This window comes from Oryza glaberrima, chromosome 8 (assembly GCF_000147395.1).
Source record: "Oryza glaberrima chromosome 8, OglaRS2, whole genome shotgun sequence".
In the NCBI taxonomy this organism is placed as follows: Eukaryota; Viridiplantae; Streptophyta; class Magnoliopsida; order Poales; family Poaceae; genus Oryza; species Oryza glaberrima.
The window spans coordinates 23,540,107-23,676,312 of NC_068333.1; the positions used below are offsets into that span (position 1 = coordinate 23,540,107).

At 41.9% G+C, this 136,206-nt stretch overlaps 19 protein-coding genes and 1 long non-coding RNA gene across 26 annotated transcripts in view; 13 read left to right on the plus strand and 7 right to left on the minus strand.

Moving 5' to 3' along the window:
• Nucleotides 1–255: 255 nt before the first annotated feature.
• LOC127781970 (squamosa promoter-binding-like protein 16) lies at nt 256–5,977 on the plus strand. The gene is made up of 3 exons (XM_052309043.1): nt 256–1,256; nt 4,173–4,303; nt 4,746–5,977. Exons 1-3 carry the CDS (start codon nt 757–759, stop codon nt 5,480–5,482), a joined length of 1,368 nt encoding a protein of 455 aa, XP_052165003.1. The 5' UTR covers nt 256–756; the 3' UTR covers nt 5,483–5,977.
• A 1,483-nt stretch (nt 5,978–7,460) lies between these two features.
• LOC127781971 (MADS-box transcription factor 7) lies at nt 7,461–11,807 on the plus strand. Its single transcript, XM_052309044.1, has 8 exons — nt 7,461–7,725; nt 8,648–8,726; nt 8,951–9,021; nt 10,217–10,316; nt 10,690–10,731; nt 10,823–10,864; nt 11,149–11,306; nt 11,504–11,807. Exons 1-8 carry the CDS (start codon nt 7,541–7,543, stop codon nt 11,574–11,576), a joined length of 750 nt encoding a protein of 249 aa, XP_052165004.1. The 5' UTR covers nt 7,461–7,540; the 3' UTR covers nt 11,577–11,807.
• Nucleotides 11,808–18,539: 6,732 nt separating this feature from the next.
• LOC127781349 (MADS-box transcription factor 51-like) lies at nt 18,540–29,132 on the plus strand. Of its 2 annotated transcripts, none has more exons than XM_052308294.1 (6): nt 18,540–19,109; nt 20,057–20,153; nt 27,506–27,564; nt 27,637–27,751; nt 27,919–27,963; nt 28,251–29,132. In XM_052308294.1, the coding sequence occupies exons 1-6, from the start codon at nt 18,901–18,903 to the stop codon at nt 28,302–28,304; spliced, it is 579 nt and encodes a 192-aa protein (XP_052164254.1). In that variant the 5' UTR covers nt 18,540–18,900; the 3' UTR covers nt 28,305–29,132. The 2 variants fall into 2 exon arrangements, with proteins under 2 accessions (XP_052164254.1, XP_052164255.1); XM_052308295.1 differs by having other exon boundaries at nt 18,545–19,109; nt 27,664–27,751; nt 28,251–29,117.
• A 1,844-nt stretch (nt 29,133–30,976) lies between these two features.
• LOC127781348 (glutamate-1-semialdehyde 2,1-aminomutase, chloroplastic) lies at nt 30,977–33,644 on the minus strand. The gene is made up of 3 exons (XM_052308293.1): nt 33,385–33,644; nt 32,388–32,561; nt 30,977–32,262 (listed from the first exon to the last, which is right to left on the minus strand). Exons 1-3 carry the CDS (start codon nt 33,577–33,579, stop codon nt 31,195–31,197), a joined length of 1,437 nt encoding a protein of 478 aa, XP_052164253.1. The 5' UTR covers nt 33,580–33,644; the 3' UTR covers nt 30,977–31,194.
• Nucleotides 33,645–34,804: 1,160 nt separating this feature from the next.
• Nucleotides 34,805–36,890, minus strand: LOC127781350 (nuclear transport factor 2). Its single transcript, XM_052308296.1, has 2 exons — nt 36,504–36,890; nt 34,805–35,106 (listed from the first exon to the last, which is right to left on the minus strand). Exons 1-2 carry the CDS (start codon nt 36,798–36,800, stop codon nt 35,035–35,037), a joined length of 369 nt encoding a protein of 122 aa, XP_052164256.1. The 5' UTR covers nt 36,801–36,890; the 3' UTR covers nt 34,805–35,034.
• A 347-nt stretch (nt 36,891–37,237) lies between these two features.
• Nucleotides 37,238–42,460, plus strand: LOC127781799 (protein NUCLEAR FUSION DEFECTIVE 4). Its single transcript, XM_052308846.1, has 3 exons — nt 37,238–37,806; nt 39,884–40,821; nt 41,560–42,460. The coding sequence occupies exons 1-3, from the start codon at nt 37,471–37,473 to the stop codon at nt 42,071–42,073; spliced, it is 1,788 nt and encodes a 595-aa protein (XP_052164806.1). The 5' UTR covers nt 37,238–37,470; the 3' UTR covers nt 42,074–42,460.
• A 168-nt stretch (nt 42,461–42,628) lies between these two features.
• LOC127781800 (plant-specific TFIIB-related protein PTF2) lies at nt 42,629–49,116 on the plus strand. 2 transcript variants are annotated; one of them, XM_052308848.1, is made up of 7 exons: nt 42,629–44,636; nt 44,997–45,122; nt 45,690–45,810; nt 45,898–46,057; nt 48,299–48,457; nt 48,549–48,756; nt 48,980–49,116. In XM_052308848.1, exon 1 carries the CDS (start codon nt 42,903–42,905, stop codon nt 44,622–44,624), a length of 1,722 nt encoding a protein of 573 aa, XP_052164808.1. In that variant the 5' UTR covers nt 42,629–42,902; the 3' UTR covers nt 44,625–44,636; nt 44,997–45,122; nt 45,690–45,810; nt 45,898–46,057; nt 48,299–48,457; nt 48,549–48,756; nt 48,980–49,116. The 2 variants fall into 2 exon arrangements, with proteins under 2 accessions (XP_052164808.1, XP_052164807.1); XM_052308847.1 differs by having other exon boundaries at nt 44,997–45,810.
• Nucleotides 46,677–49,254, minus strand: LOC127781801 (peroxidase 55-like). The gene is made up of 3 exons (XM_052308849.1): nt 49,003–49,254; nt 47,551–47,742; nt 46,677–47,334 (listed from the first exon to the last, which is right to left on the minus strand). Exons 1-3 carry the CDS (start codon nt 49,252–49,254, stop codon nt 46,759–46,761), a joined length of 1,020 nt encoding a protein of 339 aa, XP_052164809.1. The 3' UTR covers nt 46,677–46,758.
• A 4,422-nt stretch (nt 49,255–53,676) lies between these two features.
• LOC127781195 (non-specific lipid transfer protein GPI-anchored 1) lies at nt 53,677–56,601 on the minus strand. Of its 2 annotated transcripts, none has more exons than XM_052308116.1 (3): nt 56,099–56,601; nt 54,785–54,844; nt 53,677–54,153 (listed from the first exon to the last, which is right to left on the minus strand). In XM_052308116.1, exons 1-3 carry the CDS (start codon nt 56,439–56,441, stop codon nt 54,020–54,022), a joined length of 537 nt encoding a protein of 178 aa, XP_052164076.1. In that variant the 5' UTR covers nt 56,442–56,601; the 3' UTR covers nt 53,677–54,019. The 2 variants fall into 2 exon arrangements, with proteins under 2 accessions (XP_052164076.1, XP_052164074.1); XM_052308114.1 differs by having other exon boundaries at nt 53,677–54,156; nt 56,099–56,598.
• Nucleotides 56,602–58,501: 1,900 nt separating this feature from the next.
• On the minus strand, nt 58,502–61,673 carry LOC127781140 (transmembrane emp24 domain-containing protein p24beta2-like). Its single transcript, XM_052308051.1, has 5 exons — nt 61,557–61,673; nt 60,851–61,104; nt 59,898–60,084; nt 59,707–59,814; nt 58,502–58,797 (listed from the first exon to the last, which is right to left on the minus strand). The coding sequence occupies exons 2-5, from the start codon at nt 61,058–61,060 to the stop codon at nt 58,664–58,666; spliced, it is 639 nt and encodes a 212-aa protein (XP_052164011.1). The 5' UTR covers nt 61,061–61,104; nt 61,557–61,673; the 3' UTR covers nt 58,502–58,663.
• A 9,874-nt stretch (nt 61,674–71,547) lies between these two features.
• Nucleotides 71,548–74,477, plus strand: LOC127782555 (ACT domain-containing protein ACR6-like). The gene is made up of 7 exons (XM_052309815.1): nt 71,548–71,958; nt 72,081–72,126; nt 72,240–72,354; nt 72,512–72,579; nt 72,658–73,302; nt 73,678–73,782; nt 73,861–74,477. The coding sequence occupies exons 1-7, from the start codon at nt 71,882–71,884 to the stop codon at nt 74,221–74,223; spliced, it is 1,419 nt and encodes a 472-aa protein (XP_052165775.1). The 5' UTR covers nt 71,548–71,881; the 3' UTR covers nt 74,224–74,477.
• A 20,637-nt stretch (nt 74,478–95,114) lies between these two features.
• On the plus strand, nt 95,115–99,203 carry LOC127781103 (ACT domain-containing protein ACR6-like). Of its 2 annotated transcripts, XM_052308009.1 has the most exons (7): nt 95,115–95,574; nt 96,882–96,927; nt 97,063–97,177; nt 97,576–97,643; nt 97,745–98,380; nt 98,467–98,571; nt 98,655–99,203. In XM_052308009.1, exons 1-7 carry the CDS (start codon nt 95,492–95,494, stop codon nt 99,015–99,017), a joined length of 1,416 nt encoding a protein of 471 aa, XP_052163969.1. In that variant the 5' UTR covers nt 95,115–95,491; the 3' UTR covers nt 99,018–99,203. The 2 variants fall into 2 exon arrangements, with proteins under 2 accessions (XP_052163969.1, XP_052163970.1); XM_052308010.1 differs by lacking the exon at nt 96,882–96,927 and having other exon boundaries at nt 95,471–95,574.
• A 1,225-nt stretch (nt 99,204–100,428) lies between these two features.
• Nucleotides 100,429–103,235, plus strand: LOC127781786 (uncharacterized). The gene is made up of 8 exons (XM_052308829.1): nt 100,429–100,576; nt 100,867–100,975; nt 101,249–101,316; nt 101,943–102,015; nt 102,243–102,352; nt 102,435–102,539; nt 102,759–102,858; nt 102,933–103,235. Exons 2-8 carry the CDS (start codon nt 100,892–100,894, stop codon nt 103,107–103,109), a joined length of 717 nt encoding a protein of 238 aa, XP_052164789.1. The 5' UTR covers nt 100,429–100,576; nt 100,867–100,891; the 3' UTR covers nt 103,110–103,235.
• A 3,177-nt stretch (nt 103,236–106,412) lies between these two features.
• On the plus strand, nt 106,413–110,069 carry LOC127781785 (uncharacterized). The gene is made up of 6 exons (XM_052308828.1): nt 106,413–106,626; nt 107,670–107,929; nt 108,027–108,133; nt 108,456–108,588; nt 108,697–108,891; nt 109,442–110,069. Exons 2-6 carry the CDS (start codon nt 107,678–107,680, stop codon nt 109,787–109,789), a joined length of 1,035 nt encoding a protein of 344 aa, XP_052164788.1. The 5' UTR covers nt 106,413–106,626; nt 107,670–107,677; the 3' UTR covers nt 109,790–110,069.
• A 108-nt stretch (nt 110,070–110,177) lies between these two features.
• On the minus strand, nt 110,178–111,090 carry LOC127781788 (protein SMALL AUXIN UP-REGULATED RNA 12-like). Its single transcript, XM_052308831.1, has one exon. The coding sequence runs from the start codon at nt 110,911–110,913 to the stop codon at nt 110,494–110,496; it is 420 nt and encodes a 139-aa protein (XP_052164791.1). The 5' UTR covers nt 110,914–111,090; the 3' UTR covers nt 110,178–110,493.
• Nucleotides 111,091–112,763: 1,673 nt separating this feature from the next.
• LOC127781787 (uncharacterized) lies at nt 112,764–115,907 on the plus strand. Its single transcript, XM_052308830.1, has 8 exons — nt 112,764–113,020; nt 113,304–113,405; nt 113,686–113,753; nt 114,651–114,723; nt 114,941–115,050; nt 115,128–115,232; nt 115,355–115,454; nt 115,527–115,907. The coding sequence occupies exons 2-8, from the start codon at nt 113,322–113,324 to the stop codon at nt 115,701–115,703; spliced, it is 717 nt and encodes a 238-aa protein (XP_052164790.1). The 5' UTR covers nt 112,764–113,020; nt 113,304–113,321; the 3' UTR covers nt 115,704–115,907.
• A 659-nt stretch (nt 115,908–116,566) lies between these two features.
• On the plus strand, nt 116,567–118,591 carry LOC127781790 (uncharacterized). Its single transcript, XM_052308832.1, has 4 exons — nt 116,567–116,784; nt 117,826–117,898; nt 118,021–118,076; nt 118,168–118,591. The coding sequence occupies exons 1-4, from the start codon at nt 116,735–116,737 to the stop codon at nt 118,292–118,294; spliced, it is 306 nt and encodes a 101-aa protein (XP_052164792.1). The 5' UTR covers nt 116,567–116,734; the 3' UTR covers nt 118,295–118,591.
• A 1,345-nt stretch (nt 118,592–119,936) lies between these two features.
• On the plus strand, nt 119,937–122,319 carry LOC127781614 (uncharacterized). Of its 2 annotated transcripts, none has more exons than XR_008019034.1 (5): nt 119,937–120,270; nt 120,386–120,469; nt 120,867–120,952; nt 121,436–121,503; nt 121,857–122,319. It is a non-coding gene; the product is annotated as an uncharacterized LOC127781614 (long non-coding RNA). The 2 variants fall into 2 exon arrangements; XR_008019033.1 differs by having other exon boundaries at nt 121,872–122,318.
• An 8,294-nt stretch (nt 122,320–130,613) lies between these two features.
• On the plus strand, nt 130,614–135,237 carry LOC127782269 (uncharacterized). 2 transcript variants are annotated; one of them, XM_052309398.1, is made up of 6 exons: nt 130,614–130,887; nt 132,537–132,865; nt 133,138–133,225; nt 133,320–133,561; nt 133,639–134,029; nt 134,699–135,237. In XM_052309398.1, the coding sequence occupies exons 2-6, from the start codon at nt 132,587–132,589 to the stop codon at nt 134,713–134,715; spliced, it is 1,017 nt and encodes a 338-aa protein (XP_052165358.1). In that variant the 5' UTR covers nt 130,614–130,887; nt 132,537–132,586; the 3' UTR covers nt 134,716–135,237. The 2 variants fall into 2 exon arrangements, with proteins under 2 accessions (XP_052165358.1, XP_052165359.1); XM_052309399.1 differs by having other exon boundaries at nt 132,540–132,865.
• Nucleotides 135,238–135,996: 759 nt separating this feature from the next.
• LOC127782270 (uncharacterized) overlaps nt 135,997–136,206 on the minus strand; it is a 2,094-nt gene continuing 1,884 nt past the window's right edge. Inside the window, exon 3 of the mRNA XM_052309400.1 lies at nt 135,997–136,206. This exon is cut by the window's right edge and continues 345 nt beyond it. Coding sequence (XP_052165360.1) covers nt 136,157–136,206 — 50 coding nt within the window. The 3' untranslated portion in view covers nt 135,997–136,156.

The following is a 136,206-nucleotide window of genomic DNA, read 5'->3' on the forward strand; positions in this document are numbered from 1 at the left end:
GCAGAAACCCAGCAAATAATAGCACTGCACAGTACATGAATACTACATGTACACAGTTACACACTACTCCCCTACACCATCCTTCACTACAGCCCCCAGTTGTTTCTTGCAAGTACTGAGTAACTGACTACCCCCAGTTCCAGCCCTCTTGGGCCTTGGTATTGTTGCTCCAAGATCTTTGCCACTACTCCTACTTTCCTTATTCCACTAGAAATCATATATACCTTTCTCACTCTATATAATCCCCCTCTCCTTAGAGTCTAATTATATAGATAGACAGATCTCTATCAACTCTGAAACTAACCTCTAAGGTAATCTCGGAATCTTCAACTCTCCTAAACAGAATAGTTAAAGACTCTTGCGAGAATCTTCTAATAAAGTCTAAGTAGCTACAGAATCCAGAAACAAACCAGTAGTAACTTACCAACCAGATACGTACATAACATGCTGCTCCTCAGAACCTAAAGCCTTTTTTTTTTTTCAAAGGGGGGTCTAATAATGATGTGATTACGTCGCATCTAACTTGTGATGGCAATTAGTAAGCAGTAGAGGGAGAGGGGGAGAGATGTGTTTGTCCTACTAATAATGCGAGTGGTGATCTGATCTCTGCTTGCAAAAGAGACAGCCACGGAATCGAGAGTGAGGAGGCCAGCCAAGAAAAGCGACACCAGTGTGTGCGTGCGTCAACACACAGCTCAAGCTTACGCGGGAGCTAAGCTGAGCTGAGCTGAGCTACAGCGAGCGGCGGCGGCGGCCATGGAGTGGGATCTCAAGATGCCGCCGGCGGTGAGCTGGGAGCTAGCCGACGAGCTGGAGAACAGCGGCGGCGGGGGTGTACCGGCGGCGGTATCGTCGTCATCGGCTGCGGTTGGTGGCGGCGTCAATGCGGGGGGTGGTGGCAGGCAGGAGTGCTCGGTCGACCTCAAGCTCGGCGGGTTGGGGGAGTTCGGCGGCGGCGGCGCGCAGCCGCGGGTCGCCGTGGCGGGCGAGCCGGCCAAGGGGAAGGGGCCAGCGGCCGCCGCCACGGGAGCAGCAGCAGCAGCGTCGTCGGCGCCGGCGAAGCGGCCGCGCGGTGCGGCGGCGGCGGCGGCGGCGGGGCAGCAGCAGTGCCCGTCGTGCGCGGTGGACGGGTGCAAGGAGGACCTGAGCAAGTGCCGCGACTACCATCGCCGGCACAAGGTGTGCGAGGCCCACTCCAAGACCCCCCTCGTCGTCGTCTCCGGCCGCGAGATGCGCTTCTGCCAGCAGTGCAGCAGGTAACCCCCCCCCCCCCCCCCCCCCCCCTCCCAACCATTGTCTCCTTCCTTCCCGCCAAATTCACTGCAAAACAAAAAAAAATCGTAGCCCAAAACACCCCAAGACGTCATGGCAATTCGCATCAAGAACTGCATATATCAATTTCTCCACTTCTTTTCAGCGTCACTGTCTCTGATCATTCTCTTTGCTGAACAAAAGAAAAAGAAGATAAGCAAGAGTTTTTCTCTTTTTTTTGCTCCTTTTTTTTTTTTTTGGCTTTGCACAATCTCTTCTTGCTTCCAGTTGCAACTGACCATTGTGCAGTACATGCATCTGCATCTACTGATTCTAATTTCTACGCTACTTCGGATCAAAATTAATTCAGTACTGCAAAGCACAATTTCATTGATCCATTTCATCCAGCCTCGGACTTTGTTCATCATCATCTATCTGTCTCTTACTTCCTTTCCATTGGGAGCATACTATCCGGCTGTCTCGTTTCAGGGACGCACAGCTTTGCCTTTAATGGCATGCCTTTTCAGCCTTCCCTCATGCTATCCTTTAGCTCGGCAACTCGTATTACCCCAAATTATTGCCTCTTTGCTCGCCTTTAGATTTATTACTATCATCTTTTCTTTTCTTTTTTATATCTCTTCTTCACCAGTAGCTGCACTGTTTTTGCACTGCTCAAGAGCAAAGCAGCTGCTGTAGTTGTTCAGTGTTTGTTGCTTACTGAGAAAAAAAAGTGATAGAGACAGAAAAAAAAGTGAGGGAGAGAAAAAAAAAAAACAGAACTGACGCCTGAATCTCATCAGCCAGAGATCACATTAGGCAATTTACCACCAGACTGTTATGATATTATTTTCAGTGTCCTCCTGTCTGAATATGACCGTCTGCTTCCTCTAACAAGAACAATAAATCAGCACCTAGTTCAGTACTAACTAATTTTCTCATGAATAAATAAATAAATATAGTCACTGTAATTAGTGACACTACTAGCACGGTAGCACCTGGTTTAGTGGTTAACAATACTTGGTTCTTGCACTTCTCCCTGTCGATGTTTTTTCGCGTGGGGGCTAGCTATCGATTGATTGATTCCTCAACTATGGCATCGAAACTGGAAGAACATATGCATACTGGGACACACACCCTGCTTGCTTTCTGAATTTCTGATTTCTCCTCAAGGCAGCTGGCCTACCACATATATCTGACTGAGCTGTGCTGCTTCTTGCCATGAGAGCTAAGCTACCTTAGCTTAGCTACTACTACCACTTACTACGCCGTCTGTTTTGGAAGGGAAAGGCAGATGTGGATGCCCAAACCTAGAAAGATGGTTGTACCACTGAAAGAGAGAGTTTGTGGATGTGATCTGCACTAAAGCACCCCTGTACAGGGAAAGGACCATGTAGCCCTACTACAAGTTCACCATTTACACCTCTGTTCCTAAGGTTGGGCCACACATATATGAAGCTTTTAATGTCTCGGTTTGTTGGAAAGGGTTTTGCATTGCCATTACAAGCCAGCACAGTGGATACAGATAGCCAGGGTGCTCTCTATTGGAGAAGAAAAAAAATGGAGCCCTGAACACCCTGATTGGATCTCACTATTGCATGAAAGAATGATGAGATTTCTTGTCTTATAATTTTTAAAGATTTTTTTTCTAAAGTCAGTCTTAGTTACATTCATTTGTTATATTCCAGTTTCAGACTTATTGGCACTAGGTTCTGTGAGATCTTTTTTTTTTTTTTTACATCGTTTGAGTATCATAGGGTGATTCAGTACCACCTTGGCCCCTGTTTTTATCAGAGCTCTAAACTTCTAACACCACTTCTAACTTTTGAGCTAGTCTTCTAACCTTGCTGTTTTCTGAACAAAGATGTATACTCAAGATTGGTCATAGATGGAGATATTCTGTGAACAGAACTAACATAATAGCACCAAATTAGTCAGACATACTCTTTACAAAATTACTTTGGAGTTTGTTGTCCACTCCTTGAACTAGTACAATATTGTCCTACTGAATGCCTTCCTGCCTTTCAACTTGAAAGTTCCCTATTTTATCTGTTAGTTCTTTTATAAAATGTAACTGCACATTGTCAGAAGGATTTGCATCTTATTTCACTTTGCGCCAGTTTTAAGTAATACATGGTATATTGGCATAAGACCAGACTCTACCATTTTTTATCTTGCAGAGACATAGCAAACAACTAAGTACTTTTTATTGTGGTGTGCTCCTTTACACAGTAGCACAACTTGTAGGATGCTTATGTGATTGTCTCATCAATTATTCTCTTTATCTTTAAAAAGAGAATGATACAAAAAATCTCTTTATCTGAGAATACACATTACCCAGTGGGGACAGTCTTTCAATGATTTGATTACTTCGTCAGTGTTTGCAAACTGGGAAGATCATTATGCTGCTGCATGCAGACTTTATAAATTAAGTGATCTTCAGAGTCAGAACAAGATGTTAGCTTTCTATACCTATGGATCCACATCCACTGTATTGTGGTCCATGTACAAGTGGGGTTAAAATATTTTTCTGCCGTTGACAGAACTTCAGTTCAATAAATTTATCTAAGATGAAGTATCCAAGCACGGAAAGAGCTAATTAACTGATGAAATTCCTGTGGTCCCTTGTGTTGGTATATGAGTATTCTAAGAGAGAATATGGAGACAGTATATTAAATTATTCTGAGAATACTTATCCTGACGTTTCTTTAGTGAGAACTGTGGTGCATCCTTACAAAACTTCAGATCATGTTTCAGGAGTATTTTATCATGTAAGAATTTTAAAAAGACGTACATCCTAGGTACAGTCATTTCTTAAGGTTTCATGGTACTGAATGATTAAATTACTTCTTCTGGATTGGGTTTCAAGCATCATTTGGCTAATTTCAATGCAATTAAATGATCATAGGCTTTTCTTTCTTCAGGTTTCACTTGCTTCAGGAGTTTGATGAGGCCAAGCGCAGCTGTAGAAAGCGACTAGATGGGCACAACCGTCGCCGCAGGAAGCCACAGCCAGATCCCATGAACTCTGCAAGTTATCTTGCAAGCCAACAAGGTATTTTCTTGTTTATTATTACCACTCTATGATATCGCAGTTCATATAAGATTAACTGGGATATAGTCATTCAGACTTCCTAACTATTGTTAGACTAGGAAAAAAAACTATGAAACATGCTAATAGCATAGATAAGTCATGGTAAAAAAAAAGTAAAAGAAAATGAAACTGTGGTTAAAAAAAACGCAAATATTAGGGAATGACCTAATATCAAATAAATAGAAGGAGTGAGGCTTCGAACCCAGGTCGTCTAGCCCATCACCTTTTGAAGCTAGCCAGAAAACCCCTAGGCGTTTCTCAGAACTGTGGTTCAGCTATGACTCTGTTCTTTCAATCCTGACATCTTGTAACATGTAATGCATTCTAGTATACATCTAATGCATTGAACCATATCTTATGTACTAATTTGTGCTGATATATCAAACATCGCATCAAAATTCAGGGGCAAGATTCTCACCGTTCGCGACGCCGAGACCGGAGCCAAGCTGGACAGGGATGATCAAAACCGAGGATAGCCCATACTACACGCACCACCAAATCCCTCTTGGCATCAGCAGCAGGCAGCAGCATTTCGTTGGCTCCACCTCTGACGGCGGCCGCCGCTTCCCTTTCCTCCAGGAAGGCGAGATCAGCTTCGGCACCGGCGCCAGCGCCGGCGGCGTGCCAATGGATCAGGCAGCAGCTGCTGCTGCTGCTTCAGTGTGCCAGCCACTTCTGAAGACGGTAGCTCCTCCTCCTCCTCCTCATGGCGGCGGCGGCAAGATGTTCTCCGATGGTGGGTTGACACAAGTGCTCGACTCCGATTGTGCTCTCTCTCTTCTGTCAGCTCCGGCGAACTCCACGGCCATCGACGTCGGCGGTGGCCGGGTGGTCGTCCAGCCGACCGAGCACATCCCCATGGCGCAGCCTCTCATCTCTGGCCTTCAGTTCGGCGGCGGCGGCGGCGGCAGCTCAGCCTGGTTCGCGGCGCGGCCGCATCATCAGGCGGCCACCGGCGCCGCCGCCACCGCCGTCGTCGTCTCGACGGCCGGTTTCTCCTGCCCGGTGGTGGAGAGCGAGCAGCTGAACACAGTCCTGAGCTCCAATGACAATGAGATGAACTACAATGGGATGTTTCACGTCGGCGGCGAAGGCTCATCTGATGGCACGTCGTCGTCTCTGCCGTTCTCATGGCAGTAGTTTTTTCAGTAACTGTATGTTGCTGCCTTAGTTTCAGTAGAGTTGGTTCTTCATTTCTTTTCAGTGATCAAATTATTGTTTCTGTTCTTTTCTGCCATGGTAAGTTCCTTTTTTTTTTCTTCTTCTTCTTGCCTTCATTTGAGTTAATTACAGCATTGATTTGTGTGAACAAAATTCATCATAAATCAGTTCCTCGCGAGATCATTGGTCTCAACATGATGGTGCCAAGTGAGAACTGCAGTATTGTGCAGTTTTCAGTTTTGACTCTAAGTTGTATAAACTTGCAGTTGGAGTATTATGCTCTAGTATTAATCTACTATCAGACAAGATAAGATCACGGATTAATTCACCCCTGACCTGATCCATCTTGTGCACACGTCGGCCAGCAGCGGAATTGAGCTTCTGGATCAGATCTTAGGCATCGTTTGGAACAGAGAAGTTTCAAAGATTTATAAAGAATTTGAATTAAATTCAGTATAGAATGCATGATTGTGAAAAGTACAATAATATGAAAAATAAAGGATTGAGATATCATGATTTAATAATTTATTGAATACTCCATGTAACAAACCCATAGTAATTGTCCAAAGTAGATGTTGGGATAGAAGGAAAAATACAGAAAACTTATGATTGTACGGTGATTTGATGGAGAGAAAAGGGAGAGAGAAAGAGACAACTTGTAGTGCAACTCTAAAAGGAATTTGAATGAATATAGTTAGAACTTTTGTGGTAGAAATTTCTTCTAAAAATGTGGAGCAACTTTTTCCTATCCTACAAAATTCCTTCAAATCAGTCCTACATAACCTTTCCAAAATTTCACAAGAAATGAAATAAGCATACCATTCCATCTTGTGCACACGTCCCCCAGTAGCGAAATTGAGTTTCTAGGTCAGATCTTGAGCCTCGCTGGAACGGAGAAATTTTAAAGATTTATAAAGGATTTAAATTAAATCTAGCATAGAACGTATGAATATTAAAAGAAATATAGAAATAGGGAAAACATAGGATTGTGATACCATGATTTAATAATTTATTGAGTCCATGAAACAAACCCATGGTAATTGCCCAAAATAGATGTTTGGATAGCTTAGAAAAAAAAATACAGAAAATTAAGATTTTACGGTGATTAGTTGGAGAGAGAAGGGAGAGACATAAGTTGCATCGCAATTCTCAAACGAAGTCGAAAAATATGAGGTTAGATTTTATTCTAGAATTCCTCTAAAATACGGACGACGAAATTACTTTGAATCAATCCAACAAATCTACATAGGAATTACTCTTTCGGACTCAAACTCCTCTATTTTTTCCCACTTAAAAATCCTTCGCCCTAATTAAAGTTCACCCGTTACAAATGGAGAGCGATCGAACTCTCAACTAGCCTAATTCAAGAGGTGATGAAGAAAAATGGCAGAGAAAAAGAAGAAGAAGAAGAAGAAGCCGCAATCACTCCCTAGTCCTTACAAGGTTCTGCCGCCGTGGTGAGGCCAATGGCACATACTTTCAGGCTTCAGCCCACCAAATGGAGACGCCATACGGCCTATGCTGTTCCAGGCCCAAATTACACCGGCTAAACCCCATACGGCCCATACATATACCATTCCTGGCCCAAAACCGGTGGGTTCCCGAGTAGGGAATCGGACACGGCCCGACTCAAACACACGCACTCTCCAAGTCTCGAGCTCCACGACGACGACGACGACGATGACGATGGCGCACAGGGCAGGGGCAGGCAGGTCACATGTGGTGGTGAATGGTGATGGCCATCCATCCATCCACCAATGAAAAGGCGAGTCGTGGTAAAGAAGACGGATGGACGGATGGATGGGCATGGGCGGCGAGCGATGGACGCGACGCGACCCATCCTGGTTTCCCGAAACGCGCTACGCTGCCGAGCATCTAGGGTTTCCCACCCGGTACGACCTTGCCGAAAATGGCACCCACTCACCATCTCCATCCTTTTAATCCCCTTCCTCCACCTCGCTTGCTTTCTTGCAGTGGTGGTGGTGGTGGTGGTGAGATCTAGCTTGGTTGGTTGGTTGCAGCTGGAGATCGATCGGGATGGGGAGGGGTCGGGTGGAGCTGAAGAGGATCGAGAACAAGATCAACCGGCAGGTGACGTTCGCCAAGCGCAGGAATGGCCTGCTCAAGAAGGCGTACGAGCTCTCCGTCCTCTGCGACGCCGAGGTCGCCCTCATCATCTTCTCCAACCGCGGCAAGCTCTACGAGTTCTGCAGCACCCAGAGGTTCATTTCATTTCCTAGCTACTCTAATCCATCCATCAAACCCACATCACATCACACTTCAATTTCGCAAGCTTAATTAGCCACCCTTTCGATTGGATCTGTCCTGTCCAGATCTGTTCATGCATCATCAAAAGCTAGCTGCATCGGCCTTTTGCCCGGAATTCCAGCTGCATGCTATGCCGGCTTGATTTCTGCATACGATCTTTTGACAAGAAACGAGCTGTGGCGTGTTCAACCGCACGCTACCTAGCTAGCTAGATTGCTCTTGCTACCGTGGGTTTTCACGCCGGGATAGATCTGGGCAATATCCTGGGTTTAGGGTTTTGCTTCCTGGTCCGTGTGGTAGATCGGTGCACATCTTTAGTTTGCCAGTTGGTTTCCTTCTCCGATCTGTCCGTCTTACGTGCGATTTCTTCATGTGTGGTCTCGGAACTCGCAAAGGAACTGAAAAGTTTGCTTATTTACGACCTTTTCTTCTGGATCTGCAAGGTTCTTTGTTTCCCTTAGCTAAATCCTTAAAAGAAGTAGTCCAATATATACTTCCATGCATAATATTGCAAAATAAATGATGGTTTGTTGATAACCAAAGTAAAGAGACATAAAAACTAACTAGAGACTTTTTTTTTAAAAAAAAAAAGAAGAATCTTGTCTACTGTGTTATATAGCAGTAGTATATATACAGAGATCAACGGCTTCAGTCTACTAATCAAACAATATAATCTCATAGGGGGGCTTGCAAGAACCATATGTTCCATTTCTGAATGTATTTTAAGCTAGAATGCATGACAACGAAAAAAGGGCATTGTGGTAGTAAATGTGCCATGCCCCTATTGTAGATCTTAATCATCGTTAATCTCTCCTTCTTGTGATCCCATGCATGCACTAATTTTAATTAATTCCTCTTGTCTTTTGAACTTTGTAGCATGACTAAAACGCTTGAGAAGTATCAGAAATGCAGTTACGCAGGACCCGAAACAGCTGTCCAAAATAGAGAAAGTGAGGTATTTATTAATTGTGTTCATTAATTACACCCATTATTATGCAGCAAACTAATTTTGGTTTGACCACATAAGTGTTTTCTCACATGTAACATTACTTTTCTACTACCATAATAGCATGTGCATATGAAGGAGATGGTTTGCAATTGCAATATGTTATATACATATGTCCTACACATGCATTTTCAAAACATCGAATTAATGGTCAACTATTTTGTTTCTTTCAGCAATTGAAAGCTAGCCGCAATGAATACCTCAAACTGAAGGCAAGGGTTGAAAATTTACAACGGACTCAAAGGCATGTTATGATGCATTTTCACTGATAAGCTTCTCTCTTGATGATGCTTTTAGGTTTGCATTTAGACGATTTTATGCAAGAGCGGTTTTGTACCACAAAAATATGATTTTCGATGTCATAGCGCTGCAAGAATGATGTGAATAAACTCATAGTATTTCTTTTTATAGTGCTGTCGTTATAAACAAAAAAAATATCATGTTAACAGTAATTAAATGTTGATTCCAGCTAATTGCTTGGATGTTATCAGCCTAGAGAACCTTAGGTGGGCATCTTAATTTTAAGGTATAGTAGCACAACTACTAGCTATTATAGGCGGGCTATCAATAGGTGGAATAATAAAAACAAAGCACAAACAGTGTACCATATACTCCCTCCGTCTCATAAAAAACCAACCTAGTACTGGATGTGACATATCCTAATACTACAAATCTAAACATAGGCTGTGTTTAGTTCGGTCCAAAGTTTGGAATTTGGTTAAAATTAGAGAAGATGTGACTGAAAAGTTGTGTGTGTATGAAAGGTTTGATGTGATGGAAAGTTGGAAGTTTGGAAAAAAAACTTTGGAACTAAACACACCAATACCTTTGTTCAGATTCATTATATTAGAATGTGTCACATCTGATCCTAGATTCGTTTTTTTGGGACGGAGGGAGAAAGTCACAAGCTCATAGAATAAATCAATCATACAAATCAATCATACAACTAGTATAAAGCATCTCAAATCTATTTTGTTTTATCAAAATCTAGTTGAGGACACACATATATACAATCCAGGTTCTTATAGCATTCTCACCATTAATTAATTAACCAATAGATCAAGAAATCAACTGTACTACTCAAAATTAGACAGGCAGCTGTCGACCAGCTGATAAGATCTATATATAACATGATGTATATACATGTCATTGGTAAAAAAAAATCACATACATGCATGTCATAGTAGTACTACTCGCAGGTCGTAGTTCTAACATGCAACTGCGTAATGAAGAAGTACATAGTATTGAGTATTAGCTTAGCTGTTACACATGTAATAATACATCATTTTGAAACACACGCTGTAAGTTAAATTTTATTTGGAAACATTAGTAGTTAATTAACTTCATTTTTGTACTTCAATATAGTAATTGAAAGTGGAAGTCTAATTTTCATATGTACATAACTAATATCTTCTACCCCTATGTGTGGACTATGACAGGAATTTGCTGGGTGAAGATCTTGATTCATTAGGCATAAAAGAGCTCGAGAGCCTAGAGAAGCAGCTTGATTCATCCCTGAAGCACGTCAGAACTACAAGGGTAATGATTGTTTTTGGGTGCTTAGATCACAAACAAGTACCATGCATGCATGCATGTACTCCCTCTGTGGAAAAAAAAATTCCAATCCTATGACAGTGTGTACACGTGTATCTAAGTTTCTAGCTAGAATTGTGTTTTGTATTAGACGAAGGGTGTAGGTGTGTAGCACTAGTTTTTGAAGTAACACAAAGGAGTACATACACACCATATATGTTGCATGCAGATGCAATTGACTTAAATGCAGCCCTATTGTTGATCGTGTGGATAGCTACCTCACGCAATTATTAATTTCCTGCGTAAAATTTATAGGAACCCATGCATGAAAGATCTGAATTGTAAATCTTACTTCTCAATGCTTTTAATCCTCTTGTAGACAAAACATCTGGTTGACCAACTGACGGAGCTTCAGAGAAAGGTATATTTTTAAGAATTATCAATACAAAGTGTTGATCACATTTTTCTTCCTTAGCAGTAGTAGATATTGACCCTGTTTACTTAATTTACAGGAACAAATGGTTTCTGAAGCAAATAGATGCCTTAGGAGAAAAGTAAGTTATACAACTCTTCCATCTTTCTCCTTAGGAGAAAAGCAAGTTATACAACTCTTCCATCTAAAGAAAGGTTTATTCAACTAATCATTCATGACCAAGAATCTTAAGATAAACCTCAACTGAACTATGGTGTGTTTCCTATATATATGAATTATGGAGTATATAGTCCATGATCAATATAATGCAGATATCATGGAATGGAAGCCCTGATTAATGTAGTGAAAGGGATATTGAAAATAACTGCAATGTGATATCATTTAAATTGTTTTGAAAAACTGTAGCTGGAGGAAAGCAACCATGTTCGCGGGCAGCAAGTGTGGGAGCAGGGCTGCAACTTAATTGGCTATGAACGTCAGCCTGAAGTGCAGCAGCCTCTTCACGGCGGCAATGGGTTCTTCCATCCACTTGATGCTGCTGGTGAACCCACCCTTCAGATTGGGTATGCTCATATGATCTCTTCCTATATATACTTGGAACCAATTGCCGGTCTATATATATAATCTGATCCAGGACAATATAGCTAGCTAGGCTAGTTTTTGTATATGCACACTTAATATTGTATAGATCTTTAAATAATGGCTATATTTTTTGCTTATATATGCCTCTGAAAGTCTGAATGTGATACCTGTTTTGCAGGTACCCTGCAGAGCATCATGAGGCGATGAACAGTGCGTGCATGAACACCTACATGCCCCCATGGCTACCATGATGATGACGGGGACAATGAATTACGAAATAACAAGGATATGTGGCATATATGTGGTGCCGCATACATGCATGTATCATGGCTAGCTACTTAATTGGAGTGATGGATTTGAACTAGTTTCGTATGTAGCCTGTTTGTGTGTAACTTGTGTGAGATACTACCTTAAAAACTATCGGTGTCTGTTGAACATATTCTGCGATCAACTTTAAGCGTATTATTATCATTTTCATTCCATTCTGTTTAGTTCACTTGTACTTGCTAAATGCCTTAACTTTGCTACAGATAAAAAAAATATTACTAACTTGATAAACACAAATATATTTTTCTGGAATATGCTACATTTTTTATAGGGAATATTCACCTTATTTGATTTTATACATGGATATACTTTACATTTATTTTTTAATATTAAAAAAATTAAGGGATATTTTGTAAAAATTTTAACGGGGTAGATGGCATGACAGATTCACTGTCGCATCCTTCCAGCCTAGCTATGTTTTTCTTGTTTCGTATTAAAGTTTTTTTAAAAAATTTCTATCGCATCATTACCATCCTTCCAGCGTACTCCCTCCATCGCATAAAAAACCAATCTAGTACCGGATGACACATCTTGATCCTATTAATCTGGACATACATATGTATATATTCATAGTACTAAAATATGTCACATATGGTTTTAGATTCGTTTTTTATAGGATGGAGGAAGTAGCTATGTTTTTCACGTTTCGTATTAAGTTTTTTTTTAAAAAAATCTTGAGAGTATCTGAGATGCTATCACATAGTAGAAGTAGAGTACTAGTAGAAACAGTACTGCATCTGCTGAAATAAATAGGGAAAAGGACACAACCAAGAGTGCGCAGCCCATGACCAGTTCCGGCCCGTGGAATCCATGTATCCATGCGAATTGGGCCGTAGCTGTGCGTGGGGCGGCCCATGAATAAACTTGTGGATAAATGTAGGCCATAGTTATCGTCGTTTTCTCCATGGCCTTGCATCAAAAGACAAAAAAACATCATGAGTAGGTGAAACAAATAACTCCCTGTTTAATTTAGCTTAGGATTACTATAATCTAAATTATTAAGAGTATGCCAAAACAAACTAATACTCCATTCGTCCTATAATATAAGGGATTTTGGGTGGATGCAATACATCCTAATACAACAAATTTGAACAGATAGACCATCTATCCAGATTCATTGTTGTGTCACATCCACTCAAAAACCCTTATATTATGGGATGTAGGGAATAAAGATAGAGCCTTTTTAATCCCGGTTGGAACTAAAGATAGAGCAAGGCTAGATACCAGTTGCTCCTTTATTCTTTTCTTTTCTTCATTGTTTTTAATATATTGATTTCACTCTATCCCCGTCACCAAAATCCCAAATCAATTATCACCTCCAAATCCTCAAATCGATCATCTCAAATACATCGCAACTTCTACAAAATTCATCACATATTCACATCACACATAAATCAAATACATCTCAGATCCGGATCACAAATTCTCAAAAAAAAAAAAAAAGAAAAAAAACAAAACAACACAAATCCCTCGCCTCGCCGGCCGCCCAGCCGCCAGCCGCCCGGCCGGCGCCGCCGCGAGGCCGCCCGGCTACATCAGCTGAAGTAGAAAATAATACGGGGGCCCATGGAATCCATGTATGCTCGTTGCAAATTGGGCTTTGGATATGCGTGGGCCGGCCCGTCGTGCTCCAAGACGGGATCACTTCCACTTCCGGCGCCGTGAACGGCATATATGATGGGACTACCAAAATGAACATTTTGAAATTTTAATAGTTATAATAATATTATAGCGTTTTATATGTAAATGTATTGTTGTCAAAAGATATTACCAATGTTTGGTAATAACAAATAAATTCATCAATTTTATCAAATAATGGTATTACTTAATATACCAGTAATATGAACTGGCCCTATTATCCCTTGTTCAATTTCTCTCCAATTGTATCAGTATCTCGATATTCTTATTTTGTCTATCTTTTCCTCTCTCTAGATTAAAGATATGTTCGTGCGTATCGCTGACAGTGGGTCTTGTTAGCACACTCAAACTTCAAAAAGCGTGGAAGCATACAAAACGCATGCATTATTCTACCGTAGAGTACTTGTTTCACGTCTAAAAATAAGTGTTATCCAAAATATATATTTAAGTTAACTCTGTTTATTAACATGCTTGATTTATTCTATAATTGTATTGATAATCTATTATAATATTTTCTTCATCCTAAAGAGTTGGACGTATTACTTTTGTTACAAAGACTAAGAAATTAACTCATGTTGCATGTAAAAAAAATTAAAAAGTATATACAAACACCCAACGATGAGAAATATGATTTTTGTGTTCCGATCAAACATTTATTTTTTTAAGTCTTACAAACATGAAGACTAGAAATATAATTAACTTATTTAAAAGAAAAGTAAAATATAGAAAAGGGACAAGGTGAAAAAACTCATGAGGAGGTATAGTAAAAGGAAAAAGTATGAATCCCCCCACCCGAACTATCACGGTCAACCGAATTATCCCCCAAACTAAAAAACCAGACATTTCACACCCTAAACTTATAAAACCGAACAAATTACTCCCTGCTCCAAACCAGAACGGTTTCGATCCTACGTGTCGTACATGTGGCGTTAACGTGGAAATCCAATAAAAAATAAATAAAAAATATCGTGGCCCCGCATGTCAAACAGGGTAAACTAAAATCTCTCCTCTTTCTTCTCACTGGCGCGCGGCGAGATTGGGGAGGACGCGACGCGACGGGGCCATACTCCTCCGCCGCATGGTGGAGCCAGAGGGGTAGAGCCGCCGGCGAGGGCGACGGGAAGGTGAGGGGATTGGAATAGAGGCGACAGTGACAGAGCGGTGAAGCGGAGGCGGCGAAGGAGCAACCGGGTGGGGCGACGACAGTCGACGGGGATGATAGGGATGGGCAGCGAACTCGTCGCTATAGCCCGTCGCTTCCAATGCCCTCCTCGGTGCCACCCGCCAAGTCCTCCCCGCCTGAGCTAAGAAGGAAAGAGAGAGACAGAGAGAAAGAGGGAGGCTATGGATCCCCTTTGACTCCTCGTCGGAACGGAGAAGAGGGCTATCTCACCATCGTCTCCTGGGAAGGGAGCACCAGCTGCGCCGTGGCCACCACCTGGAAGGACAACCTCGATGACGCCCGCTGCCCCACCTGAGCAGAGGGCTCGTCGCCATAGAAGTGGAGCTCGAGAGGGCAGCAGACTCATCGTCGTAGCCCGCTGCCTTCAACGCCCTCCACAGCGCCGCCCGCCGCGCCCTCCCCGCATTCCGCTCCTGCCCCCATGCACCGACCGCCTGTCCGCCACCTACCGCCCGTCGTCGCGCACCGCCCTGTCCCAGCGCCCCCGCACACTGCCCGTCCGCACCGACCATCTGCCAGCCTCGTCCACTGCCATGCGTCGATCTCCCCTTCCACCACCATCTCCATCACCATGCCGTTGCCCCGTCGTGCCCGCCGGCGCTCGCCCCAGCCGCTCGCGACCTAGCCGCGGCCGTGGCCGCTGCCGTCGCTCGCGCCGCCGCCCACCTCTTGCCCTTGCACTACCCGTGAGAGAGAGAGGGAGGGGGAAGGAGAGGTATGACAGGTGGGTCTCATATTTTTTTTAGAAAGAAAATACTGACTGGATTACCACGCATACGCTACGTAGGATAGGATTGGGTCGTGGGGGGTAATTCGTCCGGTATTGAAAGTTTAGGGTAAATGATGTCTGGTTTTCGGGTTCAGGGGTAACTCGGTCGACCGCGATAGTTTAGGGAGGTAATTCGTACTTTTTTTTTTTTCCATAGTAGAACCAAGTACGTTGTGTACTTTTTTTTTTTTTGAGAACACGTTGTGTACTGAATGCGAGTCGCTAGTCCAAAGCTTTATCCAACCGAGCAGTAGTAGAGTCTACTAGAGTTAAGTGCTGACTGATGAGGACCAGCAAAAACACCATGGCACCCTGAGTAGGAGTACTACGGTGTACTACCAGCTTAAAACCACGATGCAACAACGTACCCTGTTCTCTCTCTGCTTTGAATCCAGACCAGGACCGTGCCTGTGTGAGCCTGTCCGACTCAACCAATCGTGTGGCCTTACGTGCATGGTGCAGCTGCAGGACTTATCGTTTTATTATTTATTTTTTTCTAACAGCACCAGCAAAAAGGCGCGCATGCAGTAATTAATTAATTAACTAACTCATCCCATGTAAAAACCGTTTTAATTATTTGGGCAAGTTCCGATCTCCTATCTTTCGTTTTCGACGTGCATATTTTACAAACTATTAAACAATATACTTTTAAAAAGCTTGTACTAAAAAATTGCTTTTTTAGCTTTACGTAATTAATAATGCACTATCTAAAAGAAAGTGAAATAGACTGAAATAAAAGAAAGTGAAATAGACTGGAATGATCTGAAGAAATAAACCAGGGAGTTGAAGCGGGATTTAGAACACTCTGTAACTTCACTCCAAACTTTCTCGTAAAGGTAGATTGAGGAGTTGGAACCCTACGCTAAAGATAGTTTTTGGTGATAGTTTTCTAGTTGTAGATTTAAAAAATATTTACCGAGTTAGAAAAATGTCCACGTCTCACCGTGTGTTTTCAATGATTATACACGTATTTAGAGACATCCACGTCCGTGTTTTCAGTGATTATACCTGTATTAATTTAGAGGCATCCACGTCTGTATGGTCCGTCCTTTAATTTTAGTGACCATAATTGTGGAAGTAATTATTACTCAAACAAATTTTGAGGAGCGTTTCTTTGTAACTCGAGACACCACGTTCAGTACACACAGACGATGTACAGCCGCCATGCTTCGCTACCAAAAAAGAAAAAGAATATCTCAAAAGAATAAAAATAGTGTTATTTCCGAAATGATAAAAATGAGTTGGACGAGTTCATCGTTACGCTTATATTTACAGTTATCCGCGTACCGCTTAATGGCTTATTAACGAACGAAAAATAAAGGGACTATCTATATTCATTCATGTCGCCATATTTTTTATTAAAAAAATAATTACTATGTATGTTGTAAGTACCTAAATTACATGTGTAATTTGAGTACAGTATATTTACAATGTACTAAGTCACTAAAATTACATTATGTTACATTACATAATGTAATTTTAGTGTATTTACAATGTAAATAGAGATATCATTATGAATTCAATGGGAACTAATGTATAAATCACAGCAAGCAGCAAAGGTGCACGCGTGCAAGCATAAGTACTACAAACTAGTGCATGCACGCATGATGGCAAAACGGTCTTCGACAAATCTAAAAGGAAATCTGAGGGCTAAAAAACTGACCGTAATTAGAGAAAATTTATGGCGACATAATTATAGCACATCCGAAAATAAATTATCGATAAAATTTTTATATACATGTCTTTTGGTTTAATTTTTTTAAAAAAACTATGATAAAAAAACTATAAAACGATTTTGCTATTTTACGGCGATAGATTTTTTTATTTTATCTTTCAGTTTGTCGTCCATAATATCATGCATCAAGATTCATGTTTTTTTTAACCCAACTTAAAATTATACTCCCGTCGTCTAAGAAAACCAATTTAGTATTGGATGGGGTACTTCATAGTACAACGAATTTAAACAGGAGTTTGTCCAGTTTCGTTATCGCAGAAAATACCTCATCCAATAATAGGTTAATTTTTTTTTGACAGAAGGAGTACTCAGTTACAAAGCACTCATATACTCGTTTACATAGCACTTACATTTAATTAGATAACACTTATATACTCAATCATAGTGCATTAACATTAGATTTTTTTTACAACTGTTTTTAGATTTATGACTTTTGATATGCTTTTTATTTTTATTTAAAATGGGGTGTATCAATTGATTGAAAATTATTTAAAAGATCAATAGATAGTCCCATTTTAAAATTCAAATTTTGATTTGTGAGAAAAAAAACAACTTCTTCCGTCCCGCAAAGAAGCAACTCCTATTAATAGCAAAATTAAAGGAAGGTATAAAAGATCATAATACATCTTATTAGTAGCAAATTAGTATTAGTGGGTAACAGAATAAAGTTTTTTGGGGTTAAGGGTAGGAGTTATTTTATTTTGGGACAATGTTTCAATGTAGATGATTTATTTTAGGGCCTTTTTAGCTAGCAAACGAAAATTTTTGGCGTGTCACATCGCATACACGGACACACATTTGAAGTATTAAATATAGACTAATAAAAAATAATTACAGAATCTGTCATAAAACCGCAAGATGAATTTATTAAGCCTAATAAATTCATCATTAGCAAATGTTTACTGTAGCACTACATTATCAAATCATGGAGCAATTAGGCTCAAAAGATTCGTCTCACAAATTAATCGCAATCTGTGCAATTGGTTATTTTTTAGCCTATATTTAATATTGTACAGGTGATCAAACGTTTGATTTAATAGGGTGTAAAATTTTGAGGTGAGATCTAACTAGGCCTAAGAGCAGGTACAATAGCAAGCTATAAGTCAGCTATAAATATTTTAAGGAGATAAAATAGGAGAGAGAAGAGCAGCGGGTTACAGATTTATAGCCAGCTGTAGCATTGACTCCAAGACGTGATATGTGTATGACAGGTGGACCAGGTATTAATAGTGTAATATATAACTATTGTATGAATTAACTATTAAGTTGATTATATGTGATTTGAACCTAGTAGTTGGTTATAAACAAGCCCTTGAGCGAAGATATGGGGGCGGGAACCGTGGCTCCGACAGGCGACAGCCACGATGCCATAATTCCATCTGAAACAGTACTAGTACTCCCAGTAGCAGTAAAACCGGGGCACACGTCAGCGGCCTACTAGACACTTCCTCCCTTCTCATCCAATCCCTTCCACGACACGTGGTCTCAAATCTCTCGCCGAAAATAAAAAAAACACCAAAATTTAAGCTCTTTACTCCATGTCCAATCCGAGTGCTCCTAGTGGATACTGAATAGTGACGAGACGAGTCGTCGTCCTCGCTCGCCGGCCACACTTCCCCCTCCTGTCCCCACTCCACTCCACGGCCGTGCAGCTGCACAGCAGCAGCAGCAGCAGCTCGCACGGCGAGGAGATGGAGAGATGGAGATGGTGCCCCTTCTTCTCCTCCCCTCCACAACTTTCCTTTTCTTTGAGAATGGATTCCCTCACCACCACATTATTATTTTAGCTAGTAGTACAGTACTAGCTCTTCTTCTTGTTGTTCTTGTTCTTTCTTCTTCCCCTTTTTAAATCCATTCACCACCACAAACTAGCTTAGCTTAGCTTAGCTAGGGTTCGTGGTCGATCGGTGGAGGAGTTGGGGAATGGAGGGAGGAGGGAGGAGGAGGAAGAGGGGGAAGGTGGAGCTGCGGCGGATAGAGGACCGGACGAGCCGGCAGGTGCGATTCTCGAAGCGGCGGAGCGGGCTGTTCAAGAAGGCGTACGAGCTGTCCGTGCTCTGCGACGCCCAGGTCGCCCTCCTCGTCTTCTCCCCCGCCGGCCGCCTCTACGAGTTCGCCTCTTCCACCTCCAGGTAGTACATGTACTCCACTCCACTGCGCTCCTACAGTTCAATTCCATTTGTATTTTTTCTCTATCTCCTCAAATCTGTATATATCCAGGTACATAGTACAATGTTTCTCGCGGATTCTAGAGCTGAGTTTGCTGTGCATCACTCTGAGCTCTAGCTGGCTATAATAATAATAATAATAATAACTCTCGTTATTAATTTTCTGGTGGCCTGATGTTAATTAATTAGTACTACACATATGTTGCGTACGTATGGATTTGATTTGGAACTAGCTGTAATAGATCGCTGTGCAGTGTTCCTGTACTTCTGCTGCTCAGCTTAATTTATAGAAGTAGCTTGCTTTCTTCGTGTGCTAAGACTGAATGCTGAGACTACTAATTTTATGTCACATTTCTTCACCATTAGTTTGGGGATTTATCAGAGAAATACCTGCAAGTGTTCTCTCATAACTCCTAGCTTAGCTAGTTCTTCAGCTTCATTCATAGAGATGATTGCTCAGGTTAATTGCAACTGCGCTAGCTGTGATAATCTACCAATATGGTACATGCATATACATATGTTTTTTCGCCCTATAGTTTACTTATGGGTTCAGTGTGCCAATTTCGTTGGTTTTAGTTTAATTGTATGCATAAAATATACCCATACATTTTAATCTGCAAAATAAGGCCTTCTTAATCTACCTCTTGTTTTTACCCATGTACCCAAAAATAGCGTCACATATATGTAGCCTTTTTGGTACTGAGCATCCAAAAATTTATTTGGTTAGTATAGGCTAACTAATTGATGTCTCGGGAGAAACAAAACCTTTTGATTGCTGCATTGAAAAATAACATTTTTTTAAAATATATTTACAATGCAGTAACCAAGAACCTTTTTTTTTTTCATTTGTATGCCTGTACAAGTTACTGCTTTTGAGTTTAATTTACTGATTTCGAATTTTCTTCATGCAGCATTGATACAATTTTTGGTCGGTATTGGGACCTTCTGGACACAACAATTGATCTCAATATTGAAGCAAGGGAATCTCGGGTTGATTGCAATATACAGGTCTACCTGATAAGTATTTTAGTAATATAGCAGTTCTTTAACTTATGATCATGATAATAACTAAGCCTAACATTCAAGTTCACAGCTCTAGAATCATGTTTCCCTTTTTGCCAATTGCGCCAACTGAACATCGATGGTGTATTATCCATTAAAGTCTTAAAACTAAGGAGTAAAATATGAAAGTTTTCCCACAAACCTATGGTCATGATAATAATTAAATCTGCTACTTAAGTCCATGGCTCTAGAATCTTTGTTCCTTGTGCTAACTGAGAATCAATGGTATCATCCAATTAGCCTATTGGACTCCCTTGTCGCTCGCTGGAGTGACACAGGAGGCGAAACACCAAATCTCTAGCCTTAGCCACACACCTACTACTCGCCTTGGTGTTGGCCGTACTAGCAGTGACACCTGCCCATCTCTTCACCTTTCTCCTATAATTCCCCTCCTCTCCCTCTTTTTTTTCCCTTCCCACCTTTCTTTTTCTAGGTCTGGATATGGAGACAAATCGTCCACGGAGGGCTAGCTCCTTTGTTGGTTGGAGATGCAACCCCTCCATTTAGGGGTGTTGGTGTGGCTCCTCGCCTAGCCCTTTGTATTTATGACGACACTCCACCTAGGATCAAGGTGGCAAAAGGTGCATGGGCTAACCGATGGCCAGAGCGATGACACATGTGGAAGCTATCTGATAAAATATTCACTACATGCAAGGGCAAGTGGCAGGAGGCGGCACCCCACATGGATGTTGGCCAGCTTGCTCTGTGTGGAGGACTGGCTATATGAGGCTTTAACGTGTGTGGAGGCGTTGCCTGCAACCGACGTATGCGCTAAGCGTTGTAACTGCTGGATTTGAGGTGTCTGTGCTTGGATCTAGACGCGTAGTGGCAAACGGTGGTGGCAGGGCTTCTTCTTTGCCTCCACTAGACAACGTCAGTGAGTGAAGATGCACTAAGGTCTAGGAACTGCTAGATCTGGATCTCAAATGTATCTAGCTGGTGGCATGGAAGGTGGCATGATGGACGTCAATGATGGGTTGCAAGAGTTTGGGCTGCATCTCATGATTGCCTTAGTGTGGTATTTTATGCGACAAGGCTCGTTAGGCAACAAAGGATCAATCTCTGGCACGACGATCATCAAAGTTTCTAAGTAAACAAGTGGTGTACCGGATCGTTACTAGATAAGAAAGTACTCCCTCCCTTTCTTATCATAAGACGATTGGACTTTTTGGTAAGTCAAACTAAACTTCTTAAAGTTTGACCAAGTTTATAGAAAAAGATAGCAACATTTCCAACACAGAATAAACATACTATCAATATATATTCAATGTTATATTTAGTGAAACTAATTTGGTGTTGTAAATGTCGCTTCATTTTTATATAAACTATGTCAAACTTAAAAAAAATTGACTTAGAAAAAAATCAAAGCATCTTATAATACGAAACAAAGGGAGTAACAAGCTTGAAGCAACATGGAAGAAGAATTGAAGCTTAGTCTTCCAGTCTTTCCTTTTGTATTTTGGTGTTTCTCGGTCATAAAACTTGGATCTAAGTATTCATGTTCGTAATATTTGGTTGTGTATATCCACATGTAGATGTAGAGGCCGGATTTATATCCATTATCTAAAAAAACATCCAATTGTTAAAATCTCAAAAGCATAGACGGAGTAAAATATGAAAGTTTTCCTGAATGTCTTTTTTTTCGCATTAAACACCACATATAAGCATGTGTTATTTACCAGGATAAGACTTTATGTTGTAGCGGTCAATTATAAGGTCAAGTTAGGCATTTACTAGAGGCATTTGCACAAAAGTGACATTACAATCTCATTTTGAATGCATGAATTTTACATAATTTTCATAGTAATTAGTTTTAGTTCCCTCGAAAAATCTTTAAATTTCTTATATTCCATAGGAAGCTCAACTGCTTAAAAGGCTAATTAATGCATAAAAGAGCACACACGAAGTTACATACCACACATGTGGAATTTAATAAGTTAGGTGATCCTCCCTCATCATAAAATATTTCATGGTAATGTTATATACTGAAGACATTTTTCATATGCATACTCAAGTTAGATCAAACAACAACACAATGGAGGTTAAGGGTCTAACTTATACTACATGCTATGTACATGTACATGTGGTTTGGTTCTCCCAATGTTTTCCACAACACCCAAGTAAATATACTTGCAAAATTACACAACAAAGCCTCACCGAAGTAATTAATAATTACTAGGTGTTTCTATATCTCCACCATCCCCACTCGACACCTCAAATATCCAAATATCCTTCATCCACTAAGTGAACACCTCAAATATCTTGACTCTGACACATGCCATGCATGCCAATAACTAGTTTTTTTAGGTTTCATGGATGATGCATATGCACACACACACCACCTACAAGAGTGTGCCTCCGCACCACAAACTCATCAAGCAGAGGCTAGGGGTAATTCCATGAACCCTAGAAAATAGTTGGATCATGAGCTACTCCACAATCTAACAAGCTTATGATCAGAATAGACGAACCATGACTCAAAACACAATAGCGATGAAGAAATAACCCACAATAGAGAAATATATAGAGAACCCGACCACAAATTCCCTTAATGTCACTTTTGTGCAAAAATTATCACATAACCCTCTCATTTCAGACCCTTGGACTCTTGACTTATAGAAGAATCTAATGCTAAAGGATTATGAGCCTCTGATCGTTTGAACAAACACCTCTTGTATGGCCTCACTCCTTGAGCATTTATACCCCCTTGCTAGTATTAACCCAAAAAAGAGTAGGAATAGTAATAGGTTCTAAGAATATAGTTAGGAATCCTTTTAGTTTTTTCCCTAGTGCTAATGGTATAACAATCAGAATCTTATTTGTTGAAGTCATCTTTCTCCAAATTAGCAACACCTTTTTTCTTCCACCTAGAAAGTACCCCAACCATGTCTCACGCACATCATCACGATGAGCATGTTAAAGTCTTGTTTTGGTTTCATAGGTTCTCCACCTAAGAGTTTTTAGGAAGTTTGTTAACCATAGATCCTTACATAGGTTCACACCACCTTCTAGCGCCACTAGGTTGCGAGTGCCTCATGCATGCTTGTCCCATATCTTCCTCATCCAATTGTTGATAGTTTTGCCTCTGTCTCTACTAGAATTCAAGCTAGATCAAGCTGAATTCACAGAGGAATTATGAAGACCACGACATGGAAAATTAATTATATCTATTAATTAGGCATGATTTAGTAGGGTTCCTTTTATCTTTAGGAAACATGTGTCATATCTTTAAGAAACCTGTGTCGTGTCCGATCAGGACTTGTATCAACCCGAAGGTATAAATATTTATACCTGAGGCCTTTGTAAACTATCTCCACATATCAATACAATTACTATTGACGCATCGCCACCTTTTATTTCAGTGAGTTCTTAGTTTCGAGTTGGGCTGCATCAGTTTTGATTTCTGGCGAGGAAGTATGTTTTGTCAACTTCGCTTGTATCGGCATAGCTAGAACTTTCTTGGTTAAGTCCGATATTCTATTCAAGTTGACACAAGCGTTTCCTATCTGATATATTGATTCTATCTTTAGTTGCATCACCGTTTAGAGTCGTATCAGCTGCGTTCGTTTCTCCAACAAAAGTGGATGGAATTTTAGATACTCGTGGCACGTTTTCAAGCTGCTAAACAATGCGTTTCGTGCGAAAACTTTCTATATGAAAGTTGCTCTAAAATATCAGATTAATCCATTTTCAAGTTTGTAATAATTAAAACTAAATAAATCACACATTATTACCACCTCGTTTTGCATGAAACACTTAATCTCTATCTTCATCTTCATCTGTAGGAGATTCAAACACCAGCACATTGTTGTTTTAGATAGATCGATGTATCTATCACGTTTGTGTATATCTATTGGCTAAATAGGTTTTTCTTATTATCTTCAATCCTATATTGTGTCGGTTAGGTCCGATCTATTAGATTGTCGCTAATAAGTTTTATTCTACTAAGCCAATAGGTTTTCATGCAACGTTTCATCGGAGTCTAGCCAATGAGTTATCTTGTTACTTTTTTAAGTGTTGTATCGGCTCATATTGAAACTCGTATATTTACTAGCTAAATCTTCCTTTATCAACTTCAATCTCATATTGTCTTGGTTCGGTCCGATCTATCAAGATTGTCTTTGATAAACAATGGTTTATTAATGAATTACGCATAGTTTAGTTCTAGCCGATGACAGCAAAAATCTCATTGTTTATCTTATCATTTGAATCTACATCGAACCCATAGCCGATTGATCGAAACCTATCGATATCGGTTGGCCTCGCTACACTACATTGACCTATTGGCAGTATCAAACTAACTAGCACGCCTAGAACTTGATTAATCGAACCTGCATTGGAGCTAAGCAGATCTCCCATGCCTTCGTGCAATGTTATTAAGGGCTTAAGGCGGTATGGTGAGGTATGGAGACCCGCCACCGTCTTACAGCTATAGCGTTAAGCCGTATGGCGTGGCAACGCCATACACTCTTCCTATTTTTGCAAATTAAGAAAGCCAGGAAGGGGATTGTGCAAAGGAGTGTAGATAAGGGAGGAAATCAGAGCACTGCAAAGAAGCAGAGCAGGAAAGAGACAAAGTAGCGGATAAGGAGAAGAAAGGTGAGAGAGCAGCACAGTGCAGAGGGTGAAAAGGAGCACAGATGAAGTCAGAGAGAGAGAGAGAGCATAGATGAAGTAAGGGGAAAAGGGATGGAGCATACCTTGAGATGGAGAGGCGCCGTGATGAGTAGATGGTGTTGTGGTGGAGCCGGCGATGACGAGGGTTGCGCACGAGATGGTCATAGAGGCAATGCCTCGATCTTTGGATTTGGGTTGGCGATGCCGCCCCTAGGGTTTCCCGGGGCACCCTCTCTCCCTTTTCCCTCTATTTCTCTTCCACTATTAGGGCCTCACGGGTTGTTTTTCGCACCCAGCCTAGACTTGTGCCCAGTGTGCCTAGGATTTGCTAGCTTGCCTAAAACTTCTCGCGCTCTTCCCTATAGTGTGCGCCTCATGCGACTCCGACGCCTCACGCCACAATCGCGATGCCATAGCGATACCCTAGCCCTAAGGCAGACGCCATAGACTCGAGGCTGTGGCAGCAAGACGCCTTGGAGGTCGCCGAACACCATGACGCCTTCGCGATGCCATGGCGACGCTATATCGACGCCTCAATAACCATGCCTTCGTGTATCGCAACAAATTTCATGTCAACATATATATGTCTACTCACCCTTTGCAAGTAACTCGCGCAACTTCGCTCTAGCAATGATACCTTATAGCCTAAGAGCCAAAGTGGTCGTGTATGTACTAAATTCTTTGTGTTAATCGTGGGATATACTCCCTAAACCTTGTTGGTGTGACATGTACTCTGACAAACATCTCCAATGTAATTGTTACTACTTCAATGATTGCAGTCCTTGTAATCCGTGAAACCCTTCATTGAACTTCTATATTATGAAACATGTGGAAGAAACAACCATAATTCAAGTCCATTAATGACAAGTACATTATTCGAATCATTTTCCACCATTATTTCGTATAGACCCCTCATTTGCTTCAAACATGGACAATCTTTTATCACATGGCATTCCCTATCACATAGCTAACATGTTTGTTTGTCATTGCTTTTGCCATTCATAATTATTCCTTTGATTCTTGCTTTTGCTTGCCACACCTACAATAACGAATGCTTAATCATCCTAGGATAAACATTTTGATGGCATCTTCAAGGATTCAACTTCCAATAGATATGCGATTGCCTCATCGAAAACAATGGTCCTCATCAAACTTAATAGGTGTCCCACCAATGAGAATATTTGTCCACCTATTGCTTACATGATGATGGTAGAGATGAATCCAATGTGATCTATCTTGTTCTAATTTGCTCATCCACACTAATCCTCTCCTAGGCCCTTCTTACTTTTACTCATTTGAGTAAATTTAAGAAAACTACATATACTTTGACCAAACTATCTAAAACTACATATATAAGAATGTATATCACAAAATTATAGATTTAGCGCCAAAGTTTTCACGAAACTATAGATTTAAGGCATTGTATCATAAAACTACAGATTTTACATCAATTTTATCATGAAACTACAGCTTTTATAATTTTAAATAGATGATAGTGCTATGGATCTAAACTCTAAAATATGTAGTTATTCGATAACTTCATCACTAGGTCTGTAGTTTTGTGAAATTTACTTGGTTGGGCTTTGCTTGTATGACCTTCCACCGTGGGTATTTATACCCCCCCCCCCTTTATTACTCCTAACCCCAAGCATATTGTGAGGAGGATTGCGTAGAGAATAGGATGGCGACAACCTACTGACCAGCCCATATAGCAGTTAGCTTGATGTCACCAAGGCACTCAAATGAAGGCATCAGACTTGACTTTGCTAAGACAAACAAATGCTGGCACCACACCTTGCTCGACATTGCCAAGCCACACTTAATGCATTGTCGTGGGGCGTTCTCTTTTGTATGTGGACTTTATGATGCCATTCAGGATGGTGGTTGTGTGAGGTTTGGAGAATGGCTGTGGCATGCCACCCCTGGGGGAGGTGCTTTGTGGAGATCAGGTGGTACCAACTCGAAGGTGGCTTGGCTATGACATGCGGGCTGGTCAAGTGTAAGGCTTTTAGGAACCATGGGATCGATTTGCTTAGGCATTTAGTTGACCTCAGTGGAAATGTGCTTCATGTTAACAAACACGCTAAAAAAACAAAATAGAGAAATATTTGGATGATATGAGAGTGAACTTGTTGATTTGTTTGGCTTTATAAAACTTAAAATATGATCTTTTGATGCTATATATAGTTTTCGCTAGATTCTGAATTAGTTAGGAATCCTTTATTCCTTAAATATGTGACCTTTCGGTCAAAAACCATTTTTGCATAGGTTCTAATAAACTAGAAGAAATCCTTTTGCTTTCCTTATTTTCCTCATCTTACTAGGATGAGAGTCACTCCAATATTACAACATCCACCACCACATTAAAAGTGCTTCCCCAATAGGTAGATTTTATGTGCTTCTTTTTTTTCCCTACTGTACGTACACTCAATCCGTTCACATATTCAAGGCATATTATGTTGAAAACAATTGTATGCTGTCAGTTTGTGTTCTAGATGATTGTTTTCGACATTCCAATTTTTCAGGACTAAATATGTTTTATTAATTATAATTGGAACCACAAAATATTATATATGCATTTATATATGTAGCTGAATTTTGTCAGTACTTGCACTTTATGAGATAATATAAGCATATGCACCTTCTTTTGCTTGATCGTCCTTTCTTCTTTAATTTGACAGCTTCGTCAGAAAGAGCATTCAGATGACCCGGTGCCTAAGATAAACCACATTACTCAATGGTAACGAAAATATAGCTGATGAGCAAGTGAGGGAATCATTTGTTTTCATCGAGTATGACATATTTTATGCAGTTGTCTGATTGTCCAAGTTATTATCAGTGTGTTGGAATCAAATGTCAACGAGCTGAACATCGCTGAGCTAAGAGGTTTGGAGGAAGCGATGACTAATGCTTTGACAGTTGTTAAGGTCATACATTATCCACTTTATTGGTCTTCATCACATCAATTCTAGCATGTAGAATGTGCCTGCTTTAATTTCGTTGCAACTGTTATTTTAAAGATATTTCATTGCAACTGTTAAACGTAATACAGCCCACAAGTTTGAGAGAATCTTAATGTTTGTGTTTCATGCAGAACAAACTGATGATGAAGGTGGCTAGTGTGCTCCCCCAAAGCGAGGTCAGTTAACAGAAATTAGCTAAACTCAACTGAATTTTGAATTCTGCAATCATATGCATATGCCGTTGTGTATTGACAGTTCAAACAATTGATCGAACTTTACCCTCAAGCTAGATGGTCAAGCTAGCATGAGAAAGTACTCAGAAATAAAATAATTTCATGAGCAAGTACTCAGGGAAAAAAAGGATAATTCCATGAGCAAAGTTCCCGAAAAGACTAGCTGACCAGTAATGGTGTTTAATTAAACTGGCTATTTCCTTATGCTGTTTTTCTGCTCTTGCCAACAGAAGAAGAGGAAGAGTTGCTCGATTTCAGAGCCAAGATCAGGAGTGAGCTCTTAATTTACACTGGAGAAGGAGCTGCATTAAATTTGCAGCCCCAAACCTGCAAATGTTCGATAGATGATCATAGGTTTGATTTGTTGTTGTTCACACATTCATACATATAACTGTCAAGTTTGATCGGTTAACTGTTTGTCCCACAAACGCACGTTATCCAAATCCTGACAAAGCAAGACACAGGTGCAATGTGCGTACCTGCGAAATTGTAGCCAAAGCATGATAATGTATATGTACCAGCCATTTCAACAACAGAAGTTGCTTGGAAAACATTGGAGGGAATTCCTCCTGATTCTTGTCGATCGGAGATGAAAAAACAGATGTAAGATTCATGTGATGTTCCTGCATTTTAAAAGAAACCCTTTGCCTGGTTCCTGCTGGCTGCTGCTGCAGAGGGTCGGCCTCAAGCAACCCTGTCAAAGTTCAGTTTAACCTTCTGTTGGAGATGATGAACAGTCGAACACCAATACTGAACCAGCTGTAAACAAGAAAAGCACATTGTATTTCCTGGAAAGAAAAAACAAGAAGAACGGAACTTACCGGCTGCCGGCGGATTTTCGCCGGCGAGGAGCAATCAGCAGCGATGCGCGAGAGCGACGACCATGCATGGAGGATTGGCGGTGGGCTCCTGGAGGTCAGATGGACCAGCTGGTGGGCCGGGCCCCATCTGCGGGTGTTCTGCCCAGGCCCAATCAGAATAAGTTATATTTGGTATTTTGGTTCATGGATGAAATATCAGACTCGATGTCAAATTAAGAGATTTTAAGTGAACTTTATTCCGACCCAATTATATTTTTAGACGAAAGGGTCAGATGGACCAATTATATTTCTTTCAGTGGGTGTGTTTAGTTCACCTAAAAATTAAAAGTTTGATTGAAATTGGAACGATGTAACAGAAAAGTTGAAAGTTTGTGTGTAAGAAAGTTTTCATGTGATGAAAAAGTTAGAAGTTTAAAGAAAAAGTTAGGAACTAAACCAGGCCAGAGTATCAAACTTGACAAGGCTGCTTGAGGCAAAGCATGGTGACGGGCTAAGGAAAAAGTGATACTTTGACTCCCTCAACTGACCACCGAATCTAAATCGTATCTTTCAACCGCAATACCAGAAATCTTGACCCATGAACTTGCCAAACCAGTGCAATTTGACTCTCTTGGTGTTTTTGGAGTGTGGTTTCGCTGACGTGGCGCATATGTGACAGTGTTGAAATGTTCTTGGTCCTACGTGGCATTGACGTGGCGCTTACGTGGAATTAAAATAAAAATATATATGCGGGGCCCATTTGTCATTCACACAAAAAAAAAATTATGGGACCCACTGACATGTGGGTCCCACATGTCATCCTCTCGTATCCCTTCTTCCTCCTCCCATCTCCTCCGTCCTTGGCCATCTCCTCCTCTACCAACTCCGGCGAGGGTTCACGGCGAGTCGAAACGGCAGCGGCAGTAGCTTCAGGCATCGGTGCGCAGCGGCAAGACGAAACAGCACAAGCCGCCTCCTCTTCCTCGTCCTCGTCCTTTTATGGGAAGGAGAGGTCTCCTCCTCTCGTCAGTCGAGGCGTCGTCGAGAGAGACGAGAGACGAGGCAGCGAAGGAGGTGGCGGTGATGGAGGAAGAGCTGCAGGGGTGGGAGACGCCGAGGAGGGAGGAGTGCCGCATCCCGGTCATGCCGCAATGCCCGGCGCCGCCGAGGAAGAGGCCGGTGGTGCTGCCGGAGCTGGGGAAGGAGCGGCGGGAGCCGCCCAAGGGCAGGTACTTCCAGCCGCCGGACCTCGAGTTGTTGTTCGTGCTCGTGCCGCCGCGGAGGCAGGCGTCCAGCTGCGTGTAGAGCTCCTGCCCAGCCTCCATGCAGCAGCACGCCACTGACGTGGATTTCCTGATCAATCCAGAGCTCGGGACGCCGCTCCGTCCGTCGCCGATCCGGACGCCGCTCCCCACGCACGAAGAGAAAGAGGGAGAGATAGAGAAGGGAGGAGATGGCAGAAGGAAGAAGGGATAAGAGAGGACCCACATGTCAGTGGGTCCCATAATTTTTTTTTGAATGACAAATGGTCCCCGCATATATTTTTTTATTTTAATTCCACATAAGCGCCACGTCAATGCCACGTGGGATAAAGACCAGGTTAACACTGCCGCGTGTGCACCACGTCAGCGAAACCACCCTTCAAAACCACCAAGGGAGTCAAATTGCACCGGTTTTGTAAGTTCAGGGGCAAAGATTTCTGGAATTACGGTTGAGGGATACGATTTAGATTCGTTGGTCAGTTGAGGGAGTCAAAGTGATCTTATTCCATGGGCTGACGGCGGATGCAGCTTCGACTCCTGCCGCGTCGCCGACTGCCTGCTACAGCAGCATTTATCAAACATAGGTGGTTAGTGGTTGAGATAGATTAAGATAAAGATGGAGTCAGGTACATAGAACGAAAAAGTTATTAACGCATGATATATTGAGTTGTAGTTATCATAAATTTAAAAAATAGATTTATTTATACTTTATAAAGCTACTTCTATATAAAAAGTTCTTTTTTTTTTGCAAAAACACATTATCTAGCCGTTTAAAAAATATGATAACAGAAACCGAGGTAAAATATGCATCTTAATTAGAAAAGAACGAGGTACATGGTGATAAAGACGAACATGACCAGAGAAATTTTGAGTATGGTTGAATGGCACAATATTTGGGAACTGTCAGTTGAATTCATCGAGATATCAAAAAAAACTTTATTGGCACTGCAAAAACACCATGGATGCTACTAACTCACAATGATATGGGGGCTAGAGGAAATGTACTGCTGCTGCACAATACAGATTTTGAGTGATGTAGAACTAACAGTGTACAACACAAATGAAAAATAGCAAGTGATTCACAAGCCGTAGCTAAGCTCAACTGTCGAAGACTATATCTGGCGAAGAACTTTCGCAGCTGCCTCCACGGTTTTTTCGATGTCCTGGGAGGTGTGTGCCAAGCTGGTGAAACCTGCCTCAAACTGGGATGGAGCTAGGTACACACCTTCTTCAAGCATGCCCCGGTAGAACCTCCCAAACTTGGCGGTGTCACTCTTCTTCGCGTCACCAAAGTTGTGAACTGGGCCAGCGGTGAAGAAGAACCCGAACATCCCCCTGATGTGTCCTCCACACATCTCATGTCCAGTTTTCGCACCCGCGTCCAATACCCCGCGAACAAGATCACCAGTGATCTTGTCCAAGTAATCGTAGGTTCCAGGCTCCATCAGACGCTTGAGTGTGTGGATTCCAGCAGTCATAGCTAGAGGGTTTCCACTGAGGGTTCCTGCCTGGTACATTGGCCCTGCTGGAGCAACCATCTCCATGATGTCCTTACGTCCACCATAAGCGCCAACTGGAAGACCACCACCGATGATTTTCCCCAATGTTGACACATCAGGGGTGATCCCGAAGTATTCTTGAGCCCCACCATAAGCTAAACGGAAACCCGTCATCACTTCATCAAAGACCAAAAGTGCACCGTCTTGTTTCGTCAAGTCACGGAGAGCATTCAGAAAACCGGGTTGTGGAGGAATGAAGCCAGCATTGCCAACAACGGGCTCAAGGAAGACAGCAGCAATCTGCCCTTTGTTCTCCTCAAACAGTTTTTTCACTGCCTCGACATCATTGTATGGTGCCGTTAGAGTCTCAGATGTGGCTCCCTTGGGGACTCCAGGGGAGTCTGGGAGGCCAAGGGTGGCAACACCACTGCCAGCTTTAACAAGGAAGGAATCTGCATGGCCATGGTAACAACCTTCAAACTTGAGAATCTTCTCTCTCCCAGTGAATGCACGCACAAGGCGGAGCGCTCCCATGCAGGCTTCTGTCCCTGAATTGACAAAACGGACCATTTCGATACTTGGTACAGCAGAGATGACCATCTCAGCCAACACATTCTCCAACACACATGGAGCGCCAAAGCTAGTTCCTTTCTTTAGAGTTTCAATCAATGCTGCATTCACCTGAATAAAACAACAAGATTTTAGTACCATGGTTTGGATTCAGGTAATACAAAAAGGTTTAGATTGAAACTCCAGTCTCGTAAATTTTATGAAGTATACAGAAGGGAAAAGGAACAAGGCTGTACCGTATCATCTGCATGACCGATGATCGCAGGACCCCAGGAACCAACATAATCGATATATTCATTTCCATCCACATCCCACATACGAGAACCCTTCACAGAATCAAACACAATGGGCTGCCCACCAACTGATTTGAAGGCACGAACTGGTGAATTAACACCCCCAGGCATCAACTCCTGTAATGCAGCGAAACATCCATCAGTACAAATATCCAACTCTGACTAAGACATCAAACATAAAAGGAATTCAAATTGTTGAATAAGGGATATAGGCTGCACCAGCATGGATGTTAATATCAGTCGGAATGCATTCTAACAAGGATATAAACCGATTTTAGTCTACACAGTAAAAAGTGGAAACCATGGCCTTTTCCTTTTTTTTAAACATGAATCTAAGGGGATGGTTAAGTGCATAATAAGCCTGGAAATTTATATACAGGAATTTTACATTATTCAGTTCTATTAATTATGGCAATTGTGCCTTCGATAACCAATACACCCATCAAGATCATGATCCAAATTGGGATGGTAAAATCATCATAGATTCATAGATGTACTCTCTAGGGACCATGTACTTTGAAACTAGTTTTTGTTTGCTTGAATATTACCTAAATGATTGATGCAGTGTCTAGCTGTCTATGATATATGTCCATCTTAATCTAACAACCTGGACTACGAACACAGTTGACCTTGCCAAAAGCTCACATTGTCCAACTCTCACAGCCCATGGTTCCCATCCAAAACATAACTGAAATTCCACCCGACTATACCCCACATATCGCATCGCTGGCATGAACGAAGAAACACCGCCATCAATTGCCCACCAATTTCAACCCAAGAACAGGTCCCATCAATGGAGCGCAAACGAGCGTCATCTCACAATTCGCAGTCACAGAAATGCCGCAAGTAATGGAGTAATCCCCCCCCCCCCCCCCTTGAACGACGCGCGAGGAGACGCATCTCCACGCAACAAGGAGAGGAAAGAGAGGAGGCGGGTCACCTTGGCGGCGTTGAAGATCTCCTCGGACTTCTCCACCGTGTACGCCTTCTCCCCCTTCTCGACGGAGATGGCCGCCCGCACGACGGACCGTGGGGCGCGCGCGCGCGAGGAAGAGGGCCTCGGGGCCACCGTCCGGGCCGAGATCCCGGACGCCACGGCGGCGGCGGCGGCGGAGGCGGCTGCTGCTCCGGCCATGCTTTCCTCCCTTTCCGGGTTCCTTCTTCCCTCTCGAGGGGTGGGTGCGTGGAGAAGATGAGGGAGGGGATAAGAAAATTCAGGGGGGTTTGGTGCGATTGGGTCTTAAAGGTGCCGCATGGGCCCACCGGTCAGATCGTTTTTTTAGTGAGAAAAAGAAGAGGCTACGATTGGTACTCAGCCGTACGATCTCCATCGAACGGTTGTTGTGAGCTCACGGGAGTTCGGGGAATTCATCGCCGAACCCCCTCGTAGCGTGGGTTTTACGGCTATGGTTGGTTGTCATCCGTACGATCCATATCGAACGGTTCATGGGTGTTGGGAGAATTCGTCATTGACCCCGTGTAGGTCGTGGACTATGGTTTGTTTTCATCCGTACGATCTCTATCGGACGGTTCATGTGAGCTCGAGGGGTTTCGGAGAATTCATCACCAACCCACCCCTGTAGCATGGGCCGAGAGGTCGGTTGGTCCATATGGTGGGTTTTATGTTGCTTGTTGTTTCAAATGTGCTGGGCTTCAAGTCCGTGTGCTGTACTGTACAAAGGCTGTGGATTGTGGTTGTGGAAGGTAAAACGCTCGTGTTGGAAGTAATAGACTGGAAAATGTTCCTTATATAAACCACTAAATGAAACGTGGCATTACCGGTCGTCTTTGGGTGGATTCTAGAACACGCTGCTTTGATCTGCTGCGACGAGTTAACGACGCATTAACACTCGTTAATCTCAGCCCTTTACTACGATGATGACATTGTGTTGGGTCTGGGCTATTGTTGATTGTGAGAACACATGGAGAAGAGAGATTTAAGAGGGATTTTTATGTACAACAGACTTGTCAAATAGTAAAAAAAAACTCGACAGAAGATTGCCGTTTGAATGAAACCTTAAACATGCGAAACAGTCGGCCACGGCGCTGCAGTGTTCCCTTACAATTGGAACTAAACTTCCGTGGCAATTTTTGTTTCTAGATTTATCCCAATTGCGAAGGGAGGTATATGTTCTGGGCATCAGATAGAGGCAAATCAAACTAGTCAAGAATTTTCTTGTTTTCCAAGAAGAAATAATGCCGTCTCAAAAAGAGAAGGTAAACCTACCACAGAATCACATAAATCATAAATGGTGCTTCCAACAAGCAAATACAGGGCGCAAATGCAGATATAGAAGAGCGAACGAAAATAACGCCCATAGACTGAAACCAAACAGCAAAACAGGACGAAAATGCAGACATGATAAAATCTTTTAGGCTGTCTTCATTCACATTCCACATAAATGGTGCCTCCATACCACAGTTCATGGGAGAAACATAGAAGAACAAATCCAGAAGGTGCATAGTCTTTTAACACCATTTCTTGCAATAATTTGCACCAGTCGATAAACAATCAAAAGAGCAACAGCATCTCATAGTTTCAACATAAAACACTGGCCCAGTACGTTGATGGATGACTATCCAGCTTTCCTTAACCATAGTTCAGACGGAACATGTCGTTCTGCACATAGAAGTTGCCTCCAGCGGGAAGCAGCTGGAACATCTGTAAAATGTTGGAAATCACAAGTTCAGTGAACATGAGGAATCATTCTGGACATAAACTGAAGATGCATCAAGTGACAGCATGTTTGGAATATTATTCCCAATCGAATTAGGTTCATTTCACTTATGTCCGTAGAGCTTGCAAAGTTCGAATACATAAGCATCACAGTTAAGAGTTTGAAACTATTGTTCTGCACAAATAACGTGTTTTCAACCATCAAGGTAGTAGAAAAGATGGCATTCACATGTTATTACTCATTTCAACTAAGATTTGCCAATCAACTTCAATTTTCATGGAAATGGCCTCATGACTATAGATGGGAAGCACTTATCATAAGTATATTGCATATTATGTTAAATTAAACAGAACTTGATCAAACATAAAAACTTAAAAATAACTAGAATGCAAGATCCCCAAAGTTGCCTCCAATATTTTCCTAATCAAACTACTAAAAAATTGCAATTTTACTATAAGCCTGCGATCAATTGCACAAATGCTGCCATAACTGAAGACAGCTTTCATCTTATCATCAATAGTAACAAATTAATACAAACACAAGCAATATCCACATCCTACAATCAAGATAAACAGGAATTAAGATTCTTGTAAATCAGTTAATATACTCCACAAAAAACCACTGACATGCCAACAACAATATTAATATTTGTTAGAAATCAACCAAGCAAATTTATTTTTGATCCACTAGTATAGTGTAATTGTTCTATGAATCATTCCATCACATATATATACTCAGATGGAACTGAAGGCCACCATTAAATTTAATGTAGTCACGAGAGAGAGAGAGAGAGAGAGAGAGAGAGAGAGAGAGAGAGCTGCAACCATTAGATTAACGAGAGCAATGGAACTGAAGGCCATGAAACAATGAAGGAGCACCATATTAGCCAGTTGTCATAGCATGATCTTAGTTGCTAGAACCATGATAATTTAATACTACTCAATAGCCCACCAAGAATTCCAGAAATTGCTGGAGAATCAAACGGTGTCATGTTGGAAGAACGATCCAATCTAATAACAAAAGGTTAATCAAATTAAAGAATTGCTAAGAAAATAAGTGGAATCTTGATAGGGAATGCATCAGGAACATCAGGAACTACGAGGATCCAAATACACCCACTACCCACAAGTCCAATCGTAGGCTCACAACTCGTCACTAAACAACTAGTGCATCAATCAATCTACCGACATAGTGACCGAACCCAATCATCAGAACAGTAAGCACCACATCAAACAAGCCGCTGCTACTACTAACGAACCAAGTCAAACCACGAATCACGAGATCAACCACAGATCGGATCAGATCAGAGCAGATCAGATCTGCGCGTATTTGAATCAAACAGATCGAGGAGGAGGAGGTGGGGGAAGCGAATAGCACGAACCTGGGAGAACTTGAGGGGGTGCTCGTCGGGGCCGGTGCGGAGGGATCCGGAGACGAAGACGAGCATGCCGCCCTGCGGCCCCGACGGCTGGCAGTCGACGGTGTTGATGTCGTGGTGGCACTGCGCGAAGGGGAGGGAGCCGAGCTTGCCGGCGATGGCGGCGGCGCCGAGAAACTGCTGGCCCTCGAAGGTGAGCATGGACCCGTCCTGGTACAGCGACACCAGCGCCGGCCGGTTCGTGTCGAACGTCCGGTAGTAGTGCTCCACGAACGCCTTCGCCACCGCGTCCGCGTCCATGGCGTCTCGCCTCTCTCGCTCGCCTAGGGTTTGGAAGCTTCTGGAAAGGAGGCGCTCGGGAGAAAAGAAAGGAGGAAGACGAGGGCGTCGTGTGAAAGGGCAATTTCAAGGGGTGAGGGGTTCGCGTGGGACGGACGCTAACCCATTGGACAGAAGAATCCAGAAATTTTCATACTGGGCCGGATTTTTATGGGCCGTAAAGCCCAACAAAAAGTTGAGGCGGGACCACCACCACCAGCGGCATGATAGGTGGGCCCACAAACTGACAGGGAAACGACAGGGGCGGCCGCGCTTGAAGGCTCTCGGAAACGGACGTTTTCTCTCGGGTCATAGACTGCCACGTGTCGACAAAATGAACCGTCGATTCCGCATCTGACGGCAGAGCGCCACTTCCAGCCTGGCTTGTCCGGTCTCTTTCACCCCCGGCGAGGAGGCGGCGAGGGCGACGTCGTCTCGTCCTCCTCCCCGTCTCCCCGAGTTGCCGAGCTCGTCTCGTCCATAGAAACGCAGCGAATTCTCGCCGGATTTCTCCTCCTCCTCCGTGTTCCAATCTGCTCTGCTTGCTCGGCTCGTGCTGGATTACCAGTAGCAATCACTGTTTCGGCAGGTGGGGGGGGGGATCGTCGGCGTACACCAATCCGCCGTGGTTGGAGGTGGTGGTGGTGCAGCAATGGTGGAGGTGGGGGGAAGGGTGAGGGGGTTCGTGCGGAACAGGTGGCTGGTGTTCGTGGCGGCGATGTGGATGCAGTCGTTCGCCGGGGTGGGGTACCTGTTCGGGAGCATCTCGCCGGTGATCAAGGCCTCGCTGGGGTACAACCAGCGGGAGGTGGCGGGGCTCGGGGTCGCCAAGGACCTGGGCGACAGCGTCGGCTTCCTCGCCGGCACGCTCTCCGCCGTGCTCCCGCTCTGGGCCGCGGTCCTCGTCGGCGCCGCGCAGAACCTCGTCGGCTACGGCTGGGTCTGGCTCGCCGTCACCCACCGCGCCCCCGTGCCCCCGCTCTGGGCGGTCAGTCTCAGATCCCTTCCCTTCCCTTTCCGCTTCCACCTCTCATCTTCATTGCAGGCAGCCGCATGTGCTACAGTCTATCTCATGATCTCCCACATGCTTGCTACTCATCTCTAGCATTTTTCTGCCTGCGACTTCTTTTTTTTTTTTTTTTTGTTATTGAAGCGTGCACGTTGGTTAGTGTGGAAATTATGTTGAAAATTTTACAGGCTTGTTTAACAATGTGTGTAGTGGACTAGTGGTTCGTCAGGTTTTAATTTACTTCTACTGGGTTTTGTACGGTTCAAGTTTCTAGGATTGGGATCTGCAAACTATTCATACCTCCTTGTTTGGGGATTGGAGATACTATTTGCAGTTGGACTCCAGTACAGTGTTCAATCATGGAGAAGAAACTTTGTTAGATGTTCAAACACTCTGAAAATGAAACGCTTTTGATCTAAAATACTGAATTTATATTCAGAAATCACTATCAGAATTTCATTGGCTCAAACAATTTTTTTCTCATGTTGTATGACATGTGTGAAGAATATTTCCAACATACGACCTGTTGAATACTTGAATATGTTTCCTTGTCTGTAGAAACAGTTAGTGGTTGCTTTCTTGCTTCCCATGTGCCTTTGATTATACCTTAATTTACATATCTCATGAGAACTTTTTATTTGAACAATATTCAGCCTAGAACTTCACCATCCCCAATCAGTATCTGTGAAGGATAGTAGAATACACCTGTCTGAATCACCTAAACTTTTGTGAATAATAAGTGAAATAGCATCGTGTGTTTGCAAGAGCAAGTTCCCAACACTTTCCTCTCTTTTTCCGTGCACATGCTTTTCAAACTACTAAACGGTGCATTTTTCGCAAAAAGTTTCTATATAAAAGTTGTTTAAAAAAATCATATTGATCCATTTTTTTAAAAAAAATTAACTAATACTTAATTAATCACGCGCTAATGGACCACTCCGTTTTCCGTGTATGGGATATGGGTTTCCAACACCCACCTCCAAACACAGCCGGTAATATTTCGAAGCCTTAAATGTTAAATCTCCATATGCAGGTAATATTTCTGGTACATGTCTCTAATAGCTACTGCATTTTGAAAAATGTTGAAGTTTCTAAGATTAGAATCAGGAAGTAGTAACTTCCCATGCCAAATGTGGGAGGACTTAGTAGGCACAAGATTAGTGTCCTTGTCTAGATGGTATTGTTTTCTATATGTTTCAGGAAGACCATATTTTCCCTTTTCCCATTAGGCAAACATGGTCTGATTAACTTCTGAACTGAAATCTTGTTGATCTAAAAACAATGAATGTTTAGGGTACACTTCTATTACATATTCTCAACAAAAGTTATACTTAAACTGAAAATTATGTTCACACTTCAGGAACCATTCTGAGTGCTCATTGTTTCAAAGAGTAGATTTATCGGGGAATTTGCAGTGTTGCACTCAGAATATGCAGGATTTTGATGTCTCACTATGTTCAGTTCGAATAGTTGAAAATTTTAGATTTTCCGTTGATTTTTTTAGCTGTATGATGCATTAGAGTAATTAATAGCTTGTTGAAATGTTAGTCACCACTTTTTTTTTAAGGAAATAGATTTCACTTCACTACCTTCTGTTTCATTTGGTTTTAATTCATGCATTCAGCGTCTAATATCGATATTTTGGCGCCAAGATCTTTCTTGATCCAACTATGCATTTCAAGGTACACCCAATAGGGCTGGAATACAATTCCCTTTGCATGTGGAAAGACTAATACCACAATTACGTTAGTCCATTCTTTTTCTTTTGAATAAGAAGAAGGGCAAAAGCTTTTGCCTCTTATGTATTAATAGAGCAAGAAGGACATTTACAAAGATTTCTGCCAGTCTACAGACTAAACTGAGGCAAAGATGCTCTAGTCGAGTGCTAAATCGTAGCCTCTTCCACCATTGCTTTTGCTATTTCAGTTGGTGGCATTTGGAATCTCACACGATTGCCATATATGATATGAACAGATCTATATTTACCTTTCACATTCCTTCAATTTTATTCATGTTGATTCTTGTGCTGAAAGCCTCTCAACTCATCTCTCAACAGATGTGCATTCTTATCTTTATTGGTACTAATGGTGAGACATACTTCAATACGGCTGCTCTCGTCTCATGTGTTCAGAACTTCCCCAAGAGCCGTGGACCGATTGTCGGTATCCTCAAGGGATTTGCTGGTTTGAGTGGTGCAATCCTAACGCAGATGTATGCGATGATACATTCACCTGATCATGCGGCATTGATCTTCATGGTTGCTGTTGGTCCAACAATGGTGGTTATTGCGCTAATGTTCATTGTCAGACCAGTTGGAGGACACAGGCAAGTGCGGCCTTCTGATGGTACAAGTTTCACGTTTGTATACAGTGTCTGCTTGCTTTTGGCTGCTTATCTGATGGGTGTGATGATAGTGGGGGACCTTGTCGACTTGAGCCACACAGTGATGGTCTTGTTGACCATCATTCTAATCGTCCTCTTGATAGTTCCAATAGTCATCCCTGTGATACTCAGCTTCTTCTCAGATAACGATGAGAGTGCCTATGCATCACTGTTGCAATCACCAGGGAAAGAAGAAGCAAGTGCGTCAACACCATCTGAAGAGCAAACTGAGGTTATATTCAGTGAGGTGGAGGATGAAAAGCCAAAGGAAGTGGATCTACTTCCAGCCTCAGAGAGGCAGAAGAGGATAGCTGAATTGCAGACAAAGCTATTCCAGGCAGCTGCTGTTGGCGCTGTCAGGGTCAAGAGGAGAAAAGGTCCACGAAGAGGAGAGGATTTCACATTGATGCAGGCATTGATCAAGGCAGATTTTTGGCTACTATTCTTCTCCCTTCTGTTGGGATCAGGATCAGGTCTTACTGTGATAGATAATCTTGGGCAAATGAGCCAGTCATTGGGTTATGAGGATAGTCACATTTTTGTCTCGATGATTAGCATCTGGAACTTCCTTGGACGCATTGGTGGGGGCTACTTTTCAGAGCTTATTGTCAAGTAAGAAATCTACAGTAGCTGTTTACTGAAATTAAAAATATACTTCCTCCGTTTCATATTATAAGACTTTATAGCAATGCCCACATTCATATATATGTTAATGAATCTACACATATAGATTCATTAACATATATATGAATGTGGGCATTGCTAGAAAGTTTTATAATATGAAACGGGGGGAGTATATCTTTGTGATCCATCTGATGATTAATATTATTTAGCGCATAAGGAGCAGCATCTAATGATTCGTATTGTTTGGTTCATACGGAAGTGAAAGTGAAACTATGGAATGACATCCAATTGCAAATTGCATAATGCAAGTATGAATGCTTTCGGCAGCACAAACATAGCGTTTGCTGGGTATATGGCATTTCTTGCTGGTCAATATTTTTGTAAACCATGAGTAATCGTTTATTCCATTAGTTTATGTTCAAATGCATTTTTTTCCTGACTGAGTAAAACAAACATTCTACTCTTTGTTCCAGTGCATGTGCTCACAAAGAAGACAAAAAACTAAGTGCAAGAAACTAAAATGACAACTAAATACTCCCTTCGTCCCTAAATATTTGACGCCGTTGACTTTTTTAAATATGTTTGACCGTTCGTCTAAATATTTAGTGACGGAGGGAGTACAAGAAACTAGTATTGTACTCTTTGTTTACTTGTCCTTTTAAACTGGCACCCTTTTATCTTTGTATTAATTCTAATCTGATCCCTTTTTCTCTGATCCTTTTTCAGGGACTATGCATATCCAAGGGCTATTGCGTTAGCGACAGCTCAAGTATTTATGGCATTTGGGCACTTCTCCTTTGCAATGGCTTGGCCGGGTGCAATGTACATCGGCACACTGCTTGTTGGTCTTGGCTATGGTGCCCACTGGGCAATTGTGCCAGCTGCAGCCTCCGAACTCTTCGGCCTGAAGAACTTCGGAGCATTGTACAACTTCCTTACCGTCGCGAATCCAGCAGGCTCCCTTGTATTCTCAGGCATTATTGCCAGTGGCATATACGACTCTGAAGCTGAGAAGCAGGCTCACCAGCACCATAACTCGACATTGCTGGCAATGCCTGGGAGATTGCTTGCCATGGCCTCGGATGCTACTCAGCCATTGAAGTGTGAGGGGGCCATCTGCTTCTTCCTTTCGTCTCTGATCATGTCTGGGTTCTGCATTGTTGCTGCTGTCCTGAGCTTGATCCTCATCTACCGGACGAAGATTGTGTACGCCAATCTGTATGGGAACCCCAGGACATGAAGAATATCATCAGTCAAGACCCAGAAGGAAACAAAATTTATAAATGTTATCAACGCATATACTACTATCTCGGATTTTCACCCCAAGTCCTGTTGATTCGTTGGAGAGCAGAAGGGTGAAGTTTTGTTATCTTCCTTCTGTTTCTGAGAGGCATTCTTGCGCTATCATAAGTTAATGAAGTTATCAGTGGCTACTGAAAGAACGATCGTTGTTCAGTATCTTGAAGTATCGACGTGTACCGGTGCACGGTGGAGATGTGTTTTGCTTTTCAACTTTTGCTGTGTAAAAACTTTAAAAATCGCATGTATACATGTACAAATAGCATTGCTTTGTCAAGGAGGAACATTGTTCTTTCCGGTATGTTGATATATAATGAAGTGCTTCTCATATGAGGGGGAAAACAAGAGAGAGAAAAGTTGATCATCTGCCTGAGGATTTTTGCAAGTTCAATTTATGATCATCGATATTGCCCGAGGATATTGGCATGTCTTTACTGAAAAACAGAAAAAGACTCTGCACCACCTGAATCTGATTTTCTGAACCGTATCTGCAGGCTGCAACCTCGCTCTGTAACAGAATCTACGAGATTTGGATATTTGGATATTTTCCTTCTGAAATTAGGGGAAATTGTTTTTGAATCTCCGAAAACCTCGAATTCCCCTCTTCTAGGTAATCGTGACTCGGTTGGCACAAATAAAATCGTAAAAACGGGACGCCGCCGCCTCGAATCGAATCCCCCACCATCCAATTTCGTTTTCGTTTTCGTTTCTTCCGCCGCAAGCCTCGCCGCCCGCCCTCGCACCGGCGGCCGCCGCCGCCGCGGCGCGCGATGGAGTCGACGTGCTGGTCGTGCGGCGAGGGCGCGGTGGTGGCGGACCCGGACACCGGTGTGCTCGTCTGCACCTCCTGCGGCCGCATCCACGACTCCGGCTCGTCGGAGTTCGTCCACCAGTCGATCTGCACCGACAACGGCGTGTACGACCTCCGCGCCTCCTCCTTCGTCTACCACCAGTCGCAGTCGCTGTACCGGGACCAGAAGCTCTCGAACGGCGTCGTCACCATCGCCTCCATCGCCGCCCGCCTCGGCCTCTCCCCCACCGCCGCCGACGAGGCGCTCGCCATGGCCAAGTCCGCCACGGGAGGCAACCTCGCCACCCAGGGCTCCGCCTTCCTCCCGGCCCTCGCCTCCGCCTGCGCCTTCCTCGTCGCGAGGTCCCACCGCCTCCCGCTCTCCCTGGCCGAGGCCGCCGAGACCGCCTTCTGCTCGGTGGCCTCGCTCGCCGACCTCGTCTCCCGCATCGCCTCCCACCTCTCGCTCCCCCCGCTCCCGTCCTTCGACTACGCCGCCGCGCTCGAGCGCGCCGTGCGCTCCTCGCCCTCGCTGTCCTCCGCCGCGAGCGAGAGGACGGAGGTGATCCTCTCCCAATCCCGGTTCCTCCTCCGCTGCGCCTCCAAGTGGTCGCTCACCACGGGGCGGTTCCCTCTCCCCCTCATCGCCGCCCTCGTCGCGTTCGCCGCGGAGGCGAACGGGGTCACCTCCATCACCGTGGAGGACATTGCGCGGGACATCTCTGCGAGGCTGCACACCAGCCTCCGCCGGTACAAGGAGCTCGTCGATGCGCTGGTGCGCGTCGCGCGGGAGCTGCTGCCGTGGGGCGCCGATGTCAATGCGAAGAACTTGCTCCTGAACGCGCCCGTGCTGCTCCGGCTCATGGAGATGAGGTCACAGTCCGACCCATCAGAGCAGTTTCTCGAGAGCTTCGCTCCGGACATTGCCGGGATTGTGCAGGCGTGCTCAGCCGTTGATGATGATGAATCCAAGTACCTTCAGGTTGCTCCCCAATTGGCTTCTGATGATTTGGATTCCAATAATTCCGGGCAGGAGGGGAAGGAATTGGAGAATTTGAAGATCTCGGAGGAGTGCCTATCAAGTGCTTACCAAAATGTCTTGAAGAGGCTTGCTCAACTACAAAGACTTGGGCAAGTTGGTAAAGGTGCTAACAGGAAGAGGCAGCGGATAGGAGGGCTAGAGCTGGAGCCATGTATAGATTCGCTGGATGATGGTTGGACCAAGGACATGGTGTTGGAGGATGTAGTGAATATTGACGTCGGCTTTGATGTTCCTCCGCCATCGTTTGCTGCTGGAATGAAGTTGCAGAAGAAAAGGAGAGCACGGATTGAAGCTGCTAAGTGCCGAATTGATGCGATTAGAAAAGGTCCTGTTGAAAGCGAGAATAAATTGCAGGCTGCTCTGAGAAATGAAGATGCCTGCTCACCGCAAAAACCGGCCAGGAAGAAGCGAGGCAAAAAGAGGATAGCTGGAAGTGATCGTGCCATGAATGGAGAGCTTCCAATAGAGATGCCGGATGGTCCAGGTGGTGAGAAGAAGAGACGGAAAGGAGCTCCCTCTGATGGTATTGACTGGGAGGACTGTATCATTGAGCTCCTGTTATTACACGGTGCAAATGAGGAAGAGATCGAACAAGGACAATACAGAAGATTGTTAGATCTACATGTCTTCTGTGCAGTGAGTGCCAGTGGACACAAATGAAAACATGGTGATGTAAGTCCATAGGTCTTTAGGATAATTAAGACAGATTTATTGCTGAACATAGGTTCTCACTACTATAAACCACAACAATCTGTTGATAGAATTTTTTTTCTTGATAGAGAAATTTTGTGCTGAGTACCACTTTGGTGAAGTTCAATTAAGCTGATTGTGGAAAGAAAATATTGTGATTGAGATGAAAATACATGTTTGGGTTTTGTTTTCCCTGGTAAAACAGACAGTAGAATGCAACCTAGGAATGATAGGGAGACTAGAATTTTTTGTCTTAAATGACTGGGATGTTCTGGTTACTGTACATTGATGTACTGCTTATGAGTGACTTGTAGTTATAAATTTTCACTCTACTGTCATCAGTTTCTCATAGATGGAGTCAGAAAATGAAAAATGTGCATTGGCGTATCGTGCTTTCCTGATGAAGTGTGTGTTTCTGATTATTTCGAAGTGGTTCAGATCTTCAGGATGCAATCTTTCTTTTTTAAGGTAATGGGTGGCTACTGACTACATATATGTGACTCAAATTACTATTGGTGATATATCTATCCTATTCCTATGGGCGAAAATAACATTTGGTTTGTAATCGTGCAAAATGTGGATAAGTATTTACATGTTTATTTGTAATCTATGTTGTTCAGCGGTTCTTGTTGCTAAAGGCCGCAAGGACAGACTACCGATTTAAGTTACCAGGTCATGTGCAATTTTTTTTAAGATGTACTCAACTGAAATATTGCCTTCATTTGCTATTTTGGATCATGTTTTGTGGCTAAGTTTATAGAGCGTGGAGCTCGCATGTTAAACCTATACATATGCAACAATTCTCCTAGAATCAGATAATTACCCAGGGATAACTTTCTTCGTTTTGGTAGACACACTTTATTGGTCATCATGGATTTATTTTCTGCATGTAATTACATTCCTGGGTGTGGGATCAGAATTCTTATAGTGGTTTCGGTTGCTGCACTGCACTATTGCACAATTGCTTACCAGGGGATTCGTATAACCATATGTTGTAGGGAATGAGCATAATATCTTTATCTTTTCACTTGGTAGACGGAATCCCCAAATGTATGAGATGTTTCAAGGAGGAAGAACCTAAGAAGGTAAGAGACATTTCTTTTAAAAAAAGAAGGTAAGGGACTCCTTCGTCAAAGAACATTTGGAAAGTGTCCAGGTAATCTCTATGCTTGAAGAGGCTACACCTTCCTTTCAGGGAAGATTAATAGATCTGTGAGCATTGGTGTTGCAATTATTTCCACAGGCTCTTCAGGAGATATGTTCCATTTGCACCTTCAGATTTAAGCTCCATCTGCTACTGCTACTTGCAGTGAGCCTCTTCATATTATCCTAGGCACGGGGCCTCTTCAGGAGATGCTGCTTTTGAGCTGTATGACCTCACCTCCTACATCTGATTGCCTGAGGTGGTCTCTCACTCTCTTCAGATGGTCCTATGTTTTTTTTTTTGACGGAATGGTCCTATGTTCGGGATCTCAGCAATCAGGTATCTCGATAATCTCAGATTAAGGTAGTGATGCTGATTTCAATTGCATTCATTGTGTTGGAACAAACTGGCTATTGGATATTCAGAAGTCGCCTGTGGCATTGTGTATTTTCAGCAGTTTGAGGTCAATAATAAGTTAACATTTCTGAAAGCCATCATTTTCAAATTTCCAATGCATTTCCTAGGCATATATGTTTTTTATCTCCTTCTGTTTCGTCTTCCCTTCCCTTGATTATACTGAAATTTTCAGAATCGCCCAATCAAAAGTTTGATTTCTTGGTCTTTATTGATTTCTTTCAGCTTCCTAACATGATCACCTGGTGGTGAAAACTTGCATTTGTACAGACTGAATCATAAGTCAAACTAATTTCCTTTTTATTAGCCCTATCCATCTCGTTAATCATTTCAATAGAGAATCCTCAATGTATCCATTGTACGTATTACACTCTTCAGTCTGTACAAAAATTCATCGAAAAAAATAAGCACATAGAAAGAAAAAAAGAAGTAAGAAAACACACTCAAACTTTTGGAAAACTGTATGCAAAAGAATCAAGCTCATTATATGTATCAAACTCATCAGAGCAACACATTTCTGAATTACAATCTGCCGCTGCTTTCCATCTAGTGGTTGAATGCAGTGCAGTCTCTCCTGACCTCTCCATCCTTGCCGGCCTTGACCCCTAGCCTCCCCAGCCTGACCATGGAGCTCACGAAGGCATCGAAGAAGGCGGTCTGGTTGACGGCGAACTCCTCGACGGTGCGCCGCGACGCGCCGTCGGTGTAGAGCACCTGGTCGGAGGTGAAGAGGCCGAGGCCATTGACGAGGTTGGAGTAGTAGACGTTGTCGAAGACGATGGGGCTGACGGGGTCCATGTTGACGGCGATGGTCTTGCCGACGTCGCGCGGGCACGCCTCCATCAGCTGCGCCGCGTAGTCCTTGTTCATGGACGGGTCCGTCTGCTCGCCGGCGCTGTAGTTGTACAGCCGGTCGGTGAAGCGGGTGCAGTGCGCGAAGCCGACGGTGTGCGCGCCGGAGAGCGCCACCATGTCGCGCATCGACAGCCCGTGCTTGTCGAACACGGCGGCGAGCTTCGTCACACGCATGTCCGGCCCGGGCAGCTTGCCGTCGACGTCGCTCGCCTTGGACACGAGGCCGTCCAGCCGGCCGAGCTCCACGGACCACCATGGCCCGGACGCCTGTGGTTGATGGTGGCCATTGTCAGTATACTTGTAAGGGATCAGGATCCTCTCTGGTCACTGCATCGTGTCTTTATCACTGACATGTAGGTCCGATGTGTCGTCGGCTCACATGTCAATGACAAAGGCACGGTGAAGTCGACTGCAGAGGATCATGTACTATGGCGATTGTCAGAGTGAGAGCTTCTGGAAGTGATTTGAGGTGCAGAGGCTTACGAGGGAGACGACGTCTCTGGCGGCGAGGGCGAGGATGTCGGCGCAGGAGACCACGCCGGGGCAGGCCTTCTCGACGGCGGTCTTGACACGGTTCACGGTGTCGAAGCCGTCGCCGGCGAGGGACATGTTGTCCGGCGCGTCCTTCTCGGCGTCGTCATTTGGGGACGAAATCAAGGCCGAAGCGTCACACCCCTGTAAAAATCTTTTTACTCAGTTTTTATTCAATAGTGTAAACCACAATGATTCTTTCTGCATTTCTACTTCCAAGTTGCTGTTTATAATTATTTTATACAATTAGAAAGTTAAACTATATATTAGCTCGTTCATGTATAGGCTACCGGGTGGGGCCGATACAACTGGTGCTCTACGTGCATTCACGCGCTGCATCTTATTCCTATATGTGGTCAAACCCAAAAGGAAAAATGTTCTTCGAAACATCAAAAGGGAAAAGACGAGATGCCAGCTGATTGATTGCCAGGACACCACTAAACATCATTAGGCGCGTGACATGTCAGGCATCTCTTTAATCTTTATTCTTCACTCGCTGAACTAGTAACAGTATTTTAGGGAGCATTCAACTAATTAATACTACTCTATAACCCTGCACTGAAAATGTTGATTGGTACCTCTACCTTTGAAGAAAGAAGGCTAGTTGATTTTTCTTAAACTTTAAAACCTTTTACTAATTATACTATTTAGTGACTGGATTAATACTAATATGCCTCTTTCTCCTTGTTTTTTTTTTCAGATGAATTGATTGCTGGTTCTGAAGATTCTGAAGAGCAAAGTGGGAGAGGAGAATGAGATGGATGGATCCGACACGGCCGCAATTTGATAATGCGCGTCACTGATGAAAAGTCGCGTCGTCACATGCATCGCTGCCGCAACCGACGACCACGCGAGCGAGGTAATCGAGTTGTTCTCTTCTCTAATCTCTCTACCTTCTCCCAGCTCGACCCACCTAAACAAATTACCTGATTTTTTTCTTCTAATTGCAGATATCTGAACACCTCTCAGTAAAAAGAAAATCATTTGAGAGAGAATGGCCAATGGGGAGGAAGATTGGGGTACAGCCACAGGGCTCCAAAGCTGCCACTGGAAAAGCATAGCAGCGGCAAGTTGCAGCCTTGCACCGTTGGAAATGGAGTGGCTTCTGGATTAAGAGAGGACAGGAAAATGATTCCAAAGCTCCAGCAAGTTGAATAGGTGAAGAACCGACCATCGAACCAACTAATTTAACAAGAATCTACTTACTTAAAACTGACTCCAGAAACCAACAGATGAATCATGAATAAACCCAGTTAATGCAAATGATGCTCATTCAGATGCATGAGAGGCTCGAGCAAGAACCAGATTGATTTGATTGATGCAGCCTACTAGCATTTGCTTGTGTGATTGGTTAATTAACAGTTTGAATGGTTTGATCCAGGATGATGAACTGATCGAACTCACCGTGACGAGGCAGTCGTGGAAGAAGAGCCTGAGGACGGCCGGGATGGTGACGACCGTCTCGTTGATCTTCCTCGACACCTCATACCGCACGATGGACTCCAGCTTGGGGCACGACGAGCTGTAGTACCCCGCCGACAAGTCCGCCGCCACGCCGGGGAACGCCGGCATTACGGCGAGCATTGCCACCGCCGCCATCACGACGGCGGCGCACGGGCTTCTTCTCCTTCTCTCCATGGCCGACGATGAGAACATGAGAGGGGGAAGAAGAAGAAGAAGAAGAAGAAGAAGGGAGCAACACGGAGGGAGAGGAGACAGCACAAGGGATGGTTTAGCCAGCTATAAGTAATACTAGCAGTGGTGTGAGAGGTGAGATGCTAATAAGTTTCTTTCTTTCTTTTTTTGTAATGATTGGGTTAGTGGTGGAGATTTTGGCTTGAGATGGATTAGTAGTTGTTGCTGATACAAAAGGTGGTATTTGCATATTTGGTGTGTATAAAAGAGGGAGAGAGGTAGGGCAGAAAAGGTGATGCCTTCGAATGCACAATAAGGGCAAACGATACGAAAAGCATAAAACTATGTAAGCTTCTTAATTAAATCTGGAAAGCATTTGTAACTTTGTAAGAAACCTAAAGAAATACCATGTGGTTTTGGTATCGTTAAGCTAGCCCACTTTGGAACAAAATATTCTTTTAGATAGAGGAATATGTAGAATCATATAGAAATTTTGCATATATGGCCCTTTTAAGCAAAGAATGGGGCCATGGATACTGTGGAATTCCTATGTAACGATTCAATCATAAGAGTTTTGGAGCAAATTTAACATAAGGTTCAACCTCATGGGAGCTTTTCTCCTTTGAATCTCTCATCAAATTTCTGCGCAGCATGCAAATGGTCACTCCTGTATCTTTCATATATTCTGTAAAATATAGGTCCCTCGAGTTGCTTTCTCAAGTACCGTAAAACTTCTCTATAAAATGCTTCATTTTTCTTATTCATATGTTTCAAAGGAGGCCTAACAGTGTTTTCTGGTGGTGTCTAAGTGCCTTCTGAACCATAATCACTTTCTGGAGTAGTGCTAATCCAATTCATGTACAGATGTACTCCTATCAAAATCAAACAAAAAAAAAACATGCAGTATTCATCTAGGCAGGTCGCATTGGGACCCAAAATTGACCCCAGTTTTAGGCTTCGTTCCGGGATTGCCGGCCCAACGGGCGCCAGATAGGTCAATCATACATATAGGAGTATCATGCACCCAGTAGCTCCCATTCAAATGAACTCATTTGTCCGACCTAACCTGGGATAACAACAATGGCTGCATCCCTTAAGCCAACAGATTATAGATGCATGATAAGCCTAAAACACAAAAACTTTTTTTCAAAACAACACAAAAAAAGTTTTGTCTAAAGCTTGAACCATGATCATGACATTGATACGTGGATGATCACAAACAGAAGCGTCCATATATCGTTTTAAAGGTTGTTGCGAGATTCCAATGGAGGATAACATTATACTGCCACTCAAATCAGAGTTGGAAATGAGATCGACATTAGCTCAGTGATGTACTCATTCGAGTTCGAGCCGTTTGTTTTGATCTGTTCTCATTTGTTTCGTTCTTGGCAGGTGAGATGATGATTGTTCCTTTTCCATGTGGGCTTCACCAGAAAGTCAATCTGATCCTGGCTAAACTATGTGTTCTAGGTAATGGCAGATTAGCAAAATAAAAAAGACACAAACAGAGAAGAGGAATTCTAGGTAACAGAGTTGCAGGCACATGGGTTCCAACTGTTTCAGAACCAGACTCTGAATTATTTCAGGCGAACGACGAGCAGGCATCACCCACAGTTTTCTTATATGTCCTGACAGTTAATGCCACATTGGCAGGGCTAGTATATGTTTATTATCTCAAAAAATAATCAAGATATGGTTAATTAATAAGCTGGATTTCCGTTTTTTTTCTTGGCCGATGTTGGAACAAAGAATCAAATTTTTTTTAAACGAAATAAACAAGAGGTGTTTTTTTTTTTTGGCACAAAGCATCATGGGTTGACCAGAGAAAAATCTTAGCTCAATGCTAGGCTTATTAACTCATGCGCCGCACGACATGGATGATGGATTGCTTTTCGTAGGAGCTCAACATCTTTGCGCGTCGCGCGCACGATTTCCCGGCTTGATTTCTCCTCGTCGGCTGTCTCAAATCTTATATTTTCACTCGGTTGTCGGTTCAAGTGGTGATTACTCGTACCAATGCATGTCATGTCACTAAGGGTGTGTTGTTCATGCCAAAATTAAAAGTTTAGTTAAAATTGGAACGATGTGATGGAAAAATTGGAAGTCTATGTATGTAGAAAAGTTTTGATGTGATGGAAAAGTTGGAAATTTGAAGAAAAAGTTTAAAACTAAACAAGGCCTAAGGTTTAATTCGATTAAGAATAATCTTTCAATTTCTAGTTAAGTACTCTCTCCATACTCGTAAAAGAAGTCGTTTTAAACAGCGACACGGTCTCCAAAACACAATTTTGACTTCTTGTTTTTATAAAAACATTTATTGAAAAGTGATATACGTATACTTTTATGAAATTATTTTCCAAGACAAATCTATTTATATAATTTTTACATTTTCAAACTCAATAACTTGAGAGTTATTCATGATTTATATTCCCAAGGTATGACTTAAACATTATCCTAAACGACTTCCTTTACGAGTACGGAGGGAGTATACTGCAAAAACTGTAGCGTCGTAAAATGTTTTTTCACCCCAAATGCTAACCAATGAGGCAATGAGGTAAATGGTTCTCCCGCTTAATTATATCAGGTCTCTTACCCTTCCACAACCAATATGGCATTATTTAACAATCTCCTCATTCACACGTTAGTGTCTCTCAGCCGTTCACCGCCTCTTCACCATACACTGATGATCCCCCAGTCACCCACGATCTATCAGGCATTCACACACTTTGTCCCTTAGATCAGAAATATTGAATTAGCCAGACTCTGATATCAATTGTAGGACCGTAAAGGGCCTTTCTCATCCTAAAAGCCAACCAATAAGGTAATTGGCTTCTCCACTTATATATTAGATCCCTTGTCATTTCACAATCAATGTAGTACTATTTAATGAAAACGTTGTAGTTAGATTTGTGATTACACCCGGCCACTAGTGTCATTTGTTTGAGAGTTTACAAATATATGAGATATTATATCTTGCTAAGAGCAGCTACTATGTGCTGGTTATTATGGCTATGTAGGAATGATGTGGTTTTCAATAAAGAATGTTCTCTCCTTTACATGTTATCTCACTAACTATTTATTGGTTCCATTTCTAGATTCTTTTAGAAACCTGATTTCTAGGATTTTATTTCAGTGACATGTCAGTGACTGGAGTGGGTGACTAAGGAGTTTTTCACCATGAAGCATCGGTGGTAGTTTTAGTCTACGGATTGATGGCCATTAACTCTTTATGTTCTTTTCCTTCATTTTAAAACTAGTGTTTGGATGTGTGTTTTTGTTGTATATCTTAGTTATGTAGTAGAAGATTGGGAGTGTCACACCTGGATGTATCTAGTTGAGTTCAATGAAGCTTTCACTGTTTTTTTAAAAAATAATTATAATAAAATTTGGTACAGTACTTTCTAGTGAAGTTGTATGCTACATGTTTTTTTTTCCTGTCAAGAGTTTGATTGTTGGAGTTAACAGTGGCAGGCATTCATTAACGTTTAATTAAGAGCAGTACACGTCTGAGTCACCAATCGTTGAGCTGTTACAACAAAACATTCCATATTCTGGTGAGCACGATCAGAATGATGGGAATAATAGAGTACAAACAACCGGTGAAGTGAGCATCTCTGATTGGCACTTAGACTTGATTAATTGTTTCAGTGCAATGCAGTCATCAGGCACAGCTAGCATATGACTGTCCTTTTCTTTGCAGATTATTTACCGGATTACTGGAACGAATCATTTGCTTCATGCTTGGCTGTGTACATCTTCCTATTAGTGTAGAGGCCGAGTTTTAATCCGTTATTTTTTAAAAAAAATACTCCACACTTAAAAACAAACATTTTCTCGAAAAATTATCTTCCACTGTGTTTTTTATACCACTTGTTTTATACCATCCTTTATTAACTTTATTTATTAAAATATTTAATACGCTCTCATATTTAAGTAGATGATCCACTCAATAAAGTATTAGCAGCCAGGCCTAGATAAAGACGCAGATAGAAGCAAATGGGGGACAGAAGGATCAACCATAGAATCATGGATGCTTGTGAAAGCAAGCAAGAAGGCAGGGAAGGCTCCAAAGGAGAGGTCTGGATTGTCTGAAGAAGCTTTGCATTGCCCCCACAGAGAAAGAGGATTTGCTGCTTTTTTTGTTTTTCACTTGCTTTTCATTTCCCTGTTCATCCAAAGCTTCCAAGATTGTTATGAGCTCTAACCAAAGAGGAGTACAAGAAAAGACGAAATCGGAAGCTTCATGGATAAATTTCTGAAGCACTCTAATTACTGCTAAACCATTAGCAACAGTAAATATTATAAAAAACATTGAGTAAATGTCAATATTTTTTAGAAAAAACATCCATGTTTTTTTTTCTCTTATGCAAAACAGCAAAAGTACATTGTTAATATTTGGTACTACTACTACTACTACCTCAAAGTTGTTTGCACACAAAGATGTTATTATGACTTAAGGGTATCAATATTCAGAAGAAAAAATGAGGTACATTATTGATTATTCAGATTTAGTACTAGCATATGCGTGTATCAGTATTCAGAATGTAGCTAGCTAGCATCAAGCCACAGAAGAACAAAAATCAAGTCTCAAATCTATTTATCAGGGTACAAAACAGTACAACATCAGAACGAATCTTCGTGTAGCACATCACAAACCAACCATCCATCCATCCATCCAGTGTGCATTCGTTTCTTGCAGAGTAAAAGCTGAACGACGTAGAGATCAAGAGACAGAAAAGATTTTTTCCCAAAGAAAAATGGGTGGGTGACTAGCTTGTTTCACGGATCAGAAGATGGATGAGAAGACGGCAGAAACCATCGCCGCCGCGACGACGCCGTAGCTGAGCCCCGCCTGAACCTTGAAGCCGCCGGCGGTGGCCGCCGCCGCCCCCGGGGTGGTGCTTGACGGCGTCGTAGCCGCTGCTGAAGAAAAGAGAGAAGAAAAAGACAAGTTAGTAGTGTTCAATCACTGTGGTGACACTGACAGTGATGCATAGATAAATCATTATTCAGTTGTTCTTGATCGCCATTGACAGGAGTGAAAATGTTGGGGAGTTATTAACAAAAAAGATATTCCCTTCGTTTTAAATTTCTTGTCGTTTTAGCTCTACCATAGGTCAAACATGTTTATTCTTTACAAGTTAGTAGCTAGTGTTCAATCCCTGTGGTGACACACTGACACTGATGCATAGATAAATCATTATTCAGTTGTTCTTGATCGCCATTGACAGGAGTGAAAATGTTGGGGAGTTATTAACAAAAAGATATTCCCTCCGTTTCAAATTTCTTCTCGTTTTAGCTCTGGCATAAGTCAACCATGTTTATTTTTTACCATTTATTTTTAGAAATTCATTTAGTATAATAACATGTGAATAACATATTATAAAAACATTTCTTACTGTGGATCTAAAAACATAAATATTATGACGTTAAATTACAGGGATTTTTTTAAAAAATGATGGTCAAAGATATATGTGTTTAACTTAAGACAAAATTAAAATGATAAGTAATTTGAAATGGAGGAAGTAGGATTTTAGGGGGAAATACTCACCCTTGGAGGCGTTGGCGAAGACAGCGTAGTCCGGTGAGCTTGGGGTCAGGTGCAGCAGGTCTAACAGATCAAGACATCATCAAACATTAGAATTGCATCATCTCAAAAAACAGAATTTGTTGATACAAAACATTGTCAAATTACGTTTAACAGCATGGTCACATAGAGCAAATTACACATGATCAACTGATCAACAGTCTGCTGCAAGCATGAGCACTCATGACTGAAGATTTGACAGACAAAAAAAAAAGGTTTAAATACAACTAGACTCATGAGGGTGTGTTTGCTAGAGCTCCAACTCCTAAATTTAACTCCAGGAATTAGGTCTGAAGAGGAGTTATAGAGCTGTCTAAACCTAGCTCCACCTCTCCATTTTGTGAGAGAGCTCCACCTAGTTTCGCTCCCATTTTAAGTGGAGCTAAAAGACTGAAACTGTTTGGCCGAATTCCAGCTCCACCAGCTGACCCTCATTCCAAGAGTAGGGGAGATTGGGAGAAAAGTAGAGCATGGGCTGAATCTTGTACTAGACCAGAGCAGAAGCAGCACGGCCCAACACGCACGAACGCATGGCCTGCTTGGCAGATCAGTTTCTTCTCTCTCTCTCTCTCTCTCTCTCTCTCTCTCTTGCTTGGATCTTGAGTTCTAAACTCTCTAGTTTACCGAGCAAAAGGCCAGTAAAAAAAAAACCATAAACTACTATCCTCTTCAATTTTAATGAATCTGGAATTGCTATCTTAATATTCCTGTTCTGCCACAAGGTTTTTCTTGGGGAAATCGGTGAGATTCTTAATTAGAACCTGTGAATCTGTGATTCACTTGAAAAAAATTCAACCGATTCACTACACAAAACATAGTAAAAACATAAGGTGAGAACCTAATTAATTGATCTAGAAATACATAAGTTAACTAATTCTGAATAGGAAGCATGCGTGTCATGTTCTTGCCTAAAACTGAACAGTCACATGCAAAAAAAAAAGTAGTATAGTGAACAGTAAATGATGTTTGTTTGTTAGGAAGCGCATTTGGTGTATGAGCGTGGTGTGTGCGTATGCGTCTTCCGTGTAATCTACACGTATATCTTTTCGCTTATACTTATATTTATCAGTTAAAATTTAAATTTTCAACCTTAAATTTAGAGCTGATTTAAAGGTTTTTTCATCGAAATTTATTTTTCAGCATTTGCTTTTAAATCGCTAAGAATATGTACATAAAAGTTTTACTCATAAATTACATTTTATTTGTAAATATGCCATAAGCGAAACGATGGCTCCGGTAGAAGAAGGAGGAGGAGGAGGAGGAGGAGGTGGTGGTTACTGATGCAGAGGGAGACGTTGGCGTTGGGGAGCTTGCAGGCGGTGGGCATGGCGAGGAGGCGGTCGAAGCGGAGGCCGAGCGACTGGACCTCGTTCCGGCCGCCGTGCACCTGCTGGATGATGTAGCACAGGCACTCGGGCCGCGCCTGCTGCGTCGCCGACATGTCGCCGCAGCACGTCGACGACGGCGCCTCCTCGTGCCCCGTCGCGTAGTCCATGCAGTCCGTCAGCTTCGTGAAGTCCTGCTGGCACTTGCTCTGCAGCGCCGCGTCTGGCGCCGCCGCCGCCGCCGCCACGCACCACGCCACCACCGCCGCCAACGCCAGACCGCGCCACGCCGCCATACCTCTCGCCGGCAGCTTGGTTGGTAGCTAGTGGGCTAACTCGATCGAGCTGTGTGCAGCAGGTGGTGTGGTGTGAACGACGGTGGCGATGGCGAGCGGCGGTGGCGGGCGGCGTGGTTTATAGGCGAGAGGGAGACGGGGGCATTGAAGAGGAGGGTGGTGAGAGTTAGATGTTGCATTTAAGACGCTGAGGCGGACGACAGCCCAGAGCCCAGCCGGGGTGGTAATGGTAAACTTGCTCATGCATTTCCTCCTCAACTAGATTTTTTTTCTCTTTTTTTAACTTTACTACGGTCCTCTTCTAAATTTAAATTTTAGAATTTTTAGAATTAATTTACACTTTCTATTATTTTTTTACGTTTAGTTTTTTTTACCATATGGTTCAAGTTTGGAAAATGGGTTTGGGATATGATTTCTCCCCTCTTAGAGGGTAATATTCAATCTTAACCATTGATTCTTCTTACTCCCATTTCATTCTATCCCTCCATTGGTTTTCGTTTTCAGTCTCACCTATTCTAACTCATTTTCCAGACACCATAAGAACATAAAACATACTCACTCTATTCCAAAATATAACAGCTTAAGATCAAAGATCAGATGAGACTTAACATCTAATACGGTTAAGTATCATCCGATCTAAGTTGTTATATTCTGAAACACATGCAGTACAAAATTTGCATAAAACATATTTTTTCTCATCATTGTCATACCATTATTTCCAGCACTTATAACTAAAAAGGTTATGGGTGTGTAGTAATATTTGCACATGTGCGTCTTTTGTGTTATAAAAGAAAACCCGTGCGCCGCGTTAGTGCCGTGCACGGCCATTCTAGCACGGCACGACGCGGCGCGCGTTTCCTTGTACGTCTCGTTGGTAGCTCTGACGACAGCCGGAGTCCGGCAAGAGCAGAGGAAGCCCGGCACGAACACGCCCGTGATGGCCGGCGTCGGTTGGGACGGTTGGGAGTTCAGAGCAGATCAGACTCCTGTTCACAGAGTCATCGTCCGTCCTCCTTGCAAAGAATGTCACGGATGGTTCACTGTCATTCTCTCATGCTAAGAGTGTGTTTAATTCCTAAAAAAAAAAGTTGAAAATTTAAAGAAAGTTGGGAGTTTGAAAAAAAAGTTAGAAGTTTACGTGTGTAGGAAAGTTTTTGATGTGATATGATGTGATGGAAAGTTAGAAATATGAGGAACTAAACAAGGCCTAGCCATGCCTTTTGAGCTGTATGTACCGATGAATGAATGGAAGAGCTAAGCTATCAGCTATAGAGACTAGAGAGCTCCATTGATGAGGCAGTCAAAAACCAAGTTCTAGAAGTGGATCTGTGTGTGTATGGATGGCATGGTGCCATGTTTGATGACCAGTCTGTCCATGTGCTGCTGGGTGGGCATACTCTGCATTCTACATGTGTGATGTGCCTACCAGTACTGACACTAGGTGTAGCACAGACTTAACTCCTTCTGGTTCATCTGTTGCTTTCGCAAATTTATTGTGTCTTGCACCCTGTAAATTCTGGTATGCTCACACACGCACATATCAAAACATCTACTGCTACTAGTGGCTACAAAATGCAGGGGACGTTGCCCTCAGAATTCATGCTGAACTTCTTGTTTGTCACTGCTGTTTTCGTTACTTTGAATGAGTCGTTTTGCACTTTTGCTGCTGCTGCCAATGCAAAATTGGTTGAGGTGTTGGGCCAGAAGAATCGATCAGTAACTGAATTTCAGGCATGGGTGGTTGGAGGCTCAACTGCTGGGGAAGAGGCTCCAAATGCATGTTGTCCGGTTGATATTTTGTGTGACATCAACCAGATATAAAGATCCTCTAAAGAGACAGATATAAAGATCATCACAGGTTTGGCTGGCAATGCATAAATAGACCCGCCTCACTTGTGCTGTTTTGTGAAAGGCCAGATAGATACCTGTCACTACCAATAGCAATTCTCAGCTGTACCAAGAAACTATTCCAATCGAAGAGAACATTCATGGGACCGTTGCAGCTGTAGATGGAAGCTGCATAGTGAAGCTGATGCGAGTATGTGGTCCTGACAGTATAGTTTCAAGGAAAACATCTAATGGAATCATAATAATTAAAGGTCTATGTGACAGCAACCCACAGCATGTAAACAGCAGATCTAGCAACCAATACAGTTCGGAATTACAGCTTTAGTTGGGATGACGAGAGTGTAAATTAGGAGGAGCTGCTACTTTTGGAGTATTTAGACTCTGGATGTCCCCAACTTGCGCTCAAAGAGGCGGCGCAATAGATAGACTTGAATGACGCTAGCTGCAATCAGCGCTGCTGACTCCAATAGAGCCTTGTGGACAGCCCTCCTGCTCATGTTTTCGTTCACTGCATGATACCAGGAAAGACGAGGTTAGATGATATCTAACTTGACAGATATAAGCAGCTGGAAGGCAGAGAAAAAATAGTTAAAAAAGGCATGGTTTCTTGGGTAGCAATCTGAGCTGACACATTGTAGATACTTCCTATCAAAAATGATATAGCAAGTAACGGCCAAAGGCAAGCACTCGAAGAAAAAAAATATGATTGCTGGTTCTCAGACTTCTTAACGAAGTATGGTTGCAATAACGGGTATTATGTCACTCAGTGAAGGGGCAAGAAACATTGCATCCTTTTATAGGTCATTAAATGAACATATAGACATCTACGTTACAACTTATAGAGCTAGTGAAAAGCTATAGTTGGTAATAGCTAGTGGTTTTAGCTAAACAAAACAGAATGTATGGCATATCTATGGATGAGAATAAAGTTAAACAATAGGAACAATATTAGATGATATCTAACTTGACAGATATAAGCAGCTGGAAAAGGCCAAGAAGAGATAGCAAAAAGGCATGGCTTGTTGGTTAGCAATACTGAGCTCACAACATTGTAGATGCCTCCTGTAGAAGGATAAGTAACGGCCAAAGGTAAAGCACTCCAAGAAAAAATGATTGCTGGTTCTGGTTCTCAGACTTCATGAAGTATGGAGGCCAATAAATGTTATTGTCACTCGGTGAAGGGACAACAAACATTGCATCCTTTTTAGGTCAACAGAGGAACATATAAATATCTACATAATAACTTATAGAGCTAGAGACAAGGTACAGGTGGTAACTGCTAGTGGTTTTAGCTAAATAACCAGAATAAACGGCATAGGTAATGATGAGAATCAAGTTATGATAGTAAAAACAACAGGAACAATAGTAAAACATTTTAAATAGTATTATACATGGCATGGTAACAGAGAAAACTTACATATAGCTTGTCGGTCAGTTTGGGCCTCTAGCCAGTGCTGCTCGAACTGAATGTTGTAAAGCGCTTCATCTAATTTTGCTATTTGTTCAAACAAAGGAGCAAAATGTTCTGCATCCATTACAGAAAAGATAAGTTGGAGATGGCAGTAACTTATAGTTTAGCCAAAGTATAGAAACTTCAGAAATCCATACCATCTTTCGCATGCTGATCGAAGTACGAAAAATGGCCAACATGCACATCAAAATCTACAGTTTCATGGTATGGGGATTTATTGGTGAAGCAGAAGCGATGGACGCCTCTCTTCTGAACTATGAACTCAAACTTATCACTAGTCTTGTCACGAGAATCACGGACTTGAGCACCATTAGGATCCTTAACCTGTGATTCGTCAGAATGGAGGCATGTTATACATAACATCATTAGTTCATAAGTACGATGTGCAACAAAAATAGATTGCTAACATGCTTTATTTCACAGGCCAACTGAGTGCTAGAACGTCTGATGCAAATGCATCGTTTGACAAACAGAGGTTTATTGTATATGCACTCCAGTAGGAAGACTAAAAGCATACAAACTGATTAACCTGAGCCTATCAAACCCAAACAGGAGCCAGTTATCTGGTGTATTCAGACCATGTCCATCTATTCCAATAAAACCATGATCATAGAAAAAGAAGGCAAACTTTAGAAACTGAAACTAAAGTTCCTGAAAGGAAGTCTCAGTGCAATCAACAAAACAAGTTAAAGCTGTCAACCTATCAGCAGCCAAATATTTTACTAACAGTTGTATTGTACAGCACTACAGCGGTGGTATTTGAAAAAAAAAATGGAGCTCAACAGTAATAATGAAGTTTAATTTAAAGAAAGTTCAGACAGCCTAATAACCTGTTTTGCATATGAAAAGTTGTCAAGATAACAGTTCAAGATTTAAGATGCACGTTTAAGGAGGCAATGTGCTCTAATCTAGTTTGTTAGGAGAACTTTTTACTAGTCCTATGATCCTATCAAGATTTTATTTTACAGGTTCAAAACAAACATGCTTTCAAGTTTGAACTAACTGTCGCATTGAACATGACAGATCAACAAGTCCAATACCTATTCATGTAGGGTATACACAGAGATGCAAAATGAGTTAAAGCACTTACCACAAGATCCACTCCGTCCTCGCTATAATGCCATGGGGTGTCAGCCTTGATCACCACGAACGATACATGAACCGTATCCCCCTCATACTCCACGTTATGCGAGAAACACTCTTCCCTGTCAATCACAAAGCGGATAGCCGCAGCCGGGCGCAGCAACGCCACGGTGCAGAGAACCAAGAGGCACACCGTTCTCCAACTCAGGACCTCCATCTTATGGATGCCAGAGGTAACAACAAATTATTGCACACAGGTTCCTGCAGAGACAAATTCCAAAGTATCATTCACTAGATCTCTTCCGTATCAATCTAACACACAATCATACGCCACAGTGAGGACGTGCCCCGGGGTTTTGGGCATCAAGGAAATCCAAAATTGGATCCTCTATTTTTTTCCTATTGCGCAAACATCAACCACAAGGGGATCTACAGCGGGTCATGGCCTCATGCGGGTTCAGCTGAACCCCGAATCTAGTGGAAATCAAGTGCAATTAACTACTATTCCATAAGTAACCAAACGAATCATCGGAAATCTGTCCGATTAATCGTAGAAACAGGTGTCAAATCAAGCTACGATTTCAACGCCGCCGAGGGGGTGAAAAAAAAAAAAGGAAACCAAACCGATCCCATCCCATCCAAATCCGGATGGATCTCCGGTCTACGCCGGCTTAGCACCGCGGAGGAGGCGGAGGAGGAGGAGAGAGGAATACCTCGGGGGAGGCGAGGTCTCGCTTCGGCGAGAGAAGGAAGCTAGTCGCCGTAGCCCGCAGCCGTGGTAACCCGATCGAGGAGACGACGACGACGACGACGGAGGAAGAAGGCAAAGGACAGCGTCGGTTTTGTGCTTGGGCTGGACACGCACCCGAGTGTGGGCCCCCCACACAACTGTTCGGCCCATATGAGCAATGTCCAGCCCATATATGATATATCTTTCGGTTGGGCCCAATCGCCCGCTGAGTCCCTAGGAAAAAGTCCAGCTTACGTTCCTCAGCCATGGAGTGGGTTTTATTCACGTCCCTTAGCCAGAAAGCCCCTATTGTCCTTCGCCGTTAGAGCATCTCTAAGAGAGTGGCTATCTCACTCTTTAAGTTAAAATTTGACAATCTTGAATGAAAAACACACTACAAGAGACTTGCCATCCGGTTAGCCAAACAGCTCCTCTCACTGGCCAAAGATGGCCACCAAAATTCCCTTGCCAATCATGGGCCCCACGCATGGGCCCACCCATTTCTCTCTCCGTCCGCCATCTCCTCGATCGTCCCACCGTTCTGCGTGCCGTTCCTTCGCCACGTCGTCATTGCCGCCGGCCTCCGCCGCCCGCTCTGCTCCCGCCGGCCGACCACCTCCCTCGCCGCGCCCTTCCCATCTCCGCTGCACACACAGCTCCCGCCGACCGATCGCCTCTCTCGCCGCCGCCTTCCCATCTCCGTCGCGCGGACTCCATAGCGCCTCCGCCACCCACGCCACTCCCGCAATTCCCGCTGGCCGACCGCCCTCCTTGCCGCCGCCTTCCCTTCTCCGCGGCGGAGGCTCCACAGCCGCCGCACGGGTTCGGCCGGCGGAGATGAGAGGAGAAGAAGAAGAAAGGGAGAGAGAGAGAGAGAGAGAGAGAGAGAGAGAGACGAGGGGTGGAGAAGAAGGGTGAAAATAATTAGGGAAGCTAACATGTGGGACCACACGGGTAGAGTGGAGAACTGTAATAGAGAGGTTGTTGGAGTGAAAGGCATATTTGACTATCCAAATTTTTTGCAAGCTGGCTAAATGCACGTTTGGAGAGTGAGATTTGGAGATGCTCTTAGCTTCCAGAGGGACTTGGTCGGAAAAAGCTCGTTGCCGCTAGGGGAGAGAGGGGGAAGAAATAGAGAGGGTTGACTTGATATGTCGACCCACCGGATTTTTATTTATTGAGAGAATCCCTTATATGCCACTGAAAATTTGTCTGATCCTTTGGATGCCACTGAAAATTGGCTCTTCCCTTATATGCCATTGGTTTAAATTTTCGCTCCCTCTCATGCCACTGCCATCCGTTGACCGGTAGTTGACTGTTAACTGTAGAGTGAAATGACGTATTTGCCCTTCTTGAGTTGATATGCATGCAGTAGGTGTTAGTATGTCAGTTATATACTACTCCCTCCGTTTCACAATGTAAATCATTCTAGCATTTCTCACATTCATATTGATGTTAATAAATATAGACATATATATCTATTTAGATTCATTATATTTATTTAAATTCATTAACATCAATATGAATATGGAAAATGCTAGAATGACTTACATTGTGAAACGGAGGAAGTACATTATAGCTAGGCATCACATATATTTGGAATAAATGAATATATGAATGTATAGCATTAATCTATATATTGAATATATGAATATTTTTCAGTCACATAATTTTGAGGCACATATTTCTCTATTTTTCATAGTAGAACAAAGCAATATGTTATGGCATTAATGTATTTTCCACATACATTAACCATGTACTTCTCGAACAAAAGCTTCAACAATATTTACTAGGGAGCACAACATTTCTCTGTTTTTCACACTATAACAAAACATTCAAGCAATATAATAGATTGCTCCTGATAGACATTTAAGATAATGTGTAATTGCACATTGTTTGTAATGCACAGCTAAACAGCTAAAATAACAAACAGATTGTTTGCTGGAGCAAGGAGATATACACAGTAGCACAGAATATGCAACAAATATTATAGGAAGTTGTTTAAATGACCACAGAATACCAAAATGCATACTGACATGGTGCATCAGCACTCATCAAACTAACTCCCAGCGCATAACCAACTCCCGGTGCATACTAACATAGTGTGTTGTTGAGGTGAGGGATGTTGGGCTTGGCCCACTTGGACGATTGGGCCATATTCTCATGTTTGGGCCAAAGGGTATTTTTGTCATTTATGTAAAAAACTGACAAGTGATTACATCCTATCAATAGTCAACTACCAGTCAACGGACGGCAGTGGCATGAGAGGGAGCGAACATTTGAACCAATGGTATATAAGGAAAGAGCCAATTTTCAGTGGTATCCAATGGATCAGACAAATTTTCAGTGGTATATAAGGGATTCTCTCTTATTTATTTGACTAACATGAGTGGTTTATTTTTTTTCAACTCCAATGTAAGTATTACGTGGGATGAAGATCGGAGTCAATGTTCTATGTGGGTGCCATGTAGGACAGAACCATCGTCCAAACCGCCAAGAAATTCGATTTTCATTGATTTTGATAATTGGGGCACGCTATATACCCGATTTCGCAGATAAGGGACGCGAATGAAACTTGGTCTATAATTGAGAGACGTAAAGTGAACTAAACTATTTCTAAGTCTCTAAAATATAGGCATTCATGATTAGGCTTGGCCCAAGCAGGACTGCCTTGACTTCGATTGATATTCTCCACGACCCATGGGCCCATATGTTGCGCAGAAAGGCAAAACCCAACTTATCTATGCTAACTAATAGGGTCTGTTCGTATAAAAAAAAAACTAATAGGATCTGTTTGGTGGGCATCTGTCAGTGTAGCTTAGCTTCTCTCGTAACTAAAAACTTATCTAAACAGTATAGTGGCCTGTTCACTTTTACGTCATTTTCAACCATACTATTTTTTTTAGCAAAGTTATTAAAAATATCTATGTTGTTAAATTTGGTCAATACATAAGAAATCCTGTCAAAACTTGGTAAAGTTTATTTTGGCTACAATCTGAACAGGCCCTAACTTTTAATAAAGGTTTTAAGAAAGATCTAGAAAATAAATTAGAAGTCAGAAGAGCCAGTTTATCCAAATTCTTAAAAACTAACTGTAATCCAAATTTTAGGTATGCAATATATTCAGATAAGTTTCCTAATAGAACTTTACTATTATGATTAATTTTCTAGTATGACTAAGTCTTTTTCCCACTATAACTCCTAGATTTCTCCTATATATATATATCTCTTGTAAGTTGTACAGGGAAGGTGCAACAACCCACTGTATCCCATGCATTTGTATCTAACTCCTCAATAGTGATCATTGTCGGTCAGCGCTTGTGGTTTTTCCCGCAAGGGTTTTCCACGTAAAATTCGTGTCTCCGTTGTGCATCTATTTTCATAACACTAACTACCAACCAACTATTTCTTAAAACTAGAAGATTGTCCCCGCGCAGTTTTGTACGGAGCTAGATAATTCATGTATAGAGTTAGAATTATATAAAATTCTGGAAATTTATTTCTATAGGTATTGTAACAATATGTGGATTTTATATATAACTCTTACCTTCTATTTTCTATAAGTTATTTTATATACAACTCTTATGTTAATTCTATTTCTATAGATATAATTATATTTTGTATATAACTATATCATTCAATATATACCGCTATAACCCAGACCCACCATGGTATGACGGTTAAGATATTCTTCTTTTTCTCCAATCAATATGAGAGTTTTTAGTCTCCACAGCAAACGTGGTGTATTATTTCAAAGTTGTTTTAATAATATAATAGATAGATAGATATTAAATTCCTCCAAACAAGATCATAGTTTGTGAAGTAATCGTAGCTTAACTGGTTAGGTTCCTTGTTGTGGAACCAACCCACTCAGATTCAAGTCCTAGATTTGATATGAGTGCTTGCATTTACAGTTAATTATTCTTTCAGCGGTATGCAACGTACCTGTGTCGACAGTGAAATGTCCATGGTAATTTTGACAGTCTACTCTTTCGGATATGTTCATAGGGGTAGTGTGTGTATGTGTGTGTCTATAAGGATGAGTGTGTCGTGAGCGTAGTTTGATCACCAACAACGTGACCAGACACACACACACACGCTGCTGGCTGCTACGGCTGTGTTTTGACACTTTTTTATCTCCACAATAAAATGATCGTCAGTGGGCGGTGCCGGTGAGTCAGTGACACGATCGCGGCACCGGCCGATCACCCGACAACGAGAGTGGCCGAGCACGTAAATACGTAAATGACACATCCGTGCGCGCGGTCGCGGAGTGGCGCGCACGCCGCGTCGTCGTCGGTGTCGCCGTCGCCGCGCGCTGCCCTGCCCTGCCGCGCGCACGCCGCGGCCCAAGCAGCCAGCGGCATCGTCGCCGCGCGCGAGCGCGCCACCGTTAACGACAACCCGTCTCATCTCATCCCCCACGCGACGACACGACGGTCTCGCCCGCCAACAACCGCGGATCGCGCAGTGATTCCCGCTGCCCCGCGCGCACGCGGGCGCCATATGCGCGCGCTGAGGCTGCAGCGCAGGCAATGGCATGGCGTGTGCGCGCCGCGCCGCGCCGGGCGCGGACACAGAGCCGTGGCTGGCGTGGCGCTGGCGCGTTCCCCGACGGGATCAAGCGAGCAGGCTGCAGGAGATTCCGCATGCAGAGAGAATCTCCTCCGCTCATCTTCTCCACCCGCACATTGCCCCTGCATTGCATATATCATCATACATGTTGATTCATCCGTTTATCCGTTAAAAGGTTATAAGACGTTTTGACTTTGATCTATTTTAAATTTAACTAAGTTTATACATAAATAATATTTATAATACCAAATTAGTTTCATTAAATTAATAATTGAATATATTTTCACAATAAAATTATGTTGGGTTGAAAATGTTACTAATTTTTTTTCTATAGACTTAGTCAAATTTGAAATAGTTTGATTTTAACTAAAGTCAAAATGTGTAGTAACTTGAAACGGAGAGAGTAATTTACTGCTACTACTACTCACTTCATGTGCTTAGCTAGCTAAGCTAATCTAGTATCTACCTCTGTGATCTCCTTTTAACTTTGCAGTAAGTTTAATTTAATAGCAAGTGCATGCTGCATATGCTAACTATATATACTAATCAAATCCATGTGGCCAATAGGGATGGGCAATGTTTAATCGATCGATCCCTGCACCGTTTGCTGCCTGCATTTGGCTGCTTCTTCCCTCTCCTCTATCCTGCACTGCGATGCACCAGCTGCCGTTATAATCTACTATGATGCTGGTTGGTCTATGGCTCCAGGGAATATTTGTCACCAAAGGACAACTTGATTTGTTGATTAACTGACGACACCATGCACAAGTGCCTCCCGGTCTTGGCTTGACCAGCAGCCTGCATAGCTTGTGCAGGGTTGATTATTAGGTTCTGAAGAATCCTTGTCCCACTGATCCCTCTTTGCTCTGCTCCATGTTTGACTGTTTGCTTCATGTTCAGTGCATCAGGCAACAACTAGATGACAGTTTATGTACATATGTGTGTGTACTTCAACTTGTACAATTTTGTTCTGTTAATTGCCAGCGTAGGTAATTAAGCTAGTACTACATGTTTTAGCACTTTGCATGTCGGCTTAACTCGTACTCCGTCGCCTCAAATAAGGTTTGAAAAGTGCTCACTCCTATAGAATTTTACAACATGAAGGTTTTTTCTTAAGAAAAAAATGTTAATGATTTATACGAGATAATCCAACTCCAACTCAAAAGTTGCGTTACAATAATGTAGGTTTCGATGGCTGGAAAAGGGAGACAGAATTTCAGCAGCATCTGACGGCCCAGAGTTTTTTTTTTCCGAACACGCAAAAAGATTGCACGTCAATATATTAGAAAAAAAAGAGTTTTAGTTACACACCGCAATCAGCCAGACTGCCTTACGCTAGGGGAAGGAAGAAAAAGCAAAAGAAGAAAAAACTGAAGCTGAAGCTTTAGAGAAACTACGGCGGCTAAAAACAGACTCCAAGCAGCGGGAAGGGGCTAAGCCATGCTAGACTCCAAACAAATCCCCAAAAGCGGCGACGCTAGCTAAAGACCACAAATGGCCCTCCGCATGGACGGACTCTACAACCACTGGGACCGAAGAAAGAGCGGAGTCGAAAACCCTAGAGTTTCGCTCCTTCCACAGGCACCAAGAGTCCAGGAGCACCAGGGAGTCGAAGCTGTCGCGGAGGTGCTCTGGTAAGCAGGCCCTGGAGGACGGCCACCAGTCCTGGAACCAACTGCCACGGGTGGAAGAGGGTAGACTGGCCAGAAGGCGACAATACCCGGAGCCAGACCTGCCGAGCGAACGCGCAGTCGAGGAGGATGTGGTTCGCCGTCTCAAGATCCTGAGCACAAAAGGGGCAAGCCGAGTGACTATCGATGCCACGCTTCTAGAGGAGATCGGCCATCCACCAGCGCTGCTGGAAAGCAAACCAAAGAAAGAACCCATTTGGCAGGACCCTTTGCATGCCAGAGAAGATCAGCACAAGCAAAGGAATGCTGGCCATAGAAGAAAGCTTGGTATGCCAAACGTGCAGAGTAGCGCTGGTTAGCTGTCCAGCACCAAACGAGACGATCCTCGACACCCGACGAGAGCTGTACGTGAAGCACTGCATCCCAGATAAGGAGAAACTGGGAGATGACCGGGGCAGTGAGGGCACCGCGGATATCAGAGACCCAGGAGTTGTTCGCTAGGGCAAAAGCAACTGTGCGCGAACCTCGGAGGCGCTGGGGAACGCGAAGAGGAGATCTGGAGCCAAGGACGCCATTGAGCGGCCGTCGATCCATTGGTCAGACCAGAAGAGAGAGTGATTCATAGGCCCCATCTAAACGGCTTATTAGAATAGGTTGGTGCATGAACCATTCTTAGTAAAATTACAAAGTAACTTTTGCCATTCAAAATTTATTCTAGATTATGCCAATTTCTCAATGTACTTCGATAATTATCTCTCGTTTAATTTCTTCGTCCATTTTATCATCTCAACCAATAAAAACCATCTATCTTCCTTTTTTTTTGACGGGTCACTGGGGAGGAAGCTTCCCCACTTGAACTTTCATTAATCATAGAGCAAAAATTTCCTAAAAAAAATCATGGAGCAAAAAGATGTAAGATTATATTTGATCTAGACCAGAGAGGGGAGGATAGCATGTTTTTTCATCTGTCTACCGCATAGTGATCCTGTTTTTTCACTCTATCAGTCCATAATGTAATTATATTTTAGAACGGATAGAGTAAAACCCAGGTAGCTGCCCTGTACTAAACACAATCTTTGCATCTTGCTCCAAAGAAAAAAAAATACTACTTCACACAATCAAAAGCTAACGCAACATGGCAAAGTTGGTACTTGGTACACATGTTGGTTTCAAAGTACAGGCAAGCTTTCCACGGAAAGCAAAAGCATGGCAATGTAGTAGGAGTTAGCCAGAGACGAGCAGGGAGGCTACCATGCAAATGGCAGCAATATTGCAACAACACTCCTAAAAGGAAGTGGGGCTTTTGTTCTCTTGCATGCACCGGGGGACAGCCAAAAACTGCAGGAGGTTTGCACGGCGCCCGGTCACCGGCCGGCCGCCGATCGACAGAGCCGGCAACTTTTCCGGCCATGGCTCGCCGCCGGTCTCTGCTCAGCTCTGTTTTCTAGATGAAATTTTACATGAAACTGTCTAACAACAATCCAGCCACATTAATTTGCAGTGGCCACGTTCTGAATTTCTTCTTCTCCATCGTGAATTCGCTGCAAATGCAGGTCTCCATCTGGCAAAGAGACCCTGAAGAAAACGGAGCACTTGGCCGTGCAACTCTGCTAGCCATCCAGCTACACGTTTCTCCTTTAAGTTCAGAGTTTCAGACAAGTGTACAAAGCCAGGATGCCATCCGGAAGAAGCACTCAGCCAACTGTCACCACCACTGCAACATTGCTCCATGATACATCTGCAACAAAAATATCAGAAGAATAGAATCCATTGGCATTCATAATGTAATGATCTAGCTTAATCATCAGCCAATATATATAGCCACTCATAATCCAATCGATTCTTGATCTTGCACATAATCTAGCTTAGCTAGTAATTAAACTAAGCAACCAATGGAGAGGTGCAAAATCACAATTAGCCCACAAAGGAAAGGAGGATTGTACTCAAGATAACCTAATCAAATCCAAAGCTGAGCACAACTAAGTACTCCCAACCAAGGAAGAAATTGAGAATTGGAAAGGCTAGAATGGGCAAAAGAGGAAAGAGATCAGAGAGGAAGAGCCAAACAGCAGGAGCAGCAGCAGTAGTGTAGTGCACCGCGGCCCTGCTTCTGCTTGGCCCCACATGCAAGATCTGCTCATATCACCAAATGAGGGACCATTTGCTAGCTAGTTGCTCAAATCTCAGCTTTTTTTTTTTTTGCGTGGTGATGCTGAATCTCTCATCCTGTTGAGATGTGTGGAGCAAATAGTGTTTTTCGTGCAGTTCAGTTAATTGATTGCTGGAAATCGGTGCTCGAGATCACGTTGTCTGGATGAGAACTGAGGTAACTTTTTCGACAAGATAAACTATTATGGTAGATCTTCAGCGAGTTCGATAAAAAAATCATGGAATTTTTTTTGTTCTAAGTTATACTCCCTCCGTTTCGAAATGTTTGACACCGTTGACTTTTTAGCGCATGTTTGACCGTTCGTCTTATTCAAAAACTTCTGTGAGATATATAAAATTATATGCCTACATAAAAATATATTTAACAATGAATCAAATGATAGGAAAAAAATAATAATTACTTAAATTTTTTGAATAAGACGAACGGTCAAACATATGATAAAAAGTTAACGGCGTCAACCATTTCGAAACGGAGGGAGTAGTATATTAAACTCCTAAATTGTAAAAATCTTGACGGTTATAACAACCTCCATGTTTTCGAACCGTTGACCTGTTTTCCCGCGGCTTTTCTTTGTAACATTCCTTGTGTCTATTGTGTCAATTATCATATGATAGTAATGGTAGTAAAGTGGTACACTCTATATTGTTAGGGCATTAGTGTTGACACAATGGTCGTTTTTATATGTACAAGGTACAAGAGAACAAATTCTCTATGAGTAAAAGGCAAAGAAAAGAAACCAAGTCTACGTTGACCTTTTGCAAAGGTTGGCTATTATACCATGGGCCTCCTAACCTAGTTTTTTTCAATACAGGTTAATTAGGCATGACCAATGTCGTCATGCCACGTCACTGGACGCATCCAATTTCATCCAATACAAATGCTTGCCGCCATAAATCTCAGTTAACTAGAGTATTCAAGAGTGCAAGTGCCGTGCAGCTGCATCTACTTCTGCAGTTTTGTAATGTGTTAGCCGATAAACACAACGTGAGCAATAAGACAAGTCATATAATTCTTGCATATATTTTTTAGATTTGAGAAGACCAACATCCGGATAGTATATCTAAACATGTACTCATCATTACAACATATATATCTTCAGTTTGAAACCGTAATCAAATTCATAGCATATCTCTCTGAGCATATCTTCAGTTCGAAACCGTAATTCAGAGCATATCTCTGTGAGCATTTATGCCCTGATCAAAATTGAGAGGGCCAAGATTTGAGGCAAAACTGAAAAGAACAGGTTTTGAATACTCGGAGGAGCATCTCTCATGATCTGCTCAACTTCAACAAGACCCATGGTGACCATGTCACAGAGACTGAAAACATACATGTTGCATACAGTAGATATACAGTAGTAAATTACACTAGTAGACACATGTGTATGCAATGAAATCAACTATGATCAAAATGGGGATGGGACCCACCATGGGATCAGTATGTAGTAGTAACAAGCAACCATCTCCAATATGGACAGGCACAGACACAAGGACCCCCCTCTAAACATCTCCCTTAGAACCAGTGAAGGGACACAGACATACAACATTACAACAACACAATAACACAAGATAGAGAGAGAGGGATGCACATCACACACACAAATCCACAAGTAGACATCCTTCCATGTCTTCCTCACTCACCCATAACCATAAGCAAATGAATATACATATATATATATATATATATATACTAGGACTAGTTGAGCTGCAGCTTCAGACATTCAGAGTGAAGAGCAGCACAGCAGCTAGGTGAGGAGAGGGGCACCACTACACCACCACCACTACACAGCAAGTAGTACTATACACTTGGATTTGGGAGGAGCAAAGGGGAAGTATCCCTTTTGCCTCTCTACCTTCTCTTTCTTCTCTCTTCTCTCTTGTTGCGAGCAAGAGAACAACAAAGGGGGTTCAGTTCAGTTCAGTCCTTGGAACAATGATGGCCTGTGGGTCTCCCAGCACTGAGGTGGTCGATGAGTTCGAGAAGCTTGTCATTAGAATGAACCCTCCAAGGTATTTTAGTCCTTTCCATTCTTCTTCCATCTCTTCTTCTTCTTCTTCTTCCTCTTCCATGGTGTTTCTCTCTGCACTTTGACCTTGTTAACCGTGCTGAGTTACGTTCTTCCTTCTTGCAGGGTCACTGTGGATAATACCTCGGACATGACTGCCACCTTGGTGAAGGCAAGCAACACTTCTCTGTTCTTGGTTCTTGATAATTCTTGCAGGTTAATTCAGAGCATTTCTTGGGAAGAATTTTTTTCTCAGACAGGAGAGGTTGTCATTCTTTTCTGCAGGTGGACAGTGCAAACAAGTATGGGACCTTGCTGGAGGTGGTTCAGGTGCTGACTGAACTGAAGCTGACCATAAAAAGGGCCTACATTTCCTCTGATGGAGAGTGGTTCATGGATGGTGAGTGCTTTGCAAACCTCCCCTTTCTTAGAAAGATTAAGGATTGGAAAGAAAGAAAGATCGTGCCTCTTTTTTCTGATCTAGCTCTTGTAGATGTTGCACTCTTTGGCATCTTTTGATGATGATGTGATTTGTGTGTTGCTCACCTTTTGTGCAGTGTTCCATGTCGTGGATCAGGATGGGAATAAACTTTATGATGGCCAAGTCATTGACAGAATTGAGCTGGTAAAGTACACAAGAATCAATTCCAAGAACAGAGCAAAGCTCTGCACATTTGTGTTAATTTTGATTTGGTTTTTTCAGTCGCTGGGAGCTGGGTCGCTGAGTTTCCGGGCGCCGCCGGAGAGGTCGGTGGAGGTGGAGGCGGAGGCGGCGGCGGCGCAGACGGCCATTGAGCTGATCGGCAAGGACCGGCCGGGGCTCCTGTCGGAGGTGTTCGCCGTGCTCACCGACCTCAAGTGCAACATCGTGTCGTCGGAGGTGTGGACGCACGACGCGCGCATGGCGGCGCTGGTGCACGTCACGGACGCCGACACGCTCGGCGCCATCGACGACCAGGACCGCCTCGACACGGTCAAGCGCCTGCTCCGCCACCTCCTCCGCGGCGGCGGCGCCGGCGCGCGCGACCGGAAGGCCACCGCCCGCGCCGCAATCCCCGCGCCGCGCCGCGACGGCGCGGCGACGCACGCCCCGCGCCGCCTCCACCAGATGATGCACGACGACCGCGCCGCCGCCGCCGCCCAGCTCTCCTCCTCCTCCGGCGACGGCGGCGGCCGCGGCCGCCCCGTCTTGGAGGTCGTCGACTGCGCCGAGCGCGGGTACACCCTCGTGAACGTGCGGTGCCGCGACCGCCCGAAGCTGCTGTTCGACACCGTGTGCACGCTCACCGACATGCAGTACGTCGTCTTCCACGGCACCGTCATCGCCGAGGGCTCCGAGGCGTACCAGGTACTTCGTCACTGTTCCATCGCTGACGACGCTGCCATGCCATTGCACTTCGCTGCACACACTCTAGCTCTACCCTATAGCCTAGCTACTACTCCTAGCTACTTGCTAGCTACCATTCCACTGTGCCTCGGTTTCCGCGCTCACATTTTGACCAGAAACGTGTACTAGAGACGACGACACACAACAAGCTGCTCCGCTGCTACATAGATACTGCTAGATCTTGGCATGTGAGTGACAGACAGAGCCGAGAAGAGAAGAGATCCTAGTTTTGTGTGAGCTCGTACCAACGAACACACGAGCTGCACCTGCACTGCAACCGCATTGTGTCACGCGTGCTGACAACATCGCCGTCGTCGCCGGCGAAATCTTTTGCAGGAGTACTACATCCGCCACCTCGACGATAGCCCCGTCACCTCCGGCGACGAACGCGACCGCCTCGGCCGCTGCCTCGAGGCGGCCATCCAGCGCCGCAACACCGAGGTGAGCACATCAAATAAAATGGTTATCATGGTATCAGAGTTACCGTGAACACGGCTTTGACTTGATTGGTGTAAGCAGGGGCTGAGGCTGGAGCTGTGCTGCGAGGACAGGGTCGGACTGCTGTCCGACGTGACGCGGATATTCCGGGAGCACGGGCTGTCGGTGACGCACGCCGAGGTGGCGACGCGGGGCGCGCGCGCGGCGAACGTGTTCTACGTGGTGGCGGCGTCGGGGGAGCCCGTGGAGGCGCACGCCGTGGAGGCGGTGCGCGCGGAGATCGGCGAGCAGGTGCTGTTCGTCAGGGAGGACGCCGGCGGCGGCGGCGGCGGCGGCGAGCCCAGGTCGCCGCCCGGCCGCGATCGCCGATCCCTCGGCAACATGATCAGGTCACGGTCGGAGAAGTTCCTCTACAACCTCGGCCTCATCAGATCGTGCTCCTAGTCTAGATGAGAATAATGAGTATCATTGAGCGTCATTAACAACTAGCTAGTTTGATCATGGCAGTGTACTGTAGCTTCTAGCTAAGCTAAGCTTAATTAGCGTCGTGTTCGTTGATCCATGTCAAAATCTTGGATTAAAATGGGACCTGCTTGATCAGCATCACCAGTGTAAATATTTTCTCCATTAGTTGCCTGTTTGTTTTCTCTCCTAATTAATCGGCAGCTGGAAAATTAAGCAGCACCAACTATGAGAACCCAAATGCAACAACTACATCTTTCCTAAAATATAGCTATTTCTAACATAGTAACTTTATCCCAAAATAAAATTATTTCTTCGTCTACCATTCGCCTAACCAATCATAACCATTCGCTATATCTATTTTGTTTTCTTCACCAATTACAACCCTTCTTCAATCATTTTTATCTTTTTTTTAATACCCGTGTCTAAAAAAAGATGTTTAAGTTCTGGAATGGAGTAGCAGGAATTATTGGTTGACCTCTTGTCTGAATCGGCGACCAGAAATGACAGTCACCGCGACTAAATTGTAATCGAGGTCAAGACAGAAGGAGAGAAAAAAAAACTGAACAATTAGGCCGACTAATGGAAATCGAGGTCCTTTTGCAAGATCGAAGCAATGGGTTTAGTTATTTGAATCAAGAGACGGGAAATGTGCTACGGCCTAGGAAGTCAAACAATTGCTAAATAATCACGATGAAACTTGCCTCTTGTTGTTATTCAACGGCAGAACATGTACGACAATTTTGTTCTTATTCAGCACTGTCCCAACTCTCGTAGTTTCGTTCTTGTTCAACTCTCATAATCAATCACATTTTGGTATAGTTTTATAGTTGGATTGGATTGGATCGCACGACCAGTCCCAACTAATCGATCAGTTAAAAAAAAGGAGAAGAAAGACATCCAAACCCTAAGGCTCCTTTTCATTTAAAGAAAAAAACAGAGAAATTTTGTAGGATTACAATTCTATATGTAGGACTAACCTCTCAAAAAAATTCTATGAGATTTTTTTTTCTATATAGCTCTTTGAAACAAATTATCGAATACTATTGAGTATGTTAAAATTCATGTGGAATGCCTCAATCCATGTAAAGTTTGGAGAAATTTTAACAAAAGTTCAATCTTACGGAAAGTTTCTTTAATCCGAGTATCTTCAACAGTATTTCATATTTGCATTTCTATCAAAATTCTATAACATTGTTCTTTTTTATTTTCTCAATCCTACATTTTAAAATAGCCATGACGACTTGACAGTGCAATGGTAAAGGGTGCGTGGTTTTAATCCCGAGTCCTTGTGTTCAATCCTTAACACACTCACAATTTCTTAAAAAAATATTTGGAAGTACGTCTCTCCCTCCAAATCTCTTCAATGAAAAACACCCAGAAATCTTTCGACAGCTCCAGTGTGGTAGGCTAGCCGGGCTGAGTTCGAAGTCTTACATCTACTTACTTGATATTAGGTCATTCTTAATATTCACTTTTTTTTTTACTAACAAGAAGTTTTTACCGCTGAGTAGAACCATGCACGGATGCATCGATGCCCCCTGAAGTAGCTACAGTCACATCCAAATATGACAGATACAGAACTACTGCAATTCCCATTGGGTTGAGGGCATCGTCTACAGCTCTACACGAAGTAACTGTAAAATTAAGAGCACACAGAAAGAATATAAATTCATGTGAGGCGTGCATTGGCCATTGCAGACCTGCAGGGCTGGGCTGCACACAGTGTCTAGCAATGTAGCATGGCAACGAATGGAGATGTGTACATATACAGTAGTAGTATATATATGTATATACTAGTAGTAAAACTAAGTAAAACTGCTAGTAACCAAGAGTTCGAGTTAATAAACAGTGTTGAACAGGAGATGCGTGCAGTACGGACAGAGAGTATTATTCAGGGCCATGAGAAATCGATCTCAGAGCGGTGTGCGTGTGTGTACAGGAAGGCCATGTGATTCATATTAAGAAATTTAGTAAGTAATCGCTGGGAAACAGTTTGCTCCTGTGCTAGCTAGTGGCTAAAGCCTCAGAGCCAACCACGACAAAAACCTGCACTGCCGGCCACTGCGATCGCATGCGATGCGAGGGGGCTCATCTATCAGCAGCATTCAGCTCGATCGATCGATCGATCGAACGAACGAACGAACGAACGAAATGCGAGCGATTTCGTGAGGAGAAAAACGAGGGAAATAATCCAATCTCACGGCGATTCGGAGGCGACACAAAAGGTACACCTCGTTGCTGTCCCTTTTGGTGGCATATGCATGCTTGTTTGTTGCCAACTTTTGCGTCGCCATCACGCCTCGATTAACCTCATATCTCTGTCACTGTGAATGTGATTCTCTCTCTCGAAATCCTAGGCGATCCAGTGCTGACCTTTCAATCTCACTCATTTAAACATGTCAAAAATATCAAGATATATGCGTGTTGTAAAGTAAAATATCAAGATATATCTGTGTTGTAGTAAGCGTAGCTCGATAAGTTCCATGTAACGAGATCTGTCCACCCAAATTAGTTAAAGTTCTAAATTTGATATGAGTGTTCGCATATAATTCATTTTTATGTTAGATGATGTCCTATTATGAGACGTGTGTGATAAAGTTCATCAACTTTAAGATATGCCGGCTCAGAATTTGAATGTACTCGTAAAAATGGAGTAATAGAGTATGTGTGTTTTATGACTCTGGATGTTTGTGTTTTGGCTAAAAAAATTATATCAAGATGTCTTCCTCAGATTAACCTTTTACTGATGACATATTGACATGCATGGTGGTCAGGTGGTGGCAAACTTGCACAGATGGCTTGCTAGCAGTTTGCCATGGTTGGCAGAGGATTTTTTTTTTTAGTGGGTGTGTTTCCACTTTCCATGGCAATCTGAGTAAGCTCGATGCTTCCTCGGTTAATTATTGTGGACATCAATGATCTTGCAGCGCTTTTGCATGTTTACATCGTTAAGTAAAGGTGTCATGCAAAGCTGTTACGCTGATGAAAACTTTCCACAACAAAAGCATGCATGCAGGCAGTTAATTAGCTGCTTGCAGCTTGCACGATTTTTTGTTGGTACAGTCGATGATTAGTTAATCAACTACTAATAATATATTATGATCTGAAGGTGAAATCTAGCCCTGTTCGCAGCCACACAGGTATATTTGCGTAAGTACTCATATCAAATTAGCACTGCTTTGAGAATCTAGGTGCATCGTCCCTGATCCAGGCCCTTGGGCCATTAGTTATCGGGTCAGTCTTGGGTCGGTTGGGTTGTGAGCTTATGATATTGGCTTAGATTTAATGTGCTCTAGAGCTGAGCATTTCTTGATCTAAACCCAAGAAAAGCCCGGTTTTTTGGGGCCGGAAATTCCAACTAATTAGGGCTATTTATTTGTAGACAAATTTTCATAATAAATTTAACATATATAAGTACAGTACAATCGTGATGTGATTACATATATATTATAACTTTATAAATACAATGTAACTTGTACTATGTAACTTTTAAAAATCCCTCGTTAACATATTATTTTCATAAAACAAAGGTTGTGGGATCGAATCTCCTCACATGTGCTCGTGCTATGTTTTTTTCTTCATCACTTGCATGACACTTAAAGCAAATCTAACGGCTCAAAATTATGTAAAAGTTACATACAAATTACACTGTAGTTACATGTAAGTTATAATATAATTATATTACGATTGTACTATACTTGCAACCGTCAAATTTTTGGACAATTTTTTTTGACAAATATATAGCAAAATCGATCTGAATTTAGTAATACCTTATCTAGTCTATAATTATGGGCCGGGCTAGGTCAAGCTTGGGCTTGGATTGGGTCCCGAGGCAATTTGAGCTATATGAATAGCTAATTTAGTCCCTCAAGTTTCAGCGAAGGCTCAATTTGGTCCTTCATGTTTCATTTTGTCCACATAGGTCCTTTAAATATTTGTTTTGGCTTGAAATCATCCTTGGGTCCACTTAATATACCATATGGCTATTTCTAGTCAATATTTCTATTAGAAAATGTCCTTTTTGCCCTTAATTTGTATACATCTATATACTAGAAAAGAGAAAGCCAACATGAATAAACAACATTACAGATGTACTTCCCATTATTTCAACATGTGCACATGAAACTTAAGCAATTGCTATTGTATGCACTTGTTAGTACATAATTTGTTTTTGTTTTACATAATATACTATGTATTATCTATAAAAAATTCAAGCATGCAATTTTTCTCTTATATATGTGAATGATGGGGGGGGTATAAGTGTCATTTATGAAGAGAGTTGTTGGTTCAAGATAAGTTTAAACTAAAATGAAAACTTGAAGGACTAATATTGATAGATTAAAATATTAAGGACTAAACTGAGCCTCAAATGAAACTTAGAGGACCACTTTAGCTATTCACAAATTCCAGGCAGACTTGGGGTCAAACCTGGTTTAATTTGAGCTAAACCTTCGGCTCGGGTCAGGCGGCTAGGCCTGATAGAGTTTGCTCTAGACTCTAATGTGCTACTCCAATATCCAATCAATCCATGTTTGCAAAAAAGTTCAAAAGAAGATAAATTTCCATCTATATCACAAAGATTTCATTAGGTAGCTACTCCCATTCAACATTAGGGTGAAGGAACCGTACTTGGAGAGTCGTAGCTATAGTGGATCAAGCTTGCCATCTAGGATCTTGGTCATGCAGATAAACTGACGAAGCAGATGGTGTTGTCTGCATCTATCCTCCATGGTGGTCGGTTGGCCATCCATCTCGAACACAATATCACATCGATGGGGTAGGGAATGGACTCCATGTGGTCAGGACACCCATGGCGGCTACCCTTCGGCCCGAATGTGAGGCCATGGTGGTGGAGTCGAAAGCGGCATTTAGGCGAGGTAGATACTAGCGCTATCCTCTATCAAACGTGATTCCGTGGCATGAGGAGGATATATGTTACTCCCTCAGTCTCAAAATATAATAATTTATTCATCAACATTCTCTTCCCAACCAATTACAATTCTCCACCATTCACTTTTCCCACCTACATCTACTACTCATCCAATAACAACCCTTCACCATTCACATCTACCTAATTTCTTAATAACCGTGTCCAACTCTAAAACTTCTAATATTCTGTAACGGACGAAGTAATAGAGAAGATGAAGGAGGTTAGCAATTGTGCCTTAAGGTCAAAGAGAGAAAGAAGACAGGAGATATGAGGGCAATATCATCCACAAACTAACTCAGTCAATCTCCTGTCAAGTTTGTACTCCCTCCGTCTCAAAATGTAGCTATTTCTAGCACAGTATCTTGTCCCAAAATGAAGCTATTTCTTCACCTACCTCCTCCTCTCGACCAATCACAACCATTCTTCTTCACCTACTTTCTCTTTTCAACCAATCACACACTTCCTCCAATTATTCTCACCTACTTTCTTAATACCCGTGCCAACCTCAAAAATGGCTTCATTTTGGGACGGAGGAAGTAGTATTTTTGGGAAATGGAAGAATCATGTAGTATTGTTCAATGAAATCTTTGTGTTATAGATGTAATTTTCTCTCAAAAGAACCAGGGTTTATGTGAGTTGAGTATTACTATCCAAGAAATAAAAAGGGAGTTGGTACACAGTTACTTTTCTTTATTTGCAGTCTAATAATTTATCATCGACTGGCAATGTTGAAAACAATATTGAGACAACTACTCCATTTATCCCGTTCGTTTCTAATGGAAAGAGTGGATGAAATTTTCGATTCTCGTGGCACACTTTTTCAAACTGCTAAACGGTGCGTTTCGTGTGAAAACTTTCTATATGAAAGTTGCTCTAAAATATCACATTAATCTATTTTTCAAGTTTGTAATAATTAAAACTCAATTAATCATATGTTAATACCACCTCATTTTACGTAAAAAACTTAATCTTCATCTTCAGGAGAAAAGAACACCACCTTAGTTTCCGTAGCTTCTTATCAAAATCGTTAAACTTGTCCAGTTGTACTAACTCTCAATCATAAGGAAATTTGGTCGGCCTAATCTTTAGCCGGCAAAGCAAAAATATCAAGACAGCTATTGGGAACATGAGATGAAAGCTGAAAAAAAAAAACCCAAGTAGTAGAGTACTACATCCGTCCCAAAATACTTATCACTTTGAGTTTTTGAGTTTTTATTTGTAAAGTTTGATCATTCGTCTTATTCAAAAAATTATAAAATTATTATTTATTTTATATGTGACTTGCTTTATTATCAAAATGTACTTTAGTATGACTTATCATTTTCTATATTTACACTAATTTTTCAAATAAGACGGATGATCAAATGTTGCAAGTAAAAAGTTAGAGTGACAACTAATTTGGGACGGATATAGGCTCCGTAGCAAAGCAGTACAAATATAAGTACGGAGTACTAGGTATAGTGCTCCTAGTCCTCCTAGCACAGCAAAAGGCTCATCTCTCTGATCTCACTCACCGATCGAGATGCATGCGCTTTCCCATTGTCAAGGTGAAGGACGAGAGATGGTCTCCCCCGAATCAAGGCTGGGTTGTCGCCGGCGACACGACCCTTCAATGGCGATGGCAGCAGCAGCAACGGCCAACGAGGTAAACAGTAGTAGTAGCAGCACGGACATTGCTATGCCGGCCTATGGCGCCGTTATTGAGGAATAATGAGGACGGCCTGCAATCGCCATGGCAGACGCAACGAACGATGATTTCGTGGGCAAACTACAGCAGATGCAAGTACTGCAATGCGAGAACGGAACCAATAACTGATGGCTTTCTCTTTTGTTTCCGTAGCCTTTGTCTGAGACATTGTGTGTGCGTGTGCTCCCAAAAAAACCCAGCCGAATTGTTGGGAGGCATCCCATTGGCTCCCGCACAAAAGCCGTCGCCACCAGCAGCAGCTTGGGAGGAAGGGAGAGAGGAAAAGGACCGGACAAGGGACACCCCTACGACCAACTCTACGGCGAGTACAACTGTTTATCCACAGTGAGCTCCGGACTCCGGTGGGTGACCGTCCATTGCAAAGTGGAGTAGTGCTGCATGTTGCGTGGTAACCTCCTGGAAATGTAGCTTATCGAGGCGTTTAAATCTTTGGACACATGCATGGAGCATTAAATATAGATAAAAAACTAATTATACAGTTTATATGAAAATCACGAGATGAATCTTTTAAGACTAATTAGTTCATGATTAGCCATATATAGGTGCTACCATAATACACATGTGCTAATGACAGATTAATTAGGCTTAATAAATTCGTCTTGATGTTTCGAGGCAAGTTATGAAATTAGTTTTTTCATTTGTGTTCCAAAACCCCTTCCAATATCTGGTCAAACGTTCGATGTGATACCCAAAAATTCTTTTCACGGACTAAACACACCCTGATTGATTGATGGAAGAAGTATGCACAACAATGTAAATGGAGAAAAAAGATACTCCGCAGCAAACAATGTACTTGTATACTCCATATGTCTCAAAATAAAGAGATTTTAGGTGGGTGTGACACATCCTAATACTATAAATTACTATGACATGTTGACATACGAGAGGACATAAGTTATTTGGTTGAAACGGTGTCTTAGTTATTTCTCTCTCTATATGTATGACGCCGTTGACTTTTTAATCAATGTTTGACCATTCGTCTTATATTTAAAAATTTTATGTAATTATCATTTATTTTATTGTGACTTGATTTATCATCAAATATTCTTTAAGCATGATATAAATATTTTTATATTTGTAAAAAAAAATTTGAATAAAACGAATGGTTAAAATACAATACGGAGGGAGTGCGGCTGGGCTGGGCATCACACCGCGACAGACGAGACGACAGGCCACGCAGGCAGCAGATAGGCGCTCATCTCATGCCACGCTCATCGCATCAAGTGGTACGCCGTGTCGTATCGTACGTACCCCCATCGTCCATCGAATCCATCCCCCGAATCGATATATCGATCGTGTACGTATCTTCCTAGAGAATCGCTGTGCGCACCGGGTGACGCCCACACGCCCTACCTCTGCTCCTGCCTTAGCTCCCGTCTTCCGTCGGGGCCATCGCCAACGGTCCCGTGTGCTCCGCGTCGTCCGCGAGCGCGCGAGTCGCTCTCTCATCTGTGTCCCGCTCCGTTGCGTTGTGTACCGTACGTGCTGCGCGCGGCTGGGTTGGGTTGGACCTTGGACGTCGAGACGTACGCTACGCCCCTACCCACTATAGGATCCGATGCCAGCAGCAGTATCGATCGATCGATCGCCTCCCTCCTGCACCTGTAGGAGTACGTACGTAGCCACCCACACCCAGCCAAACGTCGTACTACTACACTACTAGTAGTATCGATCCATCCTGCTGGCCTTGCCCGACCAAAAGCATCATCGTCATCCTCACCAGGGTGAACGGAAGTAAAGGGCCTTTCACTATGCATTCTCTTCCGTCTCAGTTATTCTAGAGGCCATCCTCTCGGAGGGTTATTTATAGTCATTAGCTGGCGTTGTTTCTTTTGGGGATTTATTGTGAGTGTAGTGTGGCTCTACCCCTAGCTAATTAGAGTTGTGTTTAGCCGTCGTAGTAGTTTCTTCCTCTTTTTTGGTTTTGTTTTTTTCCCTTTCCTTGGCATAAGCCAGTCTGGTTAATTGCGTTGTGTAACAAAACTCTTTTTCTTCTAATATATTGACGTGTAATCTCTTGCGTATTCACGAAAATAATCCTTACTAGGGTGAATAACCACTGTGCGCTTCGTTGCTACCTGCACTTTTCTTTTCATTAATATCTACCCGCCCAAAAAAAAGACAATCTAGGTGGTGATTTCACTAATTTGACATCACCTAGAACAATGAATCTGGACAGTCCAGATTTATAATCTTAGATAGGGATGAAAATGGAGCGGATACGGACGGATAATGCTCATACCATATTCATTTTCATATTTTTTGCCGGATACGGAAACGAATACGGATAGCTCGAATACGAAAACGAATACGAACTATCTCGAATACGAATAAGAATCGAATATGATCGGACACGAATACGGAAACAAATTTTTCTTGGAACACGAAAACCAATTCAACTTCTAATAGAAACAAATATCAACATATATAATTAGCTCATTTTATATAAAATATAGTATAATTTATAAATATTTTTAAAATTTTAAATAATATTAATAATGTGGACTAGTGTTAAGAAATGAACTACTATTAAAATCTAAAAAGGTATATTGAAGGTCATAGAGTTATAAAGAAATACGGTATGTCTTGTGGCTTCTGCGGATATCCGAATAGCATTGTTCACCGGATATCTGAATTATTATCCGTATCCGACGGAAACCCTGATGCTATATTCATATTCGTATCCAAGAAAAAATATCCATATCCGAAATATCCGAGAATTATCCGATCCGAAAGGTATCCGTATTCATCCCTAGTCTTAGATGGTGTTAAATCCCTATCTAAATTATCTTTTTTTTAAGGACGGATGAAGTACTCCTCACCAGGACCAATACTAGTACTATATTTTCTTTGTTTCTTTTTAATAATGCCTTGCTATTTGACCGGTCCATGCATTGCAACCACCGGATTTTCTCTTATAAAAAAACAGCGATTGTCATGTACACATATATGGTCAAACATAGTGTATTTTGTATATTACTATAGTGTAGGTTCCATGTACACATTAAAAAAAAGCGAGTGTTACTATAGTGTATTTTGTATATTTCTCTAATAATCTCTCCGTTCTAAAATATAAGCATTTCTAATTACAACTTTAGACATGTGCTTATTCATATTTATAGCCAAAAATTCTATATTTAGGAACACTTTTTATCACATTGATCGGTGGTAGTTTTACAAAAACTTTTACGGTACAATGCATGTTGTTAATTAGAGTTTAGCTTACATAAGATGCATGTAAGCTTAAGCTCTAACATAAGTACTCTAGCTAGCCGGTGGTGTGATTGATCGAAAGCTGACAAAGAGGTGACTAGTGATGGCCTTGCACACCCCCATGTGCCTTACACGTGAGATGCCCGCTACCTTTTGCATGCACGTTCCACTGCTACCCCATTTTTTCTGTCAAAGCCACCTCTAAACATGACAGTCGTAACCGCCCCTGTTCACTAAGAAAAATCATGCACATGACTTCCCAGGAAAAATATAAATATATACTGCAAACCACATATCTAGTAGAAACTTAAAAACTACCGTTGGATCGAGAAATAGACGTCCGAGATTCGTCCACGTCAACAGGAGTTAAAATTTAACTCGCAGATTCACTCATGAGTTAAAATTTTACCGGGAGTTAAATTTTAACTCATGGTGACGTGGTCGAATCTCGGACGTCTATTTCTCAATCCAACGTTTGTTTCCAAGTTTCCACTACATATGTGATTTGCACTACATATTTTCCCGACTTCCCACTCACCTTCAAAACAATACATCTCTCTATGTTAGATGAATGAAAAATAAGTGTTACTATTAGGACTTGTTTAGTTCACGAAAAAAAATTTAGGTGTCATATCGGATGTTTGACCAGATATCGGAAAGGGTTTTCGGACACGAATGAAAAAACTAAATTCATAACTCGCCTGGAAACCGCGAGACGAATCTTTCAAGCCTAATAAACCGGCATTAGCATATGTGGGTTACTGTAATACTTAAGGCTAATCATGGACTACTTAGGCTCAAAAGATTAGTCTCGCGATTTTCATGCAAACTGTGCAATTAGTTTTTATTTTTATCTATATTTAATGGTTCACACATATATTTAAAAATTTGATATGATGTTTTAAGGAAAAAATATTTGAGAACTAATCAAGGCCTTACTACTACGAATTGTCGCCGCTGCAATTCTCGGTGTCGAAATCGACGAACAAGAGAAACGATCGAATTGCCGCTGCAAACGTCTGAATGTCGTCAGATGAAATTCAGGCCACCAATCGGAAAAGGCTGTTTGACCAAGCAACGAAACAAAAGAAATTAACTGATCTCGAGAAAACACAGCTAGAAACAAAATAAAAAACAGTTCCCGACGACGGTGGCTGGGTCTGTCACGGCCTCACAGGTCGAAACAAAAACGTAACACACTGCTCAAGGGGAAAAAAAGAACTCGCCAGGCCGTTAACCTTTTTACCCCTAAATCAGTGACTAACCCAGAATAACAAAAATCACCAAAATTCCTATACATGTCATAACACATATAATACTCTAATTTTCAACTAATAATATAACTATTATAAACTAAAATAGCTAAAGAATGAAATTCTACTCGGGGTCCTGTGACGAATACTGTAGAAACGCCGCTGCCTTCATTGTAAGCAATGGTTTGTTACAGTAGGTTAGTTATCAGGCGCAATCAAAATTTAGATTTTAAAATTTAATTCCAGAGCCAATTTTATGGTTTTCCTTTTTACCAACTACACAGTTCGTTTTTAAGTATTTGTCATTTAAACTGCTAACAACACAAACATAAAAGTTTCATCCGTATATTGTTTTTTTCTTTGCATCATTCATATTTCTACGGTTTGTCGGAAGTAACTCAAACGATCAGAGCAATTCTTTTGAATGTGTTGAAAAGAAATTCCCTCGGCAACGATAACACCTCTTCTGCAATGTCAGAGCTCTTGTGTCGCTTTTGTGTTTAGCTTGGTAGCGATGTCCTTCGTTTGGGCTTCGCCGTCATTGTTAGTTATGTAGCAGTGGGTTTCAACCGGTTTTCCTGTAATTAACCGTGCAGTTATATAGTTTTTGGGCCTGGTTTTCCTTATAAACTGGGTCAATTCTCTTATTCTAAATATAAAAGCTGGAATAAAGTTCCGCCTCGTTTTTTTTTAAAAAAAGAAAAGAAATTCCCATTTTTTTCTTCTCTTTTTCTCTCTTGCCATTGGGACTGTGCCATCGCTTTATCACTAGGTACCAGGGCTTCAACTGGACATCTCAGCAACCGATGCACCATGCATGCAAAAATGTTAATGGTCCATGGCCAATGCAAGTTGCTCCTGCTGCTACTTACCGGCCATGTGATTTTGCTATGAGCCTATGACGACCATATCCTGATGAAAGGTGATCCTGATTACAAGTTGAGACAGAAAATTAAAGGGCCAACTTTCTCACTCGATCGACGACGCCCATTGGATATTTTGGATATCAATATTCACATGTCTAGATCATATCTATCTCAAGCAGTTCATCTTGTTTTTACAAGAAGCTTCTCACTTTCTTTTTCTCTTCTTTCAAACGGGTGGTAAACTTGGATATCCTACACAAAAAGGGCTACTGCACTGACATTACCGGCTGAGTTCGTTGTGGTGTTTCCGAACCTCCACTTTTTGTTTCCCGCAAGCACATTTCCCAAATTATTAAATGGTGTGTTTTTTAAAAATTTATATAAAAAAGTTACTTTAAAGATTATATTAATTTATTTTTAAATTTTTTAGCTAATACATAATCATACGCTAATATATTGCTATGTTTTTCGTGCGTGGAGGATTTGTTGTCAACACACACCAAAGAACACATAGCCACTGGGAAATCGTTTGCTGGTTAATTTGTTTCTCTTCTCTTCCTCCCTACTTTTGGGAAAGAAGGGAACATTTGGGAGGGTCACATTTCTGGGCCAACATGGGCCAGACCCTTCTCGCCCTCTGGCGAACCTGTCGCGTCGCTCTGGGTGGCCCACTTGGCCCACGGATTGGAAGAAGAGGATAATTCTGTAGGACCTATGCTAGATTTGGAAGGCCCCACCTTGCTTTTGTTTCTACTTTTTTTTCTACTGAGTACAAAAAAAAAAAGAAAAAGTGAAAATATATCTCCAGTTCATTCTTTAATTTGTGGATGCATGTACCATATCAAATATCGTGAAAATAGTTGATGGGTTGAAATCTTAACCGTCTGGTTATGAAAATGCACGACACACTTACATGCCACAATTGGCCACATCAGTTTTTTTAATAAGTTTGTAAGGATTATTTTACGTTTATTTTTTCCCTTCACATAAATAGCAACTTGTGTCGTCGGCCGATTGTAAATTGTACATATAAAAATGGAATCTAGTAGAGTGCTATGGGCTATTCAGACACGCTTCCAAAATTTTGTATTACCAAACTTTAATACATTTTGGCACTACCAAATTCCGATAGCGTTGGTTGTGTTCAGCCGTTGCCTTACCAAAATTTGGTAGCATTTCTAGGAGCGAAAACTTCTAAAATTATCAAAATTTGGTAGGGTAGCATTAACATGACAAGTGTGTTTGTTTTGTTGCCTTACCAAAATTTAGTATGGTTAACAGTGGTAACAAAGTAAACAAGCCCTATATATGTTAGCTCTTATATTCCAAAAAAAACAAAAAGAAGATCAAACACTATGTTAGAATCATGAGGGGGTAAAGGAAGGTTGTGTCTTCACTTGTGCTAACGATAAATACATGAGACAAAAAGGGGATTTCAATGGTTGCCAAGGCCAAAAAATGGCCTTGGATCAGCTAGCAAAAGGCGACACACACCGAGATCTCGACCACGGAAGGGGTGACCCAAGATCTTGCCAAGTTATGGGATTCGTCCGGCGAGCAGTCTGGCTGCGTTGTTCGTATTTGCTGCAACTTGTCATCGCGCCAGTTTGCCACCAGACAAAAATCACTAAAACGTTGTAAAAAAAAAGTAGTACCAACCGATGAATGAAATCAAATGAAATGCTCTAGCAAGCAGCGTCCCGTTCTGCATGAGGAAAAAAAGGGCCAAATTCAGTACGGTTTTATGGGCCTTTTGGGCTTCGGCCCTTTTCATTCATGAACATACAACTTCGAATCCAGTAAAGTAAGCAAAATAACAAAACAATTGGTGCTTGCACACGGCATAATTATATCTGAAGGGAAAAGGTACGCCGAAGGTCCCTCAACTTGTCATCGAGTTACAAAATCGTCCTCAAACCACAAAACAAGATATAACACATCCCCCAACTTACAAAACCAGTGCAAACTAGATCCCAACTTATAAAACCAGTGCAAACTAGATCCCTCGACGGTTTTGACTCCGGTTTTGTCCGATGTGGCAGCTGACTCAGCGTGGGTCCCACGTGTTAGACTCTTCTTCACCCCTCTCCACCTCTCTTCCTCTCTCCTCTTCTTTTCTCTCACTGGCAGCACCAATGGGTGGGGAGGTCCGTGAGGAGGCCGGTGGGGGAGACGGGAGTCCGGCGGCGGCAGCGGGCCCGCGTGGATGGATCTGGGCGGCTGCATCGGCTTCGCAGGGGCAGCCTTCATCGCCCTCTTGGCGTGGGCGGGGCGAGGGGGGGAACCGCCTTCTTCACCTCCTTGGCCGACAACGCTTGCTTCTTGGCAGCGGCAGAGGGGCGCGGGGTCCTCTCCTGCCTCCCCCACCGGCCTTCTCCCCACCCACCGGTTGAGCTACAGTGAGAGAAAAGAAGAGAGAGGAAGAGAGGTCGAGGGGGGGGGAAGAAGAGGCTGACATATGGAACTCGCGTGGGACCCACATTGGGTCAGCTGCCACGTCGGATAAAACCGGAGTCAAAACCGTCGAGGGATCTAGTTTGCACTGGTTTTGTAAGTTAAGGATGCATTGTATCCGGTTTTGTGGTTCGAAGACGATTTTGTAACTCGATGCCAAGTTGAGGGACCTTGGGTGTACTTTGTCCTATGTAGCTAAAATGAAGTTTGGGCATCCATTGGAAAAATGATACGCCTAAAAAAAATATTATTACAAACTATTGAAAAAAAAACGATGCGGCAAACTATGATAGTATCTTTGACTTGTAATGACGACAAATTAATGGGATCAAATGGGTTTAGATATTTGTTTTTAAAGAAACAGTGCATATTGTCGATCCATTGTGGTCACGATGATGCAATCTCGAGAGGAAAAAAAATTATACAACTATCATCCACAGAAGGTGATGCGGCACGATGTGATAGGAAAACGTTGGTGGATATTTTGCTGTGTCGCACTCGTACGATGTAGCGGCCACGATGGAGTACGTGCGCCACCGCGCGGCGTACGTACTTCGCGCGTGCGTGGGCGTGGCGGCGTGCAGTGGACCATCGGCCGTGCACCGGACAACTCACTCTGCTGTCACGTCCACCTCCAATTTAGTAGTGGAGCCTAAACGGACGCACCATCTAAGGAGCAGTACTCACCTATCCTGCTAAACAACTACAGTAAGCATTTTCTTTTTCATTAACCCATTCCATTTTTGAAAAAAAAAACAATATCAAACATTTCGTTTTAAGATCTGATAGGCAGGATTCATAAAACCGATCGGTTTGTACGAAACCGCCAATGGTCAGGTTTGTGAAAACCGGTTGGTTTTAGCTATTTTCCGTACGGTGTTGACCGGGAGTTGTCGGTTTTTACCCATTTTCAATCAACAGGTGAGTAGTGGTTTTTATTCCAATACGGAGAGGGAAACCTTGATTCTAGGTTTGTTCAGAACAATTGAAGGTTAATGATAAAATTATATTGGCGCTCTTAGATATTTACTTGATTAAGAAATATCACACCTAATGATACAACTACTAGTAACAAAATAATATGATGGTTTACGTGGCTTCTACTGCAAAATAAGATATGGACAACTGATAGATTGCAAATCAGACACTGGCCGAATAGTTATTTTTGTCAACTTGCTACAGGTGCCTTGAAACGGCACAACATCTCTTCTCCAAGGATTGCAACTTTGTGTGCCAGCTTTGGGAGAAGATACTGGGTGGAATCAACTACCATTTACCAATCTGCACACACAATCCAGAAGATACACTCCTTGAGTGGTGGAGCAAATGAATGAATATCACTTCATATGCTAGTAACATGGGAGATATACTGCGAGCGGAACAAAAGTGTTTTCAGAAATCAAGAAACCCCAATGCAGCAGCTAGTGATCAAGATCACTGATGAGATATCACAAGAATATTGTCCTAGAATCGCCAGTATTTTTCCCCTTTATTTCTATGTGCCTTTCACCGTTGATGAACAAGTAAATATTTTCCGTCTGCTTAATATAACACTAAGGGCCCCTTTGAATCATAGGAATGAAAAAACGGAGGAATAGAAAAAATATAGGATTCTGACATGAATGTAAGTGTAAAACAGAGGATTACAAAACACAGGAAAAACATAAAAATGACTGTTTGATTGGGCCGCAGGAAAAACACAGGAATTTGAGGAGAGATAAAGACTCAAAGGATTCTTTCCACGAGGTTCTACCTCATGTTAAATTTCCTCCAAAACTTACATGGGAAAAGACAATCCATAGGAATTTCATAGGATTCCACAGGATCCATTCCTTTGATGCAAAGGGCTATACAGGAAAAAATCCTATAGGAATGAAATCCTCTAAAATTCCTATGAATTTCCTTTGAATCAAATGGGCCCTAAGCCTGGCTCGGTTTGAAATAAAAACAATAATAATACGGTGGTTGGATGGATTGGGAAAATAGTACTCCATAATCACTTATACTTTTAGACAAAATTTAAATCCTAAATCGTTTATTTTTGTAAACAGAGGGAGTAGTATTTGCTAGATTGCTCTCTGTGCCAAACAATGTAACTGGTTCAGGACTTCAGGTAGCTGTGTTTTAGTTCACACCAAAATTGAAAATTTGGTTGAAATTGGAACGATGTGATGGAAAAGTTGAAAGTTTGTATTGTAGGAGAGTTTTGATGTGATGAAAAAGTTAGAGGTTTGAAGAAAAACTTTGGAACTAAACACGGCGGTAATGTCAATTGCAAGAAAAAATTGACATAATCACCGGAACAATGATGTCCAAGAAACTGCAGGACTGAAACGGTTTCTCTGTCAGACATCTAGCCTCTGGTGTCGTCAGGCCGAGGAAATTCCATTACCTCAGCATGCAATCAGCAGAGATTCTGATTAAGTGACAATTAATCCAGTTGACGTTCCCCATCAAAACGATAAACATGGAACATCGCGACATCATCACGTCGCACACGATTCGATCAGTAAGCATAAACATCTGCATTCAGTGTGCAGATCCTCGCACAAAAAAAGAAGAGAAGAAGAAATGCAATAATGGACATTGGGCCATGGGAGATTGAGGATTCTCCGCACAAAACATGATAAAATGATCTTGCGATCTACTTGCATTGCACCGAGAAAAATGCTCATCTGTTCCTGCTATCTTTGATTCCTCCAAACAGTTTCTGGATTTTGGTGCTTCTTCACGTGTCCAACAGTCTGTAATGGGCTCCCATTTGCGATGAGTTGCAACTGCACGCGTTGGATGCTGCCAGTGTGAGATGATTCTATTCTAGCTGTCGTGCATCTTATCATGGATTGGATTGGATTGTTGCCACCATCTGAATTCTGAAATCTCGCATGAACAAGCAGCTTTTATATATCATCATCTTGTAATCTAGAGCTCCCCTTCTGTCTGAAAACTAACTTTGTTGTTGCAGACTCGACTACGTTTGTGATGAATTTTAGCTCGACATTTCAAATGTTTTTGCGGCCTGGTGTGCCTGCGCAAAGTGGTATAATTGAAATCAAGATGTCCTTCTCACCGAAGATCTTTGGATATGAAAATCATGATGATATGTGGCAGACATTCTTTGCTACTACCTCCGTCCTAAAATAAGTGCAGCCATGAGTTTCTGCGTCCAACTTTGATTGTCCGTCTTATTTAAAATTTTTTTATAATTAGCATTTTTGTTGTTATAAGATGATAAAACATGAATAATACTTTACTCGCGACTTATGTTTTTAATTTTTTTTAAAAAAAATTCAAATAAAACGAATGGTCAAAGTTGGGCGCGAAAAACTATAGCTGTACTTATTTTGGATGGATGGAGTATCAGCTAGAACAGGTCTGGTCCACGAACCACGATACTATAAATGCAGTGTGCCAGTGTCCAGCGTACAAGTTGGAGTCACAGTCTTTTTCTCAAAATTCTCTCGGATACGTACGGATATAACACATCCCAAATTCGATCTGATGTGTCGGTTTAAATTAGAAAGATTAACAAGAAAAAAGAACGAAATTTAAGCCTATTTTGGTTAATATTAATATTGCCCCAACATGAAGGGTTGGATAAGCCTCTAACACGTAGGCCTGAGCGGGTGACGTGGCCGAACCGACACATGGCCCTATGAGCAAGTTTTATAGTACAGCCAACTACTCACTCCAAATCATCTATAGTCAATTTTATAGGTAATTCATACAATAGTTACCTATAAACATACTCCCTCCATACTCGTAAAGGATGTCGTTTTGGACAGCGACACGGTCTCCAAAATACAACTTTAACTTCTTGTTTCTATAAAAATATTTATTGAAAAGTGATATATGTATACTTTTATGAAAGTATTTTTCAAGACAAATTTGTTCATATAATTTTTATATTTTCAAACTCAATAACTTGAGAGTTATTCATGATTTATATTTCCAAGGTTTGACTTAAACATTGTCCTAAACGACTCCCTTTACGAGTACGGAGGGAGTATGTAGTACTACACAATTTGTACAGTCTCACGTATCATACACATATTCTGTTTTGGAGTCCGTACTGTAGCTAACTATAAATCTATAGCTCGATGTTCTTCTCTATCCTCTTTTATCTTCTTGAAATGTGCTTATAGCTGGCTTTATAGTGTGCTATTGTACATGCTCTAAGCAGGTGACGTGGCTGGTTCCGGCTTCCACCTTGCCTTATCCATCAACAAGTCAGCCGTTCCAAGCGTACAGGATCTGGCTGAATCCGACCGACGATATCGTAGCGGTAGGTCACCGACTGACTAGCTGGCTGCTGCCACGCGAGAAGAAGCCCGGTTAGCAGATGGTGACGTGGCATCTAGTGAAGTGGCTCATTCTGGATAGGGAGGCAATGGATCTTTAGTACGAGTAGCTTTCTTAACAAAAATGAACTTAATTTAAAGTGCACGAGTATGTATGTATATATGTATGTATGTATGTATGTATTTGTGTGTGTATATATTTCATGGTCGGGGTATATTTAAAGAGGGATGGAATGCAACCGGTAGAATTAGCGAATTTTCCTCGAGTTGTGTTGGCTTTTATTGAACCAAGCCAGCTCACACAAGTCAAAAACCGTGAAATTCGAGCGGTTTTTGATGCGTTTGCAAGATTCATAGAATTATAAATATTTGATAGTTTATGACATGATTTAGGCAAACTTTTAAAATATCGACCATCAATTTTATACCATGTTATAATTAAATTGGAATTCTCGGTGCAATTTTAAGAAGATTACCTAAATTGGATTTGTTATACAACCTTTAGCTCATGCTTTCATATATCCAACTATATTTTGTATACAACATGCAAAGTAGTATTAGATATAAATTCCCTAGATTGAAAATTACAACTCATTTTCTTCTATTTTTATATATATACCACCATTTAGTATATAATTATTACTATCAATCTACACAGTCATAATTTGATCCCACCATGATCAAAGGCCTTTCTTTTAATAATTTGATAATCTAACGTCAACTTTTTTGGGGTTGCTTTTTGAAGCATGAAAAGAAAAGAGAGGAAAAGGAAAAAAAAATCAGAATATCTTGGGTTCACGGTACAACCGACCAGACAATTGATAACTGAGAGGGAAAAGTGTATTAATCTCTTAAAAGAATATCTCATCGTTTTGTACATGTCATCTAAATGGTTATAAAGATACGAAAGGGTCTATAGCCTTTTTTAATCTCTAGGATTTGCTGGCCCAATTTTCGAAGATGCTCATAGTCATAGGGGTGAGTGTAATAAATTGACAAGATAGATTGATGCCCAGTTTTTGAAAACGCTCATAGGTTAATCTCCAGGATTTATCGGCCCAGTTTTCAAAGATGCTCATAGTCGTAGGGGTGAGTGTAATAAATTGACAAGATAGATTGTTATCAGGGTTACGGGTTAGGCATACCCTTTACCCTTCGATATACGTTACATATTGATATGGCATACCCACGCGCATGCGGATATTTCCTGTATATTCTAAGGAAACCTTTCACGGAATCTACAGATGGGAAGAATCCTACTCGGGCAGAACTGGGTCGTTGGCGTATCGTATAGGGTCTGATACCTCTGAGTTCTACGTGGAGACCTCCAGATCTGCGATATAAAAGGGGCCCTCCGGGGAGGGTTTAGGACATCAAATCTCAGAGCCAACACAACCTACACAGCCTACGAAGCCGGAGCCTACGAGGAGCCAAATCGTCGAGGGCTAGTCGAAACAACTCGACTACAATCTCGCCGGATCCGACAAGTTCCCTTGTTCCCTTTGTAACCTGTGTTTTCTACCATATAATCCCACATCAACTGGATTAGGGTTATTACCTATCAAGGGGCCTGAACCAGTATAATTCTTGTCTTTTGTTTGCTTGATGTCGTACTACGTAGATTCTTGTACCAACGTACCTCAATACCCTCTATATCCGGTCTACGGGTATCACCCGTCGACAATTGTTGCCCAGTTTTCGAAGATGCTCATAGGTTAATCTCCAGGATTTGCTGGCACAGTTTTCGAAGATGCTCATAATCATATGGGCGAGTGTAATAAATTGACAAGATAAATTGATGCTCAATTTTCGAAGATGCTCATAGGGACGAGTGTCTGCGTTGTACTATGTAATTCTAAAAAAAAGTTATAAAATAAATTGACAATATAAATTGATATGAAATATACTCCACAAACATGCAGGTTAAAAATTCAACTTCTATATGTTTTAACAAAAATAACAAATATAACTACGAGCGTACGATAACTATTTTCAGTTTAATTTGTCTTTTTTTTACAACATTTAGAAGTCGAATTTACCGTTACATATTTGCGGAATGATATATTGCCTATTAATCTATATTGTCAATTTGTTGTAAAATAAATTTATAGCCGTTTAGGTAATATGCAAGCGTCCTCTGGAGAAAGGAAAATCCATATCCAATTGAGAGGAAGCAGAGGGCGAGAGAAAGGAAGGAGGCAGGAGGCTGCCATAACTCCGCCCGCAACCTCCGCTCTCTGTCTCGCGGACTCGCGGTGACCTCGTACGTACCCCCGCGCTAGCTGTTAATGGAAACGCCGCGCCCTCTCCTCCTCCTCCCTTCCCATCATCCTCCCGCGGCCTCGCCCTCCTCTTCTTCTTCTTCCTCCTCCTTCCCCTACAGATAGCGAAGCGAGATGGATTGTTGTAGATAGGATACGCATACTGTGGCTCTTCCCCCCTAGCTTCTTCCATCTCCTCGATCGTGTTCAGTTTGATTTTGGTTTTCGCTTGTCACTGTGTGGGTGGTGGTGTTGTTGGCCATGGCGAGGAGTGGTGGGGAGTTGGTGGTGGTGGAGGAAGACGATGAATACGCCAAGCTGGTCAGGAGGATGAACCCACCCAGGTACGTATGCTGCACCTGCACGCACTAGTATCATCGATTCATCATCGTGCAGACACCCCCAAATCCAATACTCCATATCGATTTGGTCCTTTCTTTTCTTCTTTTCTTTTCATGTCTCTAGTAGATGATTAATTTGCGCTTCATATGTTTGGATTTGCCGCGTAGAAACGTTTGTCTTTTTGTGCTGTTTTATTTGTTTATTACTAGCGGAGCAGCAGGATGAGAGATTGTTGGCTTTGCTTTTCTTTTTCTTTTTTTTTTGGGTTTTGAAAACAAATATTGGTGTATTATCCTTCACCAGTGTTGATGGTAATGTTGTGTAGTTAATGGCTGCGCCATTTTCGCCAGGATTTTCGCGCTTAAACATCTCTTGCAATGTTCATGGAATCCATTGCTATGAATCGGAAGCAAATCCTGTGGATTAAAATAGCATCAAACTCCTGTATGCTCTGCCTGAGTGCCTGTTACCTACTCCGTACTGTATTCTCCATTTCCTTTCTCATCATCAAACCATTTCATCACTTCCAAAGTTATAGGACAAGTTTTTGAAAGAGAATTTTCAAAGCTGAAGTTGTCAGTAATAACACAAATATCTTCTGCAATTTACTAAAAAAAATCTCTGAAAAAATAAAATAAAATCTCATTCTGTTTTGATGAGCTTGGCCATGTTGATCTTTATTCTCCTCTGCCTTATTGCTACCTCAGTCCATGTTCTCCAAAGCTTAGACTGTCCTTGTTGGATTCCCCTCTCCTTTTTGGCAGAGAAGGTGGCTTATCTGGAATCTGTGATTCTTATGCTGCAACCCTAGTAAAGAGGCTTTACAATCCAACTGTCCCTCTAACCAACTTACAAATGGACTGTTCCCCATTTAATAAATGGATTCCAAATTAGCTTGTATCCTAGTATTGTAGTATATGAGTTGTTGCTAATTCATTGCCACCATATATGAATATTCTGTGTGCGTGTCTCTATTATAACATGAGCTTAATTATGTGGATATTTCACCTAAGCCGAGCCTATCAAAATGTTTTAGCATCTCATTGATATATTCCATATGAGTGGGACATTCAGTCCACCATTCTGCAAATAGAAAAGTAGTGCCTCTCTGAATTGTGCACCCAACTCAAAAGATCAACTGCCGAGCGAAATATTTATCGGAGAAAAGGTGAAAGACTTCAACAAAGTTTATAACTTTTTAAAAACTTCATGAAAAATTATCTAGTTGAGTGGAATTTGATTATGTCAAGGCATCTTTTGAAGACCATAAGAGGCTCATAGTATAACTGGTGACTGAATTTTCTTGCAGTGTTGTGATAGACAATGACTCGTGCGACAGTGCAACTGTCATCCGGGTGAGATTGTGCTTCCCTTTCGGACTGGACCATGCTAATTAAATATCTAACTAACCTCTCTACTCTTTGTACTACTACTAGCTTAGCATAGTTATTAGTAATTTGACAAAGCTTGGACTTTTCTGTCTTGCCCAGGTTGATAGGGTCAAGAAGCATGGCATTTTACTGGAGGCTGTTCAAGTACTTGTGGACCTCAACCTCGTCATCACCAAGGCTTACATTTCTTCAGACGGCAACTGGTTCATGGACGGTATAACAACTGATTAGCCCTCTTAATCTCTTGGTTTGATAACATCTTTTCCTTGAAAAAACATGTACTCCCTCCGATTTTATTTTAATTAATATTTTAGATAATGATATGGTCTATAAATTATATCTTTGATCTTATTTTTCTATTATAATATATACAATAAATAAATATATGTTTATTTTTATTACAGTACTTTGAAAGATAAGTCTATGTATGTTGTTCTAGTTTCTTTAAACTAAATATTTTTAGTTATTAATGGTTAAAATTATAAAAGTTTGACCTTAATATTGTCCAAAACGTTAATTATTATAGAATCGGAGCTAGTAAGGAGCAGTAATTCAGTAAAGTTTGGTTGACTTTTCTTCTTCCCTTTCTCACTTGGCTCATGTCATGTTCAGTGTTCAATGTGACCGATCAGGACGGCAACAAGGTGCAGAACAAGGAGGTCACTGACTGCATTAAGAAAGTATAATTACTAGTTATTGCGTGCTTAATTACTACTGATAATGATAGCTCTTGCTTGCTAAAGGTGATAATTACTGACCTTGGTAATGTGTTACGCTACAGTGCTTGGAGTCGGAGGATTACCTCGTGCCGCCGGCGACCTCGCCGGCCGGCGGCGCTGCGCCGTCGGAGGAGACCACCTGCATCGAGCTCACCGGCACCGACCGGCCGGGGCTCCTCTCCGAGGTGTGCGCCGTGCTGGCTTCGCTGAGGTGCAACATCGTGAACGCCGAGGTGTGGACGCACGACCGCCGCGCCGCCGCCGTCATCCAGATCACCGACGAGGCCACCGGCCTCCCCGTCCGCGACGGCGGGCGGCTGTCCCAGCTGCAGGAGCTCCTCGGCAACGTCATGCAGGGAGACGGCGACGGCGGCGGCGGCGGCGGTGACAGCAGGAAGGGCAGCACGGTCGTGTCGCTGGGCGCCGCGAACGCCGAGCGGCGCCTGCACAGGCTCATGCTCGACGACGGCGACGCCGGCCGATGCGGCGAGGAGCGGGGCGGCGTGGCGGCGGCGAAGGCGAAGGCGAAGGTGGTGGTGATGGACTGCACGGAGCGGCGGTACACGGTGGTGATCCTCCGGTGCAGGGACCGGCCGCGGCTGCTGTTCGACACGCTGTGCGCGCTCACCGACCTGCACTACGTCGTCTTCCACGGCACCGTCGACGCCGAGGGCGGCAGCGCCAAGGAGGCCTACCAGGTAATGCCATGCCATTGCCTGAACCAATCACCTAACGAGCTCACCTCACCACCACCTCATGGCCGTCGGCTGTGGTTGCATTGCAGGAGTACTATGTCCGGCACGTCGACGGCCACCCGGTGCGCTGCGACGCCGAGCGCCTCCGCCTCGTCCGCTGCCTCGAGGCCGCCGTCGAGCGCCGCGCCTCCGACGTACGTGCCCGCCATCAGCATTCACGGCATCGCCATTGCCATTGTCACTGATCGTAGGCAAGGTGTTCGATCAAATGTTGTAGGGGCTGGAGCTGGAGGTGAAGACGGAGGACAGGGCGGGGCTCCTGTCGGAGATCACGCGCGTGTTCCGGGAGAACAGCCTGTCGATCATCCGGGCGGTGATCACCACCAAGGACGGCGAGGCCGACGACACCTTCTACGTCTCCGACGCCTACGGCAACCCCGTCGACGGCAAGGCCATGGAGGCGCTCGGCGAGCAGCTCGGCCACGTCGTGCTGCGCGTCAAGAGCAACGGCCGCGCCGCCATCAACCGCGCCGAGGACAGCGGCGGCGGCGGCGGCGGCGGCGGCGGCGCGGCGTCCATCATTGGCAACCTGCTCAAGGGCTCGTTCCAGGGGTTCAGGCTCATCAGATCCTACTCCTGAAAAAAAAATTGCTCATTTTCTCACCAAGAAGATCAGAAACACGACCTTGTTCATACATAAGAATCATTAAGAATCTGACGACTTTAGCTTAGGAAATAAATGGAGAATGGGGGTGATGTAAATAGTCTTGTGGATATCTGAAAACGCCATTGCTTCTTCAGCATCATACACTTAGGTTAAGGTTAACTTGCATTGTACATATAATTTGTAAAGTGGTTCTCATCTAAAATTTGTGGTTAAACCCCAGTCTGAGTGAGGAATCCATATATCAAATCATACACACAGCACTAAACTCTCCTTCTTAAAGTAAGTTTATTTTCACCTATATCACATATATCAAATATAAAATTTAAAAAATATATTATCCCGCTTTATCAAATCTCAATATAATTATCTTATTTTATCCATTCATAATATTTTTTTTTATTTTTACAAATACCGATACAATGATTGCTTAAAATAAATTTATTCTAGATCGAAGGGACTCATGTTTGCACAGCTCCACTTTTTCTGGAGTTGGAGGTTTCAGCTCCACCTAAAATGGAAGCGGAGCTATATCACAAAATGAACTAGAGGTGGAGCTGGGTTTAGGCAGCTTAACAACTTCACTTTAGACCCAACTCCTGGAGCTAAATTTAGGAGTTTAAGATCTACCAAACAGGCTTTACGAGAGAATATTCATATTCTATAATGGTGGGAGTAGGTACCAGCAGCATTAGCAGCTTCGACTGTCAAAACATCAGTGCCTATTTGGTAAAGTTTCAACTCCTAAATTTATCTTAAGGAGTAGGGACTAGAGTAGAGTTGTCGAGCTGCTTAAACCTAACTCCACCTCTAGTTCATTTTGTAAGAGAGGTTCATACAGCTTTAATCTCATTTTAAGTGGAACTGAAACTATCTAAGAGGTGGAGCTGAGCTGTGCCGAGCCCTCAATGCGAATGGCGGCGTACAAAACGGCCTGCCAGTTTTCGGCTCCACGTCGCCGGTGTCCAAATGGGAATGGCCACCGTCCTTTTTTTTCCTCCTCCTCCACCGCCGCCCGCTGGAGGTGCAATAGAGGGCGGAGCAGTAAGTGAACTCACAGTCGGGGCGGCACGGGCGGGGCCCACGGCCCACCCACATCTCGAGGCAGTAGCAGAGGAGAGAGCGGCCAACCAAGCCACGCCGCACGCCGGCACTCCCTCCACCTCCGGCGGCGAGGCGGGATTTTCGTGGGGGATTGGGATTTTTTTTTCCTCTCCCCGGGATACATGGGTGTTGGATTAGACCTATGTTTGAGGGACTTAAAATAGACTTATTCCTAATCAGGAATCCCGTATCGGCCCAACAGAAGTTGCCATACCCAGTCATCCCTCCTCTGGTCGATTGGATTCCCCTTCGCTGGCATCCGCTCGTCCAGACCACCGCCGCCGTCCGCCGGCCGCTTCCCCTTCGCCGCCGGGAGCAAGATCAGGCGGCGGGGGCTCGTCGGGATCTGCCCCCATCCATGGACTCGCTTGGCGCCGCTTCTGATTGCTCCGCCTCGCGTTGATGCGCTGCGCGCGGCATCGAGCTACAAGGTGATTATTCCTCGTCGGAGTTAGTCCTATTTCCAGCAAATTAGCCAAACAGAGGTTCACAGATCGAAAGTTCAACAATATATATCGCTCTTGTGAAGTTGCGGTTTGGTCTCCCTTTCCAGAGTGATGGGATTTGGGGTGGTGTGATTATGCTGTCCGGGAGTAGTTTGATAAGAATGACTATGCTAGAAGAGAATAATCTTGCATTGATCTGATGTTGTGTTTGCTAGGAATGTTACATAATGGTGTGTCCTTTTCTTTTTTTTTTTTTTTTTTTGCTGCTTGTGTAGGTTTTCCTCATATTAATCAATAATCATGGCGCTTAGCAAGGTTGAAGTGAACTTGTTAAGGTTGCTTGAGGCAGCTCCTCGGCAGCAGAACCAGGCTAAACTTGTCCATGTAAGTGTAGCTCATATGGTTTTTCCTAAATAGGAAATTTTCCATCATGCTTTGTTTCTGTTAATAGGCTAATTATATACCTTTAGTTAGGAGAACAAAGAATCGCTCAAGTGTGTAATTGTGTGTGTGTTGAAAGTGAGAAGGGGGTATTTCTGGATTAGCTTATGTGTTTCAATATTAGCACTTACTAGTAGCTAATGTATGTTCTCTTTAATCTTCTTTATCTTTTGAATGGAATTTGTGGTAGCACTAACATTCTCCAAACCCTTGCAGTATGTAACCACAGCCAGGGAATTGTTGGAGCAGCTAGGAGCAGAAACTACTCCAGAAGGGATATCAAGGTATCATGAGTTATTTGGTCTCTATAGCCGTGCACAACTTTTTTTTTTTTTTTTTTTGGGGGGGGGGGGGGGGGGGGGTATTGAGTTGACTATAGTGCAACCTTCAGTCTGTTATCCAGCTATAATCTGTTGAGCATCCATACTTAGAAAGCTCTCCAGTTAGTATATGACAAGGCAAAAACCATCAAATCCCTGATCCAATATAAAACTGTTTTAGGTGCTAAAATTATGATTCACTAACTACTTAGCTACACCTACCTGAAGTTAATTACTTGTCAGTAAGCTTTGTTTTCATTTGGTAGCAGTTGTTCATGAAAATTTCAATACTCATTCTGTAAAGATATGCTTTTCCGTGCTCGAGAAAAGAACAATTATATGAATGTTTACTATGTAAAATTTAGTTATCATCCTTCATTTTGATGAACCTCAGTTTCATTATGTAGATTTCTGGATTTTTGCTACCTTTTCCATTAGCAATTTTATACCTTGTCTATTTGCCTGGTTAGTCAGTGGAGCAGAGCAAGCATTTACGTACATTGAGTTTTTATTTTGTGTGTTACTTGTGTAATATAATATTTTTCCCCATGATCGAATGATGTTCATTCATGAATTTCTTCCTTGTCCAGTGTATCAAAAGCTAAGATAAGTGAGTATTCAGAAAAGATTGAAGCATTGGCTGCCCGGCTTGCTGTTCCAGAGGTATGCTTTTGTCGTGCTGATTCATGTTTCCAAATGATATCTTAAATTCCTCGATTGATACTTCATTTCTTTTTTGGGGGTGGGAAATACTTCAATTCAATGCAACCACCAACTGCAGCATATGGTTTACTTAGTTTTTTTCTTCAAACAAAATCAACTTACTTTTCAGAACATGCAGCCACAATAACTCATATAGATTATACTTTTCATTGATTTTTTTTGTTCAGCCAGAAAATGAAGTGCCAGTTGATGAGAATAGAGAGGTAGAAAGCTCTTATGAAGGAGAAAAGCCAGGAAGTCCAATATCATTATCATCAGGATTACGTAGGAGACCAATGTAAGTTTTAATAATTTGTATGTTGTTTCCGTTCTTTGCATAGTTATTACAATTAGCGAGCTAATGTATGTAAATTGAACAGAGCTCACACCGATGTTGGACCTAGCAGTCATGCGAGAAAGGATAGAGACATTGGAGCACCTATTAAATTGGATGCAGAAGCGCAGGCTCACATTGAGAAGCATAGGTAGGCTAAACCACATACCAATTCGTTGGTGGTTTTAAGTTTTATCTGAGTTTGCTATTATGAAACATTAAAATAGATGAGAATGTCAACTTTAACTGTTGCCTTCCTTTTCTCCTGATATTCCGAGACCCAAGCTTGGGAATTTTTGGTGTTGTACTAGACAGAAAAAAAAAACAAACCGGTTATTTTCTAACTTTGATGGATCTTCTAACCGTACAGGAAGCTACAAGAAGATCTGACTGACGAAATGGTTGAGTTAGCACGCCAACTGAAAGAGAGCAGTCTCACCATGCACCAATCTGTTCAAGAAACAGAGAAGGTAGTATATGCCTCTTTCCTTCACCTGTTTTCCTGCATCTATGGCGTGTTGACATTGGCAATTTGTGTGTGTAGATCCTTGATTCCACCGAGAGAGCTGTTGACCATAGCTTGGCGAGCACTGGGCGTGCAGCCACGCGAGCAGCAGAGGTGTACTCGTTGGCTTCCAAGACGACATGCTTCCAGTGGCTGCTCATCTTCATGATGACATGCATGTTCATTATGGTGGTTTTGCTCATCCGGGTCACCTGAGTTATAGCTGCGTCCGCCGAAATATTGTACTAGTATCTGATGATTCTGTTTGACATTGAGTTTTGTATTCAGTTCTGACATGAACATGAACGGAAACAAAGAAAAGAAAACAAAAACGTTTGGAAAGCCTCTGCCCTTTGTGTGCCCTATCTTCTTCTTCTTCTTTTTAAGGAAACTACGACAGGTGCTTAACACCATTCTGAACGTTTATTATAATTAAGAGGTAAAATTATAAAAGTATAAAAAGAGCATGTACAGGTGGAGGAGGAAGAAGCTAAAGCTCAAGCATTTCCTATTTCGCTAAATTTGTTTCACCCAATAGCTGAGGGACGGGCGGAGTTAGATCCTACTCCTGAAAACAATTTGCTCCTTTTCTCACCCAGAAGATCGACCTTGTTCATACATAAGAATCATTAAGAATCTGACGACTTAGCTTAGGAAACAATGGGAAACGGGGGTGATGTAAGTAGTCTTGTGGATATCTGAAACCGCCATTGTTTCTTCAGCATCATACACTTAGGTTAAGGTTAACTTGCATCGTACATATAATTTTCTACAGTGGTTTTCATCTAAAATTTGTGGTTAAACCCCAGTCTGAGTGAGGAATCCATGGCTGAGATGGGTTGAAATGAGCTGGACCTGAATTTGCTAGCCTTATGGCCCTTTGCAAAATATCACCATGTTTTTCTGGTGGAAATTTTCTCCTAGCTCAAGATGAACAAACTTCATTTCACATGTTTCTGCCTTAAAAGTACTCGTAGAAAAAAAGAAGATCACGTGTACTCCTAAGTTGCAGCACACCATGAACGATGCCCTCACATGAACTGCCACGTTTCACTGGCATCCATCCATGGCTGTCACCACAAGCTTCACCACGCATCTCATGTGATGAGGCGAGCTTGGTCGGCGACCTTATTCAAGTGCAGTAACTAACTAATACTCCCTTCGTCTAATAATATAACATATTTTAGTGAGATTTGACATATCTTAATACTACGAATCTGGATATGTGAATCTAAAAAAAAGCTGTCTAAATTCATAAAACTAGACAGTAGCGGTACTCGCTTAGTATTAAAATAAATTTAATTTTCACCTATATCACATATATCAATATAAAAAATTATAGTAACTTACTTTATTAAATCTCAATGCAATTATTTTTCCTAATGTTTTTCTTTTATTTTTACAAACACCGATACAATAATTACTTAAAAATAAACTTATTCTACGACAAATTAGAAGGACTGAGAGAATAATCCTGGCTGTGTTTGGGAGTGCTGGTTCCCAGCTCCCTTCGCCTCGTTTTCTACGCACACGCTTCCCAAACTGCTAAACGATATTCCCTCCGTTCTAAAATAAGCGCAACCATGAGTTTCCGTGACCAATTTTGATCGTCCATGTTATTTAAATATTTTTATGATTAGTATTTTTATTGTTACTGGATTATAAAACATGAATAATACTTTATATGTGCCTTATGTTTTTTTAGATTTCCAAAAAAAATTTCAAATAAGACGAATGATTAAAGTTGGACACAGAAACATATGGTTGCGCTTATTTTGGGATAGAGGTAGTTTTTTTTTTCAAAATGTTTCTATACGAAAGTTGCTTAAAAAAATCATATTGTTCTATTTTTTAAAAAATAATTTAGCTAATATTTAATTAATCATGTACTAATGGACCACTCCTTTTTCGTGTGCGTGTCGTGGTTGCAACACTGGCTGCCTTTAAAGGTGCCAGCAGCAGTAGCAGCTTCGAATATAAAAGTGCCAATGCAAACGCTGTCCAAAACGGCCGGCCAATTTCCGGCGGCGTCCAAACGGAAACGGCCACCGTCCTCATTTCCTCCGCCGCCGGAGCCGGAGGTGGAGTAGAGAGCGGAGCAGTGAATGAAGGCGGCACGGGCGGGGCCCACCCCTCATCGCGAGTGCTGACACGTGGGCCATGGTTGCGACCTTGGGTCGTTCTCCCGGTGGACTCGTACCACCAAATCCGCAACTGCCGCTGCACATTAATCACTTCCTCCTTGATTTTTCAATTTTAAAATTGAGGCCTCCCCACCCCCCTAAACGCCAATCAGATGGATCGGAATTCCTTAATTATTGCCGAATTATTATGGAATCCTATGGGTTGTTTGTCGTACAAAGCCCTTTGGAAACTTCATTTTGCTCAGCGGAGGACATGTGCTGGTTAGTTACATATGGAATTATAAGCAGGAAATCAGCTGCATTTTGCATTCTCGTTAGTAAGATTTTCTTTTTATATAAAAAAGAACCCATATTAGGACCGTTATCTCGTTCTCACCCCACAGATTGCGTATCTTCTGCTTCTTCTTTTTTTTGCTAAACTGTGATATCATCGAGAAAATCCCAAATTTTTAATATCATTTTTACAGTTTAAGCTTCAAAACCTCCAATAACATGAATATAAATGTTTATCCATAAGATTTTTTTGTTAGTTCATTTGTTTTTTTGTCGCCTTATCAATGATAGTTCAAATGATTAGAGCTTAGCAATCCTTTTTTCAATTTATACTCTCATTTTCCACGTGTTTCCCGAATTGCTAAACAGTGTAATTTTCTTTTAAAAATGTTCCACAGGAATGCTACTTTAAAATTATATTATTATTTTTTTCCCGCAAAAAAAATTATATTATTTTTTATTTTAGTTAATAATTACTTAATCATGCGCAAATAAGATACATCGTTTTTTTTCGGGAGAAATGGGTTAGCAGCAATGTTGCAAGCTACTACATCCGTTTTAGATTATAAGCTATTTTGACTTTGATTAAAATTAATCTACTTTAAGTTTAATCAAGTTTATACATAAATACACTAATATCTACAACACTAAATTAGTTTCATTAAGCTTATAATTGAATATATTATTATAGTATATTTGTATTGCGTTGAATATGTGACTACTTTTCTAATTTTAATCAAATTTGAAACAATTTTACTTTAATCAAAGTCAAAATGACATATAATCTAAAACAGAGTGAGTATCACTATAGGGTGTGTTTGGATAATAGGAAATAGGGAGTGAGATTGGAATTGAAAATTGAATAAAGAGTTAGGATTAAATGAAAGAGAGAGAATAAATGGTTAGGATTTAAATATGTTTTTAGTAGGTGGGAAATCATTTCTATATCCTATTAGCCAAACACTGGCCTAAGCTAATACCGACATTCTTCAGGAGCTGGATGCAAATTTGGCAGACCAAGTCCAAAACACGACAGCCAGCAGCAGCAGCAGCAGCAGCAGGACACCAACGCGACGCCACCACAGTATAACTCGACGCCCCCACTCGCTCTCTCCCCCAACCCAATGACAGCATCAGTATTCCAGTAGCAGCGGAGAGAGAGAGGGAGCGGCCAACCAAAAGCCCAAGCCAAGCCAACGCCGCGTCGCGTCTCAGCCAGCCAGCGAACTGCCTCCCCGCCGCCGCGCTCGCCGGCGAACTCCCCCCACCTCCGGCGGCCCGGCCCGGCCCGGCCCCGCCTCGCTCCCCGGCATCAGGTGATCCCCCCCATCCCCTTCCCCGCCCCCTCCCCTCCCCGCGCGCAGCATTCGCAGATCGCATCTGGCTCGCTGGCCGCCCGGGCCCCGCTCTCGCTTCGCGTGTGATGTGATGTGATGTGATCTCTTCCCCCCATCTCTCGCGGCGGGATTTTCTGGGGGATTTTGGTTTTTTTTTTTTGTTTTTTCTTCTCGGGATTTATGGGGGTTGGATGGGATGAGATCTCGCTGCCGGACTTAGGGATGGAGTACAGCTGAAATGGCGCCGTCGGTGTAGTGTGTGTGTGTGTGGACAGCGTGCGGCGGTGTGGGGGTAGTTGTGAATTGGCGGTGGTCGTGGCGGCGGATTTGGAGGGGAGATCTAGCCCCCGCTCGGTGCTTCCTAGGTTTGTTTTCCTAGGTCGTGGACGGAATTGAGGAGGTACTGATTCGGATGAGGGTGTCGGTAGAATACGGCGTTCCGGACGACTTGCTGGTTGCTGCTTGTTGTTTCGGGTTGTTGAGTTGACTGTAGCTGAGTTGCTGATCCAGTTCGTTGTGAATTATGCGCTAATGCAGTGGTACTTCTCCATGATGATGATTTTGCCTTTTTGTTTCCCCTTACTATTACATGATTCCTCAGTACAAATGAGCAATCATTCGCTTTGTTTGCTTTGGAGTATGGATATTAGTGGCGGTTTAATTATTGTGGTACACAGTGGTGGAAGGATTGCAGAGTTATATATATACCTGGTGGAATTTGGATTAACGAGAGCTCAATAACAACCACATTGTGGTTGATTTGGTCACCTATAGTTTCCTATGAGCATCTGAGGGCTGACTAATTGCTGGACTTTAGAAATTAGAATAGCTGTTGTTGCTTATTGTATTTACATTGCTGTTGTTATATTGTTCCTATATGGATTTGTAGGCTACAGCTGTACCATATTTTAATTGAAAATGCTCCAATTACTTGTCAGATATGATTCGCTAGCTGCATATGAAACTTTAGGAGAGGTCTGAGTTTGTACATGGCCTTATTTTTCTACAATTTCTCTGCACAGGTGTGAATATGTCGGACAGTGCGTTGAAAGATCTGAATCTAGCTCAGTCAGCAGAGCTGGAGAAAACCAAGGACAGTTCTGCCAAGTCTTGCATCACCAAGCCTGTCTTGAATGGCAACAAATGCAACAATACGGAAGAAAATGCTCCACCTGTACTCCCTGATGCTGTGACTAATGGGTGTGAAGCTGGAAATGCAGATGTTGAGTATATTGATTCTGAGAGTCTGACAGATCTTGAAGATGCTGGTGCAACCCTTAGTGTATGCCACTAGATGTTTATATTCATGATCTTTTTTGTGCTTGGCGTTTTTCTGATTGGATCAGCCCTAACATTTGTCATTTCTTACTGCTTGATAGACTTTAGTTGCAAGGTTGGATTCAAAAGACTGGGTTATGACATGTGAAGCTCTAAATAATGTTCGTCAATTGGCAATATATCACAAGGATAGATTGCAGGAACTTCTGTAAGTTGCTTACCTTGTTATTCAATCGAAAGGAACCTTTGTTTTTGGGCAAATGTTTTGATGCATTAGTTACTACTTATCCATGCCTGAAGCTATAGAATTACATCGTGTCTCTTAATTTTTGGATTTGAATTATAGGGAACCTCTAGTTCCTCTTATCATGAAATCTGTCTGAAGAAATTCATTCTGGTTTTTTTATTGGACCCAGTTTTATTCTCTTTGATTGATTGTATGTCAAAACACTTAAAGAATCCAAGGATTGTTGCCTGTAAAACTGCACTCATGCCCTGTTCTAATCTTAATTTTTGGATTTGAATTACAGGGAACCTCTAGTTCCTCTTATTGTGAAATCTGTCAAGAATCCAAGGAGTGCTGTCTGTAAAACTGCACTCATGACCTGTGCTGATATTTTCAAGGCATATGGTGACCTAATGGTTGACTCAATTGATCCACTGGTGTGTGTTTCTCAGTTCTCAAACTTCCATTCACAATTGCACTAGTTCTTTTTCCTGTACTAACTATGCTATTTCTCAAAACATCTTTTCTGCCAAATTTGTTCTCAGTTAGTGCAGCTATTTCTGAAATCTTCACAAGATAAGCGTTTTGTCTGTGAAGCTGCTGAGGCAGCCCTCATATCGATGACAAGCTGGATCGCCCCTTCTGCTCTGTTACCAAAAATGCAACCCTACCTTAAGAACAGGAATCCACGAATTCGAGCAAAAGCATCAATGTGCTTCAGCAAGAGTGTCCCACGCTTGGTAAGTGAAAATCTCACCTAAAATTTATTTTAAGCTAACCGCTTTTGTTTTGCCTCAACTGTTATCTGATTATCTCCTAATTAACCTAGGAGAGGCTAAAGACAAACTCAATATAGGATTTAGCTCTCTTTTCTCATGTTACAAGTACTCAATGAATATCTTAATTCGTGGCCTTGTTGGTTGGCTTAGAGTTAACACCCAGTTTTCTCGACCTTTTTTAGTCTATTTAGATATGCAGATGCGGGATGAGGTTTCTGTATTATAAGACAGACCTGTAGTTTTTCCAAAACTATGGGCTAGTGTGTTTGGTAGAGATTCTATATGTTGAGAATAATTAGCTGACAAATGATTTTACCTGTGGCCTTTTACTTCGAGGAACTTCATCATCTACCCTAAATTGCTTGGCCATTATTAGTAGTGTGACGGTATCTGGATTTTTTTTTCTTAATTGGCTTTTATGTAGTTTGTATATCAATGGTTCCATGCTCTAACCAATGCTGATAACATCAGTTTTAGATGTTTTATTTAAATTGACCTATTTTGATTCCAGGGTGTGGAGGGAATTAAAGAATATGGAATGGATAAGCTTGTTCAGATTGCGGCTACTCAGCTTAGTGACCAGCTTCCTGAATCCAGGGAGGCTGCTCGCAAGCTGGCTTTGGAGCTACAAGCATTCTATGAGAAATCCCAAGCCTCGAGTTCTGGTGAAGTTGACGACGCACCTGCTACCTCACCTGATGCTGATGCTGGTGCTGAATCATGGGAAGCTTTCTGCCAATCAAAGCTTTCCCCATTAAGTGCACAGGCAATCCTTCGTGTCACCTCTACGACGAAAGAGGGTGTAGCTGTGGTTGTCACCTCTACCCCTCCGAAAGAAGGCGTTACTGTTGGTTGCTAGCATCAGGAGGTAGTAGATGCAATGAGGTTGTGGTTTTTCAATCCAATTCACCTTTTGCTGTACATGGTTATGGTTGTTCTTTCTCTACATCCAATCTGGGATTCGTTAAGCATCGGTTCGAGAGTTGAGGTGTGACCTGTGGGTGTTAATATTGGTGCGAGATATACCTGTTATAGTTGACTGTATGATCTTCCTTTTCTCCCACTGCTTGGTATTGATTGGTCAGGCGAATTGTAGAATTTCTTCCACTATTCAATATTACTACACAGTAATTTTTCCATCTCGTGGTCTTGTGTTTATTTGCTGGTGTTCACCATTTCGTATTTTTGAATCCTAATTTCTTCCATTATTCAATATTTTCGAATCAATTCTCATCGGTGCTTTCTTCCACTGGTTTCTATTTTACTGAAATTTTTATGCTGTTCTATGAGCAAGAAATAACTAACTGGGCTCAACCAACTGGTACTCCAAAGAACTGTGAAACTTGTGAAGTTCGATCACTGTACAGTTGTACATATGTCACAGACTCATAGTACACGTTAAACATCAGAGAACCCCAGATAATCACAGCTGCACGAAGATTAAGATGATCATGTATGCATGCGTCGCCAGCAACACATTCTGTGCACAGAAAAAAAACTTTGACAAGAACATGCCAACAGCTGAGCCCATCAGCCGGCGACCGGCCTTGCCGCACCGGACGCTCAGCCAACGATCAGCGGCGGCGTCGTCGCCGGAGCAGCCAGCATGAGGTGCGCCGCCGGGTGCAGCCTGAGCAGCAGGCCGCCGGCGCACCTGACCGTCCTCTCCTCGGCCATCTCACGCTCGATCCTCGCCAGGACGGCGACGAACTCGCCGGCGTCGCAGGGGAGCTCGAGCGGGCCGTCCGCCACGTACCCGTACTCCTCCTCGGCCTCCTCCAGCAGCGCCCTGAACAGCGGGTGGTTCACGCACTCCGTCCTCACCACGAACCTCTCCCTCGCCGCCCCTCCGCCGCCGACGTACACCGCGAAGCTCCCCTCCGGCGGCTCAACCCGGCCACCATTCTTGTGCTTGGACAAACACCTGTCCAGCAGGGCCTTCATGACCACTCCCTGCTTGTTCCTCACACCTCTCTCCTTCATCAACACCACAGCAGCAGATTAACCAAGCTTATCTAAACACAACTATCCTGGCTAATTACAACTTAGCAGTGATGATTAGTGAAGGTTGGTTGCATTAATTAGCTGATCAAGTGTTGCTAATTGCTATGGCCTTATCCTTAAGTGACATCGGATCAAACTGAGATTGGTTTAGTCAAGTTTTGGAGGGGGTCAGCTAAGACCTGGCCTGAAGAAAGAGTGTTGCACTTGCACCCCTGCACCATATATAGACTGAACTGTGTGGGGCCTTCATTTTTTTTAATTATTTGGTGTGTGTGACAATTAGGAGTAAGATTGTTATATTCGGTGTAGATGATGAGATCCTGTGGGTCTTTCCTACCCATCATTAGATATTTAATCCATGGTTAGGTTAATTTTTACCATCTTGTCCTCATATTGCACAAGGGACCTGTTCTTGACAAGGTTGTGTTGGAACATGGCACCATGTTTTGTGAAAACCAGATTATGTTGAAAGGGTAAGTTAGTAATTTCACATCACGGTGAAGACCTTTGTGTACTTGACCGTGGTACCGGTTCAAAGTTTAGGATGGAATTGACAAAACTGAAAATTGTTTAGTGTGAAGCTAAAATGGCTAATGCGAAACCAGAGGTTGGACAGGATTCCACCATCTCATTGTCAACCCACTTAATATCCAATGTCATCAGGGCAATAATACACATGTTAGTATAAGATCATAAGAAAAATGTCACTTTATTGGTTGCAAGTTGACTTGGAGCTCTGCATCGGTCAGCAAGTTTAAGTGAAACTCTCCAACCATGACTAGTTTACTCCAATGAATTTCCTTCTTCAGAATCTGCCTTTTCATTTCTGTCAGCTTGCATCGAGATCTGTCTGAAGGATTCAGAGAACGGCACATCGACATCCTAAATCTGCCCAAGGGTTTAACACCTGGATCAGTGCATGTCTTAATCCTGTGAGATTAGTTTAGAATTCTTGTCTTGATTAATGGTGCTCTAATGACACCTTGACCGACAATGAGCACCACTTGTCTTGATTTTTGTGGTGCAAAATGATACTAACAAGCAATAGTAAAGTAAGGGTTAATTTGGGAGGTAGAGTAAAAGATTGTTCGAACAAGACATTGTTTAGATTAGATAAAATCATAAAATACAATTCATTTCGTCGTTTAGCGTGCTAGTCTACTTCACCTTCCATCATCCGCTGACACTTGTTCAACGGTGAAATTTTTTTTATCGCCCAAACCAGCTATTATTACCGCGGAATTGCGTATTCTACTCTATCTTTGTCAAATCACTCCACGATAATCTGCTTGTTAATTCACCTGGTAATGCTGTCTTTTATTAATTTGGAAGGTTGGACCCCCTACTGCAAATCTGCAACGATGCAGATTTTTCCTGCGTGCTGAATTTTGTGCTCTAATGGTGGATTGTGATAGCGATTTGCACCATTTTGTGCGAAGAACTTACATGAATCAGATAGATGAAAAACCTCGAGCTGTCAGATGATGCTGGAGAGGCATATGCTATTCCCCTGAAAGCTCAACTGCCTGAAGTCTGAACTCTGAACATGTTGTTCAGTTGGCCTCGTTTTCTCACCTTTGCTTGAACAGGGGTAAATAAATGGTGACGAATTGATACCAGAAGAAAGTGTGGTAATTAATTAATTAAAAAGCATAATTAACAAGCTCAAATCACGATGCTCAATATAATAATTACTCTATTTTTTTTTGTTCTTCCTCGAACTCGAAGAACGCACACCGTCTCCCTCTCGACTGTGACTCTCCCCGTGTTTGGGCCGCACGAAATCGAGATCAGAATCCGTTCCGGCCCAATGAGTAGCATGGGCCGCACATAAGTCTAATCCTACTCCTTTGCAGAAGAGCGTTCCACCACCGCGTCCGACCGCCGACGCGACCGGCGGCGACCCTCCCTCTTCAGCCGTTCGCCGGACTTGCGGCCAGACAGATCCCCTTCGCCGCCGGGAGCAAGATCAGGCAGTGTCCGCGGCGGGGCTCGTCGGGATCTGCCCCCATCCATGGTCGCGCGGCGCCGCTTCTGACTGCTCCGCCCCCGCGTTGATGCGCTGCCCGTGGCATCGAGCCGCAAGGTAATTCCTCGTCGGAGCCCTCCTATTCGCAGCAAATTAGATAAGCAGATGTTCATCTAAAGCGTTGGGGGTTAGAAATTTCGGAAACTGATTGGTCTCGTAAAGCGTCTCCCTCTCCAGACTCCAGAGAGTGATGGGATTTGGGGGGGGGGATGATTATGCTGTACAGGAGTAGTTTGATAGCAATGTTAGTGGTAGAAGTGAATAATCTTGTATCGTCTGATGTTGTGTTTGCTGGGATGTTGCATAATGGTGTATCTCTTTTTTTTTACTGCTTGTGTAGGTTTTTGTCATATTAATCATGGTGCTTAGCAAGGTTGAAGTGAACTTGATAAGGCTGCTTGAGGCAGCTCCTCGACAGCAGAACCAGACTAAGCTTGTCCATGTAAGTGTACCTCGTACGGTTTTTTCTTAGATACGAATTTTTCCATCATGCTTTGTTTATGTTAATAGGCTAATTATATACCTTTAGTTAGGAGAACAAAGAATCCCTCAAGTGAGTATTTTTGTGTGTGTGTTGAAAGTAAGAAGGGAATATTTCTGGATTACCTCATGTGTTTCAATTTTAGCACTTACTAGTAGCTAATGCATGTTCTTTTTAATCTTCTTCTCTATCATTTTGAATGGAATCTGTGGTTGCACTGAGATTCTCCAATCAACTGCAGTATGTAACCACAGCCAGGGAACTGTTGGAGCAGCTAGGATCAGAAACTACACCAGAAGGGATATCAAGGTATTCATTCATGTTTTATTTGTTCTCTATAGCACTACACATATCTTTGGGAATATCGACATGTTGGCTGTAGTATAATCTTCAGTCTGTGACCCAGCTATAATCTGTTGAGCATCCATACTTAAAAAGCACTCCAGTTAGTATATGACAAGGCAAAAACCACCAAATCTCTGATCCAATATAAAACTGTTATAGGTGAATCTGATCTCTAGATCCTACACCGTATTTCATGACACTAATATGACCAATTCAGTGAATTGTTTTTTTTGTTAAAAGACTACTGGATGCTAATTTTGTTTACATGATGCTGCTAGTTTGCTTTGGTGGATGGTGTGTTCATACTTTCAACCTCTGTACATGAAAGAATCAGGCATAATCTACTGTAATACTATTCAATGAGCGCAAAAATTTGATGCACTAACTACTTAGCTACACGTATCTTAAGTTAGTTCCTGGTCAATAATTGATCTTCTTCTACTAGTATAATTCTTTAGTATGCACCATGCTTTCCCACATGATAAATACTCTGTGGGAGAGCATTGCATATTTTGTAGCTCTGTTTTCATTTGGTAGCAGTTGTTCTTGAAAATCTCAATACTCCTTTAAAGATATGCTTTTCTGTGCGTGAGAAAAGAACAGTTATATGAATGTTTACAACGTAAATTTTAGTCACCTTCCTTCATTTTGATGAACCTCAGTTTATTATGTAGATTCCTGGATTTTTGCTACCTTTTCCATTAGCAATCTTATACCTTGTTTAATTGTCCTGTTACCCAGTGGAGCAGAGCAAGCATTTACCTACATTGAGTTTTTTTTTTTTTTTTGTGTTACTTGTGTAATATAATATTTTTCCCCACGATCAAACGATGTTCATTCATGAATTTCTTCTTTGTCCAGTGTATCAAAAGCTAAGACAAGTGAGTATTCAGAAAAGATTGAAGCATTGGCTGCCCGGCTTGCTGCTCCAGAGGTATGCTGTTGTCGTGCTAATATCTTAAATTCCTCAATTGATACTTCAGTTCTTTTTTTGGGTGTGGGGAATGGTTCAATTGAATGCAAAACCACCAACTGCAGCATATGGTTTACTTAGTTTTTTCTTCAAACAAAATCAACTTACTTTTCAGAACATATGCAGCCACAATAACTCAGATGGATTATACTTTTTGTTTGATTTTTGTTTTGTTCAGCCAGAAAATGAAATGCCAGTTGATGAGAATAGAGAGGTAGAAAGCTCTTATGAAGGAGATAAGCCAGGAAGTCCAATATCATTATCATCAGGATTACGTAGGAGACCAATGTAAGTTTTAAAATTTGTATGTTTCTTTTTCATAATTATTACAATTAGCGAGCTAATAATGGATGTAAATTGAATAGAGCTCACAACGTTGTTGGACCTAGCAGTCATGAGAGAAAAGACAGAGACATTGGAGCACCTATTAAATTGGATGAAGAAGCACAGGCTCATATTGAGAAGCATAGGTACATTAAACTCTTCTGTATCGGCAAAGTTCTTTCCTTTCCTGGTCTCTGGTTTAGCTTCTGCGTTATTCTTAGCGGCAAATTCCCTTGTTATTTTCTAAACTCATCTTCTAACCGCGCAGGAAGCTGCAAGAAGATCTGACTGACGAAATGGTTGAGTTAGCGCGCCAACTGAAAGAGAGCAGTCTCACCATGCACCAATCTGTTCAAGAAACAGAGAAGGTAGTATGCTTCTTTCCTTCACCTCTTTTTCCTGCAGCTATGGAATGTTGATATTGGCAACTGTTTGGGTAGATCCTTGATTCCACCGAGAGAGCTGTCGAGCATAGCTTGGCGAGCACTGGGCGTGCAACCACGCGAGCAGCAGAGGTATACTCGCTGGCTTCCAAGACGACATGCTTCCAGTGGCTGCTCATCTTCATGATGACCTGCATGTTCATTATGGTGGTTCTGCTCATCCGGGTCACCTAAAATATTGTAATTGGTGTTGTTTGAGACTGACTGATTGAGTTTTGTATTCAGTTGTGACAATGAGCATGAACGGAAACGAAGTTAAAAAAAAAAAGTTTGGAGAACCTCTGCCCCTTGGTTGTCACCGCAATTCCTTATCCAGTTTTCACATAAATATACTTGCATTTTGGATATTTATATGCAGTATATTTTCGGTGCAAATTAGATTATGGCGCTGCTTATTTTGGCTCTGACGACTCTGTGTTACCGAAGCACATGCATACATTACATACTGCATATGGAATGCATATAGTACTATAGTAGCACTTTCTCAGTTTCATGTTATAAGACTTTCATTGGTTTCATATTATGCATATAGTACTATAGTAGCACTTTCTCAGTTTCATGTTATAAGACTTTCATTGGTTTCATATTATAAGACTTTCATTGACCACATTCATATATATATATATATATATATACATTAATGAATATAGACACACGTATATAGAGTCATTAACATTTATATAAATGTGGACAATGCTAGAAAGTCTTATACTCCCTCCGTATTTTAATGTATGACGCCGTTGACTTTTTGACAAACGTTTGACCTTTCGTCTTAATCAAAAAATTTATGTAATTATAATTTATTTTATTGTGATTTGATTTATCATCAAATGTTCTTTAAGCATGACATAAGTATTTTTATATTTGTATAAAAATTTTGAATAAGACGAGTGATCAAACATTGATTAAAAAGTCAACGGCGTCATACATTAAAACAATACGGAGGGAGTAGTAGTGTAGTGCCCTTTTTAACGTGGATGGGCTGAAAAGCCCATAAATTTCACGTGGCCCATCAAGTCACCATCAATCCATCTCCAATTCTCCATCTCTCGTGCGGCTGTGGCGTTGAGCTGAGAAGCTGAGCACCCAAAAAGCAGCGCGCGCGCGCCGGCCCTAGCCACGACGCACCGCGCGCGCCGGCCGCCGGCGAGGCCCACGACCGCCGCCGCACGCCTTTGGCCAGATCGCGCAGACGAGATCCTCCTATGGCCGCCTCCGTAGCGCCAGCGTCGTCGTCCGGCTGGGACTTCACCTGGTGACTCTCCCTCTCCCTCTCCCTCTCCTTCCGAATGGTGACGATTTGCGCGGTCATATTTTTTTTTCAACGATTCGTGCCTTCTCGATGAGCAATTTCGGATGATATTTCTCCTACCGGAGTGCATATGCTGCTGTGGTGCTGTGCTATCCCCGTGTTGATTTCACCTGCGCTCGTGGTGTTCGACGAATTGCCTAAAAGAAGCATTTGCTACTGTTTATGCTTTCTTTGGCTAGGCGGCGGTTTCATTTCAGTTTCCCTGCCTATCAATGTGTTGCGCATACTTCCTTATACCTTTTTTTTTACCCCCAAATGCATGCAAATTTGAGACCTATTGATACTATGATACATAGTATAGGGCAATGACTGCTATTTTCGAAGCATTTTGAACTGAATCGGTGGGAATACCTGATTATTTTCATGGAGTAAATATCCTGTCGTAATTGGTAAAGCTATTATTTTGCGAGGGTACGCAAAGCTTTGTTCTCAATGTAAAGCCACGAACTGATGGATCATTAAATAAACCACTTCCATTGGCGACATTTAGTTTCTTAAGAGTTAAGACTGGAAGCCAGAAATTCTGTAATAATTTATCGTAGTGTTCAGAGTTCAGACAACACCGAAGAAATGAAAGTGTGCAGCATCTGTTAGGAAGTTACAATGATGTCCCACTGACCCACAAGCAAATTTGCTGGGTTATGGAAATTAGAGCAGAATAGTGATTTTATCGTTTGACCATATAGTGTTATTAAATGATGTATTTTCATGAGCGAATGATCAATGCCAAAAAAAAAAATAGCTTAAAAACTTGTGGCGAATGGCTGTTTCATGGCTATAGTCTCACAAACCCAGCCTTGCAGAAAACTCTTGGAGCTAGTAGTAATCAGCTTGATATATGTTGCTTTTATGCATACTGAATCATCTGCTACCTTTAATCATCCTGTTCCTCGGACATTGCTACTTACGCATAGTATTGCATCAACTATGTAGCTCATATGTAGAGAAAATTTATCTTGCACTAACAACCTTTTTGTATGGCAGTGACTTTGAAATTGATTATGGATCCGAGGAACGCGCATCCATAGTTTACAAAACGCTAGCTGTTGATAAGGAGGTAAGAAGTTATAGTACACTTTAACATGGTTCTTGTTTTCATAAGGAGTTCCAATGTTTCCTCTTTTCTTCATGCTAGCTTGTTGAGAAAAGAACTCGAATTCTGTGGTATTTATCTTGCAGTTGCAACCTGACAAGGTAAAGAGGGAGATGTCTGTTTCTGGTGGCAAGCTCGTCGTGTCAGTAAATCCATTCTTAACAATTGCTATCGATTGTGTTTACTTTGATTCACGATGTGTACTGATACAAAATTTTCTGAACCTAATTCAGGCACTTTGAAGCTGTAGAGGCTCGGTTCCTGCGAGCATCGTTCAGCGCGTTCGTCGATCTTACAGTACTGGTTACCAAGCTTGTTGAAGAATATGGCATCAGCAAGGAAGGAGAAGGCAGTATCTAGCTAGTTTTACTCCCCTGTATCTTAGAAAAATGTTTTACAACACCTTTGAGCATTCATACCTTCTTTTATATCATATTATGTGTGTTCTTCGTTTCTTCGGCCAGAAATCTACAAGATAGAAGCAGCTGTTGTAATTCCAGATTTCTTGAATCTTGGTATGGGATTTGCCTCTCAAGAGTAACTCTGAACATACTTGGTTGGGATAGTAGTCAGTTCTTGTCGCCTTAAATGAAAAATCATGCATGTATAGCTCACTGTATTATATAACCTGATAATGATGATGATGAATCGTAAAAATGGACGGAAATCCAAGAATGCTTCGTAAATATATGTAGCTGAAAATAAATTGACTCGGATAAAGCTAGGAAAAAAACAAAAACAAAGTCTCCCCTCATTAATTAATTTAGTAGGAAGAGAAGATGACAAGAGTGCTATCTCATTGATAGAAAAATAGAATTGGCGGAATATTACTCCCTCCTTCCCTAAATATTTTTTTGATGCCGTTGATTTTTTTAAACATGTTTGACAGTTCGTCCTATTAAAAAATTTAAGTAATTATTAATTCTTTTTTTATCATTTGATTCATTATTAAATATACTACTACTACAGTTTTTAATAAGACGAACGGTCAAACATATTTAAAAAAAATCAATGGCGTTAAATATTTAGGAACGGAGAGAGTATTACCCAACAATACAATTAAACACGACATACGCACGATCATTAGACTCAAAAGCCAGTCTCTCATAGCCGACCGATCAGCTAAGCGACATACACGCGTACATGCAACTAAATTTAAATTACGACACACACAAAACCTAGACACACAGCAAACTAAATTTAAATTGCGATACACACACACAAACGAACCTTAGCTAGCTCTCTCCAACCTCACTAAATTGAACATGACACGAACACACACAATTAGTACAGCTACATAGTACTACGCTACCACTCCTATATGGGACACAGGTGCATGCATGGCACGGATCGATCACACTAGAAAATGATCGAACTACGAACGTCGGCCTGCAGGAGGTATCTTCCTGGGCGGCGTAGCGTCCCTGGGGCTGTCCGACTTGATGGAGCACAGCTCGTCCGAATCCTCGCCATCTGAAGTCCGAGTGATGATCAAGTCGTCTATGTCCAGATACATCGGTGGCAGATCTGCAAAGTTTATTAATTTTACAGCAATTAATGCATGCAATAATCAAGTAAGCAATTGAAGCTATAGCAATAATGCAAGAAATCAAGAATCAAGAAGAAGAAGAAGAAGAAGAAAGCTAGAAGTTATATACCGTGTTTCTCCCTCTCTCGTTGTGTTTCACTCACGCTCTGCTGCTTCTGGGATGATGAGGATCCCTGACTTTGCTCACCTTCACCTCCATGCTGCTCCCCGGTGCCCTTCTTCTTCCACTACCAGACTTGAGAGCTATCCTGTGGGCCGCTAGATTTCCTGTAGGTTCCGCAGCCAACTCACAGGAATATTAATTTTCTTGACGGGGTTACTTATACCCACAGAAAAATTGTGTTATTTTTGTAGGTTTTCACACAGACCCACAGAAAAATAGCGCTGACAAGTGGGCCTCAAGAACCATCAAATAAAACTCAGGCAGCCAAGTCCCAAACCCTCGAGCCGCCGCCGCCCCTCTATTCTCTCCAGATCCGCATGGCGAGCGCCTGTGCGATACCTTCGACGAACGGCGGGTCGGCTACCGAGCCTCCGCCCAGCGCCATCGGCAAGATGCAGCCGACCATCACCACCATCTCCTGCCGGCGACGAGCTTCCACCATCCCCTCCACTGCCGGTGCTAGCCACCCCAAGGCCCAAGCTCAGAACCTCTAGATCTGGATGCCCCAACCCTGGGAACCACGGATCCAGCCGTACCGAGTGTGGGTGCTCCAGATCTCGCGGTTCTCGGCTCCGGCAGCGCCGGCAGGAGAATGGGCGCTGCCCCTCCTTCCCCTCCTCTTCAGTAAGTAAAAGCATCCAAAAATATGTGTGTTTCAATGGTGAGGAAACGGTTTGGAGCACCTCTGTCCATGCTAGCATGTGTTTCCGCTGCTAATCCCAAACACCGATTTGTTCAGATAGCCGCCGGCGGAGATTTCTGGGAGTTCAATTTAATCTGCTCCAAAGTTGCAGCCAACCATTCTCCTTCAGGATGAAAAAGTGTAAGTCATACTAGTTTACACTTGTGGATTATTTTGGCTTTGATCTGTATTACGTGACTGCCCAGTAGTAGATCTAGATTGGGTTATTGGCCCTTGACCACAAGTTTAATGATTGTCAGTGGAATGTCAGTAGATCTAGATTGGGTTCTTGTGTCAAAACCTGCGTTGCTGCATTCATCAACTAATCTAGATTGGATTAGTTGATCCATTACTGTTGTTGCTAATTATTATTTTTTCTCAGAGCTCTGATTCCCAGATATTAAGCAAGACAAGTTGGTTCCCATATTGTCTACATTATGTGATTTAGTTTCTATAATAGAAATTTAATTTTCTTGGATTACTTACTCCTAGAGTATAATATTTATTTTACATCTAAATGATTTGTTTCTTGTTTCAGCCTTGTAAGACAATTATGTCTGGACCAACTAATTTTCCTCTAGCCATTTTGTGAAGACCTAATGTTGTGGCATGACAGATCGACAGGTACTCCCACACTAGAGTCCCTGCTATTCATAAAACTTTGTTTGTGTCTGGTACTGAGTTGTTTGACATGGAATTAATCTATCAGTGGATTATCACGCACTATGCTTTCTTGGTCACATTTAGTTAGAATGCAGATGCTTTTCTTATGCTATTTTTACCTTGCAATTCATGGTAAGGATTGTGTGAATAATGAGTATTATAGTGTTTTATTTTCTCTGTTTTAGTAGCTAAGAAAACATATTTTTAGCTCAGGTTGTATGCATGAAATCATTAGTGCTTTCTAGTCTCTACTAGTGCATATACATACTTCACAAGTCCAAGTCCATGTATATCTTTTGGCAAGTCACATACTGCTACACGTGTTGGATAGATACATGCCATCAGAACAATAAATTAGTGTCAGTCTCTTGTTTTTAAAATTTTCTTATGTACAAACCCTTTATAATTTACCTTGTTCATGGCACTTTGTATTTTTCTTAACAGGCCATAGCTTGAATCTTTAAGTGCTGCAGTTAAATATCTACAGAACGTTGCACATGATGAAAATCAAGGTATGCTTCTCATTCAGTGGATGAAATCTTTCTTAGTCTAAGATGTCCTAGCATTTGCACTATGAAACTTGTCATTTAAGCATCCATAGAAAATGAGTTTGATCCTATTATCCTAGCATTTATGTCTTATCTGAATTGGCAGAGTACTACAGGAAGTATTTTCATGGTCACTTTTCATTTCAGTTGCCATATTTCATTTTCATGCTTTGTAGTTGACAAATTTATGTTGCTCACTTCAGTTTTTCCTGTACTAATCTATTTGTTTCTCTATAACTGGGGTATTCAGAATCATTGTTATTTATTTTGTAATGAAGAAAATTATGAAATTGAACCTCTTTTTTAAAACCTTTTAGCTTCCTTTGCCCAAGGTTGAAGCACCACGGAACACGGACTGCTGCTGGAAGACAATGTTCTTTTACATATGTTTGATGAATTGTAACTGAACACATTTAGCTTTTCTATGGACCCTTTGTATATTACTAAATCCGGTTTGAATGAATTTGTATGTACTGAACTTAGATGGACTATTTATGTAAGCTTTGCAGACTTGAATTTTGATGTATGGATTGTGATTAATGTTCATATATTTATCCAAATCATGTGTATTTTTTTTTTGGGCGTGGAACTCATTTTTTCTGACGGTGGATGATGGTTTTTCCTGACGGGTCCACGTCACAAATAAGCTTTCACAAACCTGACGCCAGTTGATTTTTTCTGTGAGCCAACCGACAGGAATTCCCGACAGAAATGATATTTCTGTCAGGAAAACGACAGAAAAATTTAGTTTCTCCGTGGTCTTTTTTTCTGTCGGCAAACTCTGACGGTGCACCCACAGAAAAGTATTTTCTGACGGTAATTCATATTATTCTGACGGTTTTCGGCCTACAGGGTAGACCTGAAGTCTGGTAGTGTTCTTCTTGATCTTCTTTTTCTTCTCATCCTCCTCCTCCTTGTCTTCCGACGACTGTGGCCGCTCAGCAAGGTTCTTCTGCCTGTCCATTGGAGCTTAATTTGCTAGCTAACTAATAACTATAGCTAATAGCTAGGCGCTGGCTAACTCGATCGAAAAGAGCTGCTTATCCCACAGCTTGTCTGCAGGTTGCGATGACCTATATTTATAGTCAGTGTACATCGATCATTGAATTGATCTTAATTTGTTCATGCTTACCTTTAATTTGCTTCTGACTTGCTGCATTATATATAATCCAGGTCTTGAGATGACCAGATCAGTGCGGCGCATGGATGTGTCAAAAGAGATCACTGAACAAGTATAGTACATGCACGTGAACTAGCTAGCTACTGTAAAATGGATCGGAGTACATTGCGACAGAGAGCACATACGTACTGTGAAACAAATTAAACATCATAATCTAATTCTTGCACTTAAATGTCCAAATGCTAGTTTCTCGCAATCTCTGGTTGTAGCAGAAAGAGCCTTAATTTTGGATCTTAAGAGCTGCTATTACTTGATGACGAGAAGTCTCTGTACTTTAATTAGACGTGCATCCAACCAAAGAGTGCCTCCATGCTGGTTCTCATTTCGGTTTAGAAGAAAACGGAGACGGCCCAGCAAACCAAAACGACCCATCTGTGAGCATTTAATTTGCATGTGTACGCCTTACGCATTTCTTCGCTAAAAAAATAGTTAAAATTTTTCGGGCTTGGTTTTGTATATATATCTCTCTCCCTGCCCAAGCTCGTCCAATAACTATCGTGGGCCTTTTTTTTTCGGCCAGACTTCTTCGGGCCCCGGGGAGGCAAGCCTAGGGACAATGCATATTTATAAATGAACAATAATCCAAATGATTTAAGTTATTTATATATATTATTATACGGTTGGTCAGTGTTGGAGAAATTTATTACTTCTTTCCAAAACAAATTAACCAAATATAAAATGTTTAAATTCATAATAATATTATGATGTATCGCATCTCATATTTAATTGGTTTATTGTAAGATAGAGGGAATACTATTAGGTACGCTTGATCATGTGGTGTGTGCCTTGCATTCATATGAATACTACTCTCTCCGTCCCTTAATATAAGAGATTTTGACATTTTACTTACACTGTTTGACTACTCGTCTTATTCAAAAAATTTGTGCAAATATAAAAAGCGAAAAATTGTGCTTAAAGTACTTTGGATAATAAAATAAGTCACAAATAAAATAAATAATAATTTCAATTTTTTTTGAATAGGACGAATGGTCAAACAGTGCAAGCAAAATATCAAAATCCCTTATATTAAGGAACGGAGAGAGTAGTATTCATATCAAATGGACCAAACAGAGGCAGCTGATAGATATAGGGATATGCTACACAAAGGCAAGCTCAATGTTTGTGTGGTGTGATGTAATCTTAGGAGTGAGCCCATGAATAGTGGGATAATGTTAAAGTAATTCGCACAATGCTATTGCTATGGCTAGGATTTAAGTAACCATAAGATAGGGCCACATGAGATAGAAAAAAAAATACTTCAGCTCTTGTTTATGAGGTGAATGAGAGAGATAAAAATATTTTAATTTTGTTTGTGATAGACCTTAAGTATAATGTGCACCCTAAACTAATGCTACTTACCACAATATATATGACTTATTTTATAAGTGTAATATTATTTTAAGATTATATTTTTCATAAATTATTATTGTTGCGCTAACGCCATATCGATCAAAAAAAGTGAGCAGAGGGGAATATATCACGGGTATGATTTTGACTGCTAGCTGCTGCTGTATGTATGATAGGCACAAAGCTGGTTGGCCATGCATGTACTGCGTTTGCGTGGTCCATTTGACCAGATCAACGTGAGCCAAAGCTTAAGTGCGGTATCTCCAATAGGGAAGTTTTTTTTGCTAGTATCATAACACTTATCGTTGTGCTAAAACTGAAATCAAACTTTGTACAGCTTTAACTATGAACAAAATTTAAAATATTTATTTTAGAAGCATGGAAACTATATGTATATATTAATATTGAAATATACTTTAATAAAATCATACATTCATGATATTTATTTAAATATTGTAATAGAAAATAGTGATAAAGTTGCTTCTTAAGATTGTGTCCCTTGTTCAAAACAACAAGCATATTTTTAAATGGTACTACCTCCGTCCCATATAAATTATAATTCTAGATGGTTGCATATATTAAGGATTGAGAAAAAAAACTATGATCGATGCTCCTTATTAAATGTTCTATATATAGATTAAAGTGGAGGGGTAGTTGAGGGTAAAATAGAGACAAATTTGAATGAGAATTGATTAATGAGACCATTAATACTATATTGTGACAATTATTTTGGGACAAATTTAAATCCTAGAAATACAATTATTATAGGACAGAGATAGTAACTAGCACTCTTTTTAAAACTAATTAATATGGGTGTTAAATGCTGCGTGCATCTTGGAATGCGTTATATATATAGGAGTATACTACTAGTAGCTTGTGTGCCTATAATAAATATAATCGTATGTCATATTTAACCATATTAATTGTGATATATATTATCACGATTGCATGCATGGTCAATATAATTCTTTTATTTATTAATTAATGTAAGAGTTTCTAGCATTTAGAGTAAACGCGATGTTACTTTTATTTTACTATGTTTATAATATATATAGTCCAGTATATATATGTGATACATTGGTTGACAAACTTAGTATTACTTAAAAAAGATGACATCAATAGCAGTTTATTTCACGTACGGTAGATCAATGCGGCGTACGTTGCTAGACAAAACTAGTGCGTAAAAAGTTTCGAGCACACGCAGTCATAATAATGCAGTAATGCAGATGACCAAGGTGAATGGGGTAGTGCATGCATATATACACTTGGTCAACTCTGTCGTATACAGTAGTAGACATGTAAAGTACTAAACTTTATTCGGTCTCGTCATCGATATATCGTCATACTACTTTACTGTAGTTCATCAGCTCTGCATTTGCATATGCATGCAGATATGATTCGACGACCAAAATTAATTAAGGCTGTGTTTAGATCCAAAGTTTGGATCCAAACTTCAGTCATTTTCTATCACATCAACCTGTTATACACACACAACTTTTCAGTCACATCATCTCCAATTTCAACCAAAATTCAAACTTTGCGCTGAACTAAACATAGCCTAAGGTGATATCAACCACACGACGAAGACGCGCGATATGAAGCGGTCCTTGTTGGGATAAGACGTACTACGAGCGATCCTTTTGGACCTCATGGTCAGTACTCCGCATATCCGTACTGACGATTATATTGCTGGATGGAGCGGCTTGTTGCATTTCATTTCCAGTAGATATAGATTAATTGTTTATTTCTTTATTTTTTTTCTTAAAATTCCAGTTAATTAGATTGCACAGATGGTTTTATATATGATCTTCATTTTGGACGTCAACGAAATTACAGGAGAGTGAATTGTGTTAGCCTAGATAAAGTATGGTTGGGCTAGTTTGCCCATATAAATATAGTTTCGGTTTGGTCCACTATGAACTCTGCTGGTCTACCTACCCCACCACCACCACCCTTTTCTCTCCCTTGGTGAATAATCCAACTTTTTTTTTTCGCGAAATACATTACAGACGGAGACACTCATATATACAAAAGTGCGCATGTACCCTATATATCTCTATGAAATATACAAAAATGCCAATAAGGAGTACATGACATAAAAATTGCAAATTAGCTCCATCAGCATAGACTACGACCTTCTTTTTTGAAAGTCATGGGGATACGCAAATGCAAAGCATTCGAGTAGCTAGTTATCTACTTCCTCCTTCCCTAAATGTTTAACACCGTTGACTTTTTTAAACATGTTTGACCGTTCGTATTATTCAAAAGCTTTTATGAAATATGTAAAACTATATGTATACATAAAAATATATTTAACAGTGAATCAAATGATAGAAAAAGAATTAATAATTACTTAAATTTTTTGAATAAGACGAACGGTCAAACATGTTTAAAAAAGTCAACGGCGTTAAACATTTAGGGATGGAGGGAGTAATATAGAATTTGGACGGAGGACACATAAACTACTACCTCTCTGCAAATATACCTTCGAAACTTACTTCCATCTTCACACGAAAGGCAGATACACAAGTATCTGGAACATATTAGCAACTTGGATCGGCTGCGAGGAGGGACTTCTGAAAGGCTACAAATACGGTGCACAAGTACGTGGAGTGCCCACCTAAAGGTCCTGTCTAGACCTATGATGGTGAGGCGAAGACTGAGGCACAGTTACACGCTGTTCTATTGTGAGCACGAATGGGATGATGTTGCGTGCCGGGCGGCTGGCCTGGGTCGCTGTGTGTCAACCTCGGACGACCCAATAGATAGTGGAACCCGATTAGAGCAAAGATAATAGTGAGATATGCTTATTTGGAGGAGAGAGAAAAAAAAGGTGTTGGCTCTCATATAAGAGCTAGCATTGCACATGCTCCAAGACAAATACATTAAATGTATAAATGAGAGAAAGAGATAGGAGAAGAAAAATCAAAGATAATCTTAGAGCTAGCTCTGCACGTGCTGTTTTTCGGAAAAACCCCTTTATTTTTTATCTTTATAGCGCTACCTCTAGAAGCGGAATTTTCTTTTCTTCGCATTGTATTTCTGTGAAATAGGAGGGCTTTTTCAGAACAAACACAACAGGGTGTTGTCCAGTCCGAGGACATATGCGATATTTTGTGCAAATACGAGGAGTTTTTTTTTTTTGCAAAATAGCCTTTTAATGAAACCGGCTCCAACCCACGGTGCAGACCCATAGCGCCTAAAATTGCGTTTGGCCGGTTACCGCCTACAAGCGGTTACTCGTGCGCACGCGAGGAGCCAACTACAGCAAATGGGCGACGTGTAAATTTACGGGATAGCTAAAAAATAAAAAACATGAGAAAAAGGGTACGGTTAGGCTGGTTATTGATTGATGATACCCCATCTACCATGGGGCATAGAGAGAGACAACCAAGCAAGTGGTTGTGCCGGCTCAGGTACGCACGGAGGCCAGCATTGAGACCTCATACATCTACAACAGTTGGTATATATAAGCAGTAAATGGAAATACATTGAAATCCCTAAGTTAAGGAGCTGCAAAGACAGATGAAGTAGCACTGCAAAACAAATGTCCCTCTTAGGAGGATGAAATGGACTACATAAACACGAGTTTCTTAGTGCCCATATATATCAACCACAAAGTTCTATAATTGAGCATAGCTGCCCCTGATTTTAGATATGCAGACCACAGTGAATGATTTTCTTACAAGTTCCAAGCTAAGATCATTCTACAGTTAAACTCATGATCTCACCATAATACGCTGGGTTTTCTCTGGGTTGACAAATACACTGATTATATTCATAAAAATCATTAAGCAGTGCAATACTACCTACATGACTCAGCGACACACAGAAGGCAACGACGGACGAAGTTATGGCAGAAACACTCTTAATTTTGTAAGTGTTTTTGTATTTGGAAGATCAACAAATCTTCTTTTGGATAGGGAAGGTCAACAAATCATTTGCTCAAGCTTAATGTTCTCGCAATATCTTCTCATTGTAAGTGATAAAACGAAACCTGTTAGAAACTTCCGTTTGAAAGAACATGTTATTGACCCTAAGGAAAGAATGTGGTATTGAAGCATTCCAATCAACACAATAAGTTATTAAACAGTTGCTATGATCACAAAAATGTTCGTTCTTTTAGAAATCAAGGTACAAAGGAAAATATCTGGTTTCATGTTGGAGACATCGCAGCATCTGATTCATATTCATGCGGATAAATCAGTTATCACATCTTCTGATTATGTAGAGCTTGTTTTTATACACTCAACAAGCTGCAACCAAATGTCAGTTCGACCAAAGTGTTCTGCTCACATTTCCTAATTAAGTATGTCCCTGTTTCAGCTAATATATAAAAGAGCACTCTATAAAGCAACCAATCTCATCCTCAGTTTTTGTGATTTCTGAAATTTGCTTCTTTCCTCTAAGAAGCGGCTAAGTTCAATCCCTAAGATTGAACCAGATTATCAAATGAGAGGCACGCCAAGATGTGTTAGCTGCTCGATCTACACGGTTTCTCTAGAATTTATGTTAGCCGTACAAAAGAAAATTAACCAGTTGTATTATCACTATGTAATTAAGTACACCTCTGAAAACCTGGCGAATTTTGTTTCACATTTACCTGCCCCTGCAGAGAATTGTGGTGTTGAGATTGCTTGAAGTAGGTCGAGGTAAGTAATTATCTGAAACATGAATAATAGCACGTACAGTTTTGCATCAATTTAGGGTTGAATTAACATTACGATCAAGAGCAGGTGGCGGAAGTAGGGCCACCAGGGGCGTAACCGCCACTCTGTGCTGCAAGGACGGAGCGACGTACGCATGGCGAGATGAGGCGAGGTGGTTGGCAAAGAAGACGCGGCGTTGATTGAACCGCTCCTTCCCGGCCGTCCAAGTGGTGAAAGGCGGACGGCGGAGGTCGGCGCGAGGACCAGCAGATTCAAGTGCAGGTTTAGCATCGACGGCAGATCAACCGGTGGCCGGCAATTGAGCGGGGGGCGGGAGTGGAGGCAATCCAGCCGGGTTCACTCGACGATAATGACTTGAAGCCGGCGACGGCGCGGTGGAAGAGCCGTTAGCGAGGGAAGAGAGGATGTGGCGCTGCGGGTGGGGGGCGCGGTGGCACGATGGTCGGCGAATCGCGGGCATTGGCGGGTTGGAGATTGGTGGCGGCGATTATGGAGTCGGACTCGGGAGGGGAAGGGGAACCTGCGGGGTAGGAAGAGGTTGGAGGTGGGATGAATCTCAAGCATTGGATTTAATATGGACAATTTGAACCATTGAGTGATGGATGAAAGAATGAGTGAAAGATAGATAGGCATAGAGAAAATTCCTATATACCCTTGAAAATTTACTCAATCCCTTTAATACCCCTGAATTCGACCTTATCCCTTATATACCCCTAAGTTTTCATTTGTGATCTTCTCTATACCCATCTCCGTTAGTTGACCGTTAAATATTTTAAAATAACTATATTACCCATCCTATACATATGTGGTACCTACCCAATAAATTTTCATATGAAAAAATTAACTTATACAAAATACAAGCAATATAATCATTTGATGCCCAACTTAAAAAATAAAACTTATTATTTTTTATTTTTTTAAAAAAAATATGATTAAATCCATACATTAGTTTCACCAGAAAATTAAGAGCAAAAACTAAATGTTATTTAGGTTTAAATTTTTGGGAAGATATACGAAATTCATCAAATTTGATCTGAAATTTATTTAAAAATTTTAAATTTGTTTTCTAATTTGTGATAAACTAATTACATCCCCTTTTTTTTCACAACGAATCTTTTTTCACTAAATATTTGTTGAAAAGTAATTTTCAAATTTTATGCAGAACTTTTTTTACAATAAATCTTTTTTATTTTCATGAAATAATGTTTTGTTTTTAAAAATTCATAACAAATATTTAGTAACTTATTCCTTATTGGTTTTCACAACTCAAATAATTTACACATAAAATATTTCTAGCTTTTAACAATATACCAAGGATAATAAAGTAATTTCTTCAATAACTAACGGTCAAACTAATGGTCAACTAACGGAATGGGTATTTAAGGGATGCAAATAAAAACTCAGGGGTATATAAGAGATCAAACAAATTTATGGGGCGTAGAAGGGATTGGGTGAAATTACAGGGGCATGTAGGTAATTGGCCCATAGGCATATGCTTGTGGTTATAGGGCTTGTTTGGTTCTTTACCCTACCAATTCATTGGTAGTGCCAAAGTCTAGGAAAATTTTGGTACTACCAAAATATTGGTAGGGTAAAATTATTTAGCTAACATTTGGATTGCTACCAATTTAAAGCCAAATTCTTATAGCATAGTGAAGAAACTTCTAGAATATGACCAAATATTTTAGGGGCACTACCAAATATTTGGTCTCAATCCAAACTAACACACAAACTATTCAATTTGCCAATAAATTGGTAGGGTATGTTTTTGGCATCAAACCAAAACGGCCCATAGATTTGTCAAGGTCTAAGATATAGAATAAGTTTAGTAAAAGGGGTAAAGTGTAAAAATTCCTGCCACCCCAATCACCCCAATCCTTCTCCCGGCCGTACACCATTTCGTTCCGACGCGAGTAATTCCTCCCCACGGGCGGCGACTAGGGCGGCTAGGGTTCGTCGGGCGCCGCCGTGCCGGAGATCGCCTCTCGCCGCCGACACCCGGATCTCCGCCGCCGCCGGTCGCCCCAGGTTATCCCGCTCCCGCAGTCACCATCCCGTCTTCTCCGCCAGTCGCCTCACGCCCGGCCTGGACGCCCCGGAATCCATCGTCGGTCTCGCCCCGCCGACTGCCGTTGACGCCACTGGCTGAAGGTAATAAGCCGCTCACCTCTCCCTCTCCCCCTCCCCCTGCGAGCTCATGGATTTAATCCATTCGCTCGTGCGTGTTCTCCGTACTTGGGTGAACTAAACCTAGTTCGTGTTCTCCCTACTTAGGTGGAGTAAAATAGTTGAACGTTTGTTCTCTGTACAACAACTGTCACCTATCTTCTCATTTAGGAGCTTCGATTTATCCTAGAACGAACGGAACCAGTGGTTTTGGATGAGTTCAGTACTGTGGTACTCTTGTTCTCGTGGACGATTTAGAGGAGCCACTCCTGTTGAGAAGAATTATATTTCATAGTTCCCCGATGGTAATGAATCACTAGAGCCCGTATTTTGCTAGTATATATTGATTAACTTCCACAAATGTGAAGGATAATCATGGTGCATAGTTTTTGTATGTCAAGTTTTCTCAATCAGGTGGCAGCTATATTGCTTGCTAGTAAAAATGTTGTGCCGATTGGTTGTTTTTAAAGGCGATACGCAGATTGGTTGCTTTTCTTAGATGAAATTCTGATTGGTTGCTAGACAAGCAGTTTGCCCTTCAAATGCTATGGCCCACCTGCAAACGCCCTAGAGTGCTTTGGTGCTCTAATCTAAATGACCTAGGAAAGGATTAGGATGCTGTTGCTTAAGTTGTTTGGGCTGCAATGGATACAAGTTAGTTAGGGCTGGAAATGATGATCTCCATTTTCAGAACATATAAGGCGGGGAATGGGCCTTGGCCTGTCACCAGGCCTTCAAATGGAGAATAGACAAACTATGTCGACTTATTAGTTGTGTTTTCTCTTGCTCTTCTTTTGTCTGTAAGTGTTGGGTGTTCTATTTGTTTTTATATGGAATTAATTGCACGCAAAAAACCGAGTGCTCACTTCTGCAACGTTCTAATGGTTTTGCATGAGTTCAGTACTGTGTTATTCTTCTTGTTCTCGTTGATTTAGAGAAGCCACTCTTATTGAGAAAAATTATGTTTCATGTTCCTGGATATGGTAATGAATCACTGGAGACTATATTTTGCTAGTCTGTATTGATTAACTTCTACAAATGTAAAGTAGACTGATTTTTGTATGACAGGTTCTCTCAATAAGGTTGCAGCTGTACTGTTTGCTAGTAAAAGTGTTGCGCTGATTGGTTGTTTCTAAAGGCAAAATGCAGATTGGTTGCTTTTTTTAGATGAAATTATGATTGGTTGCTAGACAAGTGGTTTGCCCTTCAAATGCTATGACACACCTGCAAACACCCTCTAGGCTTTGATGCTTTAATTCAAATGCCCTATGAAAGGATTAGGCATATAGGATGCTGTTCCTTGAAGTGGGTGGGCTGTAATGGACACGACAAGTTAGTTAGGGCTGGAAAATGATGATGTCCATTCTCAGAAAATATAACGCTGGGAATGGGCCTTGGCTTGTCACCGGGCCTGCAAATAGAGAATAGACAAAATATGTTGACTTACTGGTTGTGTTTTCCCCTGCGTTTCTTTTGACTGTAACTGTTGGGAGTTCTATTTGTCTTTATACTGAATAAATTGCTCATAAAAACTGATTGCTCACTGCTCCAGCTGTGACCTGCTTTTCTTAAGTTCTTTCCCCGTCTAGCTTTTTATGTGAAGTTGAACTAACTTTTTATGTGATTTTGGACAGTAGGGATACTTTAAGAGGCTTTTGGGAACAGGAACAGTCTGAGTTAAGAAATGTCTTCTGGGAAGGGGAAGCGGAAGATGGAAGAAGAGGGAGTGCCTCTGCAGGGAGATCTAGACCCTGATAATGATCCCATGAAATATGCTTTGTCTGCTCCCAGGGTACAGATTATTCCCGGGCTGTGGCGCCGAATTGTCAGACGACGGAGAAGCAAGAATGATGCCAAGCCCTGGGCATGTCCCTGTGGATATGTAAATAAACCTATCCAGCATCTGTTTTTTGATCTCCCTCGATTTAAGTGTGGAAGTAGAGAATGCAAGGAAATGATCCCGGTATGGATTTACTCTTTAAAGTTTGAATTCTGCATGCCTAGAAGACTATTCCCTCTGTTCCAAAATATAAAGATTTCTAGGTTGCTTAAAAAATACTAAGGTTAGGTCAAAATATTCTTTTTAGTCACTTCAGTTGTCAATTTTTGAATTTTGAAATGGTTAGATTCCCTTTGCAAGCTTCTGATTGGCTTTGAATGCTAGAAATCCTTATATTTTGGAATGGAGGTAATAGATGCTTATTGTAAGATTGACCATTATGTTTTAATCTGTAGGATGACTATGAATTTAAGTTCTCACTTGTTGATATTGAAGCGAACGGTGTTTGTCTTCTCAATAAAGTGAAAGACCAAGATTCCAGACGTACGCATATTTCTTACCCACTTTCTTTGTCTAATATTGAAATGGCTATGTCTGTTTTCTTCTGTCGTCTCATTAATATTTTTTGTATTTTCAGCACACTGCATGGCATATGCCTCTGCAGTGAATGCTGATATAACAAGTAAGGTCACAAGCGTACTTTTAGGAGAAGCAATTCGTGATGCAAAATCTGAAATATGCATGAGAACTTTCTTGCAAAAATTGAAGCTAAAGAAGCAATTGCCAAGGAGTTTGGATATGAATACATATGATGATCTTGGCATAAAAGATTTGTGGAAAATTATTTCGATCTTAGAGAAAGATGGAGTTGAGACAGTGGTATGTTTTCCAACGCTTAAAGTTCTTAATTTTTTCTTTTTATGAATTTTCTTATAATAACTCCTTTTGTTTTATAGGATGGTTCACACAAAGCCAGGATATCAGGGATTACTCATGTTCCACTGGATTTCCCAGTGATATGCAAAGAGATTGCGGAAGGACACCCACTATTGGCCATCATAAGAACAGGAAAAGGATTTGATGACTTGCAATATAATCAGATTTATAAACCACCAAAAGTATCGAGAATTGTGGATGGTAAATCTGCGGGGCTTCATTGTATTTCACTTGTTGGAGGTGCCATGCGCAAAGGTAGAAAAATGCATTTTAAGTTTGTCAATACACATGGGGAGGAGTTCTGCAAACTCAGAAGCTTAAACAGAGATGATGGAATAAAGGGTGGATTAGGAAATGTCATTGCTGAAGGGATACTAAGGAGACCTGTCAAGTTTCTCCGGGAGGGACGAGGTAGTGTGTAATCTGGAATCCCATTCTGATTTGAAATTGCTTGCCACCTTTGGAAGAATTTTTTTGTACAATTTTGTGTTTCTTTAATTATCAGTTCTCGTTTGCTTGCTAGCAACTATTATTTGGAGAGCTTGTCAATGAAATGTTAAATAGGTATAAATTGCAGTACATTACTTGTAGGGCACACATGCTTGTAGCTATTAGTGATAGCATATTATGGGGCACAGATAGATGTAATGCACTATTTGCATATCTGTGTAATGGATAATCCTATTCTTAATTTCAAACTTGGTTGATCATTGATAGAACAAGTTAACAACTAATTTAATCAAAAAGTCCAGGCTGGGTCTACTAATTTTTATAATCAACCAATATAAGGCCATAATCTTAATGTAGTTCAATAGTTAATTTACAATTTGTTCATTTCAGTCTTATTTTGCACGCCTCTTGTGCATTCTTTGTTACTACTTTATTTGAAGGGTGCTCGTGCTCTTTTGTAATACATTAAACTGGTTGAAATCCCAATCTCTTCCCAATCATAGGTACCGCCCATGTTCTCAGAGAAATGCATTCATGCAATCAACTTTTGTTTGTTTATGTGCAGCAAATTTACATAAACAACATTTCATTGTTAGTTTCTATTGTTTGTAAAGAGTATTCTTTCTGCAGAGGTTTTGAAGCAGTAGAAGTAAGGCTTGTTCCAGGATGTAATTACTCACCCAGCCACAAAGGGAAGTAGGGGGCAGTTCTGGTGTTCGATGTTCCAGCGACCAAATCACGATGGATGTATGGTTAACCTGCTATGACAGCCATGAACTCGTTAATTGGTGTATGTAGCTAGCACTTCTCATTATCTTTTTTGCCTACTCTTCTTCTTGGGCATGCATTGTCCCTATGATTACCTGTGATTCGTCTCTGCGGATGGCGCATTGAGATTTCAAATCTCGGGACGTACAACAGATCTAGTAATAGTTTGTTTGCTGTGCTGGTTCGTTAAACATATACTGGAGCTCCCAGAATCACTGGACATACCAGGCTTCATTTAGAGTGTGTAGTCTCCAACTGTAATACTTTCCTGTGGTTAGTGTTGTTTCTCTACATGATGATAGCCTGAACAAGGATACATTCCTCAGTTCCATGGGTGGGTGGATGGTCGACACGTTTTCCATCTCGGCAACAAAAGGTGTCTTTTTTTTTTTTGCGGGGAACAAAAGGTGTCTTTTGACTGAGTTTTGACATATTTGAATGGGGAAACTCTTTTCATCGTTAGGTTCTGTTTGGTTAATCCAGGGAAGAGAGTGATTAGAGGGTATCACCTCAGAAACTAAGGGGATATCCATTTTTACATTATTATTTTTTTTAAAAAAAATATTACAATAACATGTCAGACCACCCAATCAATCGATTTTGTTAGAAGACTGCTAACCAGATTCACAATTACACAAATTAAATCAACACGCAGGACCAACGATGAACAAATACCAATCCACCTCTTATCACTAAACCATGAGCTGCAGAAGAAGATTTTGGTTCCATACCTTCTGACAGAGTGAAGCACGTCAACCTGCCTCTTAGCCGTTGCACCCATTGATCTTCCCTTCGTCGTCGAGTCACCTTCCTCCAGCTCCAGGTCCTCTGGCTTGGCTCAGAGATTGATGCGATGTGCTGCATGTGCATATTCTTCTTGGGTTCGCAGACTTCGGCTTGGCTCAGGAATGAACTGAAACAACTTCTTGGATTATGCTGACCACTTCTGCAATCTACCACATGCTCCAGCAAAGGCATTGCTGGGCACTTCCTTCAGGCTCCGCTGCAGACTCCGCAGAAGAGATTGCATAGGTAGCACATTGGCATTGAGCAGCCAAGGAAGTAATGCCTGCTTCCTTTTATGTATGGCATTGGTTACGAAGAAAACCAGAGGGAGTATCAATTACATAAAACATAAATAAAAGACACTCATATAGGCATTACATAAGTTTGCAGACTAGCTGCAAAGCGATTAGCATTGCACATTAAAATGGATCTGGTCTTTTAAGTGTGCACATGAATATATAACATAACAGCATAGACAAATAAATTTCACCATCATATAACTGATTAACATAGCCTACCAAATAAGATTGCAATTTAGCACTGGGGAACAAGATGCCCTTGACAATCTTGCAAAACATCCTCTG

What these genes read in the sequence shown, in the direction of transcription:
- LOC127781970 (XM_052309043.1), top strand. Translation starts at nt 757, where the DNA reads ATGGAGTGGGATCTCAAGATGCCGCCGGCGGTGAGCTGGGAGCTAGCC. An exon ending in TTCTGCCAGCAGTGCAGCAG is followed by an intron (nt 1,257 to 4,172) that starts GTAACCCCCCCC and finishes TTCTTTCTTCAG; the next exon opens with GTTTCACTTGCTTCAGGAGT. An exon ending in TTATCTTGCAAGCCAACAAG is followed by an intron (nt 4,304 to 4,745) that starts GTATTTTCTTGT and finishes ATCAAAATTCAG; the next exon opens with GGGCAAGATTCTCACCGTTC.
- LOC127781971 (XM_052309044.1), top strand. Translation starts at nt 7,541, where the DNA reads ATGGGGAGGGGTCGGGTGGAGCTGAAGAGGATCGAGAACAAGATCAAC. An exon ending in GAGTTCTGCAGCACCCAGAG is followed by an intron (nt 7,726 to 8,647) that starts GTTCATTTCATT and finishes TGAACTTTGTAG; the next exon opens with CATGACTAAAACGCTTGAGA. An exon ending in GAACCCACCCTTCAGATTGG is followed by an intron (nt 11,307 to 11,503) that starts GTATGCTCATAT and finishes CCTGTTTTGCAG; the next exon opens with GTACCCTGCAGAGCATCATG.
- LOC127781349 (XM_052308294.1), top strand. Translation starts at nt 18,901, where the DNA reads ATGGAGGGAGGAGGGAGGAGGAGGAAGAGGGGGAAGGTGGAGCTGCGG. An exon ending in TTCGCCTCTTCCACCTCCAG is followed by an intron (nt 19,110 to 20,056) that starts GTAGTACATGTA and finishes TTCTTCATGCAG; the next exon opens with CATTGATACAATTTTTGGTC. An exon ending in ATAAACCACATTACTCAATG is followed by an intron (nt 27,565 to 27,636) that starts GTAACGAAAATA and finishes TATTTTATGCAG; the next exon opens with TTGTCTGATTGTCCAAGTTA.
- LOC127781348 (XM_052308293.1), bottom strand. Translation starts at nt 33,579, where the DNA reads ATGGCCGGAGCAGCAGCCGCCTCCGCCGCCGCCGCCGCCGTGGCGTCC. An exon ending in AGATCTTCAACGCCGCCAAG is followed by an intron (nt 32,562 to 33,384) that starts GTGACCCGCCTC and finishes GCTGCATTACAG; the next exon opens with GAGTTGATGCCTGGGGGTGT. An exon ending in TCGGTCATGCAGATGATACG is followed by an intron (nt 32,263 to 32,387) that starts GTACAGCCTTGT and finishes TGTTTTATTCAG; the next exon opens with GTGAATGCAGCATTGATTGA.
- LOC127781350 (XM_052308296.1), bottom strand. Translation starts at nt 36,800, where the DNA reads ATGGACGCGGACGCGGTGGCGAAGGCGTTCGTGGAGCACTACTACCGG. An exon ending in ACCCCCTCAAGTTCTCCCAG is followed by an intron (nt 35,107 to 36,503) that starts GTTCGTGCTATT and finishes AACATTTTACAG; the next exon opens with ATGTTCCAGCTGCTTCCCGC.
- LOC127781799 (XM_052308846.1), top strand. Translation starts at nt 37,471, where the DNA reads ATGGTGGAGGTGGGGGGAAGGGTGAGGGGGTTCGTGCGGAACAGGTGG. An exon ending in CCGTGCCCCCGCTCTGGGCG is followed by an intron (nt 37,807 to 39,883) that starts GTCAGTCTCAGA and finishes ATCTCTCAACAG; the next exon opens with ATGTGCATTCTTATCTTTAT. An exon ending in TTTTCAGAGCTTATTGTCAA is followed by an intron (nt 40,822 to 41,559) that starts GTAAGAAATCTA and finishes ATCCTTTTTCAG; the next exon opens with GGACTATGCATATCCAAGGG.
- LOC127781800 (XM_052308847.1), top strand. Translation starts at nt 42,903, where the DNA reads ATGGAGTCGACGTGCTGGTCGTGCGGCGAGGGCGCGGTGGTGGCGGAC.
- LOC127781801 (XM_052308849.1), bottom strand. Translation starts at nt 49,254, where the DNA reads ATGTTCTCATCGTCGGCCATGGAGAGAAGGAGAAGAAGCCCGTGCGCC. An exon ending in TCCACGACTGCCTCGTCACG is followed by an intron (nt 47,743 to 49,002) that starts GTGAGTTCGATC and finishes AGATTTTTACAG; the next exon opens with GGGTGTGACGCTTCGGCCTT. An exon ending in CCAGAGACGTCGTCTCCCTC is followed by an intron (nt 47,335 to 47,550) that starts GTAAGCCTCTGC and finishes CATCAACCACAG; the next exon opens with GCGTCCGGGCCATGGTGGTC.
- LOC127781195 (XM_052308114.1), bottom strand. Translation starts at nt 56,441, where the DNA reads ATGGCGGCGTGGCGCGGTCTGGCGTTGGCGGCGGTGGTGGCGTGGTGC. An exon ending in CAACGTCTCCCTCTGCATCA is followed by an intron (nt 54,845 to 56,098) that starts GTAACCACCACC and finishes TTGATCTGTTAG; the next exon opens with ACCTGCTGCACCTGACCCCA. An exon ending in CTTCGCCAACGCCTCCAAGG is followed by an intron (nt 54,157 to 54,784) that starts GTGAGTATTTCC and finishes TCTTTTCTTCAG; the next exon opens with CAGCGGCTACGACGCCGTCA.
- LOC127781140 (XM_052308051.1), bottom strand. Translation starts at nt 61,060, where the DNA reads ATGGAGGTCCTGAGTTGGAGAACGGTGTGCCTCTTGGTTCTCTGCACC. An exon ending in AGGACGGAGTGGATCTTGTG is followed by an intron (nt 60,085 to 60,850) that starts GTAAGTGCTTTA and finishes GACGAATCACAG; the next exon opens with GTTAAGGATCCTAATGGTGC. An exon ending in AACTGACCGACAAGCTATAT is followed by an intron (nt 58,798 to 59,706) that starts GTAAGTTTTCTC and finishes GGTATCATGCAG; the next exon opens with TGAACGAAAACATGAGCAGG.
- LOC127782555 (XM_052309815.1), top strand. Translation starts at nt 71,882, where the DNA reads ATGATGGCCTGTGGGTCTCCCAGCACTGAGGTGGTCGATGAGTTCGAG. An exon ending in ATTAGAATGAACCCTCCAAG is followed by an intron (nt 71,959 to 72,080) that starts GTATTTTAGTCC and finishes TCCTTCTTGCAG; the next exon opens with GGTCACTGTGGATAATACCT. An exon ending in AGGGCTCCGAGGCGTACCAG is followed by an intron (nt 73,303 to 73,677) that starts GTACTTCGTCAC and finishes AATCTTTTGCAG; the next exon opens with GAGTACTACATCCGCCACCT.
- LOC127781103 (XM_052308009.1), top strand. Translation starts at nt 95,492, where the DNA reads ATGGCGAGGAGTGGTGGGGAGTTGGTGGTGGTGGAGGAAGACGATGAA. An exon ending in ACAGTGCAACTGTCATCCGG is followed by an intron (nt 96,928 to 97,062) that starts GTGAGATTGTGC and finishes TGTCTTGCCCAG; the next exon opens with GTTGATAGGGTCAAGAAGCA. An exon ending in TCACTGACTGCATTAAGAAA is followed by an intron (nt 97,644 to 97,744) that starts GTATAATTACTA and finishes GTTACGCTACAG; the next exon opens with TGCTTGGAGTCGGAGGATTA.
- LOC127781786 (XM_052308829.1), top strand. Translation starts at nt 100,892, where the DNA reads ATGGCGCTTAGCAAGGTTGAAGTGAACTTGTTAAGGTTGCTTGAGGCA. An exon ending in ACCAGGCTAAACTTGTCCAT is followed by an intron (nt 100,976 to 101,248) that starts GTAAGTGTAGCT and finishes AAACCCTTGCAG; the next exon opens with TATGTAACCACAGCCAGGGA. An exon ending in CTGTTCAAGAAACAGAGAAG is followed by an intron (nt 102,859 to 102,932) that starts GTAGTATATGCC and finishes TTGTGTGTGTAG; the next exon opens with ATCCTTGATTCCACCGAGAG.
- LOC127781785 (XM_052308828.1), top strand. Translation starts at nt 107,678, where the DNA reads ATGTCGGACAGTGCGTTGAAAGATCTGAATCTAGCTCAGTCAGCAGAG. An exon ending in ATGCTGGTGCAACCCTTAGT is followed by an intron (nt 107,930 to 108,026) that starts GTATGCCACTAG and finishes ACTGCTTGATAG; the next exon opens with ACTTTAGTTGCAAGGTTGGA. An exon ending in GATAGATTGCAGGAACTTCT is followed by an intron (nt 108,134 to 108,455) that starts GTAAGTTGCTTA and finishes TTTGAATTACAG; the next exon opens with GGAACCTCTAGTTCCTCTTA.
- LOC127781788 (XM_052308831.1), bottom strand. Translation starts at nt 110,913, where the DNA reads ATGAAGGAGAGAGGTGTGAGGAACAAGCAGGGAGTGGTCATGAAGGCC.
- LOC127781787 (XM_052308830.1), top strand. Translation starts at nt 113,322, where the DNA reads ATGGTGCTTAGCAAGGTTGAAGTGAACTTGATAAGGCTGCTTGAGGCA. An exon ending in ACCAGACTAAGCTTGTCCAT is followed by an intron (nt 113,406 to 113,685) that starts GTAAGTGTACCT and finishes AATCAACTGCAG; the next exon opens with TATGTAACCACAGCCAGGGA. An exon ending in ACACCAGAAGGGATATCAAG is followed by an intron (nt 113,754 to 114,650) that starts GTATTCATTCAT and finishes TTCTTTGTCCAG; the next exon opens with TGTATCAAAAGCTAAGACAA.
- LOC127781790 (XM_052308832.1), top strand. Translation starts at nt 116,735, where the DNA reads ATGGCCGCCTCCGTAGCGCCAGCGTCGTCGTCCGGCTGGGACTTCACC. An exon ending in TCCGGCTGGGACTTCACCTG is followed by an intron (nt 116,785 to 117,825) that starts GTGACTCTCCCT and finishes TTTGTATGGCAG; the next exon opens with TGACTTTGAAATTGATTATG. An exon ending in TCTGGTGGCAAGCTCGTCGT is followed by an intron (nt 118,077 to 118,167) that starts GTCAGTAAATCC and finishes AACCTAATTCAG; the next exon opens with GCACTTTGAAGCTGTAGAGG.
- LOC127782269 (XM_052309398.1), top strand. Translation starts at nt 132,587, where the DNA reads ATGTCTTCTGGGAAGGGGAAGCGGAAGATGGAAGAAGAGGGAGTGCCT. An exon ending in AATGCAAGGAAATGATCCCG is followed by an intron (nt 132,866 to 133,137) that starts GTATGGATTTAC and finishes TTTAATCTGTAG; the next exon opens with GATGACTATGAATTTAAGTT. An exon ending in AAGATGGAGTTGAGACAGTG is followed by an intron (nt 133,562 to 133,638) that starts GTATGTTTTCCA and finishes TTTGTTTTATAG; the next exon opens with GATGGTTCACACAAAGCCAG.